Source organism: Sesamum indicum, linkage group LG6, assembly GCF_026168435.1.
Source record: "Sesamum indicum cultivar Baizhima isolate 11 linkage group LG6, ASM2616843v1, whole genome shotgun sequence".
Taxonomy (NCBI): domain Eukaryota; kingdom Viridiplantae; phylum Streptophyta; class Magnoliopsida; order Lamiales; family Pedaliaceae; genus Sesamum; species Sesamum indicum.
In genome coordinates, this window is record NC_142662.1 from 18103380 (window position 1) to 18246052 (window position 142673).

A 142673-nucleotide genomic window follows, 5' to 3' on the forward strand; every position below is an offset into this window, starting at 1 on the left:
CTACTTCTGATATCGAAGTGTTAATCTTACATGCTTGCCACTCTTGTGGTCCTCATATAATTTAATTTAGAAGGTGACATTGTAGGAGAATATCTGATATTAATATATGGTCAAGGAGTATTTATAAAAGTATCTAGAGGAGAAGCAAGAAGATAGTTATGTCTCCTTGACTTTATCTGAATAAGGCTAATGCTTCTCATGATTCAGGTGTGAGTTCATATCATAAGTAAATTTTCCAAGGTGTGTGGTTGAAAAACATTGGCTAAATAGGTCCCTTTGCATGATTCCACTAGAGTACTGAGCTAAAGAGCAAGTTATGTGTGGTTTAACAACACATTATAATGCAGAGATACTTCAGGATATATACACATTCCTGATACAAGTTCTCTAGCTTATCTTTTGGGTAGAGTGATTGGTTTGTATTTTATAATAATCTTTTCTTTATTCACATGACAAAAGACATTACTTGGTAACAGTACCACATGTTTGCTTTCTTTCATCCTCATGTGGTTTTTTGCTGTTAAAATAAACAGCTCTTTCAGCTGATTAGGCCATTAATTTCTCACAATATTTTTCAGGGTTATCGTGTGATTTCCGTTGATATCCCACGTGTATGGAATCACCAGGAGTGGATTCAAGCATTTGAGAAATTTTTGGATGCTATTGATGTTCATCATGTAAGATTTGGTCTTGACCATTGAACTTCATGCTGTCATGTATTGTAGCAGTTCTGTGGCTGAAAGGAATTCTATTCTATCATATTTCATTTAGTGTTCTAGTGTTATAAAGCACCCTATGCATGGTTGCAGATTCTGATGCTCATCAAAGCTGCCAGAATCTTCATTAAGCTTCTGATTCATTTCCATTTTATTTCCTCCTGACAGAATTGGCTTGAACTTGTGTAACTTCTTCTCTATTAAAAGATGAAGACTCCACTGATGGTGTTCCCATAGCTGCATAAGACATTGATTGATCTTGTTTTCCATTAACTGAAATCTGTAGTAGGATTGTTGGTTCTTCCATTTTTAGCTGGATTTGTCATAATGAAATTTTTTATTGTAGAGTAGAAGGTGAGAGACCAGAGCATAATCAATTACCAAACTACACTAGCCCAAATTTTCATTATTTGATCTTTAACATCTCATCATGCTATGTCCATGAACATGCCTGGCCTGTAATTGAGAAGGAGACAGAAATAATTCTACACGACTGAACTTTCTACTTCTCCATCAGCATATTTGGTTTTTATTGTCTAATAAATCACATAACATGCACTTCCTCTCCATTTCAAACACCCATTACAGATCCGTCTACAGGGTCCGGTTCAAAAGTTATAATTTGTATCCTTGAATTTCATATCCTCATTTCCCCTTTGCATCCCTACTATCTTATATTTGGAATTTTGTTTGTTCTTTAGATTGAGTTTGTTGACATGTTATTTGTTTTCATGGTCTTGCTCATGATTCGATTAGCCCTTTTCCTTAGATGAAAATATTTAAAGTAGAAGCTGTTTGCTATCTAAAAGATTAGACAGAACATGAAACAAATAACATCTATGAGAGCTCAGAATTCTACCATCAAAATTGAAATAATAACACAGAAGAATGAAAAAAGCCTGTGCTCGAATGATATAAGTTAGTTTACCTGGAGATGATTTACGTGGGAGTTTGAAATGGAGTTGCTAGTGTTGTGCGAGTTTGAAATGGAGTTGCTGGTGTTGTGGGAGTTTGAAATGGAGAAGGAAATGCTACTTTTATATTCTTACATAATAAACTTTATAGTGGATGGAGAATATGGAGAAGTTTAAGATTATTCTTTTAACTCATGCACAAGAATTTTATGAATCCATCAGACACACAAAAAGACCAGGTTTAAAATACTGAATGATGAATAACAGAAAAGTAGAGGCTAGTTTTGGTATAATAACCATCCATGGAAACTAAGCTCCCTTTTCTTATATTTTCTCATTTCTTCATGCATCAGATGCATGGCACATTGAAGAAAATTCTGCTTTTACCTGAGTTTTCTCTGCCATCTATTACCTCATTTTCATTTGTGCTTGCTGATGTCAAAAAGATTCCAAAATATGACATAGTTTTGTTCTGATACACGATTTTGTTATAGTTTTTGAATACATTTACCCACTGCTATTACTCAATCATAACATAAAGTGGTTTTTTGTCCATAATATGCAGATTCATCTGTATGGTACTTCTCTTGGGGGCTTCCTAGCTCAACTTTTTGCTCAGCATCGTCCACGACGAGTTAAATCATTGGTACTCTCAAACACATTCTTGGAGACCAATAGTTTTGCTGCAGCCATGCCATGGGCCCCCTTGTATGTTCTAATGATTTCTTCCTTGACTCAAGCTGGATCAGATGCAAAATTACTTTGTTCTCTGAAGTTATACCATATTTGCTTAATGATCATTTGACATCTTCCTCCACCTGAAAGTAATCTTCACCTTTGAAAAGTCAAAATGTTGTGGAAACTTCCAGCCTGGACATCACTTAAGGTTCTGGAATTCACGAACATAAAATTGAAATTTCCTTGGGAGTGAATATATTGAGGTTGCCGATACTACCTTCTTATCCTAAATTTTGGGCAGTAAGAAACTGGATTGTAACAAGCACATCATCAACCAGTTACATATTGTTGTGAACTTGTGAAATGCTATATTTCTTATATTTTCTTAGCAATATTGTCAGTGTGGGTCGTATTGTTGTAGGTTCTGGTGGTTTGGTGTCGGTTAGTCTAAAATTATCAAGTGTTAAATAATGCTACTTGGGCCAACCACACAACTAGAAACACCTAATAGGTTCATTACTTGATGGGGTATTAGGTTACTGCGATGCCTATTTTCCATTTTTTCTTTCAGTTTTTCAGTTTCATACTTTAGATGCAGTGTAGCTCACATAAAATTTGACGTAACTTGAATAGTAATCGTCTCATAAACAACCTTGTGTGCATAAGAGAATATAAAAAAGATGTATGCTTTCTGGTCACCTGTGATGTGCACAACATAGCTTTACTTCTACTCCAACAAAAGATCACTAGGTTTTACATCTTATTCGCACAGAGTTCTGTTAATAACTACCCCCAACCCCAGAAGGCCATTTGTTATGGGATAGCTTCTTTGATGGTTTGTTGGCAATGTTAATGAAAGATATTGACTAAATAGTTGGGAGCAGTGAGTTGAACAATAACCTTCAAACAAGTAAAGATTTGTTAAATAAATGAAATAAGCCTCCGAATCCGGAAGGGGAAAGAGGAAGTGGGGAGGATGGTGAACTCACTATGGCAGGGGACGGAGCAGTCAAATAGCCTAATGAATGTCTAGGACGATGTCGTGATGGCATATAGGGAGTTTCAGGGGTTGGAATCAGGATATGAGTGTGTACTGTATGCATCTGATTGGGAGAAGGTGCGGGGGGGGGGGGGGGGGGGTTCTGGATGGTTTGATGAGCTAGGAAGGCAACAACCAAAGATATCTATGAGCAACTGAGCTTGGATAGATATAAATAGAAAACAATGTAAGTCAACAACAAATATATTTCATAACTGTTGGGATTTTAATTACTCTATCACCTTTCAGGTTTTGGGTGAGATTTATCCTACCAGAAACTTGAGCCAGACATTTAGAAAATTATAGGTAACTCGCTGATATGAAAATAGAACTACCCAAGTTTGATCTTGCGGTACTTAACCAAATCTTACCTGTGTGGTTTATAGCAGTGACTTACCCATTGTGGTTTCACAAACTTTGCACCCTTTTCTTTTTCTAACCACACACGCACCCACTCACACACGCTGCCAATGAGTTTTGAACCCAACATCTCCACAATGAAATGTTGAGCCCCAAACTATTGGGGTGTTCCTAAGGGACAGCAGCTTACCTCCAAATGAAGGTGTAAATAACTGGGTCTTAGAAAACTTATGGTTATATGTTAGAATTCTCAGATATAGGGAAGATAATGCTAGTCATTCTGACTTTTAAGTGTCAAAGTTTGATGCGTATGATCCAATGGCAGTAATAGGCAAAACAATGAGGTTCAAATTCTTCCATATCCGTATAAGTTAAAGTTTCACCTTTCTATGTTCATTTTCACTTATATAAAATAAGTAGTATTTAATAGGTTTGTATTTGCATATTCAACCTAGTGCAAGTGCTATTTCATGGCTGCATTCTTAGTCGTGCATGCTGCTTAAAATGATTATGATGCCTCAACTTCTTCCTAAGAAGTTTCTCCTTGTTATGCATCAGTGGAAAGTATCTCGACACAGTTCTTCAGAAATGCTCGTTGTCCATGGATGCATACATGTATATTTTATCTGTTTTATGGTAAGTTGCTGATTTTTTAGCTCAATCTTTGACAGCGTAGGCTGGACACCTTCCTTTCTACTGAAGCGATATGTGTTAACTGGAATTCGTGATGGCCCTCATGAACCTTTCATCGCTGATTCTGTTGACTTTGTCGTTGCTCAGGTAAAGTTCTTTATCAACTTGTCTGAACTCTTTTTCACTTGCAGTCATGGCCTCTAGTTTTGCAATATAGATTAATTTCCTTTGAAAAGACTGGTCTATCCAGGGATTGCATATAAGATAAGAATAAGATGGCCTGGAAGTCTCTTATGTATGCATGTGTGTGTGGTTTGTTGGTTGGGTATTCTAACGTTTCATTTTATTTGTACTGCCTTTTGAAATGTTCTTTCACGTTGTCCTTGCTTCTCATATTCAATCATTTCCAGGATAAAGCATATTTGAAGTATGCCTAAGCATAAAAATTTCCATCTCTTTTGTATTTCAATTTGTTTTCTTACACGATCTTTTGCTCGAATATGATTATGATTGTTTTAGCTGTTCACATTTTCTTGAATTTTAATGCATCTGATTGAGGTACAAGTCACAAGTTTTGTTGAAGAAACCAATAATGAATCTAATTCCTTATAATATTGTCTTTGTATTGTCTTGTTCGGGGGATATTCTATGTGCTTCTCGAATCTATTTTTGTTTTCTCTGTTTAAAGTAATTATTATTTGTATTTGTCAAGTAATGAGGATTAAAGTAATAAAAAGAAATATCTGGCTGTTACCATGAATTGATTTCAAGTTTCAACCACTCATGAAGCAATCTGTTGTTACCCTCAAGTTTGGTATTGTGCTGGACAATCTTATACTACTTAGATCCGTGAAGAAGAATTCGTTAAATTAATTTTATTTGAAGCAATTGGATCCTCAATGGACCTAATATGCTTTTACTTGTACTGGACCTTGATTTGCTACTCAAGTTATTCATAGTATATAACATTTCTACCTCTGAAGAAGAATTAATCAAAGTTGAGATAGTTTGAACGTGTTATTTTTAATTGAATTATTTAATTCTCAAATGGCAGAAGTTGCTGTCCATTATACATGGTCATTTGTTAGCGATTACATATTTTATCAAGTCATGCATTGCGTGCTGGTCATAAGAAATACAACAAAGTAGCAATATCAGTGATGGTTCAATTAATTGAAGCACTGATGTAAAGAATTGAGAAAACAAGCAGACTAAAATAGTTAATTTCGATGTCTTGCTATTACACAGTCAATAAAACCATACTAATGCCCCCGTGATACCATTGTTTTCTATATGAAAAAATGTGAAAGCCCTCCCTTTGAGATGGTTTGGGCTATTGATTTACACAATCAGTCAATAAAACCTTACTAATGCCCCTGTGATACCATTGTTTTCTATTATGATTTACGTCTAGATCTTTAAAGTTTTATCAGCGTGTAATCTTAACTCCCACAGGACCTTTCTTCTTTGGAATGGTGAAGACAAAAAAGAGGCTTCTTTAGAACTCTGTCTGCAGTCCTTCATGCACATCATCAAAGTGCTTAAACTCTTTATCAAGTAGGGCTAACCCAGGCCTCAGAAAACCAGTCATCAAATCCTCTATACAACCAATGTGGGATGAGGAGTTACAATCTCCTCCATTTGAGCATGTCATATCCCCATCCTTGAATCTATGCTTTGTGTCACAGTTTTCAAATCCAAGCTTGTGCCAACTAGATTACACAATGAACAATAAGGACTCAAGAGACTCTTGCTTGTGTGAACACTGTTGAGAACTTGCAGGCTGGAGCAAAATTATAAAGCTAACTTCTACTCCTTGATCTGAATGGGATAAATTGTTACAAAAGAGTTATACTCAGGTCTCTTTCACACCCTCCCGGCATGATTGCCAAGGTACATTGTGAGACCATTATGAGAAATATAATTTTCCCCTTTAATGGGATTAAGCATATTTTACGAAACAAAAAGTTATGTTATTAGTTGTCCTTGAGCCAGATAGCTCTGTACTTATTCTATAAGTAATTTCCACTAATATGAGAAGCCTTTGCAACTGACACCTAAATCACTATCATTTTGTATCCTGGCCTTGGCCTTTCATGCAAAATATTTCCTTTCCTGATATCTGATTTCCTCAAACTTTTTGGTGTCTGGTTTTCTCAAATTTCTCTGAAGACGTGCAGCTTCATGAGTCTCATACTTGGATTTCCTTCCATATCATAGGAACTTGACCACTTCTGAACCATGTCAATCAAAATTGAGTCCCCATTTCATATGCTTCTTAGAAGAGGGATCTTGCTGGTGTAAAGCTTCCACAGTCGAGCAGTATAGGATCTGATATACATTATGCTAAACAATCGGGTGGGGGGGGGGGGGTTACACTTATTTAACTTTTCTTCCCAGTAGAGGTCATGAGGAACGTGTCTGGCCACAAGAAGATGGATACCCATGGTAGAGCGATTCATTCACCTTCAATACCTCAATAAAATTGTTGTTACTGTGCATACCATACAAGAGGTCAGGGAATAAGGACCTTTGAGGAGCGACGGGAAAATAAGATATTTTTCATGTTTTCGGGCATGTCATAGCTACAGCTTCCTTCACAGAAGTTCAGTTCTGTTGTACCTAAAGTGATATTGCTTGATTTTCCTTTTCCTGTTTCTTTTACTATCAATTAAATTATGGCAAATTTCATAAAGTTTTTAATTTAATTATCATGAAAGGCATATTGGAATTGAGCACTGTTTTTCTGAAGATGTAAATATTGACTTTCCTGCAGGTTGAGACACTTTCAAGAGACGACTTGGCCTCCAGGTTGAGTTTAACTGTTGATGCAGCATCGGTTGGACCTCTTCTGCTTTCAGATTCTTTAATTACCATAATGGATGTAAGTCTACCTAACCGTTATTGGTGATCTGGTTGGACTATTGGTAATTTTTCTTGTTTTATTACTAAAACTTTTATTAATGAAAACATTTTACATTGGGCTTAACTTTATGTTTCTTAAGTAGGACTTCTTAAGCTGCTGCCTCAACAATATGTTTCTTAAGTAGGACTTCTCAGTGGCTTAACTTTACAACTTTAGACTATAATGGCAACAAGGAGAGTATCTGTTACAGAAAATTATGTTTAAACCTCTGGCCAAATTTGGACACCAGGGTGACGTTAATGATTTAGTTATCTTCCTTGATCCTTAACACTGACTAGACAGGAAAATGTTAGTGGAGGGCCTGGAGGCAACTCTTTAGTTGTCTCTCATATATTGCGGTAGAGATTCTTCAGCGGTCTTTTCGAGGCTTCTCTTGTGTCCTCTATTTGAATGAATAAAATGCCTAGGAGAACTCTTTCCTAGGCTTTGGTTCTGGAAAACACAACCCAGAGAACGTTGAATATCAACGGGCACATTTGCCTATATAAACATGTATTTATTTGATAATATTGGATTGCGTCACAAGAGCTTCTCAGGTCCTTTTTATTAGAATAGGAACATGAAGGCTAAATAGTTAGTTTCTAGCTTGCTTTAATTTTATCCATGATGCAGGTGGAGGAGAGGTTTTTACACTTTTTGTTTTTACCTTTACTAAGATTTTCTTTAAAAGGGAAGATGGAGCTCTTCATATAGAAAGATTTTGATATTTTCGTACTAAGTTCGCCTCGCTATTTCCACCATTTTCTGAACCAACTAGTCTAAAATTAGATCATGCTATGTAACCCAAGCCCTTGAAAATGAAGGCCTCGGATATAATTAGAAAACAGATTTTTTGCACCTCGTTAATGTTCTGCGAAAGGACACTTTATGGTGATATTGCTGAATTGATTTTCATTGAATTGTATGTTTCATATCTTTACAGCTTCGTCTTATTGTTTACATAGTTGTTGGTATGACGTCAAGTACTCCCATATAAAAAACTTAGTATTCTTGCTAATAATTGTTTTTCTTGGTGCAATTATCCTTTTCTTGAAGACCAATGATTTCTGTGCAATTCCCCAACAACTTAAAGATCAAGTAACTGAAAGATACCCTGGTGCCAGACAAGCATATCTCAAGTCTGGCGGCGATTTTCCTTTTCTTTCACGACCCGATGAAGTAAATCTTCATCTTCAGGTAGACCTATGGCATTGGTGGTATTTCATCTTTTCAACTTCTGTTTCATGGTTATCTGAACTTGTATATTAACTATCGTAATCGCTATAGCAATTGTAAATCATTATCTAACTTGTACTACCCAATTCACATTTCCACATCTCTCATGCGACAGCTACACCTAAGACGAGTTGGTGTTGATGCCCGGCAAGACATGGTCCCTGGCGTCCCAAAGAATGATGCTGGCGGGAGTTCAAGCAACCAAAATGATGAACAAGGAGGAACTGATGATGCACAAGATGATAGAACAGACTGTGGCAGCCCCAGAAATGGAAGCGGACCACCTCTGGTTCCAGATGGTCCAGATTCTGGTAATTCCCAAAACCAGCATCTCAGCAATGCCTATCTATCTATCAGCCGTGAACACCTAGTGCATCTCATGCTGCTAGCTGTCATGGAGAACGAGCAAGCTATTCTAGCTTCTAAAGCCATGTTGCACTTCACATGCGAGTATGTGATTCTTGATTTGCTCCGTACTTACCTAAGCAGCTTGTACATTAATTTGGAAGTATAGTTGGGAATTTCAGAAAACTCCAGATAGATGTATTATTGTACATTATTGTCCGTAAACTCCACTATCAGGGAACAACTTATCCGGAGAATTCCCCCATGTTGTTTTCTTGTGAGAAGCCTGCACTGTCTTGTACTGTTGTAAAACTATACAATTTGGTTTCCAGTTCAAAAGTCCGATAAACCGGTTGCTGTAACGTTTCTACATCATTTGAATGAATGGGTTGGCAATGTGGCTGTGGAATGAGGGAAATAGCAGTACTCCATTAATATTGAAAGAGCCCACAACTGGAAAATGCGCTTTTATGAGAAAAGTGGATACAGAGAAATGGCTTTTCTCCCTGACTTTTGCAGTAACAATCATAGTCTTAATGTACGATGGTGGACAAAGGATGATGTGAGTGAAACCTTTACACACCAAAAGAGCATAAAGCCCTACAGACTAAGAAGGGTTAATGCCAATGGTGTTGTCATGATGACATATTTGACAGTGTTATTAATATTTTTATTTTATTAAAATTCATAATTAATTTATTCCTGTATATTAAAATTTATCTTTACTTTACAACCTCACATGCAAAAGTTATTGATAACTTTTTCCATGCATTAATTGTCAATAAATTAAAAATTGAAATTTTGTACTATATATTATCGTAACGAAATTATATTTATATGCAAAATGAATATTAATATGTAATTTTTAATTTAATTAATAATAAAAATAAACAATAATTTGTGAATGCAGTAATTGCATAGAATTAATTTTCTTAAGGGATATGATTAAATAGTTAATTCAGTATGAGTTAGGAAGTTAAATAGGTTCTATCAATGGAAGGATATTTTTGGTATTTCAAAAAATTTGGTGGAAGTGGTATGAGAACTACCCTTTTGTATCTATAAGACCCCTTTGCTTTATAATAGTATAGATATACGCTAACTAGTGGTCAAAGTACGTTCCATGTATATATATAATTTAAATGCTTATTAAATTAGATTGAAATTCTTTAATATTATAATTGTAATTCACATCCATACTTTTTTAAGAGCAAAAACTTACACCAACTCCGATAGTAAAGATTACATCAACACTTCTTTGAGGAGTGTATTTATACTTTTGCAAAAAACATAAGGTGTTTGAATAATTATATTTTGCTTTTGGGAGTGTCGGTGTAATATAAAAACTTTACATCTATTTAATTAAATAAAAAAAACTCCTTAGTTTTAAATTGAAATTATACAAAAAAAATGATAATATATCCTGAAGGGTATTTTAATCATGATACTTTAAATTAATTAATTTGCGGAGTTGAAACTTCATAAATATATGTATTTATACATACTGTATAAACATGTGTGTATACGTACGAGAGTGTATATACGGTATGAATGATTTAACAAAATACCAGAACTGACATAGAATATCTAAGAAATTGCATGTTTTTAGTATCCTTATACACTTTATTTTCAAGTATTTAATTTGGATTATTTTTTTGTTCTCTTTTTTTCTTTTCTGAACACATAATTTGGATTATGTATTTCTCTTTTAAGATTTTTACTTTTTTCCATTAGCTTTTGTATGATGATTATTACTACTAATTGGATCTGCTTTTCACATAAAGTAATACTTTTTGTGAAGCTTTTATTGAATTGCTTTCTGTAATCTGTTTTTTCTTTTACTTTGAATTTCATTTGCCTCCAAAATACACACTACTAAGGTGTAATTCCACGGGCTTTTGCATGATGGAATTATTTTTATTTAGGAACGATTTTTATTGGAAGAAATAAATATATTTTAGAACATTTTAATCGAAATGTATTCTATCGATCAAAGTAACTACTTAGGAATTGGGTCTAAATGATTTTAGCAAAGTGTGAAAATAGATAGAAAAAGTGTTTGTAGAAAAGTAATTAAGTTGTGGGGTTATTCAAAAAGAAATAAAATACTCAAATTTCTTTTTTATTTTTTTCTAAAAGCTTTTTTTTGAACACTATAAATTATTGAAAGCTAAAATGCTCAAAATTTATTTTGTTTGCATAATTGCTTGTTATGAAGGATTTTAAATTCTTCTGATCTCATTTTGAATTATGTTTTGTCGAATGCTGATACATTTAAATTTTTTTTGACATGGAGTCATTTCTAATATTTTTTTTTAAAATCATTCCTTCGAATACAAATTCTTCCATCCGAATATAGTCTCATGTAATTTGACCTAAAAATACCTTAACATCCTAGCAATCATCTATTAAAATTATGAAGTCTGCGGAACGACACAAAAAATATATAAATTAACAAAGTAAATTCAAAAACATAAAAATTTAAAGAAACGTCCCAACAATGGCCGAAATGATGAAATTCCGAGATGAATGGTACCCTCTTGCAATGAAAGTGAGAAGTTAGGTTGTCCGATCGAAATAATAAATAAATCCCCCGTAACTCTTCCCTTATAAAAAAAAGTTATAACTATTTAAAACTCTACCGTCAAGCCATTCGGACAAGACAAGAAGTCCTTTAATTCAAACAACTTAATTAAGTGGAGTATATTGATTTGCCACTTTTTAGAGTAGACGATGAAGAGTATGCACTTTTCAACTTGGCTCTTCCCAATTTTCTAATCCTACTTTTCAAACTCTTCAATCATGTCGTGAATGGTGGGAAGATTTTAGAAACATATCACTATAATTATATATATATATATATATATTATTTTTATATAAACTTTATGGCATATTTTTTCCTCACCCACGACAACCACCATAGACAATATGAATTAATTAATTCATTCATATTAAATTTATGATTTACTTATTAATTACTTAATTAATTTATAATTCACTCACTCCATCCTTATCTATGATTTAATTAATTTATTTATAGTATTCCTTCACAATGAAATAATTATAGTTTGTATTATTCGGTGGTGGTTGCGGTGCAATAAACGACACATCGTATTTTGGTAGTTAATATGAATAAGTTTGAAATAATGAATTTTAGTCCTATCAGATATAATGGGTATTTGTCTTATTTTATGTGAGTTTAATATATTTTATTTTATTATTCTTTGTTATAGTAACGTATTTATGAACTCGATATATTAATCAATTGATTGAAATATTAATATAAATATGTAACTACCACTTATATATATATATATTTCTATTTAAATAGCTGTTGTGGTGCGAAATACGAATCTTTGACAATGATAAGTGTTTTGTATTTCTTACAATTAAGTTTGGTGAACAACTTTTCTTCGTATCCATGATGTATGATATAGACTTATTTTCACAAAATTACAATTATTTATATATTATATAGGGCTCATACAACGTGATCGTATAATTTATTTTCATGTACTATAAAAGAATAGATTATTTCCATCATTGTAAATACTTAGGCGTAAAAATCATGATAAATTAAAATAATTTTTATTACAGTCAAACAAAACAAATACAATTTATTTTTTTTAAGTTTTAACCATTGTTATTTAATATTAACCATAATTTTAACTTTGGTAAAAACATTTGTTATTGTATAATGTTTTAATCTCATCTGCAGAAATAATGAAAAGTGATCGTCACGCGTTCGATAATGCTTTGTCACAGCTAAGAATAACGACAAATACTTTGATAATAACTAAATTGTGTCAAATATTAATTGATCATAGTCAATAACATAAGTTTTTATATTCATTTGTATGAGTGCGATTAATAGAATTGATTTATCATAATTTATATTTATTATAAATATAGAAAATAATTTGTTTTTTTCTTTTAATTTTTTTAGCTGGACGAAAGCAAGCAAGGAAAAACAAGAGAATTGAATGGTAAGAAAAAAGACAGAAGGAAGTGTGGAGAAAGTTGTGGATTTTGTGAGTTGAAACTTAGCTAATAAACAGATTAAGTAGAAAGAATCCTAAGGTCCTCTTGCCTTTTGTCATTTTCTCCATTTAAACATAACACTCTACTACTTGTCCCTGGACATTTTTGTATTTGTTTTTTAAAAGAGCACACACTCAATATTTGAATATGGAAAATCTCTCATAAAATAGTCTTGTGTATGAAATATTGGCTAACTCCTCGAGGACTTGTGTCAACATTTTTGTTGAGTTTTAGAAAATTTGAGAATTTGAATTATGTAGCGTGCGGAACAATCTGTGTCATAGTGTGAGGTACTATTGTTATTGAAGTTGTGCGATTTTGTCTTGAAAATGCACATATGAGCGTACAAGCTCTTGTGTTATATTGCTTGAGGTTGTTCAATGTGGCTAACATTTTAGTCCTTAAAAAAGGATTTCAACTGCACAAGATCATCGTTTGATGCCGATGCGGAACGCTCATCAGTATCATGAATCAATCTGAAAACAAAACAATTTAAATATTGTTAAATTAGTTGATTTATATTGCGTGGTTATGAGTCGGGATAAATTAAATTGAAAAGAGGTAAAATATTTTACGCGACACACTCTTGTAAGTATTATTTAACTACGTTAAATAAAATTGATGCAAAAAACTAATTTTTCCACTATGAAAAAATTATTTGCCATGACTAAAAACTATGGTCAAAACATTTGTCATGGTTTTTAGCAATAACAAAAGTTTTAACTACCTTTGCAAAAATCACAACCAACAATCGTTGTGTGGTTTTGGTCAATAACTATTTGATACGGTTATTTGTTATTAACTATGACAACTAACCTTAGTTAAATGTTAGAATTTTTCTAGTGTTGGTATATTCAAATGTCTTGGTAAATAATCATAAAAACAATACTATTTTTGCCTTTTTTACGTACAAAAATATGTTGCAACTACAATATATTGGATTGGATTTGAATTTGAAGATGTAATGGTGAAGAAACATATTGCATAGTTCCACAGGCAATAAGGTGAGAGTTATGGTACAGACATAATAGCAGGATGTACTTCTTTGCATTCACTGACACTCTCATGATTGATTCGCAAGATTCTCAATCCCACCCACTTTTCAAATTTTCAATTTTATAAAGTTTTAATGGTAAATTATAACGAGTTTTTTTTATTTTTATATTTAAGCACAATCACAAATATATATTTTTTATTATTTGTAAAATTATTAATATTTTAAATTTTTATGTCTGTCCAGCAAATAATCTAATCTATTTAGTTTTTTTTATTTATTTTTATGGTGAACTGATTAAAATACTTTGTGTACTATGAATTGCAATTTTACTTATTCTTTAAAATTTTTTGAAAGCTTTTTTCATGAAGGAAGTGGATGATTTTTTAAAAAAGTTTCATCCAGCTTGTCTGTTTTTTTTTTTTATATTTTTTCGAATAAAAATAAAGTAAAGTTGACAATTTCAAATTTTCATTAAATAATAACATAATTTATCAGATACGAGGACAGTATTGGTAATTATTCGAACAATGAGAAAGTACTTGAAATTATGCCAAACTTGAGGAGAACTCATTGTAATATACCTAAATTTTAATTTAGAAATTTCAGTTTATTTTTTTAAAAGTATTTTATTCAAAGTTGAAAATGATGGGATGAAAAAAAATGGTCCCATGCTGACACCACCATCTCCATCTCCATATCTCTTACAACTTGGGGAGTTTGACTTAAAATTGGTTTGCTTTGTATGCCAAAAGCTTTACAAATAAAGTACTTTTTCTTATTTTTGACTTAATAATAAAAAAATAAATTATAATAACCCATATATAGTAAAATAAATACGCACACGTTCGATGAGATTCGAACTCATCACCTCAAATTTATTTATACTTTATGAAATCTTACCCTTAATCGCTGTACGAAGACATAATTGATAAATAAACTACTTTTACAACGGCTTGAATTTTGGAGAAATGTCGGGGACAGGTAAACACTAGCTTTTTGCAATAAACCCCATCAAGAATAGGGATTGTGCTATTCTTGTACGGATTCAGCTTTGAGATTTTCCGCAACTATTTTTACTACGCTAATTGCATTTTACCCCCTATAAAAATTACTAATACGTAGAAAGTCCTCTTACTAAAAAAATAGAAAAAAGAACAATGTAATATCCTAATTTTTTGAAAAAAGAAGCTTATGGTCTCTTATATTAAAAGCCCGTGTTGCTGCTTTCAAAAAAAATTAAGAGGTCTTATTGCCCCCCCCCCCCCCCCCTTTTTTTTTGTATAAGGAATTTTTTTGCCTGTTAATATTTTCATGATAGGATCTATTGCATTTAATCCAATTTTTATCTCGCGAAACCTATTTTGTCACAGATGTAATTTTAATGAAGTAGAAGGGTTATTTTTTTATTTTATTTTGGAAAATATTATTATGATCTTTCCAAAATTATGACAAAAAAGTGGGGTTTCTTGATGTTGCATGGATACAAATTTCATGTGCATATTGCATACTTCATTTGCAAATGTCTGTTCTTCTGTTTGTTCCAATTTGTTAGTAGTTGTTCTTTTTTAAACACTCAAACAAAGATTTCATCTCCTTAAAAGGAATTTTTATTTTTTTCTACTACTTATTTTTAATCTTATTTCAATTTTAGATATATAATTACAAAAATGTTCAGAATACACTCCATCGGCTCCAATAATATGGATCTTTAATTATTTGATATTAGAGATACTAGAAAAAATAAAATATTTTATTATGGTTAAAGGTAAAAAAATTATGGTGGATATATACTAGTTAACCACGACTACGCTATGGTGATTAACCATTATTTCTCAAGCAAGGCAAAAAAAATTGCTACAAATTATGGCAAATGATGATTAATCGTGGTAAGATTAAATTTTTGCATCGATTTTATCTGTCTGTAAATATTAATGTACTATGATTTTTAACCAATAATGATTTATAGCTTAAGAAATGTACATTGAGGGAACTTTATGAGAGGATTCATTTTTTTTTTAAAAAAAGAAAGACTTAGAGAAAAATTTTACAATCTGCCTTTAAAAGCAATAAAGTTAGATTACAAAATAATATTTTTGATAAAATAATTTTATGTTATTGTATTAAATGAAGTTTTGCAGCACAAACTCAATTATATAATAAATAAATAAATAAAATTTAAAAGCTATGGGTGACGACTGAAACCTCTGCAAAACTAATCGTTGTGTTTGGATTTGTGTTTTAGTTGTTTTGTTTTGTGTATTGAAAATAGAGAGAGAAAAATAGAGATAAGTTAGTGTGTGTTGAAAATAGATGATATATTTGGATTTGTGTTTTGGGGTAATTTAAAATATTTTAAAATAAGTGGTGCAGGTTTGATGTTGGAATTTGGGAGACAAAAATCACTGTTCATTGTCAAATCATATATTTTTATATATAAATATGTATATATATAAATATTTTATGTTTAATGTTGTATTTTTGGGAGATAAAAATTATTGTTTATTGTCAAAACATGTCTGTTTTATATTATATATATATAAATATATATATATATATTATATGTAAAGTTGAAAACCAGAAAAACACGCAGATAAGGTGTAAAAACACAAAAACAAACATTCGGTGTGTTTTATCTTGTCTCGGAAAACGCAAAGAGTGGAATCCAAACAAAGCCAATATGTCTTGAATTTGATTGTACTTATATATAATAACTATCTATTTATTTTAATAATATATTTTAATAACTATTATTATAAATTATCGATGGTCATATAAATGTTAATTATATCTTCAATCTTTAATAGTTAATAATTTTGATAATATAATAATGTAAAGAAAGATCCAGTGCGGATGCAACTATTTCAAATCCTGCAATATTTTCTATTCTATTTAATATATACACATAATGTGTAAATAATTATTTTATATAAACTAAATAGCATAACATTTTTGTATATGTAATATGTACATGTTAATTAAAACATGACTCAAAATATAAGCTCCAATCAGGAGGTCGGGTTGTAACAAGTCGAATCGAGTCGAATGCATTATTGTTCGAGTTTATTTGAATTATTTTTGAATTTAAAAAAAAATACTTTTGAAAAAATCAAATCACTAGTCAAATCGAGCTCGAATGAACTTTAATTAAATCGTATGAGAGTTAAGCACAAGTAGATTGATATTTTTAAATAAATTTTATTTATTTTTTAATTGAATCAAACTTGAGTGAGCATGGAAATTATCTCTATTGAGCTCAAATGAATTTTTATTAATTAATTATAAAGGTAAATTATAACAGACTCTCCTGAGGTTTGCATAATAACATACTCAACCTCATTGTTTGAAAAATTACAAATACTTCTGAAATTAACGACAGTCTGACAAATACTATTTGTGACAAAGGCATTTGTTAGACAAATATTAGTTTATGATAGTATTTATAATCTTTTGAACAACAAGAAAGTATTTATAATTATAATAAATTTTAGAAGAGCTCGTTAAATTTATTTTAATTTTAAATTAGATATCGAACAATTTTTATCACTGTATGTAAAGACAAAGTTACCAAGAAAGTAACGAAAGGAGAGAAATTTCTTATTCGAGTCAAGTTTGGTCAAACTATTTTATTTAAAATACATATTAATCATATAATAAAATATATTATATTAATTATATAATTAATTCAGATTGAGTCGGACTAAATTCAAACTAAAATTTTTCCAAAAAGAGAAGTGCTAAAAATTCTAACAAATGTAGAATGTGCATGCATGTGTTTGTACGCTCCAAAGTCGTACATCCAGACAACCTTTTCACACTGACAATCACACACACAAACACACACTCAATATCTGTCTCTCTATCTGACATATTCACACACTACACACACTCATCTCTTCTCTGCTCTCTTCTCCAACAAAACTCCAAGTATTCATTACCTCAAAACAAAACCCAATCCCAATCCCAATTCCAAAAAAGCTTCCCATTTTTCTCTTCCAATATAGCAAAAGTAGTGATCACCTCCACGACGCCATGAAATCACAGTCTTGATTCTTGAAAATAAATCTTCCGATTTCCGTTTCTCTCATCAGAAAAAACCCCAAGAAAATGGAAAGCCCACGAAATTATTCCCTTTGCGCTCTCCTTCTCATGAGTCTTGCATGTTTTTGTTTCGTAAATCCCACCTGCGGGAACGCGGAGCTGAGAGCATTAATGGAGATTAAGTCATCTCTAGACCCGGAAAACAAGTATTTATCATCGTGGACGGCGGACGGCGATCCATGCGGCGGCGCTTTCGAGGGAGTGGCCTGCAACGAGCACCGCAAAGTGGCCAACATTTCCCTGCAGGGAAAAGGGCTCACCGGGAAAGTGCCGCCGGCGGTGGCGGAGCTCAAGTGCTTGTCGGGTCTGTATTTGCATTACAATTCTTTGAGTGGGGAAATCCCCAGGGAGATTGCTAATCTCACTGAGTTGACTGATCTTTATCTCAATGTGAATAATTTGACTGGGACTATACCGCCTGAAATTGGAAGCATGGCTAGTCTACAAGGTTGGTTTGACTTTGATCTGATTCTTTTACGGTTGCTTTGCAAAATTCTTCAGATGTCAAAGAAGTTTGAACTTGACGAGAATTGAGAATTCAAATATGGAAAAAGAAGTTTGAAAATTTTGATTCTTTTTTGAGTTTCTCTTTCCTTTCTTGTCTTTCTCTTTTCGATTTTGTGATGGGGTTGTGAGATTGAATTTGGACAGGACAACTTTTCTGATTTGCACAGATTACTATTCAGACAAGATGAGAAATTGCCGTGATCTCACTAAGCTCTTTTCCAACTCCATTTATGAACTGAAGTTGTTGTTAATTTGCAGTGCTGCAGCTATGTTGCAACCATTTGACAGGGAGCATACCCACACAAATGGGATTCTTGCAAAGACTGAGTGTTCTTGCATTGGAAAGTAATGGATTAACAGGGCAGATTCCTGCAAGCTTAGGAGATTTGGGAATGCTGAAAAGACTGTATTTGAGCTTCAATCAGCTTTCTGGCCCAATTCCTGTTAGATTGGCCAACAATCCTTCCCTGGAAGTTCTTGATGTGCAAAACAATACACTTTCTGGAGTTGTCCCTTCTGGTGAGCAATTTATTCCCTGCTTAAATCCTTTTTCCATCGGTGAATTTAGTTTTCAAGTTTGACGATTTTGATGTTCTTTGCTTTTATGATCGTTCTTGAATACTTGCAATGGATAAAGGTTTGAGGAGGCTAAATGAAGGATTTCATTTTGATAACAATCCTGGATTATGTGGTACTGGCTTCTCTTCCCTGCGAGCTTGCACTGCCTGGGACAACCTGAACATTAATCAGGTCGACCCCTCCACGCCTGTCGCCAACAGGACGGCCCCTACAAACGTACCGCAGTCTGCTGCTTTTCCGTTACCTTGTAATCAATCGGACTGCTCCAGGTCCTCATCAAGGCTGCCACAGATCGGCATTGTTGCCGGAGTAATTACAGTTACCGTCGGATTAACAGTGGTTGTGTTTGTCTGTGTTGTTCGCTATCGTCGTCGCAAACAGAAAGTTGGGAACAAATCGGATACTTCCGATGACCGGCTGAGCATTGACCAGGTGAAAGATGTCTATAAGAGAAGTCCATCTCCTCTTGTCGCCCTGGAATACTCCAACAGCTGGAACCCGACGAACGCTGCTCAAGATTGCAATGGCTTGTGTCATGTGTTTCTACAGGGATCTAAGTTTAACTTGGAAGAGGTTGAATCAGCAACTCAGCATTTCTCAGAGGTGAACCTATTGGGAAAGAGTAAGTTCTCTGCTGTCTATAAAGGAATCTTGAAAGATGGATCGCTAGTGGCGATTAAAAGCATCAACAAGACAAGTTGCAAGTCGGATGAAGACGAGTTCATGAAAGGACTGAGCTTGTTGAATTCTCTGAAACATGAAAATCTTTTGAAATTGAGGGGTTTCTGTTGCTCAAAGGCTAGGGGTGAATGTTTCCTGATCTATGACTTCGCCTCAAACGGTAATTTATCGCAGTACCTAGATGCGGAAGATGATACTAGCAGCGTTCTTGATTGGCCTACCAGAGTTTCTATCATCCATGGAATTGCAAAAGGTTGGTTTCTCTCCTGTCCTGCTGATCACAATTGTTTCTTTAACTTCAAGACCATGTTGTCCATTTTTTCCTGGAAATTTGACATGATAGAATTGACAAGTATAAGGTTTACAATAGCCTTGATATTTAGCTTATCTATAGTGTGGACTCCCTCAGGTTCTTGAAATGAAATCCAACAGCTACTAAAAAAAATTAACATTTTCGTTATGAAATAACACTTTTTGGACAAATTCTAGTCCAAACCCAGTTTGACCAGACATGAACCAAACACATGACAAGTGTAGTCGGTCTAGTCAAACCTGATCTGGATCTTGAGGCTTATCCATGGCCTATCTCCATCAATTTGCAATTAACAAGTTTGATGTGATCATGATTGAACACTTTCTTTGAGAAAGGGGCACACAGCTGCTTCAGACAAAGCAATTATGATAGTTTCTTGACTAGAGGCCAGAAACAGTTGCTATAAATGTATTATTGATGAACTGACATTTGTTGGTCCACAAATGAAGAGAAGATGTTTAAGCATTCATCTGCACAATAGAGTTGTACAATTTATTGGCAATTTCAGGATCGTTCCATGACAGTGTGATCTGCTAGTCCAATTATTCCTTTCTACTTCCAGAGTTTCTCCCGCTGCAACCTTCATTGAGGACGTTACGTTTTTCATGTTTTGCGCTTTTAATCTTTGTATGCTAAACATTAGTCTACAATCAGTATATATTTGTTAGTTCTCTCGAGTAGTAGTACTAAATACAATGGCTGAATGAGTGTTCTTTCTCAAACAGGTATAAAGTATCTGCACAGCAACGCAACGAACAAGCCTCCCATAGTTCACCAAAACATCTCAGTAGAAAAAGTTCTTCTCGACCAACATTTCAGGCCGCTGATTCTGGACTCAGGCCTGCTAAAGCTTCTCGCTGATGATGTCGTTTACTCGGCCCTCAAAGTCAGTGCAGCCTTGGGCTATATGGCTCCCGAATACATCACCACCGGCCGTTTCACTGAGAAGAGCGATGTTTATGCGTTCGGCGTTATCATCCTCCAAGTACTTTCCGGCCAACGGAAGCTCACAAGCTTAATGAGAACAGCAGCTGAATCAGGCAAATTGGGAGAATTGGTCGACCCCGGACTCCAGGGCAAGTTTTCTGAAACTGAAGCAGCCCAACTCACGAAAATTGCTTTAGATTGCACAGATGAGCTTCCGGACAGTAGACCAAGCATGGCTTCAGTCGTTCGAGACCTAAATGAGCCAAGTTGTGGCTGATGGTGAGGTGTATATCCTTTCAGAATTGTATTCCAGGGAGAGTGTTAATTTACAAGCCGGTGGCCGGAATCAGTGAAGCTGCTGCTTCTCAGAGACTGATTCTGTGAGCTCTAACATGAGAAGTCTTTGACAGGGGTCAGATTGTAGGGATTTTGGGACTGTGTAAATTGAGTAAGTGGTCCTTGGATTTTTAGGAAGGCAAATAAGAGCAATAAGTTGAAAAGGACAAGTGCTAGTGCCTACTTGTTTAGTTATGTTTACAGATCACAGATTCATATATTTCATCTTTTCGTGCTATCAATAACAGTGCAATTCCAATTATAATCAACTTGCATAATGATAAAGACAGTAAGTTTCTCGAGTCTATCTGAAGCTACGATGTTTTAAGCAAAATCTAGAATCAACAATATGCATTCTTTCATCTGTAGCCTCTCAACATACACAAAGCTATGTATGTGATTATTTTCATTACCGCTCAAACTTGAGAATCAACAGCTCACTACCGTTGGCATAAGAGTTCCCAACACAAATTTCTATGCATAGTCATGTTCATTTTACAGTAGATGGCCTCGAAGAGCAATCTTAAGTTTATTTTGTTCGAGTAGCACAAGATTTTCCATTACCATGAATGCATAAAGGGCCAGTGGTGCTAGGCAGCTGCACTCTGCTGTTGGTGATCTAGAAACCACTCAGAAGGCCACCATTTTGGTCTAATGGTCTCTATGTTTACGTCTTCCTGACCTTTTATGCTCAAGGTGCCAGAACCCTTGAAAGCTTCCTCCAAGCGAAGCAGTCCAAGCCCACGAGATCCAATTGCAGTTGTAACTGTTCCGACTTTCTTTTGAGATGCTGAATCAATCACCTCTGAACCAGGAGCAACTTTTTGCTCGACTTCTGAATGAAATGAACGCAAATGTTGTGATACAGCAAATCATTGAACGACAAGAAGTACCTGAAAGGGCTTACCTTTCCCCCCCTCATGCAGAAATCTCAAAGGAATCAAACGCTTTCGGATGACTCCTCGGTGATGTGTACGAGCAATGAGCTCTTGGCCAATGTAGCACCCTTTATCAAAGCTTATTGCGTTTAGACCAGCAAGATTATACTCTAGTGGTATTGCCTCACCTACAAGGAAAATTTACATTTGTGTCTTAACATCCAAATAATATAAGCTAGTAAAGCATGCCAGAAGAGCACACCACTGACTCTTTTGCGTTACTGTTACACATCAGGATGCTAGAACTGAATAAATGAAGACAACAAGATGAAAAAACAGAAGAGGCAACGGATTAAAGCATTGGAAGTACCATATGCTAATCGAACGGTTTCTGTCTAGCAATGAGAATAGATTCATTATGATGCATTTAGCATGTGGAAAATTCTTGGGGATGATTGTTCACATAAGAGTGATGCTGTAACATGGCTGAGGAGATCAAACACAAAATATGCAAGTATAAAAGGAGCTACCTTTTGGGATCTCAGTGGAGCCTTCAGCAACTCCTTTCTCTAATCTCCAGAGAAGAAAATTTCCTTCATCAGTTTCTTTGTCTGCCTCAACAAGAGGTGCTGCAACAAATGGACTTACACACCAAATCACTACAGCTCGATATTGTAATTAACTAGGTAAATAAAAGTCCATGTGCAACAACGGAGTCAAACATATGTCAAGAAAGCAACTGAGTTGGATTTCTGTTCGCCTTATTCCTCATGGAAAGGTGCATTTTTCTAAAGGCTGGTATAGTGATTTAAACTATTGAATTCTTAATTGCTGATAAAACAACTGAAAAAGAATCGGGAGCTAAACCAAAATAAGATGGATAATTAAACTCACGCGTAGCGTTGGATGGAAAGATGCCCCTATATCCAAGACAAGCCAATCTTGGATCCTTATTCCATTGCCAACCAAGAGTACTTCCTCGTGAAGCTGATACACCAGTAAGATCAACATTTCCACCCCAACCAACAGAATTACCTTCTGATTCTTCTAGAGATGAAGACTTCTCTGGAAGGTTACCACCAAACCGTTGCCAGCAAGAGAAATTTTCTGCCACATTCTCAATATCAACTTTAGACTTCAAACGATATCTGTTAAGTCAGGATCCATTTAAAAATTTAGAAATGGTAAATCCTGTCATCATAAAAGGGCTAAACTCTAGCTTAAATTTAAAGTCAAAACACGGATGCACGCACAGAGTAGCAAAAGCATTTATAATAATTGAAACATGCGGCCAGCCAAAAATATGGTGCGGAACTTATTCTCAGATAAATGTGAGTATGTTTAATATAAGAACAAGATACAAAAGCATTGCTAATAGAAGTTTTCTCTTCATAAAATGAACTAACATATGTTTTCTACTTGACAGTCCCAAAAGGATATAGGATACAACCATTTACATGATGATGTTACCTTCCAGTAGTTACCAAGACTTTGCTTCACCTAGATAAGACAGTTCCAGCAATCTCGTAACGTTTCTTTGTAAGACTCGCATCCATGTGCTGGATATAGTAAATGTCACAGATGAAACACCAAAATATTAAGCTTTTTATCGAAAAAGTTGTTGAGCTGCTTGCTAAAAAGATCCTTGAACACTCTAAGATTCTGTTGTGTCCTTTTTTCAGACATCTGGAAACTGTATCCTGTTTCCTAAAATGGCAGTTCTAATCCAGAGGCGGTGTCTGACTTATAGAAAAGATGTTACACCACTAATTCCCAACCATCACTATCATCAATTCTAAGATTAAAATGTCAAGATACCATGACTGTCACTTTTTCTACTCTCATAAAAATAAATTTCAAACAGGGACATTCTTCATCGCAGATGGTATATTTATTACTCCCATTCTCCCAAATCACAGCTCCATTTGCTACAGTCAAAGTTTGTTTTTGTGCAGTAAAACTAAAACTGTTCAAATTTTAAACTAATATATCATATTGAGTTTTGACAGTTTTATGTTGTTAAAATTAGATATATTACTTAGTAATTCAATTAGATTGAAAAAAATATGACTAAATACTTTTACACCTACCAATGATGCATAGTTTGGGTTGGATAAAGTACAGATTCCTTTCAACTTACATGTCTAAATTTTCTGTAGTTGAATAATAGCCATTAGCAATGAGTACCAATTCAGTTTTTCAACTAGTGCCCCGTAAGCCTCACTGCACCATCCCTCATATATATCGCACAGCATCAAAACCCCGTCATCACTGCACCATCCCTAACATATATCGCAGAGCATCAGAACCCCATCATCGAGCTTCAGGTAGGAAACTACCCTAGGACAGAAATACAAGAGTTCTAAAGAGAAAAATTATGCTCTGTCTCTATCCCTGGTATAACATTTTTCTTCGAGCATTAAAAAGTAAAAGCCAACGATCTTCCCTTTGCATAAGGAGTAGAACAAAAACAGTACTATGGCACACCAGTCACGAAAAATGCAAGCCAGAGACTGTTCATTGTTTGTTTGTCATCGACAGGACTATCTGTTGCAAAAGAACACATCCACGAGCATATCTTCGACTGTAGCTACACTTTATGCAGTGATCAGTCTCTCATTCCATTTAGCACAAACTGCGGTTTATATAGATATGAAGCCACATGTATCACTTAAAAATCATTCCTAGATGAACTTACAACAAGTTCAAGCTCAATCTATCTGCAATACATCAAACCAAGAATGCAAGAAAAGAGGCCAAGAAACTAGTTTGCTGCTCGGTACCAATTCCAGACTTATTTCCATGCCGTAACGCTATTTAGGAGCTCCAGAATTAGTCATCCACCTACTCTCCTTAAAAATATTCACTTAATGCAACCAAGCTATATAACTTTCCAGCAAATCACAACAATTCAAATAATCTTAATACTTTCAAAATTGTATTACAGCTAAAAAACAAAGGAAACACGAAAAAGAAAGAGAAACCCAAAATCGTTACCTTTTTAAGGTTGCCAGGAGCTCATCCATGACAGACCCATCAACATCCGCGAAAATCTCCAGCTCCCCCGGGTCGGGCCCGGGCCCTGACCCGGTCCGGTCGAGCTTCTCGTCTGTACGGGGCGCTCTATACAGAAAGAAGTCGTAAAGAAACCTACCTTGAGGAGTCAACATTGCGGCGTACACCGGAGGGGTTACACACACCGGCATGTTGGGGGTAAAGGTGTTCTCAGCCGCCGGTTCCGGTTCGTCTAAACTCCGCACATCGTTAGTCACCAGACCCTGAAGGAATTTAATTGTTTCGGGCCCTTTAAACCGGATCACGGACCGGGTTTTGAGAAGGCAGGCCATGGGGCCTGCCGACTGGAGAGGGGTCTGCGTGGAGAAGAGTTTCGCGCAGTTGCAGGCGGAACTGGAGAGGGGTCTGAATTTGAGGAACTGCAAGGAAGATTTGAAGCGATGCATTTTCTTGAGAATCTGCCGGATGAGGGCTGTGGCAGCACAGGGCGGAGTTTTACGGTCGTGGGCGGGGGTTTATGCGGGCGTGCATGGGAAGAAAGAAGGAGAAGGGAACACGTGTAGCCCTGCAGAGGCGGTGCGGCGTCGTGGCGCGGGTTGTACGTGTTCGATCAAATGTCCGAATGAAATTTAAAGCATTCAGGACAGCAAATATAATTGTAAGGCCTTAAAATTCCTTAGTTTGTCTACATGATTCTTAAATTACAAGAAGTAATAAAAATTAGGATAAATTGCACAAGAACCCCCATATATTTTAAAATTTTAGCTCAAAATTTCTCTATGTTAAAAAATAAGCAAAAAATCTCTTGAATTTTTAAAATTATGCACACTCTCTCCTTCCGATGGTTGGATTTAACTGTTAAAATTTTTGCTAAATTGCCTGTTTTATCCTTATTCCGATAGCCCTTGATCTTCAATAGTTAAAAAATCAATGGTGCAGATTTGAAATAACCTAAAAATATATATTTTTATTTATATACACACAATTATATATATATATATACATAATTATATGGAATGTATATATATAATACAATATATATATGTATAGATACAGCGACACCTAGGCAGCAATGCGTCGTCGCTCATCTCTAGACGACATCGTCATCACCCCTGGAGAAGGGGGCGATCGTCGCGTAGATTCAAGGCGCAATCACCCACTGCATTGGGCCACTGCCATCGCCCAAATCCAGGTCGAGATGGGTGGTGGGTGTTGGGCGGCAAGAGGGAAGCGAGACGAAGAGAGAGGCTGTGACTTTTTTTTTTTTTTTTAAAAAAAATAAATAAAAATAATATTTTTTTTAAAAAAATTAAATAAATAAAAACTTATTAAAATACTTATAATGATGTTCAAATAATTATTTATATTAAATAATATAATTTTAAAAAATTGATATAATATTTTATATTTAATTAATATATTTTATAAATAAATATATTTAACTAACTTTTTAGATATTTTGATAATTAATTAATATAATTTTAAAATATATTTGGATTAAATAATATTTTAATTTAATTTATAATATATTGTCTATTAAAATATATTTACATGTCAAAAGGGGGGTAAAATGGATATTTGCACACATAGACTAACTCTAAAAAAGGCCACAAAAGAAACCCATTTACGAAATAGGTAAATATCAACCACTCCCCATTGTTTTTAACGGAGAGGGGCTTTTTTTGTTGTATTTTAAATAACACAGAGAAATTTCGCTCTATTTCACCAAAACACAGGGGGGTGTTATGTAATTTACCCTAAAAATTATTTAATAATATGAATAACAATTTTTAAGGTAAATTACAACGGGCTCTTCTAGAATTAACGGTCGTTTAACAAATATCCCTTGTGATAGCCCATTGTAGGGGTATTTGTTAGACGATCTTTAATTTTATGAGGTATTTGTAATTTTTCAAACAATAATTTTTTTTTGTAATTATAATAAACCTTAGGGAATCTCATTGTTAATTAATTCTAAATTTTATGATAATTCTTTTGTTTGTACTCCTTAAATATGTTTATTTCAGTCATTCCTCTAAAAAAATACTTTTGGATTATTATAAGATATTTTTGTACAAGTATAACATCACTATAAAATATAAATATGAGATATTATTTTTAATTAAAAAGATAATTGGTTTTATATATACTCACTATAATTATATAAATACGAGATATTATTTTTAATAAAAAATTAATTGTTTTTATGTTTATATTTACACATCTATTATTTTTTTGGATGCAAAAATTATAAATATATTTGTGACTTTCATATATATTAAAGCATAAATTGCATTTCATTAAATTCTATGTCAGAGATCTTCTAGTGTTATAATGAGATCGTAGAGCTAAACCTCAAATTAATACCTTATTTATATAGGACCACATGTTAAGGATTCTATTAGGCCATGTGTCTTTTTGAGAGCCCTCATGGTAGCAATGGTTATTATTTTAGTATTTCAATTAGTGATGGCAACAGAGTGCGTTTGTCCAAACCCGAAACTCGCCCCACTTTGTGAAACCCCGCCCCAATACCACGGCCTGGCCCGGCCCGGCCCCAACCCCGCTTCCCCTCCTGCCCCGCTCTAAAGGATATTTCATCACTTCATGAATAAACTAAATCTAATAAATTAAATTGTTAATGGGTGAATTAATTGAGTAATTAGTAAAATTATAGATGAAATTAAGAAATTAATTTTTAGTTGATTCTTAATTTTGTATCTTATGTAAGTATCTCAAAGTGTGTATTAAAAATAACATCATTTTAGATGTAGATAATTTTTAATAAAAAATATGTTTAAGAAGTAATATCTTTTTAGATATAGATAATTTAACATAGATTTTGATCTAAAATAAATTAAATAGTACAAAAAATATATTCAAGTAATTTTTATTATTTCAATAAGTAATATCATCTTATGATCTAAAATGAATTATATAAGTATAAACAATACATTTATCTAATCTTTTAATTTCTTAATAATTAATATCAATTTAAATTAACATATTTTTTATTTAAAATAAATTATATAATTCAAATAATACATTCAACTAATTTTTTTTATTTCTTATATAGAGTTGGATATATGTAAAATTATTTAAAAATTTACATTTAATACCACAATTTTATATAATAATAAAATGAGAGGATAAGCAACAGTTTGAGAGTGAGGTTGATGTTACCAAAGGCCTATTTACAAGGATGTACATAGCGGGATATAGGTGTTGTTGTGAAGAATCCTACGCCATCTAAAAGCTCTTTGTATAAACTAACTAACTAAACGAATCGTGTACGGTTTCGACTTTATTTGACTGAGATATATCTGGTTGCCTGAGTTTTGTCAAGTCTGTCCGAAAATTTGACAATCTCTTACTCGTGGATTCCCAGCTCATTTGTCATAACTCTACTAGGAGTCACTTGGAGATATTTTAGGATGGTGTTGGCAAGTTATATGACTTGTCCGTCCAACTATATCATGACGAGTCCAGTCAGAATGAATTTGTTTCTTAGGCCTACCAGTTCAGTAAAGTAAGAAGTAAGTCTGTGTACATTTCCTTTCTACTGATGAGTGAACTGCGCTCATAACCAATTGGGTTGATGTGATTTGCTTGTGAGCTTAGTTCATGAAATGTTTAAAGGGCATCAATATATATAAAAATAATTTAATCAAGAAAAGTTCAATTTCTTTAAAAGAAAAAAAAAATCTAAATTATAAGACCTGCCCCAAAGCTCATTCATGATTCAAAATCCACCTCAAACGGATGAGTTTAAGGTATGTACGAGTTTCACATACCTATATATTAAATAAACAAAATTTTATAAATTAAAAATATGGAAAAAAAATTAAATTTAAGAGTAATAACTTTTAAAATTTTAAATGTCTATTGAATTTTGCATATTTAATTGAAACCCCCTAATTTATCTATAATAATTATAAAAAAAATCTTATTTTGTATCTATAATCTTGTTAACATTTCTTAAAAAATACTATTTACATTAATAATCCTATTTTGCTAATTACATTTTTTTTGTTAAATGAAAATACAAAAATATTTTAATGGAAGTACTTTTGTTTTAATGAAAATATTTTGCTAACTCCCAGAATACTTGGGTTGTGAAATGGGTTGAGATTGGGCTTGTTTATTTTTTTATTTCAATTTCTGATATAGTAATTAAAGTGAAAATATATTTTTTTTTATATGTATTCTCAGTAAAAAAATTGATACAGAATACGATCTTATTAACTAATCAAAATATATTTTTATTTCACACAAAAATCTGTACAAAATTAAAAATAAATATTTTTCACTGAAAATAAAAACATAAATAAGCAGACAAGCTTTCTGAATATTGACAATCGGACATACTCGATATTTGTGCACAATTTGTATCAAAATAATATTTATGTATTTGACTGTAATAGTATGTTTTCGATAGGAAAAACAAAATATATTTTTCATTAACATAATCAAGAAATAATAATACATACAAATATTCTTTAAAAAAATTAAAATTAACAGAAGTTAGATGTTGTTAGTTATATTCTAAGAAAAATTACATTTATATCTTAAACTATATTATAAATAAAAATAAATTATATAAATTAATAAATTACATTTAAAAAACTTAAAGTATTAGATAATTTAAAATTATTTGGCTAAAATTATTATATTTAAAGATTGGTGCAACAATGTCACTGATTGCTATTTACGTATGCAAAATGTCTTTCTTTTTTATATCAGTAGACACAAAAAATTAAAGTCGTACTTGATTTTGTACTCCCCCTATAGTTGTCATCTATATTTATGATAATGTGTTAGAATTGTTAAAGTCGTCAAAGGCCAAGTTGCCAATTAATAACAATTTTACAATAATTAAAAAAAAAAAAAAACACATACAAGTGACGCTTTGCATGCAAAATCTAGTTCTGTCAATGGATTGAATTATTTATTTCATAATTTATTATATTAATATATACACGTCAATTATATAAAAAAATCATATTATTTATTTTATTTAAAAAAAATTTACATACTTGATATATATAATTTAAAGTAAATAAATAATAAGTACGAAATAATTTAAAATAGGAAATTAAATCTATATTGCTAGCCGAAGTCCACTCTATGCCCAAACATCATCATCTCGCGTTGATTAAAAATTATTCTAATTTAAAATAAGTATATTTGGTCAATTTATGCTTATCTCTTGTACAAAATAATGTAAAACGTATTATAAATAGGTCCTTATCTTTATGGATAGTTTTCATTTTATTGGCTAATTTTTATGGCCTATTACAATACTTTATTCTTAGTTTTTAAAATTCAAATTACTTAAAAAATATGTATTGCTTTTATATGATTGTTCACATAAATTTCGAGTTTGCTAAAATAAATTACATAATTAGAAAAATATAGACAATTGAAATCTTTATGAATTTAAGGTTATAATTTCTAAAATTGGAAATTATTTGTCACTTTAAATTCCAATCTAGGGACTGAAAACTTGTTCTTAGATGGGATGTATGATCTCTTTCTAAATTATATATGAGTTATTTTGAAATACGGTATCAAGGGTCTGAATACTTGATGTCGAGAAAGATGCGGAACTTTGCAGTTGAAGAGCTTCCTCATGGCGTAGAATTTTAGACTTGAGAGTTTAGATTTGAATCGTTGTAGACTTGTTGTATGTATGTAGCATTCCTCCATTTGGTTTTGTAGAGTCCCTGTTTTATAGGTATAAACAAGGCTTAGGTAGTTTTGTAACCCCTCCCCTTTAATTAATAGCATAGAATGATAATAAAATACTTTATATAAAGAAATTAAATACATAGACTAATTTATTTTAACTAATCGTCATTGTACGCGATTTTTGGGAGTATATAAAAAAGAATTGTGATGTGAAATGGAGAGAAAAAAAATTGTGATAAGAAAAAAAAAAGTTTATGAGAAAAAAGAAACGTAGGACGAGATTACACAGAAATATAAAGTTAGTAACAAAAGAAACATGGAGATGTTTGCCAAGAGAAAATTCTTTTGTAAAACTATGAGATTATTAAAAAAGAGAAAAAAAATGCAAGCAACCCCTTTGTGATATCGCAAATGAGCAAATTACCCCCTTATAAAAAAATAAATAGCGATTTATCTCTCTGTATTTTTTAAAATACAACAATTTATCTTCGTATGATTTTTAAAATAAAGCAATTTACCTCCCTGTATAAGGAGGTAAATTGTTTCATTTAAAAAAGTACATGGGGTAAATTGTTGTATTTTTTTTTATAAGGGGGTAATGTGCTCATTTTTAATATCACCAGGAAAATTGTATTCACCCTTAAAAAAACTTAAAATTTCTATTTTGACCAAATTTGTTCTAAAAAAAATGAGATTAAGGATAAATTTGGATATCTAAAAAATTTGGAATAATAGTATAGATTTCTCTCCTGATTAATTGTTTTAATTAGCTTAAATACAAAATATATAGATATGTTTAATAATTTCATATTATAGGCCTTCATTAGTGCAAAAGAGTATTTAATTAGCTTAAATATACTCATCATTATCATAAATGAGTAGGATTTTCATTGGTAAAATCGAATCAAAATTTTGATAAATCAAAATATTTGTATGGAAAAATATTATTATGACTTATGGTAATTATCAAAATTTTATTACTATTTTGGTTCAATATTTTGATTAATCAATTCTCTCTTTTTTAAAAAAAAAAAGACTAGTTAAAAAATAATTATATACACATAAAAATTAAGTATTAAGTTAATAATTTGATATTCATTATGGTACCTAATACTGAATTTTTAAAAAATTGAAACCAAATATGATGTTGAGTTTTTCAGTTCAATTTCGGTACATCTTAATAATTTTCAATTTCAACTCGATTCGATTGGCATGTTGAATATATAAATTAATAAATTATATATATTTTTTTAGAAAATATTAGATAAGTTAAAATTATAAAGTATAGTTGTTATATTAAAAAATTGATATTGCAATATCGCTAATGGTCGTTTATAAATATAGAGAGTCTTTATTTCTGATATATGTAGATTAGTAGAGTAATAAAAAAAAATAAAGTCGTACTTGATTTTGTACTTCACCTATCATTGTCATCTGTATTTATGATAATGTGTTATAATTGTTAAAGTCGTCAAATGTCAAGTTGCCAATTTATAACAACTTTACATTAAAATCAAACAAACAAATATACAATTGCCGTTGTGCATGCAAAATCTAGTTTTGTCAGTGAATTGAATTTTTTATTTTAAGTTTTATTATATATAATATATACATGTTGATTATATAAAAAAATATATTATTTTATTTTATTTAAATAGATAATTTACATACTTGACATATATATAATTTAAAGTAAATAAATAATAAAGACAATATAATTTAAAATAAAAAAATTAAATCTATTTTGGTAGCCGAAGTCCACTCTATGCCCAAACATCATCATCTCACGTTAATTAAAATGCCCAAACATCATCATTTCACGTTAATTAAAATTAAATATATTTGGTCAATTTATGCTTATCTCTTGTACACAATATGTATTGTGTGCGTCGCGAATATGTACTATAATAGTTCCTCATCTTTATGGATTGTTTCCATTCTATCGGCAAACTTTTATGGATTATTACAATATTATGAACTTAGTTTTTAAAATTCAAATTGCTTGTTATTTATTGCTTTTTATATGATTGTACACATAATTTCGAGTCTATAAAAATGAATTACATGATTAAGAAAAATGCACAAATGAAATCTTTATGAATTTAAATTGTAAGGTTACTTTTTTTGAAAATGAAGATTATTCGTCAATCTAAATTCCAATCCAGGGACTGGAAGTTTGTTCTTGGATGGGATGTATAATCTCTTCCGAATTTGTGGGATCAAATTATGAATTATCCTAAAATTGGTATCAAGACCCTGAATATTTGATGTCAAGAAAGATATGAAACCTTGCAGTTGTAGAGCTTCTTGGTGGCATAGAATTTTGGATTTGGGAACATGGACGTGAGTCATTGTATGTGTGTAGTGTTCCTCTATCTAGTGTGGTGGAGGCCCACCCCGTTTTATAGGTATGAGTAAAGGCTTAAGTAGTTTGAACTCAGTTTTACACATTGGGGCTTCGATATGGATCAGTCTCGACATATTTTGATTAAATTAGCCAATTCATAATAATACATAAATAAAATGTACTTATTTGGATCAACCCATGAAAATACATAAGGCCAAAATTTGGTGGGAGTTATTGCGTGTTTTAATTTAGAACTGAATATTTTACTAATTTTGTTGGGATTTTAAATGGTTCTTTATTTCAAAATTTTGATGTCAATAAATGATATGTAAAAAAACTTTTCCTTTTTCCTAGTTAAGTTCCTCCAAAGATTTAGTACAAAAAGGTAAGTGTTATATTTTTATTTATTTAGGAGAAATGATTGAGTTATGTAATTGATGGAATAAAATATACTTAATGACATGAAAATTATATATATCCAACACCTTAAACGTATAATCCTCAACCATTATAAAAATAATCACACTCAAAAAGATAATCAAATACTCAAATATCGTAGAATATATTTAAAAGAATATAATGTTGGACATATATTATTATAAAAAAGAATATAAAAACTTAATATTTGATAGATAGTATTATCAGAAAAATATAAAAATTTCAGAAAAAAAAGTGTAAAACCCTAATTAAAATACTAAGAAAGTGAATCAATTATTAAACGAACCTTATTAGGGACAAGAGCAACAACTCTAGAATAATAGTAGAAAAAATTGATGTCGACATGATATTAATGTTGTACAACATTGTCATGAGGCCGTACCATGGAGAATCAAGTGGTTGGATGTTGGATGGTTTGTTGGTCAACTGTTGATAACCCTTAGATGTTTTCAAAAGTCAACGTGATGATTGGCGGCCGATACTCCCTTACATTTCCTATAATTTGAATATAATAATAATAATAATAATTCATTTTCATTACGTATTTCGTACATACGGACATCGATGCTAGGCCCATCACTGTCCAAAAGTATTATTTGAACGTCTCACATTCTTATTTTTATTTTTATAATTTTTTATAAATTATAGCATAGTTGTATTAAAATTTATCATAATTATATATATTTTATCGTTGTTTGAAAAATTATAAATATTTTTATAAAATTAACGATCGTCTAACAAATGACTTCTATAATGGGCTGTTACAAAAGGGTGTTTATTAGACGATTGTTAAGTTTTTAGAACTATTTGTAATTTTTAAAATAATAAGGGATTTGTGATTGTAACAAATTTTAGGAAAATGTTTTATAATTTTACCTTATTCTTTTAAATTATAAAACTAAATCGAAATGAATCTATTGTGACTATTTCAATATAAATAACCTAAACTTCATAAAATAATCTTTTCATAAGAACCCGTTGATTTATTGTCCAACTTAAAAAGTCTTTATATTGTTTATTAATTTTTAAAAATCTTTTACAATTTATAAGATGTTACGAAGCGTTTGGTAAATTTTTAAGAAAATGAGCGTATGATATTCAAAAATAAAATATTATGAGTTATAAGCTGATTTTTTTTTAAAAAAAAATAAAGGAATTTAACACTTATTTTTAAAATCTTAATTAACAAGTTAGTTCACTTTATTTAAATTAATTATAAATTCGAAATTAGTGACTTACTATTGAGCTTCATAATCTATTTTTTTTTAACACTTAAAGTGATTATTTTTTAAATAAAATTTAATATTTTATAAACTTAAAAAATATCTTATAAGAAGTACGAATTATAAGATGTTTTGAATCAGTTCAGACAAACGCTTTTTTAATTATCGTAATTCCACTACCACAATAACGGATCAAATGCAATTTTTATTGAGACGAGCATTACGAATTTGCTACTGCCGTCTCGTAAAATATCACTAGAATAGAATTTAATATTGGGTATAACCAAAATTGTTAAATAATTATTATTAACTAAAAATAAAATAAAAATCAATACAAAAATTTAAATTATCCATCATAGAACAATTTTTGGCTGTAATAAATATTTTAGTTATACTTACAAAATTCATGATTTATAATTATTATATGATTGTGATAAATAATTATTTATTTTAAATTGTCACACACCGTTGCATCATTTCTTGAAAATCGAAAGGAAAAGGAACGATCGTTTCAGAAAAAAGAGATGGTATTGAAAAGATGGGATTACTTGTACGAACATCCCAACAAAAACAAGTACTGAATTGTGGGCAGAAAAAGTAGGAGTCGGAATCAATGACCTCATGATCATAATTGTCCTATTTTCATACCAACAAATATAAATTTATAAATAATTATAAGAATAATGCATTCTTCTCTCGTGAGGTTTAGTGTAGTTACACACAAATTTTAGTAATTTAAAAAATTATATATAGTATTATTGATATTTGCTTCTATTTAATAAATAAGTTCATCCATTAATCAAATTTCACCGAATTTAATGATATTAACAAAAATAAAAAAATATATATCTACCATCGACTGACTTATTAATAACTTATTGCAAGTTAAATAATTTTTTTTATGACCAAGTTATCCTCATACTTATTCACGTATTAATGAATGTAAAGAGGTATATTTTCACCGTTGTAAAGATAGCTTAGCCCGAAAAAAATTATTTGATCTACAATAAATCAGTATTAAGTCAATCCAGTGTGAATGTCAATTTTCATTCAGTTTTTTCTTAATATCAGCAAATTCAGTAATTTTGACTAATGAAGGGACTTATTTATTAGACGAAAATAAATTTCTAAGGGTGCTAAATATAATTTTCTAAATTATAGGGAGTTTATGTATAATTATATCAATTTTAGAAGAGGTGAATGTAATTAACCCAAATTATATCCACATCCCATGAAATTATATTTAATTACATAAATAATATTATTTTTTCTATAAAATTATCTTGACTTGATATATTCGTAGAGTGTATTTATGTAAAAAAATTTGCCACTACATGACGATTGTATTTGCAATTCTAATAAAACTACAAATTCATGGATTGTAATTATAATTTTGCAAAGGAAAGTGAGTATTTATATAAATAGATTTAATTTTAAGAGAATTAATTTGATTTTTTTGCAATTTTATTAGCATTTAGACATCCATTAATTACTAATAGTAAGCGATAACTACACTGCTCCCCGCTCATTTGGTATAATTATATTTAAATCTTTTATGATTTAAAAAATTAAATGTAATAACTCATATATTTATTTTGGTCTAAAAATAGACCCCTCCATCAAATTCACCAAATTTGTTGATATTAGTAAAAAAAATTGAATGTCTATATTACCCCCCCCCATTAACTTATTACTGACTTATTACTAGTCAAGCAATTTTTTTGTTTTACAAAACTACCATTATGTAATACACGTGATGAAGTATATATATTTTCACCCTTATAAGGATATGTTGGTCAGAAAAGATTTGTTTCATCTACAATAAGTAAATAATTATAATTCAATCGGGGTAAATATGTATTTTCATTCAACTTTTTTGCTGATGATCAATTTAACTAACAGAGGGATATATTTGTTAAATAAAAACAAATGTCTAGAAAATTAGATGTAATTTCCCAAACCATAGAAAAATTATGTATAGCTACACCAAACTTCAGGAAGGCGCAATATAGTTATCCCTAATAATAATTTTTTTTGAGAAAATTATAATTTTAGTTCCCAAGTATAGGTAGTTTGCAATATTAGTCCCATACTTTCCGAAATAGCCAATATTAGTTCAACACATTAGAAAAATGTTGCAAAGTTAGTTTCACGTCAAAAAAATTCCAACATTTGGGACTAACTTTGCAACGTTTTTCTAAAATATGGGTCTAACTTCGCAATATTTTTCTAAAATGTGAAACTAATATTGCAATTATGGAACTAAATTTGTAATATTTTTCTAAAGTGTGGGACTAATTTTGTAAATTTTTCCTAAAATATAAATTAATATTACAATCGTGGAACTAATTTTATAGTATTTTTCTTAAATTTCAAATAATAGGAAATTAATATTGCAAACCAGGCTATATTTTAAAACCGAAAATACAATTTTTCTCAATTATTTTCGTTTGGGACTGTTTATCACAATTTTCTAGATGTAATCCAATACTGTGTGCTACTGAGTGGTATTGATGTGGGTTTACCCGCCCATAATTTTATAATTGGCAAAAAGAAGTCCCATAAAAATTAAGAAAATATCTAAATACGTTAAAAATTGATTGGCTAAATTTATTTAAAATATCTTATAAATTTATATATTTTATAAAATATTTTTTAAAACTTGTATTATGGGAGATTTGTTTGAAATAGGCTTATGAAAAACTTAGTATAAATTTTGATACCAACAATTTTATAATTAGTATGAATAAAATTGAAATTTTTTTGTTAAAGATTGTAAATAAATTGGAAACTCTTTTTTTTTTTTTAAATGAACTTATAAGTATCTCACGTCTTATTTTTGTATGTCATAAATTTATTTTGTTTTTTTAAAAAAATATCAATCGTTTTTAATATTTTATAAATTCTAAAACATCTTATACAATATTTTAAAAAATTTATAAGTTCACCCAAATGCCACCATAATTTGTATTGACTTGAATTCCCGAGCGACAAGTCCATTTAACCATTAATTTCTAATTTGATGTGGTTGAGGTTTTTACGAAAGAATGAAACTGAAAATTTTACTCGCGACACGATAACTCACCAGGTGAAAACATGATTTTTGAGGGAGTTTTTTAGTAAGAGTGGTCACTATCAATTAATAGTAGTTAAAAAAAATAATATTTTGATATTTATAGTAGTGTTGGAAGTTATATTGTGTAGTGGGTTGCATTTGTTTAACATGTGCCTCATATATGTTAAATTACTTTTTTACCCTTGTAGGTTAATATTTTTTACCAATATACATCATAATTGAATAGAAGAGGTTGCTCGTTGTATATTATTTTAATGTGATTGATTCAAATAAATTATAACATCCGTCACAATATTGATAATTTACATAGAAAAAGTTGAAATAAGAGAAAAAGAAAAGTTTACATGAAAAATTAGAGAGCTTCTATGAATAAAAGAGAGTCATAATTATGAAGCCTTTTCTATCGTCATGAAAAGTTTATTATTAATTTGGTCAATATATTCAAAAATTACAGTCTTAGAGACCATCTCTTGTGGATTTGAAATTCAATCTTTTGGTCAAAATTTTAAGGGTAAATTACTATAAATTTTCTTGAAATTTAGCACAATTATAAATATTTTCTTGTTGTTTGAAAATCGATATCATCCCAATTTTAACGTCGTCCAACAATTAACTCAATTCGTTTGTCTATACTAGGTTTCATCTATTTCTTATCATAAACTACCAAATATCCTTATAAACTATAAATTATAATTTTACTTATTTTTAAACTCTTTTATGTGTTAAATGGACAATTCTTTTTAGATTTTTTAAAAAATTTGTTCCACCTTGTTTGACTTTATATATATATATATATATATATATATATTATGTTTTTAAAAGAAACAAAAACTACATCAAGTGTAAAGTTGACAATTCTAGGCTTTCAAATGTGAGACACATGTGTATATCATCAACCCCAAATGAAGGGTTTCGGGCGGGTACATGACTTTATTTTCATAGATGGTACAATGCGATCAATATCCCATTGTTTAAAGTATGTTCGCTTGACCATATTGAGTCTGGAGATTTTATTTTAAGAAAAATCTCGCTAAGAATATGAAAATTTGATTTTATAAGCCACTCAAATTTTTTATGTATAATTGACATGAAACACATACCTATATCGTGCACTAATTTTTGCATAAGCAACCCTAAATCCTAATGTCTTCCTAAATAAACAGGATTCTAGTGCAGATTGGTCAACCACATAAAACCGTCTCCAACAACTGAAACATCCGTCGCTTTTTTTTTGTCCACAATTTGACTTTATAAAACCTTCAAATCATGATATTTTATTAGGTAGGGATTTTTCCTACTTTGTTATTATGCAATGACAAATCATACTGACACATATATACTATGCATACCTACTTTTTAATTATCATGAAGAGTGATGGAATCAATGGTAGTTGTGTGCTAAAAATTGAGATAAGAGTCGAACTCTTTATATTTAAAATAATTATTAATTCATTCTGGTGCTAATGGTGAAAGCAATTTGTCAGTTAAAATACAATGATTTTGAAATTTTAAAGTAACAGAACTACACATTTTTTAGAATAACAATCCAAATAATATTTGAAAGTCTCAAAATAATACTCTATTTGCATTACTATTTTTGATTGTTAAGAGTGTTGTGAAATGTTTGAACGAAAATGAGGTGAATAGGGGTTCTTATAGAGGCTTGTAATGTTCAATTCAATAGACATGCCTAGTGGAAAAGATTATAATTTTTTATTTGGATGGACACGTCATTTCACTAGAATAGACATACTATTTCAAATGAAAGACACACCACTTCAGTGATGAAGTGATCCACATATTCTATTGATTGTACACTGTTGGATGATGGCTAAACAATATCAATCATCATTCACATATCACGAATTTATTATACATTTAAATCAATCATTTATTACAATTTAATTTGAACAAAATGAATAACGATAACAGCAACATGAAAAATACTGAAATTTTAGTTGGTCAACAACAGAAACATAGTAATATTGTACATAGTGTGTAAGTGACGTAATTGAATACATGAAATCCAGTTGCAATAATAATAGATTTTCCCATGTTGGATTTGTCAACGGTTCGGACACAGACGTTTCCTTCCATTCTTGCTTTTAAAAACCCAAATTGGCCACACCCTTTTCATCATTCCCACTCTCAAACCCCCAAGAAAAAGCACAATTTGAACACCAAGAAAAGAGGACAGAACTAAGCAGAAGACATGAAGCTTGTCTGGTCTCCAGAAACTGCCTCAAAGGCTTACATCGACACCGTTAGATCAGTGAGTTCTTATATATATATATATATATGTTGTATGTATATGAGATGTGTCTTTCTGATCAAGACTTAGTTTTAAGGATTTCTTCTTGTTAAATCTTTGCTTCTTTTCTGTTTGATATATGCAGTGTGAAGTTTCCAAAGGATCAAGTGTTGCAGAACTGGTTTCAGCCATGGCTGCCGGATGGAACACGCAGTTGGTCGTCGAAACGTGGTCGAAAGGCGGTGCGGTGGCCACGAGCATCGGTCTTGCAGTTGCGACGCATCACACAGGGGGACGGCACATTTGTGTAGTCCCTGATGAAGAGTCTCGATCAGAGTACGTGGACGCCATGAGGAAATCCGGTCAGCAGGCGGAGGTCGTGGTGGGGCAGCCGGAGGTAGCTGTGGAAGGGCTGGAAGGGATTGATTTCCTGGTGGTGGATGGGACGAGAAACGACTTTGTGAGAATACTGAGGGTGGCAAAACTAGGCCATAGAGGGGCTGTTCTGGTATGCAAGAATGCAAGCTCCAGGGCCGCCTCGGATTTCAGGTGGCGCAGCGTGCTCGATCGGAAGTCGAGGATCGTGAGGTCGGTGTTGCTGCCGGTGGGGCAGGGGTTGGACATAGCTCATATTGGTGCAAAAGGGGGAGACAAAGTTAAGGGGAAGAGCAAGAGCAAGTGGATTAGACATATAGATGAACAGTCAGGGGAAGAGTATGTGATCAGGACATAATTTCTTTGTAGAATGAAGTTGGCTGTAGCATATTTTTGGTTGTTTTCTTTGTTTGTACATAAGAAAGAAGAGTAATTTAGAGTTTTTCTGTGCATTCTGTTCACAATGAAAATGAGTTTGGTAAAAGTTGATTGCTTCTTCTTTATACAGCAGAGACAAGTCACCTACATATGTTATTTGAATTTGGTTTCTGCACTGGACATAATATTTAAGATTACCTATGGATGAATATGTTTAATGGATATGTGCTGCATCATTCTGCTGATAGAATTCACTGAAATTAACTGAAGATTTTAGTGTGAAGCTTTTTCCAATAGTCCATTTTTATATAAAGTATATTACAACGGGCTTGCTTGTCGTTGTATTCATTAAACAGTCATTAATTTTAAGAAAATATTTGTAACATTTTAAACAATGAATAGCATTTGTAATTATGACAAATCACTAAAAAGCCTATTGTAATTTAATATGCTGAAGCTTACAAAATAATCCATCAACTGAGAGAATTTTAAAAGGAGAATCCTTTCATTTGGTCTACTTTCAAACCAGAAACGATCAAATGACTCGGCTATATTGCACCAGAATTCAATGACTACAAAAGTCATAAGCCAACATGCGCAGCCCAAAACAAGATTATTGAAGGACAATAGCTCTGGAGGGAAAAAGAATGTGTTGAGAAAATAAGGCAATTTTTCAACCAACAGAGAAAAGGCGCCAAATCTTAACAAATCAAATATATCTAGCCTTTCCTGCTAGGTAAAATTCAGAATAACATGGCTAATGTGTCAGATGTGTTATTTCTTTCACTGTAAAATCCAATATTCAGGAGACTTGACTGGAGTGGTTCTCTTGTTCGTTCAGCAGCAACTCATTTACTTGGAATTAAGTGCTGACAATGGCAGTTTGCTGCTCAACAGATGGCCGTATAAAACAACAGCAGAAGTATGGCAAGGAACTAAATGTCGTTCAGAGCACTAATCACTGAACCTTAGGCAAGTAAAAGTAACATTAACAAGCTACACGCACAGATTAGTCCCAACTACCCCGGCTTCTCCGTAGCAATTTCTTATGCGACTGTGCTTTCTTCTTGTCCAGCCGTTTCTGCTCTGCAAGAGCCGACCTTTGGGTGAAAAAGAGAAAATGTCAGTTAATCCATAACCTTGACTTTGACTAGCAGTAAATTGGTTCTTTGAAACAAAAGACAAAACAAAGACAAGGAATGCAAGGAAGAAGGTGGGGGTGGGGGGAAACAGAGAGAAACAAAATTGAAAGTGCATTTTGCTAAGATGCGTCCTTACAATTTGGCAATCTTTTTTACTGTCTCTTCTGAAGGAGGTGGCGGAACATATGAAGCAGCATCAATAATAGCCTGCCTCATTCATTCAGAAATGATTCAACGCAAGCACAGAAAATCTTTCCACAACTAAAAACGCCATGTAACACCAGTGATAGTTCATAACATTCATATAGCCCCTATCTCTAGCCACAAAGCAACTAAGACAAAGAAATACATTGTGTATGTTTGGATTTGTTTTTAGAGATGATTTAAAATAATTTAAAATAAGTGTTGTATGTTTGATATTGTGCTTTGGGAGACAAAAGTTATTGTTCATTAATCATTGTCAAATCATGTCTCCTTTATATATATTTATATTTATATATGTATATATAGGTGTTGTATGTTTAACATTGTGTTTTTGGAGACAAAAATCAGTGTTCATTGTCAAATCACGTCTCTTTTATATTATATTTATATATATGTGTGTACATATTATATATAGAAAGCCCAAGACAAAATATTCACACAGATAAGGTGCCAAAAAAAAGCAGGCAAACATTGAGTTTGTTTTGGGCCATCTCCGAATGAAACCAAACAAAGTAGGTTTCTATATGTACCTGCAATTTCTTTTTTTGGTAAGTGAATACCTGTAATTTAGCCAAAGCATCTTCGACATTACCCCTAACAACAAAGATATCTGTAAGCAAGTGCTCTAGCTACAATAAAAATGAGAAACCATAATAGAGTAGAGGGGAAGAGTTACTGTTGAGTTCTAGTCTTCGTTGAAGTAATCACAATCTCCCCATCTTTATTGATCCGGTTCTTCTCCTGCCACAAGTATGAGTAGTTAAGAATAGAAGATGCTATACATCCATACAAAAACTTGCGAGGACTTATAATCTATGTAGTGGGAGAAATGAGGATAACTTAGATGCATTACATAAATTTGGCGTAACAAGATATTCACACTAATACATGTACTCAAACCTAAAAATGATACAAGAGAGATATTTCTTTTGGGGCTCAAATTAATAGTTCTTTTAGGTATTTCAAACACATCTTTAGCAGAGTCATCTTACTTACGAGAGGATGGAGCACTGTCAAGAGTGTATCAAAAACATATCTTCCTGACTGGATATAGCATAAGAAACTGATGTGCCAAAGTAACACAGCGTCTCATATTAGAGGCGCTGGTGCAAAATAACCTATTAGCAACTGTATGTCAGGCTAGAGAGAAATTTTGTGAGCGTATATTATAAAGTCCGCGAGAGTTTTGAAAAAACGGCCTGTGCCCTTTGGCTTTTTGGAACGTGGGAAAGACTTCGGCTACCTTATCGCAAGGGTTTCGACGAAAAAAAGCATCTCCACTAAATTAAGAGTTTAGATGCCCGAAGATCTAAGAAGGTTGAATCAGGTATAAGTGGGTGATTTCTTGAAGAAGGACCTAATTAGGCCAAGTAAGAGTCCATGGTCCAGTGCAGCAAAATACGTCAATAACAGAAAAGCAAGAAAGGGGAATGCCAAGGTTAGTGATCAACTTATAGCATTGTTTAGTGAGTCCCAAATCGCGACTCTACGGGGAAAATGAGAGAAAAACAAGATTCAAAAGAAAATTGTGATATTGCACATTGCAACAAACCTCTGTCAAAAATGGCAGGAAGCATCAAGAAGAAAAATGTATGTAATACAGGGAGAGAAATGCAAGACAAGTTAGGAAGGCCTTTTTCCTTATCAAGTCAAGAGCATGAAGAGAACATAAGTTTAAACTGGCCAACTTAATACCTTCCTGTCATGGACCATAGTTGTTAATGGTGCACCATGTTAAACTGGCAAGCAAGAATGTATTCTTGAAGAATGGCGCTGGCCTTAGGTGCATGCTTGGGTGCCTTCCCCAGGCAGCACCGCAAACATCTAGATTAGCTGCCCTGCATTCCTCTCTCTGAACGTATGTCTTTGTTTTCTTCTCTCCTCTATTTTCTTACATGTTTCTTATTTCTTCATTCTTTTCCCAGGCTCAGATTTGTTCCTTTTCTTCTATCTTCTTTTCTCTCTTCTTCCTCCTTTTTTCTCCTTCTGTTCTTCTGTTTTTTTTCTTTCCTTTTGCAGCCTATTCTGGGCCCTTTCTATCGCCTATGTTACTTTTCTCATTAAGTTATATTTTTCATACAATGAAACCCCAGATTGAGAATTAAAAAACAGCCATTAAAAACTTTAGTGCATTGCGCTAAGACGAGATCAAATGAAGAAAAATGAAACACATACATGTATATCCTCCATTAATATGCATGATAAAAAAGCTGCATGAAATAGAACATGGAAAATTATGGAAAAAAGAAATCAGAAAATGACTCACCATTTGCATAATCCTCTCCCTTACTCTTTCACTTAACCAATGTGCATTTTTTACATTAAACCGCATATCAACCTTAGTGTTCACTGCAGAGATAAGAATCTAATAAGCGCATATGCATACCCAGAAGATTGAATAATTGAAAATGATCCTAATGGATGAAAAGTGGCATCACACACCTTTGTTGACATTTTGTCCCCCAGGCCCACCACTCCTAGCATAGCCTATGGTGACATGCTCTGCGTGCACAAAAAAGAATTGAAGAATACTATACATTCATTACCAAGTAAAGCAGAAACCAAGTGCGCAATGGCCTATTCAATCCTAATAATATGTAGTTTACAGCCAGAACAGCACGAAAAAAGGCCTGTATGTATCGAGGATCTAGCAGAACCCATCTTCTATAAATTCCCCAATCCATGCCAAAAAAATAGAAAAATAAAGTCTCCTCTAAGTGAAGCATAAAAAATAGGTAAGACAGAATTAGGCAGCCTTACGAATTTGTCCATAGTCAAAACCAACCAAAAATCAATACGGGTTATGCAGGAGCTACCAGTTGGTGAGTTGCAGAGCCTAGATATTTAAGAGATGCTTAACAACCAGAATATGGAGACATATTTAAATATCACCAAAATGCCATGATATTTATGTGATAGACGCAAAGATGACAGAAAAGCACTAGAATCTGTCATGGTCCTAACCACCATTCTAATTGGTTAATTCATGCACTGGGACAAGATGCAATATTCTAGATTTCTGCATAGGAACTTCTACAAAGAAAAATTCCATATACCACTAAAGAGGAAATCATTGCTTGGTCAAAGCATCTGCTTTGAAGTAAACAATTCACCGTATCATTTCTTCAGATGATGGCGGAAACCCAGCCACTAACCTTCAAATATGCAACCATAAGCTCAAAAGGCACAGACAACAGGGCCATAGCCTATGTGGATGAGCTGGTGGTCAATGAACCATCATTGTCCCTCAGCAACTAGGCAACAAAGTGCGGACACCTTGAGGAATTCAGTATGGGCTATTGACTTGCGATTGTAGATGAGATGAACAAAGGGAAGGTAAAATAGAGAAAAATAAAATCCTAGAAGGGAACCTCAGCTCTTCTAAAAATAAAAAGAATAGGGCCTTATTCTTCCATCTGCTCTTCGTAAGACCGGTAATTCTTCATACACAGACACAGAAAGGGAAGGAAGTTGAGTCTCCTCGGATCTCACATCAGCAACTGGCAACTGCTCTATCAATGTCTGGTGTAAGAACTCAATGTTGAATTGAGGATCTAAGATTATTGAACTCGGGCCTCAAGCCCATCAAAAAACTTACGGAGCCCTTTTCTATTCTACCCGGCAAAAGGCCCCTGCAGCTTAAAAACTCAACTGATTGAAGAAGACCCTCAGACCAGCAGGATGTGACTCCAGGGTAAAGTGTAAAGCTTATTATGGGGAATAAAGAAAAGGAAGGTCGTGAAAAATGGACATCTGGCAAGCAAAAGTTTCCCAATGCAATAACAAGGAATCAGATAGTCAGGTAATGCACACATCATGCTTATTTACACACTTATGGTCAGCTTGTATTAGTAATTCTTCAAGTTTCTATTGCACTTCAGCGCTACCAGAATCCTGTCAATATAGTGCATTATGATTATGCAGAAAGCATTATAAGTCAAATTCCTCAAGAACACAAAAATATCATCAGTAATTCGATGTTGCACAGCTAAGACATTAATGTAAGCTCTCTTTCAACGGTTCCGCGTCAAGCGAAACTTATACTCTAAAACAACACTATTAACAACAACCAAAAAATGGACATTTCGTTCGCTTCCAGAATACTTTCAAAAAGTATATACAACCAAACCAAATTACAGAACTTTTACCAAGTGTTAATTTGGGGATGGGCTCCACACCACCTCCGGCGGCTTTATAGCGCTCCTCAGCTTGGTATAGCAGCCGCTGAACCTCCGCCAGCCGCGCCGGCGACTTCTTCTCCTCGCCGCCGGATTTCGTCGAGGCGCACCTAACAGCGGAGTAACCAGCTGGTGTTATACCGAAGTCATTAACCTGCGACTTCGCACGAAACAAAGGAACGAAGATCTGCGAATGAAGCGTAGGGCGGAATATTGATCGAGCGAGCACCATGTTGATGGCTGTGGCTGCCATCATCAGAATCAAGGAAACTGTTAAACCCTAAAATAGAAAAATAGGGATTAAATTTTGATGAATAATCTTTTCCTAGTGGTAGTGGCTCTCAATTCTTTTAATCAGAAAAATGAGTAAAATTCATCACCAATTTTGTTAGGGTTAATTGGTGTCCATATAGTATTTTAGTACTTTAATCATATACGATAGTAAAATGGACCTTTTAACTTTTTAATTTTTGCGAATTTCGTCCTTTGATCATCGAATTTTTATTAAGTTGTCGGAAGAGTGGGACAGCTATATTTTTAAACAAACAAATAATATTAACGTGGCTTAAATAGCCGCGTCCTGATGCTTAGGTGAAATTGGAAGGAAAAACTAATTTCCCTATGTTATTATATCTGATTATTATATTAGATAATAATTTTTTAAATCATTTTTCACTAATTTTATTTACAATTTTTCATAAGATATTATTTAGTAAGTAACTATGTTATATATTAAATCCAAGACGGTATTGCAATTTTGAAAAAAATTTAAATTTTTAGGTTTTATAAGTAAATTTTAATATCTTAATTAAATACAAATAAATAACTTCGATCATACTTATGTTCTATATTTTTATTATATTAATTAGAAAAATTAGTACTTTAAATTTGTTTAATGAATAAATATAAAGGTGGTAAAAAGTATTAAAAATATAATAATTTGGATAACCAAATTGAACGAATAAATAGATGACTAAAATATTTATCCTAATTCATATTTCTTTAATTTTCATTAAGTATATTTAGTAATCTTATTTTAAAATTTAAGGGTAAAATGATAATTATAACAAAAAAAATAGAAAATTAATAGAATATCAAAATAATATTAATAGTGAGATTGATATACCAATTTGATCGTGTATAAATATTCGGCTATCAAAATGATATTAATAATAAAATTTATGTACCAAGTAAATTTTAAAGTTTGATTACACATAGACCTCAACTGCAAATGCAAAATCGCGCTTACCCTCAAAAAAGTTTTAAAATTTCACTTATACCCATTTTGAAAACTCACTGTTTACACCTAACATCATTTTATTAAAATTTAAATTAAAAATATTTTTAAAAAACAAAGATTTTTTACTCCTCCTTCTACGTTTTTATATAATAATTTTATAATTATAAAAAAAATATAATAATATTAACTCACTATATAAATTTATATATACATTATATTTATCCCTTTACAAATATAAAAATAGACATAAAAAAATATTAATGAAATGCAAAACAAAAAGTTTAAGCAATCTTTTTTTACTTACATAAGAATTTTCCATTCAAACCATAATGAGAGAGATCTGACATAAATTGAGAATTCCCAAAAGAGTGTAAATGTAATATCAAAATTTCTTTCGAAAAAAATATAATTTAACATTTTAAAAAAGGTCTAAGTATAATATATCCCCAAATTTTGATATTGACGTGAAAAACTAGCTATCTAAGTGAAAAAAAACCTCAAGATTGTACAGAATCAATGTTAGAAATCCTATAAAGACTATATGAAACCCAAATCCATACCCGGAAACTAAGATTACAACAATCCATTACACCATCTTGGCAAGGATGTATGTCTGCAGAAAGATTGAAGATAACCGCAGCTTCAATATTAAAAAGCATCTTACAGATTGATATAACCTGTCACCTGTTTTTCAGCACCACCAACTTTGAAAGAAACTGGTAGCAAAAACGAAGAGAAAGTAGACGTTCATATTGCTAAAGCCTCTGAAAAATTAAAAGAGATTACCCTATATGTTCATTACTGGAAATCGTAAACGACACCGAACTACTACATTCGAACTAGTGCCAACCACAAATTTGATGCAGGATTTGCCGATATACATTTCTCACAATAAAACCAGGATAAGTGCCACCTCTTGGTAGAGGGACTTCCAAGTGGAATCATCTGTGGAAATTTCTAATGTCTTTGCGCTTGATTACTGGAGCCAGCTCCATTTGTCCTAAGGCGCGATGAGCCTGCTCCATCACTGAGATGAGTTCTCACTCTTCCTGAATGATGTCGGGAACCTGCCATTCCTCCAACCTCTGGTTTCAAGCTTCCAAGATTGTTGGATCTTTCAGTAGAAGGAAGCGCCCAGCCACCTCTATTACTTCTCTGCTGACTGCTGCTTGCAGATCCTAAAAATTTCACAGGCAATCAACGTGCAAAAACCCTCAAACCCCTCAGTCGAGACATCAAAAGGTCAGACTGACGAAACAGATAATTTGACAAGGACTGGCAAAGGTCAGTGAGCACATACATGTAAGACCTAGTAGTATATCTTAACTACCTTCCAAAATTCGGACGACCAACATGACGGAAGCACACAACTAAATCATTCACCATGTACCAACTTTTGTGGATGCTTCAACAACCAAATGAACATATAAGCATAGCTGTTAATAGCGCATGTTGCGCCATGGCGCAAGGGTCCCTTGGAGCCATGGCGCACGGCACGGTGCGTGCGCACAGTTTTATAGTACGGCGCACATGTACAGAAATAAATTATATATTTCATACATCGATATATATTCACATCAATAATGTACAAATAAGTAAATATAAATACTAGAAATAATTTTAATCATCATATCATACCATAACAGAAATTTGCGAAATAATAAGTTTTTGGGAAAAAAAAAAGAGTTCAAAACATACAAGATGATTAAACAAATAATCATTATGAAATAAGCACAAATATATAATATCCATCATTCAAAATCCAAATCTTCCCTAATTTCTAATTTCACTCGTTTTGCAAGACATTTTGATTGTTTTTTTTTAATAAATTAACTGAAATAAAGGCTGGGCTAAAAAGCCCAGCCTTTATTTAAACTGGGCTTCGCTCAGTTTTTTTTAGGCCCCAGCCCTTTTCATAGGCGCCTCCGCACCATGGACAATCGCACGCCATGGTATCACCATAAGCAACTCATCGCCATTTTACAGCCTGCACAATGTGCGCCGCGCGCCGTGGCACGCACCATTAATAACTATGCATATAAGACACTTTAACCAATATGGAGAAGCCGAAAAACTTAAAGAGGATGAGCTTAAACCATCCCTGCCCGCTATATGGAAATTGAATTCAATGGCAAATTAGAATAGACAAGGAAATGGTATAGTTTACCACGGCATCACATGCAAACAATAAGCTTGTCATGCTGAACCTAATCATTTCCTAAGTTCCAAAATTTACCAGACCTGAGTTAAACGTATCTTCACCGCAATATAGTAACTTCATTACAGAAAACCACCAGGACATAGTGATTACGGAGCAACCAACAATATCATGGTTGAATTTGAATATCAGAAGCAGTCAACCTCCGCAGGATAAAGGAAAAAAGGAGCAGAAAAAGAGTTGCATGACATACGCATAACATCTTGAGCAGTGATTTCCTCACTCAATCCAGGGAGATGCTTCCTAACATTTCCTTTCCACGCTTCCTCAAAACCAGCAAGTTCATCTAAGCAAGAAAATTATCAATATTTTTGTCGCAACAGTATCATCAGGCTGGTGAGCTTCACATAAATACTATCACCCTACCTTCATTAAGGTTGTGCAGAGTCTGCATTGTATCCACATGACCATCCGACTTCAATTTCCTTGTGAGAGAATGACCCTAAAAACATGGTAAAAAATCACATCCAGACACTTGAATTGCCAAAATAAAGATTCATGTCGTATATATACATGAGATAGGAGAGTATTGAGAGTGTAGGGAGCATACCTTGTCATGGATGCCCCTTGACACCCTATGAGTTGCTTGACCAGTAGATGAATTAGCTTCTTTGCATTCTTCAAATGTTAACTATCAACAGAGGTGATAATATGCACATTAATGGAAATAAGACCAAGCCCAACGAAAAACAGAGCAAACAATTCAGCAAGAAGTTGGACTTACTCCGTCACTCCCCATCCTCCTTGTCCTAGAAGAACTGTAGTACGCACCATTTGCACCACCATAAGAAACAGTAGAGCTTTGAAAAGTGAAGCTATGCGACTGGGGCTGCGACCTTACATGGTGCATCTGGTTTATATCATTTCTGTGAGACATTTGCTTACTCTTTTTCTCTGCAAGACCAAAAAGGAGTATATAAACACCCATCAAAAGCAAAAGTCTAATCAACCATTAGAATATAAAACACACCAGTAGCTTCATCATCGGGATCCTCCACCAGAGGCTCTCGGTTGGACCTTCCATGTTTTCTTGGATTCTCTTTTTTCTCCTTTCTGCTTTCCTTTTCATCTTTTTCATCATCAGAGTTCAGCTCTTCAATTATTGGTCCCCTTGATCGATTGGATTGGGCCGTTTGATGTTCAAGAAACCCAGAAGCATGTGGGTTCATCAATGGCCCTCTAGTAGAGCCGAAAAACTCTGATTCAAACATACTTCCAAACGGACGGGTGAAAAAAGGATCATCAAATGGATCCCTTCCCCCAAAAAAGCTAGATATCAGACTCCTTTGGCCACCAAAGCTGCCAAAACTACCAAAACCACCGAACGGATCGCCAAAACCAAAGAATGGATCTCTACCTCCCTGCATTTCTTTCTCTGCTGGCTCCCTGGAAAAGTCATACGGAAGTGACAGACGTTAATGAGAAAGGGTGCGGAGAGTTATGCTTTTACTTCAATGATGCCCCTAAACTTTAGACAGGAGGCATAATTGTAACAGTCAACAATTTCCTAAAGAACATGATCTATAGCCAGGGAACAATAAACCTATAAGCCCCTACAACTATGCCAAAAATGCAGTGAAAGCTGTGATTTTATCTACCAACACCAACTCCAATCCTGTATTCATATGTGTAATTAAGTCCTAACTTATTGAAGGATATGACTCATATGACCTCCAACTCATCAATTATTTCTGAACACTTCGAAAACCTTTGAAATCTGCTTTGCAAAGAAACAGCTGTACAGTATATGCCACAGGCCAACAGCCATTTAAATTCCACCTCAACAAGGATCCGGGAGTAAAATCACAAGTAATAGAAGGAAAATGGAATACTCAGATCACGCCAAATTAATGAATATCTTCAAACGCACAAACTTCCACAAGCCCTACTCGATGATTTCCATTACTAAAATTCCAAACCCTATTACCAATAAAACGAACGACTTCAAATTCCACGAAACTAACTCCACGTCCGAACTTAAAGAATTCTCCCCCCTTTCAGAAATAAATATCTTTTAGTTAAAATCATAGATAGAAATTAATACCGAAAAATCACAACCAACTGATTATCAACCAACAACACTACTAAATTCCAAAAATGACAAAAACAGACAGATTATCCTCAGAAATCATATGAAATTCACAATAAAAAATACAATACACCATATCAATATTACCGCCACAAGCAATCGCTAAATTGTCGCGGATTATCTCAAAATAGACACATATGTATCAAAATAAGCCATTAGTCGATGCAAAACTAGAAATTTACCTGGTGATCGGGTGGGGAAACCGGCAATAATTAGAATTCCGCAGGGCAGAGTGCAGAGGAACAGAAGAGAATTGAAGTTGGATGAAATGATGAAGAAAATCTCAGCATTGAAAGGAAAGGGCCGACTTTTAAATACAGAGAGACAAAACAAAGTGGGAAGCTTCTGGTACACGGGCCCACGGACTAATTGGGCTCTGACTGTCCAGGAACTGTTTGGGTCATGAAACTTTAATTGGGCTTAATTGGATATGCTGCAGCCCAAATATTACTAGGGAGTAAAACAATTAACTTGTTGTCAGTTATATACACCGACACTACAAAAAATTATGCCGTGTAGGATGGATACTGCATCAATTATTGTGAGAGGCGGCATTTCATTCTTTCAAAAATTAAATAAAAAAGAAACTTAACACGGGCGATTACTTGTTTGACACTATAAATTTATTTCTCTTTTGTATATTTTATGAATATAAAATATAAAAATTTCTTAAAATTAATTAAATAAATAATGTCTTCCCATTTGATTTTATTTACCTCGTTTTGTTTTTATTTTTTTAAAAGTTATATTCTTTCTTTTAGCAATATTTTTAGTTTACTAATGTTTGACGTATAATTGAAATGAAAGTATTTCTCATTTTATAAATTATTCATCATTTGTATACATATACTGGCGTATACGTCTCCTTTACACAAAAATTATAAAAACAATCGTATCGAAACTGTATCGTGTCCTAAACTTTGATCAATTATGTCTTATCGTATTTATATCGTATTATACTTATTTTGTATTTTGTTGTATCTTGTTTGTATAGTGGACTCAATCCAAATGTATTTAGGAAAGATGGTTGGCATTGGTGAGAGATGAAAAGAGCAAAATTGATTGAAATTTGAAATAGTGTCCCTTCCCTATTTCTATGCACTGGGAATCCGAGTTTGAAGGTTTTAAGCGACAATGAGAAAAATTATACTAAAGCTGCATATTAGCTAATAATAACTTTTCTTTCCCATAATAATGTGTTACACAATGTTAAATTCAGGAGTATTTATAAATGTCGAAAATAAGTATTTTATTAGTTTATTGTTAAAAATTATTGACAAAAAATAAGTGATTTTTGTGCTTACAGATTCTATTATTGAGCTACTTAAATTGATTTAAGTTGATTTATTTAAGAGACAAAGTATAAATAGCTCTCTACCAATTTCTGCAACTTATTGGTGAAACTGTAAATATTAAATTATTTTTTTAAACACTCTAACTTCAACTTTTTTTCACTTTTAATTTTTGTTTGGGTAAATTACCACTATTTCCTCTGAAATTTGACATAATTACGAATACTCCCTAATTATTTAAAAAATTACAAATACCTCCCTCAAATAGAAAATAATTATGTAGCCCCTAGACGGTGAAGTGAACATTACAAATAGAAAATACTGAATTATTTGACGACATTTTTAGTTTATCTATATTGTATAAAATACTTCCAAAATTCTAGCCAACTAGTTTTCCATATATTGTCCTTTCAGAAAGTATTCTATTGATATGTCTATAGCATGAAAATACCAAAAGATCAGTTTTCTTTTCTTTGATGTGTTGTGACTTAGTCGATGGTTCTGTCACGTCTTGTTGTGGTAGGATAAGAATCTTATAAGATACTTTCTTCCAAATAATATATTGATATTGATGATGTCCCTTAAAATTATTGGGTCAAACTCACAAGTTAGGCATACTAGCCCAACTGGCTCACCAGTAGAGCGGATAAAGGCCCATCAGTAGGACGGATGATGCCCACCAGTGAGGAAAAAAGGCCCACAGGCTTACCTGCTACTTTACTGAGCTGGCAGGCCAAAAAAAAAAGTCAATTTCAAACGGATACATCATCATACACCTGGAAAGACACGCCATATAGCTTGTCAATATTGTGCACGTTACCCTAAAATATCTCCAGGTGTTTTCAAGTAAATCGGTGGCAAATGGGCTGGAAAGTATACAAATAACCAACTCTCGGATTTTTAGGTAGATTTGGCAGGGTTCAATCCAACTCACGTATCTTAGTCAATATCTATCCAAATCACCAACAATTTATTGTGGATAACAACCAACTCAAAGAGCTTTCAAATGACGTATGGAACCCAGTAATTGACCATGTATCCAACTTTGTACAAGTCTATAAATAGAGGTCTTATGAAGGCTTCTAACAACATCGTTATTCACGCTCAAACTCTCATTTTCTAGTACCAAAATTTTATAATAGATGAACAATATCATTTATATAAAAAATAATTAGCATTCAGATGCTCAAGCCATTAAGAGAATAGGGAGATGCGCAGCTTATTGAGAGAATAGGGAAATAAATAAAGTACTTAGAATGGACAATAGAGCCGGTAAAGTGTGTGAATAGTAGTGGATTTGAATGTAGAAAGTGTAGTGAAGCGCATAATATAACGTAGTGTTGCATAACATGTGCAACATATATATATCGCCCAAAATTATCTTTTTCTCTTTATCTCCATAAAATCCTCCCAAAATTATCTTTTTCTCTTTATCTCCACAAAATCAATCATTTTTTTTTTTGGGTGAAATGTAAGTTTCATTCAACCAAAAATAATATTTACAATGTACTCCGGGCATACCCGGAGAGATACAAAAACCCACGCTAAAGATTAAGAACAATCAAAACCGTGTGGGAAAAGTGTCCAAAAGACCCTATACAATGTAACCTTGACTAAATTTATAAGCCTCTCGGGACAGGCCGTTGACCCCTCGAAAATGACTTCGTTGCTGCCTCCAAAGTGTGTACACCGTGCATGCCAAAGCGAGGTGTCGCGCTTTGTTCTGCATGGAAGAACCTATCTTTTCCTTCTTGAGCCACTTGACCGCACTTTGAAGGGTTGACATAGTCCTGTTAATGCCAATCCAGTGTCGGATGCGTGCCCAAACGAAGTTGCTGAACGGACACTCAAAGAAAAGATGCTTAGCCGATTCCTTGGTGTTGATGCATAGCGAGCACAAATCCTCCTCTTGGAGGAATCCAAGTCTGTCCCTTGTAGCTAGTCTACCGCGCAAGCCAAGCCACAAGATGAATGAGTACTTCGGTGGGATAAATGCCTTCCATATAGCCGCTTTCCAAGGCTGCCTCGCAAGTTTCGGCCTGAAGTACTCATAAGCCTCGACGTTTGGAGACCCTTCGGGGTGGACCATCTCGTCATTTCTACAATTGCTGCCTCCGGAGACCCAAAATCAGTGACCATCCTGTTGCGAATATCGGCAAGCCGTTGGAGGAGTGGGGAATCCCCCTTCTTCGGTTGCCAGTCCCAGATTGATGCGCCTCTAAGGTAGACACCGTTGACCCACTGCACCCACAACATGTCTGCCTTGCGGTGAATGTTCCATAATACACGGGCAAGGAGGGCCACGTTCCAAGACTGTATGTGTCGAATTCCGAGTCCACCTTCTTCCTTAGGATGGCAGATTTCCTCCCAGGCGACCGGTGCCCTCCGAGAGTTCCATAGAAAGTTCCTGCAAAGTCGGTGGATTTTCTCGATGACCGCCGCTGGAAGTGGGAAAACTTGGAGCCAGAAGCACTCCACCCCCTGAATTACTGATCGGATAAGTTCCAGTCGGCCTGCATAAGATAGGGATTTGCCCGTCCACTTCGAAATGCAGTTGGCAATTTGATCCACAAGCGGTGAGTAGTTGGTGACCGAAAGCCGCTATGCCGCTAGTGGAATGCCAAGGTATCTGACCGGCATCTCACCTCTCGCAAATTCCATCCGAGCGAGAATCCCATCAAGCTCCTCATTTTGGATGCCCGCTGTGAAAATGCTTGACTTCGAGGTATTGACGGTGAGGCCGGATGTGTCCCTGAACTCTTGGAGGCATTCCATCAAGACGTGAATAGATCGAAGGTCGCCACGAGAGAAAAGCATGAGGTCGTCAGCGAAGATGAGGTGCGTGATTTTCAACTTCTCGCACTTGGGGTGGAAGTTGAAGTCCGAATTGGTTGTTTTCCTCTTGACCAGTCGAGAGAAATATTCCATGCAAAGAAGGAAGAGGGCCGGCGACATCGGGTCTCCTTGCCTTAGGCCTTTCTTCCCCGGAAAAAACCCGTGAAGGGAGCCGTTCAACGCCACTGAAAAAGAAGAACTGCAAATGCATTCCATAATCCAATTTACAAACAGTGGTGGAAAACCATACCCGTGAAGCACTCAAGCGAGAAATGACCATGAGACTGAATCGAATGCCTTGTGTAGATCGACGTTGATAGTACATCGAGGTGAAATCCGTTTCCTCGAGTACTGCCGCACCATTTCTTGGGCCAAGAAAATATTGTCGGTGATATTGCGGCCTCCAACAAATGCTACTTGGCATCGGTCAATCAAATGCTCCAAAACAGGTGCTAGCCGGTCCAAGATGATTTTCGTGATGGCCTTGTAGATCACATTGCAGCGCGAAATCGGCCGATAATCCGCAACAGAGGTGGAATGATCTGATTTCGGCACAAGGGCAATGATAGTGTGATTGAGCTGCCGTAGCATCCGCCCACTCCTAAAGAAATCCAGGACGGCCCTGCAAACTTGATCACCCACAATGTTCCATGCTTTCTTGAAAAAGCACGAGGAATATCCATCTGGGCCGGGAGCCTTGTTGTCGCTAATGTGGAATATGGCATCCTTGACCTCCAACGGTGTGACTTCCCTACAAAGCTCCGCAGTATGCTCGGAGGTGAGTATGTGGCCCCATTCAAATACACCATCGTCGACAGGGAGGGTGTGAGCCTCGGTGCCCAAGAGTGATGTGTAGTAATCAACGAACTCTTGGGCAATACCCTCGGCAGCAGTTATAACAGTCCCGTTCGCCCTAGTGACCGCCCCGATGGAATTCCTAGCGACATTCCTCTTCACCATGTCGTGGAAGAACTTGGTGTTGCGGTCCCCCTCCTTAAGAAAATGGATTTTGGTTTTCTGGTAGAAGAAGTGCCGCTCTGCCTCGGCAAGGAAAACGGACTTCTTCCTAAGATCTCCCAAAGCGTCCCGTAGCGCCACATCTCCCGAATTAGATTCAAGTTGATTTTGGGCTTCTTGCAGGGCGAGCTCAGCCTCTTTGGCCCTGGCGGAGATGTGGCTGTAGTGCTGCATGTTGAAAGCCTTGAGCGCGCCTTTAAGTGCTTTCAGCCTCCGACAAAGGCGTATTGCGGCGTTCCTTCCACGCTCAAGTTCCATCTCGCTTCAACAGTAGCTAAGAAATCCGGATGATCTGCCCACATATTGAAAAAGCGAAATGGTTTTGGCTTAGTGGGTGCATGATCAAAGATAGAAACAATACCCGGAGAATGGTCGGAAAGGCATCCCGGTGGATTGAAATGGGCAGAGCAATGCAAACCAGCCTCAAGCCATTCATTGTTGTATAAGACCCGATCGAGCTTGCACCATACGGGGTTGCTTTCGTTGTTGGAGTACCATGTGTAGTAGCAGCTCGTAGTGGGAATGTCGAGTAATCCAAGTGCTATGCAACAGTCTACAAAATCCTTGAGCTCATACCAAGTCGGTGCCACACACAACTGCTTCTCCTCGGGAGATTTCACACAGTTGAAATCGCCCATAATAAGCCATGGCATGCTCGGTCCTTGTCCCAAATCAGAAAGTTTCTCCCACATGCTCCTTCTATTGACAACAGAATAAAGACCATATGTAAATGAAATATAGAAGGAGAGTTGAGAGGACTTATTCGTGGCACGGCAGTGGATCACTTGGGGCGATATCTCAACCGGGTGTAGGTCAATGACTGTCGGGTCCCAAACCACTAGGATGCGTCCGCCGGCAATGGTGTCAAAGTTGTTGGTTTGGCACCATCCCCGAAATGTGCGGCTAAGAATCTTCGGAATACTTGATGCTGCAAGCTTCGTCTCCAAAATGCCCAAAAGGCAAAGCCGGTTATTCTTAATGAGGTGGGCAACCCCATTGTGCTTGAGAGGCCGATTAAAGCCTCTCACGTTCCAGAATCCTATCTTCATGGGGATTGAGGGGGGGACTCCCCTCCGGCCTTATTTTTCGGTGTGCTGCCCGATGCTGCATTCCCCTCAGTCGTTCTGCCCGCCATTTTATGCTGTGTGGACGTCGACGAATCAGTTGACGAGCTCTCAGAATAAGCCGGTGAAGGAACCACTGCTTGCTTAGGGTTGGTCGGTTGCGGTGCCTTTATGGTTAGTCGTCCCTGTTCCACCTTGCCGGCTGGTGGAGAAGACGGTTGTTGCACCTCTACTACTGGCTTGGTTGCGGTGACTGTAGCTTTGCCCTTGTTCTTCCTCTGCACTACCGTCCATTCAGCAGGCTTCATCTTTGTTGCCTCTACCGGCTTCGCTTGTGCAGCAGGGGTAGTAGTGGCAGGGACAACTGCGGGACAACGGCCGGTAGACCTTGACATGTTTCTTGCAAGTGCCCAAACCTGTTACATGCTGTGCAGAATTTGGGGGTGAATTCATAAACCACCGACTGCTTTCTGGTTATGCCATTTGGCATAACAAACTCCACTTCGTCGATGAGTTTCTTTGATGCATCGACCTCAACCATGATTCGGGCGTAGGATATCCGTTCCATTTTCATCGTAAGTGAATCCATGATAATGGGATTGCCAATCCTCGAACCGATCTTGCCAAGCGCATTCGGGTGCCAACACTCAAGGGGGAGTGATGGCAGGGTGGCCCAAACCGGTGTAAGGCTTATATCATCTTCTTTAAATTCGAAGCAGTCAGGCATGTGTTTCAGAAGAAGGGGCCGTCCATATACGAAATAAGGACCTCCGGCTAGTATTCGCTGTCTATCCTCCTCTCGGGCAAAACGAAAGATTAACCAACCGCTCCCGTGCTGCTGGAAGGTTGCTCCCCAAGAGTGAGAAAGCGTTCTGATTGCTTTTAGTCCGGGAAATTTGCCGGCTATGTATCCAACGAGGCAATATCCCAGTTTGGCCCGAACATCGAGCAAGTCGTCGGAACCCAAAGTGAGTGGGTCGTCGTCCACCGCAAATTTAGTGAGCTTGTGTTCATCGGTTAACTTGCGATTAGTGCTGAATAGACCGGCGAAGGAGACTGTTTTCTTGCCCGTATTTTCAGTGGTGGGCTCGATCGCCGGCTGTTTTGCCTCCGGCCGTGGATCAGTTGCGTTCTCTACATTATACTTTGCAACAAAGGAGGGGGAAGCCTCCAAATCAGAAATGAAACCATGGAAAACCGAAGCACTAACCTTGGCAGTGGTGGTGGTGGCGCTAGGTTTCTGCCCGGCTGGTTTAATGGGCGGATCATGGACTGTTGCAGTAGCATTTTTTTCAGTTTCAGCTGCTGCCGATAACCGGACGGAGGGCTGGCCGGAAGCGGCGTTTGCAGCACTTTTCATTGCCTTCTTGTTCTTTGCCATGGCTGCTTTTTGGGACAAGGAGGGTTTGCAGCAGTGGCTGAAGTTGCTGCAGAAATATGCAGCACCAAAAGAGGAATGTACTACAGGAAATGCAGAAAACAACAGCCAAACAGGGAAAGCACAGGCTGCGTAGAGAAGAAGACAGTTTTTGTTGCTGCCAAAAATGGAAACTCCCACCTACCACCGGGCAGCTCTGTTTGGACGAAAAAAATGGCTGAAAAATGCTCAACACCAGCAGCAAAACGAAGGCAAAAGAGACAGCAACAACAGCAGAAAATAGCAGCAGAAAATGGCTGCAAAAAGCAGCAGAAAATCGCTCAAACAGCAGCAGAAACTCACCCAAAATAGCAGCTGAAACTCGCCCAAAACGATGGCAAAACACATAGAAACACCAGCAAAACGATGGCAAACTGCAACCCGTGCAAATGGCTGCAAATAGCAGCAGAACGCCCAAAACAGCAGCAGAAATCGCCCAAAACAGCAGCAGAAACAGCAGAAAATGCAGAAACTGTTTTAACACTTCAGTGGGGGCTTTTCAGCCGGCAAGACGACTTCAAAACCCAAAACCATTCGGTAGAAACGATGATCAGCCGAAGGGAAAACGTTTAATCGGTCCGAAATTTGCAGAATCTTGAAGAAGAGACATGGAAGAGCAAACTAAGATGAGACACTCTAGAGAGAAAACTTTCTAGAGAGAGAAAACTCTTAACCCCACTAACTGACACAAAATCAATCATTTGATTTTGTGGGAGGTGGTTGAGTCACTTGTATTGAAATCTGGGGAACAACCTCCTAGATTTGTATGAGTGAATTAGATAGGGGAAGTAGATTATGCATTTCAAGTGGGCTTTGTGGGGCGTTTAGTGGTGGGGGGTGACTTGTATAGCCGAATCAATATCCGTAGGCCTCAGGCTGTTGGCGCCTGCCTTCCTTCCTTGCAATCTATAGGGCCAACGGACTTTTAGGACTTTCAAAAAACAGGTTAGGGGTGTCAATAATGTTGTAACAGACTTTGTATTTAGATCTACTAAAGCTAGGGGTGTTCAATTCGAATCGAAGCGAAGGTTTGATTAATTGAAATTTTGATACGTTTCGATTTGGTTCGATGAAAAGCAAATTTATTTTGGTTCAATTTAGTTTTTGTATCGAATTAATCGAAATTATATATACATATATAAAGTAATGTCAATTTATTTATTATAAGTACATATATTAAGATATTTAATATTTATATAATATTTTTTTATTATATTTATATGCAAGCAAACGTAACAATATTCACTCTCTACCCTCGTTGCATTCAAGCTCGTCACTTGTCACACATTTTACAAGCATTATTTTCTACACAATTCTCTTGCTTTACTTTTTAATGTTTTTACTGACTCAATCCTCGGAGTGTTAACCATTGTTTGCAGATACTCCTCCCTCACTCAGAAGACATTATTCGGAATTATAAATTTTTAGTGTTAAATTTTGGTAAATATCAATATGAATTGAGTTAGAAAATACCAAATAATGTGAAGTAAACCACATTAATATTTAGGTCCTACTACTAATATGGTATGATTCATAAAATTTGATATTTTTCATACCCTATTTGTTACTCAGTAATTTGCTAGAAAGAATAGAAATTAAGGTTACAAACAACTTTAATTTGAGTAAAACAACTTGCAAAATATTTTATAGTTATTATGACAATTTCACAATATACGAGAAGTATCTCCCTTTAGAATAGTGTACATACTGTTGTAAATTGTACTTTCTTATTGTATATAAAAAGAATAAGTAGGTAATGTATAATCTTTTTTAAAAAAATAGAGTTTGATTTTCCGACATAATTTTAAGGGATAATTACACGTTATTTCTATGAGATTTGATGTAATCATATATAAAATCCTATAATTTGAAAAATTATATTTAGTACCTTTGATGTTTGCTCTGTCTAACAAATAAGTCCCTCTATTGTCAAAGTTCACCAAATTTGTTTATATTAACAAAAAGAGAATGAATACAAATTGATATTTACTCTCTATTGACTTATGACTTAATTAGGTCAAATAACTTTTTTCCGACTAAACTACCCTTATAACGAAAAAAATATATCTCCTCACATGCACTAATACATGAAGACATATGTAGGTAATTGAATCATAAAAAACTTTATCTGACCTACAATAAATTAATAATAAGTCAATCAAATGTAAATATAAATTTTGTTTCTAATTTTTGTTAATATCAGCTAATTCGGTGAATTTTGACTAACAGAGGAATTTATTTATTAAATGGAAGCAAATCTCAGGGGTGCTAAATATAATTTTCCAAACCACGAAAAATCTAAGTATAATTACACTAAACCTCAGAAGACGGGAGTGTAACTATCTCTAATTTTAACGATGGAATGGGATAATAAGACAAATTATCAAACATACATATATATATATATATATATATATTCATGTAAGTAGCGATGCTTCTCAATTTATATGTTGTGTATCAATTCTTGACGTATTAATATAGAATGTTCCAATTAAATTATTATAACCAGCCACGATATCTCACTTATCAATACCTGTAACAATCAATAAATAATATGTGCGTGAGATTCGATTCATAATTTTATAGTCATGAAGTCTTAGTTTTGTCGATTAAATTAAGTTTTGTGGACTGTCAAGTATTCAAATTTTCACTTGAATGTCACGAGTTCAAACTTTACTGAAGATGTCGAGCTCGTCACTTTATGCAAGTGTATTATAGGATGGTATTTGTCCGCTCGTAATGATTAATCCAATAAAGTCACACTCGACTTATTAGTACAACGGTGGGATTGGCCATGTACTGAGTTTTGACAAAAAAAAAATAAAATTGTTGCGATTAAATTGTTTTAGCCGAATAGTTATAATGGATATATTTCGACGTAATTTTTAATTAATATTTTTTTGTGGAAAAGATTAAAATTGAGTGAGAGTGGAAGATAAGCATACACATTCTCGTGATCCTGACATTTTGCGTCTACAACATTTCAAGAACAAACTCTACCCCCAATATTGTTTCTTTTCTTTTTCTCTTTTAATTATTATTATTATTGTTGTTATTATTATTACAACATAGCCCATGTTGTTTCATTTATTATGTTCACATGCAAAACTCTGAATAATTAAATAAATTTTAAATTAATTATTATTTTATATATATTTTAATTGAATAAATGGAAAGTTTTTTTTTTTTTAAGAAGAAAGAAATTATAAGAAGTTATTGAGAGAGGAAAAAGGTGCGTGGAAGTGGAGAAGAGAGAGAAATGAAAGTGAAAGTTGAGAAGAAAGAGAAGATTAAAAAAATTAATTATTAATGTTAAAAACTAAATAAATAAAACAAGTGACCAAATTTTCTTGATATAGCAAAAGGCTCATTTCAATAATAGTGGAATATAAATAATTACGAAAAATTTTAATTTTGATTTCTTAGGTTGAGTACTAAATCAGTTTTGGTATCTCATATTCTGACTTCATCAATTTTGATTCTCAACGTTTCTTAAAATCATCAAAACTGATCGTCTTAGTTAGTTGGTCGTCTAAATTAATGGAGAAAATTGGTGGGCAGGTAAGAGTAAAAGGCCAAATTTGCAGCTTTTGCATGGAGAAAAGAGGCCTGAGGAAGTTGAATTGAAGCGAAAATAACCAAAATTGAGAAAAGTTAGGAGAAATCAAGTCCTATTATTTAGTGGTTGTTTTGTTCGGCGTTGTGCCGAACGTGTGTACTAGATGTAATTTTCTTATTGATAAACGAAAGCACGAAATTCGGAAGGATTGGAAAAAACAGCAAAACTCAACGTTAATAACATGTCTCAAATACTGTAATGCACTGAATGTCAAGTTGTTCTTACAGAAACACTACAGAATAAACATTGTTCAACACTACAACAATTGCACAATTATACTACAAGAATCAACAGTACCACAGGCTGCAGAATAAACACTACACAAACACTGCAGAATTAACAGTTGTTCAGACACAAACTCAGCAGCCATCATTCACCAACTTGACTGTCCATGTTCTGTCTACCAAGAGCTGCTTTTAAATTTAGACGAGCGATAAAGTTCATCTTTCCTCACAGAAGGATGCGCGCACACCCCATCTTCCATTAGTTTCTAATGGAAGTGAGGTTTTGTGTTGAATTTATGAAAATACAGAGGGGTTTTTAGCTATTACGCAAAAATACATGAGCGTAAAATAGAGTTTAGCCGTTAATTCTTGATGATTGAGATCCCTTCAAGAAACATCCATCCACTTCTATCACCCTTTAGCATGCTTCGAAACCTTGTTTGCAAGCCTCAAAGCATACGTACATGCTCATGAGAGTAGGTTGACCCCATCATTGTCAGATCCAGACAACTTAAGCACAGCTGTAGATCCAAGGTTGCCCCTCATAAGTTCTAAGCAATAGTCCGTAATTGTGGTTCTGCAAACTACCCTGTAAGAGTTTAACTGCTTTCTGTTTGCCCCTGTTTGTGTGTTCATGGGATATATTTTAGATTTGCAATATTTAATGTATTATACACAAGTATAAACAAATATACACATGTTTCATATATGTATTAATATACTTTAGTTTATATATATATATATATAAAACAATAAATAAAAGAATCAAATTCGAGTTCGAGTCCAAAATGATGAGACCTGAGACCCAATTATGACTTCAAAAAATTGGGTGGGTCTGAGTTGAACTCGGACCTATGCTCATTCTTATGACCGAATCGACACTTAGCCGCCCGCAATAGAAAAATAAAATAATTTTTTAATAAATTATATATACAATCGTCAAAACTAATTAATTATATTAGTTAAGATTCTCTAACATTGTGTGGATGGATGGATTTGAAGGTATGCATCTCAAATTTTTAATAACAAATTCTTTAGATTTGAGCAAATTATTACGTATCATAAAAGATTTTAAAATTCTTCATCTTTTATTTTAAATTAAATTTCGTGCAATATTAATAAATTGTAGTTTCTTTAAGTAAGAAGTTTTTTCAAATCCATTTCTTAAATCATTCTCCTAAACCAAAATCTTTCAATCCAATGAATTTGTCATTTGTCATTTACACACTTATTTCTTATCAACAATTAGGATAAATTACACCTATTCTTTTTTAAATTTGGTATAATTATGAATATTTTTTCGTTATTTAAAAAAAAATATAAATACCCTCCTCAAATGAAAAATAATTATGTAGCCCCTAAATGTTGAAGTGGACATTACTGTTTTACGTTTATTGATTTTCTAAAAAAGATTGAAAAAAAAGTTATCTGAAAAAATATAAAAAAAAATTGAAAGTGAGTAAAATAAATAATCAAGATGGAATATTAGTTGATAAAAAATATTTTAAAAAATTATAATATATAAAATTATAATTTATAATTCAAAAGGGCATTTCGGTTAGTGCATCATAAAAATTGGATGGAAACCTAACGGAATATACTCGTTATTAGACGGACGTTAAAATTATGGGGATATTTATAATTTTTCAATCAACAAAAAATATTTATAATTATATCAAATTTCAAGAAAAATAATTATAATTTACCCCAACAATTAAATATGTGAAAATGCAACAAAGAAAAAAAAGTTGGTTGTCGCTTGCATTAATTATTTATGACGACTTTCATATGATTATTTAATATTTCGTTAACTATCTTTTTCTTGTAATCAGTTTTGTCAAAATTAAATGTGGTTGAAAAGAACGCAAGGCCGACATGTTCCATGTGGTGTTGCAATTAATATTCGAGTAGGAAAAGGAGGCCCTGTATTTAAGCAACCATCTGCTCGTAACATCTCCTCCTCTTGAAATTTGTTTTCATTTAATAAATAGGAAAAAATATTATTTTAATCCGTTAAATATGCCTAATTTTAATTTTAATTTGATAATTATGTTCATTTTTGTTTAGGTCCAGTAACTTACAAAATTGCTTACTGTTAGTCCTCTGGCAGATTTTCGACAATTTTACCCCTATGAGTGCATATGGACTAAAACTGTCTTTCAAAAGTTGCATAGGGGTAAAATTGTCCGAAAATCTGCCAGAGGAATAAAAGTAAGCGATTTCGTAAGTTATTGAATTTAAACAAAAATGGGCATAGTTATCGGACTAAAATTAAAATTAAGCATACTTAGCGGACTAAAATAATAATTTTCCCTAATAAATAAATCTCATATCTATAAATATTTGGATAATTACAAATACCTTCTCATTATTTGAAAATTTATAAAATACCCCTTGATTTTAACGTCCATCTAACAACGAGCCCATCCCATTAGTTTTCGTTAGGTTCTCATTTAATTTTTGCAGTGAATTTCACCAACATATCCTTTTGTATTATTCTTAGGGACTTATATCCCTGTGGATTATTTATTTTATCCATTCTCAATTTTTTTTTATGTTTTTTCATTATCTAGGAGTTACATAATTCGTTTCCTTTTGAGACGTATTTATAATTTTTCAAATAATAAGAAGCATTGATGCATAAAAAAACTAATGTATGCATGATAATGATGATGATGGTGGTGAGTTGGAGGTAGATGATGACATATGAAATAAATGGGGGTGGTTGAGGTTTGATCAGATGGCAATGGGATAGTTAATGAGCATATGAGCCATAAATGATATGCTGCACCTCATTTACTACTCAGAATGAAAGTGGACCAACCCCTCCATATTTCTCTACTACCTTCTATCTATCTATGAGGTGGAGGCACTGTGGAACTTTTCTTTTCTTTTTTTTTTTTAATAGAAATTATGTGTTTGTGTTACATGAAACCATGTGCATCATATCATGTTTGAATATTTTCAGATTAATCGATTATGACTGAGTTCGTTGATGATGAGTGTGGGGTGGAGTGTTTTATACATAATCCAATGATTTTGATGTAATCAATTCGATTTCATTAAGGAGATTCGGACATGTTGTAGGAAGATTCGTTCTTACTCGTTCAGTAATCTTACACTTGACTTATTCTTTTTAAAATACAATAGCCCGATAACGTTGTATGAGATTAATGCATACAGAATAAGTTATAGAAATATAATGTAACGAGAATATGTTATTTAAAAAAAATATGCGTCTCCAAAAGCTATAATCTATAGATTTTTTTTCTCTAACAAAAGCCAAAAGCACTAATATGGGTTCTTCTTCCTATGCTCTAAATTTTTGTGATATTTTCAAGATTAACCCCAAAAGAATTAATTTGATGGGTATTTTTATTTTTTATTTTTTAAATAATTTGAGATATAAGTTGATTTTTTATCAAACACTTTATTCCCACTTTTTAACTGTTTTTTTTTTTTTCTCAATATTTGATCACTTTTCTTAAAGTTATTTAAGTTTAATAGTTTCAAAATCAAAATCCAAACACCCCCTAAGCATGGATCTTCCTTTATCTTCACAAAGAGGGTCATTCTCAATTCTCCAAAATTAGTGTCTTAAATTTGGGCCCCAATAAAAGAGTTCTGCCCTCTGTAAGTGAATTCGTGTATGATTTAAGTAGTTGAGGTTGAACATTACAATGCATACAATGCGTTTGAATCCTTGTAAAAATGTTTGGTAGGTTAAATCGTACGTTCAAACTTTCGTTTTAATTCTTACGTGATTAGATTTTGATTTTTGTGATCGTTGACCAATTTTAGTGACTTTAGTCGACACATATAACACAGACACAATCTTTCCTGACGAGTCTATAACGCGTCATCCCTAAGATTGATGACTCATAACTCTTCATTTGGTAAAAAAATCTTAGGTTTAAGTTCCATGTACATAGGTATTTGTGTATTTACACATTAGCCTGTCATTTATTATTTTTGTTACTTTGACCGTTATGAAATTATTAGTGTAAACTTCTGTATTTTGATATATCTTGTGATATAATTAATCATTTCTTTCAGAAAAAAAAAAAAAAGAAAGAAAGAAAGAGAAAGACGTAGTATATTGCAATAACTTCTATTTTTATGGTAAAAAATAAATTATAGAAAAAGAGGTAAGTTAACTGCAGTAAAAATCGAAAGTTTTTAAAACAAAAGTGAGAAATGGAAAAAATGTTGAAGTTGGAATTGGTTGGGGGTGGGGGGCTTATGGTGTTTAATTTGATCAATAAATCATAGAAGTTGATGGGAAAATTTTATAACTTTTGGTTAAGTAAATATAAATGGAAAAATGCAATTTATTCGCCTCTAATATGAGAAATGAGTAAAAAAAAATTTGTATCATATATTGAAAAATGAAGCAAATTACGCCCTATCTAAACTATTGATAGAGAGCTAATTTGCTTCATTTTCCAAAATATAGGGAATAAATTTGCTAATTCTTTTTTTACAGGGACATTTTTTGCTCGTTTCACATATCAAACAGAGTAAATTGAATTTAACCGAACTTAAATAAAGTAATTCCAAAAAAAGAAAAAATCTATTTTCAATTTATTTTGTACAAGAAGTTGATAAGCACTTGAGTTGGCCTATTACAAACACCCGTGTGATTTTATTACATAAACAGAAGTGGCAGAGGAGTTGAGGTAAAGTCGTGCTGCTAAAAAACTTTGGTCGAAAAAGAGTCGCATTTTGGAATTGAGTGCAACATGAATTTAATGTTGTCATGAAGCGGGTCAGGTCTGTCTTGCTCCATTTTCTTGTGAGTGCATGAAACTGAATCAATGCTTCATGCATGTTCCCATACACATGAATTTTTGTGACAAACACATATTTTCTCTTTGTAACCTTTTTCCGCACAGACACACTCAGACACGCACCCATGAGTTTCAAACTTGATATCTCAGCTATAAAACATTGAGTTGTCAACCATTGGGGTGTGGATAGTTTACAAGGTATATTGAAAGTAAAGATTTTTTAAATTTAGTATAATTAAAAAATGGGGTTTAGTGTTATTTACTCGTATGATATTGCAAATGAGTAGATTATTCCTCTATAATTAAAAGAAAAAAAGGCAATTTATCTCCATGTGTTTTTTAAAATAAAGCAATTTACTTCTCTTCATTTAGAAAAACACAGGGGATGAATTGTTGCATTTTAAAAAACACATGAAGGTAATTTGCTATTTATTTTTTATAAAGGAATAATTTGCTCATTTGCAATGTTTACAGGGGGTTGCTTGCGTTTTTCCCAATATAAATACCCAAAATATATATAGAAAGTTGAAAAATAAAAAACCACACAGATAAGGTATTAAAACACAAAAACAAACATTGAGTGTGTTTCTACACGTTATCTGCATGTTTTTTTATTTTTCAACTTTCTATATATAGTATATATACATAATATAAAACAGACGTGATTTGACAATAAACAGTAATTTTTGTTTCCAAAAAATATAACATTAAACATAGAATATTTATATATAAAAAATATATGATTTTATAATGAACAGTGATTTTTTTCTCCCAAATCTCAACATCAAATTTACACAACTTATTTTAAAATACCCCAAAACACAAATTCAAACATATCATCTATTTTCAACACACACTTATTTATCTATATCTTTCTCTCTTTATTTTCAAAACACAAAACAAAATACTTAAAACACAAATTTAAATACAAGAAAAAATAAACATTAAATGTATTTTATATTATTTTGAAAAATGCGAAAATATGAATCCGAACGGTGCCTAGGTTTACCATTACCATTTGTTTAGGCAAGAGGGTTGGACTTTACATGGAGATAGATAGTATGCCCCTTTGCCTTGGAAGTTGGGACTCCCAATGCCCATTCACATTATAACTCTTTTGACCATATTAGGCGCATGCCCTTTTTTTTTTTTATTAATCAATTAATATAATTATTGTGATATATTACTATTTGACCTCAAGAACTAATAATTTATACACATTTTAATAACTATAAATAAATAAATAGTATCTTATTAGTTTATTTATTTGTACATAGATAGGATTTGAATTCAAGATTTTTAAAATTTTGAAATTTCAATCTTATATGTCAAGTAATATTCTTATACATATAATGTCCAATTATTTTAGAATAAAAATAAATAAATACATTCTTTTGATTTTTCCCGAGATATCACAATTATCATATGACTCAAGAATCATAATTCTAGTTGTATATCAAAATATTTTTTTTATGAAAATTTAAATAGATTTGACTTAAGTTATCGATACATATCGTAATATATTATAGATCGGTAATAAAATTAGCTACAAAATACAACCTCGTATTAGTAGAAGAAATCAAATGTATAATATTCTAATATAAAATAATTTATGCTTACAAATGAACTCATCATGCATTGGCTTTAAATGATATTTTATGTAATTAACAAGTTAATGAATAATATAAAAATACATTGTTTAATTTGATGTAGAGTAAGAATCCAACGCATCTTAAGAATGTTTAGATCCACGGAAAAAAAAATATAGTGCTTGAAATACGTAGTTTGATGGTAGAACTTTAAATACATATAAATTTTTATCCAGGAAGAATTACACAATAATCTATCAATGCAGGTGATGATATTTTTGAGAAAAAAACTAAACCCTCATAATTATAGTCGGGAAGAGCCACCGGGTCATTGAGAAATTCCATCATTTTGATTGAATATTTTTTTTTTAAAATTCTTCCATTATTCAGCAAACTTTAGTTAATTTTCATATTTTTTATAGTTGTCGTTTGAGCATCACCAAATTAAATATTTTTTTAACGTAATCTCATAACTTTATGATATAGTTCAAATTTTATCCCGTTCTGAAACCTGTTTGGCCTAATTTACTACACTTTCTTTTAAATAACTGCAAATCCTATTACGAAAATTCATTAAGAAATAAAACTATTTTGTTCCCAAAGTCAAATTATTTGAGAACTAAAGACGACACTTCTCAATTTCATTGCATCATAATTTCATCTAAAAATCTGAGTAGAACATCTTGATATTTTCACCAATGATGTCTTAGTCGAGTGGTTGAGGTTCCCATGAACAAGTTCGAAGTCAAGATCTCGAATTTCATCATATGTATGGATATTTGTCTCACTTTATATGAATTATTAAGTTCTTAATAATTTGTTATTATTATTTATCATATTGATATATTTGTTGAATCGAATTATTATTAAAATAAAAAAAAACATGTTGATATTTTTAAAACATGGAATCTTAAAATTTGGATAAAATAAATAACCTAATTAATTTGCTTTGTCAACATAAAAAGCCAAGAAGAAATTAATTAGATAGGTGGGGAAAGAGCAAAAATACAAAAATTACATTCCTTGCAAACCGGGTACAGTACAATACATTCCTAGCTAGGGGGAAGACGACTAGCATTTAATGCCTCTAGATAGGACCATTGGACCTACCTACACCCTCAACTCTCCTACTGCTGCCTCCCTCCCACTATTTATTGCTTACCTTCAACCTATATTTTACCTCGATTTTTTATTTATGATTAATTACATTCTGTCATTCAAAATATATTAATTTTTATTTTTATTGTTTAATACAAATTTATTATCTAAATTTTATAAAATTTATATTTTGTCATATACAATTATGTTCTAATTAATTTTTTTTATTAGAAAAAAATCACATACAGTGAACAAGTGATATTTAAGAGCAATGTGATGTGATGTTTTTCAATACGCAGTGTACATGACGTACTATTCATATATTAAATGAAATAAAAGACGCAACAGAATTCTGAACAAAAGGTTTGATCCACATTCGCCTACCGAGAAATCACATTTTTGGTTCCATATATCAGGGTCTTTTCAAATTTAATTATATTTGTTATGATTTTCTCAAATTGCATCCTATAAGTTAAGAATTTTCTGAACGTCAATTCCCATGTGTATTTTTCGTCTAGTAATTAACGAAAATGCGAACGACCCCATTGGTTATTGGATTGAAAATGCACGTAAGAATCAAAATTGAAAAAAAAATTTAATTTATAAATGCAATATACAAAAATCGTAACATATAAGACTAAATTAGAAAAAAAAATTCTAACATATAGAACAAAAATTGCGAGTTTCTATTTGCGTACCCTTTGCTAATTAGCTCCGGCAATGCACGTTTGCCGATCTAAGGGCTCATTAAGATGGCTCTATATTTTCTTTTAACGGAATTTTACGGAGAGGACCAAATTTGATGAAATCTTCAAAGCCTCCAAGGCTTTTCGAGTTATAAAACTAATCAACTCGTCTTTTGACCAGGGCATTATAGTCATTTCAGTTCGATTGTCTCAAAATGACGTCGTACTTTCATTTATCAATTTATTATTTTTAAAGATATCCTTAATCTCGACTTTGGCATTTCCAATAATTTTTTGGGATAACTGCAATTTTCTCAACTGAAGTTTGGTCTAATTATATTTAGATCTTTCGTGGTTTAGAAAATTATATTTAGTATTTATGGAATTTGATTCTATTTAATAAATAAATCCATTTGTTAGTCAAATTTTACTGAATTTGTTGATGTTAAAAAAAAAAAAAAAACCTGAATGAAAGTTAATTTTTGCCCTTGATTGACTTATTACTGACTTATTGCAGGTCGGACAAATTTTTCCTAACTAAACTACCCTTACAATGGTGAAGAAATACCACGTCACATGTATTAATCTGTAATGATATATAAGGATAATTTGATTATAAATAAATTTATTTGACTTGCAATAAATCAATAATAAGTAATTGGGGGATCTAAATTTTTATCCATCTTTTGGTTAATTTCAGCAAAATTCCATGAATTTCCACTAATCGAGAGACTTATTTGTAAGATGGAAGCAAATATCAGAGGTACTAGATGTAATTTTTCAAACAACAGAAAATCCATATATAATTGCACCAAATCATTAGGAAGAAGAGTATAATTATCCCTACTTTTTTTCTCGATATTATAAGTTTTTCTATATACAACAATCTAAACAATATACCTAACAAGAAGATTCAAGTACGATTTATCTAAATCCATAATTTTCGAGTTATAGCTGCAAGAATGTGGACCGAATTAAAATTCTAATTAAATAAAGAAAAAAGAACAAGAATGTAATAAATGAATTATCATAATGATACCTAAGTGCAGTAATTTTTCAAATTATTTCGCAAGGTACACACAAATGTACTAAAACATCTTAAATTCTAACAAAATATCTTGTTAATTAAAATCATTCTTCTACCATATCAAAAGGGTCATTATTTTTTTGAATCAAGTCGTATATTTATTTCTCTTTATATGGGTCAAATATAAAATTTTAATTAAATAAATATATAAAACAAGAATGTAATAAATGAATTATCATAATGGTAACTAAATGCATTAAATTTTTTAAATTATTTTGCAAGGTACAAACAAATGTACTAACAAAGTAAGTCACCTTAAATACTAATAATCATTATTCTACCAAATCAAAAGGATCATCAAATCAAGCCTGTGGATTTTCTATCACACGTTGGTGTCGTATCATATATGGTCGACACAATATTTTTTAAATTTTAATATATTTAAGATAGATTATAATTTAAATAAAAGATTACATACAGTACACATATCAAAGTGATGTTAATATGTAACTCAGTAAAAACGTGATAGAAAAATTATTTTCTTTAATATTTTATTTTTATCAAATTAAATTATAAATAAATATATTATATTTATTATATAATTAAATTTTTTAAAAATATTATATTAATTATATCATAAATATATTATATCTGTTGTGTGATTAATTTAAATTAAAAAAAAAATCAGTTTGGATTGGAATTGAAGATCCTTCACAGAAAAACTAGGCACAACATAGTAACTTAATTACTACGACCTTTTACAAACCTTTTTTCTCTAGATTTTATTTTTAAATAATTTTTTCTCCCCAATAGGCAAAAGTCTATGCATTTTCACACACGGGTCAAGTGGAAGGCACGAACCAGTAATAGTCCAACTAGCAAAGAAACAGAGTTGAACGTGGGTCCAACCGCGCGTGACCGCTGACCCCGCTGCATTTAGTGATTCTTGTGCTCTGGCATTTGGGTAGATGAAGAGATTGAAATAATTTACTTTACATGGCTTTCATTCAGTCTTCGGACAAAGGCAAAAAACTAGCAAGATCTTGGGAAAACAAAAGAGGCAAGAGATTATTACAGAGCCCACGAAGAAGACAACCTTAGAGAAAACGATAGGCAGTGGGGGTGGAACTACTCTGCTCTTCATGCAAAATCGAGATTGAAAAAAGAGAAATTTCAATCTTTTCTATTTGTTGTTTGTGGAGTTGTATGATCTGTCTGTTTATCTACTCAAGTTGAGGAAAGAAAAAGCTTTAGATAATGAAATCCATGGCCAATTCTTCTTCTTCTTGTTCCAACAAAACCTCCCTCTCTCCTCACCACCCTCCCCACTTCACTCCAGTAAGTATCACAATCTATACGTACATGAATACATACGTATATTAGTGTGTGTGTGTTTCTTGATAGGTAATTGGAAGAACCCTTATCAAGATTTTGTGTTTCCATGGGAGAAAAGTGTGTAAAAACCTATTCTTTTTGGTGATACATGTTAGTATGTGTGTGTATGTGTGTTTTCTTGAAATGTAATGGGAAGAACCCATATCAAGATTCTGTGTTTGTATGGGAGAGAAGTGTGTAAAAATCTATACTTGTTGGTGATTACATACCATATGTTAGTATGCGTTGCGCGTGTGTGTTTCGTGAAATGTAACAGGACGAACCCATATCAAGATTTTCTGTTTCTGTGAGAAAAGAATGTGTAAAAATCTCTTCTTTTTGGTGAGTTTGTGTCTATGGGATTGAATTTTTCCTTGTCTGAACTGAATTTTTGGGTTCCTCTTTTCGCAATTAGATTGAAGAAGGCAATGAGGATGAGATATTTTCACAAGGGAGAAGCAGTTTCAGAGCAACACCTACAAGTGACCACACTGACAGAAGAGACAGCGATTACGACTACAAGCACCACCCTACGCCATTGCATTCTGAGAGGAGCCGGAGCAAAGGGTCGTCAAGAAAACGGCAAGAAACCGGCGAGGAGGCCGCCGGAGTTTCTTGCAACAAGTGCAGACCTAGCAACAGGGAGAAAATCTCAGTTGTTCCCCTGGAGAACAATGGAGTTCATAGGTTGTCAATGGCTAGCCCCAATGGGATTTTCAAGTCTTTTTTAGCTTCTTTAGCGATGAAGAAAAGCCCCAGGTCGATGGACGCTGCCGCGTCTTCTGCCATGTCGAGGGAGGAGCACTGGAAGATTCTGGTGGCTGAGCTCTCAAACAAGTTGATTCAGGCCACAAGAAAGAGGGATGAGGCAATCCTTGAAGCTTCCAAGTTGAAGTACTCAATGGCTGAGCTTGAGAAGAAGCTCAACAAGCTGGAAATCTACTGCCACAGTTTGAAATCAGGGCTTGAAGTTTGTAGCAGCGGCAATAATAATCCTCAGTACCAGAAGCAGCACAAATCGCCTTCTCGTGTGAATTATCAGCCTATCAAAGTTGGTGATCAAGAAAAAGTGATCGATCATTTCTTGGTTCTAGTCTCCGAGGCAAGATCTTCGGTTCGGATTCTGAGCCGGGCTTTGGCTCTTCAGCTAAGGCAAATGGGGACGAAAGTATACGATCGAATTGCATTACTCTTGCAGCCTTATGAGATCAAGATTTCTTGTTCAAGAAATCCTAGAGGCTTGCTTGTCTACCTGGAGGCATTGCTGAACAGGGCACTTTTTGAAGATTTTGAATCCATCGGGTTCCAAAAGAGTGCTCCGAAATCAATCCTGAATCCAATTGATCACTGTGAGGCGAATTTCGCTATGTTTAGCAGGTTGCAGGGGTTGACATGGGAGGAAGTCTTGAACAAGGGGACCAAGCATTTCAGTGAAGATTTCAGCAAGTTTTGTGACAGGAAAATGAGTGAGATTGTGGCTATGTTAGGCTGGAACCGGGCCTGGCCGGAACCGCTGTTGCAAGCTTTCTTTGGAGCTTCCAAGGCTGTGTGGCTGGTGCACCTCTTGGCTAATTCAGTGCACCCAGGACTGCCCATTTTCAGAGTGGATAAGGGAGTCGGGTTTGACCCGGTTTACATGGAGGATATGGGTGGAGACAAGGCAAGAAAACTCGTTCCTAGTATGGTTCGGATCATGGTCACACCAGGTTTCTATGTCTATGACAATGTGGTCAAGTGCAAGGTTCTTTGCAGGTACTATAACAACAACAACAATGGTGGCAACCTCAATGACCTGTACGATAAGGGCTTCAATCCCTCTCCATCGTAGCCAATGTGCCATAGATAGAATCTTGCTCGTCAGCAAGCGTACGAAACGTTCTTTGGTTAAACGGGCTCCGCCCACTTACAACTACTATACTGTTTGTTGCTTTAGTCAAGGGGATAATCGCACTGACACTCCTTTAGTTTTCAAATCATTGATTATGAAAAATTATACCGACACCCTCCACAATCATACTTCATTACACATTACACTCTATAGCGTAAAGGGGAGCGGTGCAATTTTTCAAAAACTAACGACGGTTTCGTGAGAGTGTCAGTGTAGTTATCCTTTGAGTCAAGAATTGGGAGTAGATAGAAGTGATGTTTGAAATGTAGGATACCAAGAACTTGGTTTTGCTGATGAAAAATTGGGAGGGAAAAGTGATGTTTGGAGGTTTGTTGTTTGTTTGTTTTGTATCTGCATTGATTGACTCATCAGATGGTCAATGGTGTTGGATTGGGTTCTGTATGTTTTGGAAGGTCAAGACAAAAGTGTTTTTGCATATGGAATCTGTGATTATCCTCTCTTGAGTTGTGAACGATGTTGTTGGATTGGAGGTTTTCATTGTATGGTTGTTGAATCATGGTCGTTTTGATCCTGCCAATACAATGGATGTCTGCTTTGTTTTTGTTTGGTTTCATGGTCTGAATCCCACTTGGGACCAGCTCCATTGTCCTGTCCAATAAGGCCAATGTAGTACAACTCATCATCTTGTGAGAACAAGATTTTACTGTTTTCAACTTGAAGGATAAATGTTGTTTTTGAGACAGTGGATTGGATTTTTTTATTCTAAATTCCATTGTAATTTCCATTCTTTTTAATAGGATAAATTACAACCAACTCCTTTAAAATTTATCATAGTTACGAATATTTTTAGTTGTTTGGAAAGTTATAAATAGTCCTAGTTGTTCATGAAATTATGTAATACTTGAACGAATTAATAAATTATCAACTGTCTTTGTCGTACTCTTTTTTCTTTTTAAAGAAAAGAATTTATAAACATATCGGATGTGATGGATGAAAAAAAAATTTATAAAAGAATGTCTACTTAATTCATAAAAAAATAATAAATTAAAATATAAGTAAGATTATAATTCATAGTCTGTAAGAATATTTTGGTTAGTTCACCACAAAAAATACATGAAATTATAACGGAGATTAATGAATAGAGATATGTAGTTGGAGGAGGACTATTAAAATCAAGGAAATTTTGGTAATTTTTCAACACTGATGGAATATTCGTAATTATATTAAATTTCACAGAAGCTCGCTATAATTTCTCCTTTTTAATATATCTACACTACATATACAACAAATTTTTAGGGTAAATTATTTCGACACCCCCTAAAATTATATTTAAATACACGTATGCTATTTTTTCATTTCTTCTGTAAAATTACAAGAACCTCTCTTAGTAGGTATTGATGTAATTTACCTCATGGGCATACTTGTATTTTTTTCTCTTGATCACGTGTTGATGTAAATTACGATTATAACTTTGGGAGGTGTAATTATGATTTGCGATGGAAATAAAATATTTGTATAATTCAATTTAATTTTAGTAGGTGTTGATATAATTTATCTTTTTTTATTAAAAGAATAGACGATATAATCTTTATATCCGTAATGTGTATATATTATACGAAATAGAGATGTAAAAGAATAAAAAATCTTAAAATTTCCAACACTTTTCTAGTAATAATTATTGCATGGAAGTTGGAATATGTTTCGGCCTCCACATAATTATGTGTAGGAAATTTTGTGAAATGTTTCCTTGTCTTAAGATAGTAAGATCTTGGGTGAATACAACTAGATTTTTCACACTACCATGTCTATTGATGTGTTCAAATTGGGGGAGTGTTTGCGAGAGCTTTGATATTAATAAAATTGATAATTTAAACAAAATATAATTTTTTTTAATAAAATCGAAAGTTGAAAGTGTTAATAAAGATAGTCGTAATTTATTTAAAGAATAACTACACTTTACTCTCCTAACCTTTTATATAATGACACACATACTATATGTGGTTTGAAAAATAATATCTAGTATCCCTGAGTTTGCTTTTGTCTAACTAATAAGTCTTTTCATTAGTCAAAATTCGACTAAATTTATTGATATTAATCTTTTCTAATTAAATTATGCTTATAACATGGAATATGTCATCCTAAATACATTAACGTATGAAGATGTTTAAAGATAAATTAATCACAAAAATATTTATTTCATCTGATTAATAATAAGTCAATATAAGAAAAATATTAATTTTTATTTATTTTTTTATTAATATTAATAAATTTTACATAATAAAAATATTTATTTATTAGATGAATACAGACGTGAATGATACCTAAATTTTAAGATAACATAAAAAGTATATATAATTAAGGAGGGGAATGTATTATTTAAATATTGGTTGCATAATCGGCATTGCACCTCCACAGCCCGACATTCTTGTATTCTTCTTGTTACGTTCCCCATGCTCGACAGATTTGGACCTTCCGTTTTGATCGAGTGAAAGTAATGAATAAAAGTATAAAAAATTGGATCACACGAAAGCAGGATTCCGATTAACAAAAATTATACGGTTCAGTGGTCAATTGATTGAATTGACAGGGAAGAGAAAATTATAAACTGAGAGCTCGGCGAAAATCAAATTCGTCGCCATGTCGACGTCGATGTCTATGTCTGATCTCGATAAATTGTCGCCGTTGCGCGACTATAAGAATTTCCGCCAAGTTACCCGCGAAAGTAAGTCACGTTCACGTCCCTAGGCATCTCTGCTCCGCTCTGTGTCTAAATATTTAGAATTCAGTTTATTTGTGCATTAATGTGGTTGAATGTGGAATATCGTGGTTTTGCCAAAACCTTTTGGGTGATTCTGGTTTTCTATTTTATATGCTTTGGAATTCAAGTTATTTGCTTTCCTGAAACTTGATAATCCTCATGCATGTGGAGTTTGTATTGATTTTGTTCTTCGTAGGTCACTTGTGATGTATGGATTTCGTTAAATGGAAATATTGGTGCTGATGCACATTTATGATTACAGAATTTTAAACATTGCTAGTTAAAAAATGTGTGATTTACGGTCTGAAGGTTGGGTGGTGCTGATCTTCGGAGACAATATAAGGAATAGGATTGACGTTTTATGAGTGGTTAAAGGTCCAGGACTTCATTAAAGAGAAACCTGAAATGGGTTTATGTGTGGGAGTGGAGTTTGTGAAGAAATTAGCAAGTTGTAGTGGAGTAGCTGTGAATAATTGGAGCATAATCCTTGGTTAAGTTGATGGACGAACGAGGAGGTATTAATGATTGTCACATGAGGTAGACGGCTATGGGCGGTGGGTTTGCATTTCTGTTACAATTATGAGTGGATTACTTTATGCCCAGATAAGCATGTAACTTAATATTTTTTTACTTCAAACAAAGAAAAAAAGAAGAAAAAAATTGTAACTCGGCATGAATAGTTTTATGTGACCATCTTCTTCTCATTGGGAAAGAAAAGTGCCAATATTTCTATTTGCTTCCATGGAATAAGTTGGTCTCTTAAAAGATCAGCTAAAAACTTTGTAGGCTGCATCACTGGCATTATCTGCCTCTCATTATTAGAACTTTCAAGTATGATTTAAATGATTTGCCAAGCACAATTGAAATTTCTTGTGTTTGCAATTGACCCGAGTTCCTAGGCATTCGGCCTCGGGTATCAACATCTCCAGTAATTGGAGATTACTATTTGTATATTGCTTTCACATTGGAATATATATGCAACTTCATGGAAATCTTTAAATGCTTAATAGACTCGTATAATCATCATTAGAGTAAACGGAGGAGGAAAGGAATATGTTTAGATCATAATAACTAAAAAGATTCTTCACTTAATGTAATGGAGGGGACTCCCAAGTATTAATGTTTAGGGAAATCGGATGTGGCAAAGCAGCTTATAGAATACTAAGCATGGCAGTAAGTGAATGTAGACAGCTGAGTGATAAATATAGTTTGGAATATTATGTATTTGAATATTTACATGGATGATGGAGGAGAAATAGAGTAAAAAATGGAAGATGTCTTAACATGTGTAAACTAGAATCTGGTATGATGTTAATATGCTTGAATATGGGCAAAATTTCCGCTTCCCTTCCTGTTTTTCTTTATTCCTTTTTGTTTCCTTTTTTCCTTCTTCTCTTTGTTGCTTTGGATATGCCCTAAGGTATAGAAGTATGGTTGCTCTTATCCTCCTCATATTCCCCCCACCCTATCTACTATCTCTATTTTATTTTTCTTAGTAGTCAAGTAACATTTACTGAAATGTACTGAAATTCATTCATTCATTTTTTTTTGGAATTAAGTGCAAAATTCATTTTCTTTGATCTCTCAAATCGGCAAACTTGCTGAAGATTTCTGAAACATGCTCTAAATTTTGCCAAACCTAATGAATTACAACGACCTCCCATGAGGTTTGGCATAATTACGTAAGTTTTCAAACAACGAGGGGATATTTGTAAGTGTGCCAAACCTTAAGGGAGCTCATTGTAATTTTCCCTTAGTAATTGTGCTGAAACTAATTAGGATTTGCTGAACAATTGTGTAATTAAGTTCAGAATTCATGACTTATTCATTTTGGTATCTTTTGCTCGTGCCTATGACCTAGATACCTAATGCTCCTTGGGCATCGAACAACTATGGGGTGTACTAGATATTTGTTCCATTCCCAAAAAGATTGTCATTGCTTTGTTGCACTGCGAAAGCCACTCTCTTTGGGGAATAGGATGACCACATGATGTTGAATTGTCCTTGACCTGAAATGTGGCAGTTGCATAATCTGTCAATCACTAAAGTAAATTTTAAATATGACAATTAGTTTAGTGAAATAGAACATTATATGCTTATTAAAATCTACTGTCTCTAAGATTATAGGAAATTATTGACACTTGGAACTCTGCTATTTTCTTGTGATTCCTAATTTTATTCTGGCAAGTATCTTGTGTCAATGGGATACTTTACTATATCAATCTGCCATTCTTCCATTTCAATTTGGATTGATGCATGTTTTTTTGTTGTATCATGGCATGCTGAATCCTTCTAGCTTGAGGAAGTATTTATGTTATTTAACTTTTCTAAATGGTTTGTGCAATTTATAGGATTATTACGTGAAATGCTTCGATCAACCAAAACAGGGGACTCAAAGGCAGTTTGGAAGGTATAAGCAACTCATGCATGCATGTCTATTGCTTTCTCACATTTTTTAGTTGCAGGGTTCTTCTCAGTGGACTACTATTTTTCCGTGCTTTGTCTTTGCCATAGCAGTTTAAGTCAGGATCAATCTCTTGCTAAAATGAAGCTGTTTGTTGTCGAATGCCTTAAATTTTTGTCAAGAAAGTTATCACAAAAAAGCTTCTCTGTTGTTAGAGATCCATGCATAATAATCTCTAGGTGCTAGTTCACCACATTCATAAAAGACCCTGTTCACTACTTTAGTCAATTATATATATCCAGAGTAAACATGTGTGTATATATATATGTATATATATCATGTACATCATTCTTTTGTTGCAAAAGAAGAGATGTTTTCAAGTTACTGCTGAGGAGGTATGATAAGGCTTAATGAAGAAGAATGATAGTGACAGGGGGATGTCATCCAGTAGGAGGAAGGTGGTCACTGGTGGAGTCGCTAAATATACAACTAGGTTCCCATTTAGTTTTACTTGTTCTGTCAGGGATGACGATTAATGTTTATGATTTAAGCTTATATTCCGCTAAATTAATGACTGCATTATTTTTCTTGTCCGTGTCTGATTCTTGTCCAGGATTAATTCAGAATTTTTTGATCTGCGAGTATATGTCAAAAGCTATTAGCTAAAGGTTTTCTAATCTGGCAATTGTTTGTTTTACTTGTTAGGCTCAGTCTCTTCCTTTTCGTTTCCATATCTTTAGATTGTGTACCATATAAGAAAAATTAATACCCACAGTAAATAATTGAGCTATTATCATGAATGTAGAATGTGAATACTCCTCTTTGAGATTTAAGGGTCACTACCACGTGTTTCTTCTCCTTAACAGGTGTAAAGACATCATTTAGTTCATTTTTTTTTTCCATATCCTTTCCCTTGCTTGTTTGTTCCTTTACTCATTTAACTATAGGATTTAATTACCATTGATTTTTGACACTTGCGTACAGGTACTCGTCATGGACAAGGTAACTGTTAAAGTAATGTCTTATGCATGCAAGATGGCAGATATCAATGAGGAAGGAGTTTCATGTAAGATATGAAGGCCAGTCTCAGAGGAAAATTGTATCTTTCTTCTTTTTACCCTTACATTATAGTTTGCTTGGTGTTTTGATCTTCACGTGCATGCTTCTTGCTATCAGTTTATTCATATGCATGTTAGTATTTTCTTTTAAAAGTTTCATTCTCATTTATGTTACATTAGCATAGTAATATGATATCCCTGAAAGCCTGTCACTTTTCAGCTGCCAATTTGAGGCTTTCTAATTTTTTCTCACTTCGATTTTCCAATGTTTGATGCTTCAATAAAATTGTTACTTTCTTCCATTATGGAATCTTCTTGTTAAGAAAAGGAATGATCTTGGTTCGTTCCTTGTACTTGTGGACTCTTTTTCCTTCATGGACTATGTTGATCCTTATCATGACATATATTTCTTCATGAACCTGTCTTATCCTTACAGTTGTTCACAGAGAAATGTGAAAAATTTCCATGAGTTACCTTTTGCTTTGTTGAGGCATCCTCTCAACCCAGGTGGCCTGATTCCCTTGTGATTCTATTGTTTATTCTTGCTAAAGACCTAGCTTGTGGAATGACTCCATACACTTACTGTCTAGTCCTATGCCTCCTTATCATTAATCACAAATTATGCTGCTAGAAAAATTATGTAACGAGGAAAAATACTAGTCTCTAAATTGAATAGTTTCAAGTCCATATTTGTTCTGTTTAAATGGCTTAATAAGAGGTTATATGGGTTTTGAAGTTTTCCTTAAAGATAAACTATTATGTGCTTTTTCTGGAAATCTTGTGTGTAGTGATGGTGCCCTTAAATGAGATTGGGTCAACACAAGTGAGATCATTGGTGCAGTCTTGATTAGTATGTTGAATTCGGTCTGGCATTTGACATCGTTTTTCTTATCGTTGTCCATTGAGCACCCAATCTCCAGACTTCAACACTCTTACTTAGAAAATATAGGTTGGCATTAGCTCTTCTACCTGACCACACAGTACTTCTGAATGCATATAAAGTTTTTAGTTCTGCATTTGGCTTCTATTGTAAGTCAGTGGAAGCACTTTGGCATAGATGTGTCCAGAATGGGCTCCACCAATCTATGAAAACCCTTGGCTGAATGATTTTCCAGAAAGAGGCACTTGATTTATTCCCAAATATGTGAATGCACTGCCTTTATCATTATTAGTCTAAGTTGACCTAGTGACTGGTGTCATGTACCAGCATTAGCACAAGATACCTGTTATAAATTTATTATATGCCAGCTTTAATATTGAGAAGTAACCACATTGTGTGTCCCCTGCAGTGGTGGAAGACATACAGAAAAAAAGACAGAAACTGCCGACCATGGATGCCATATATTTCATCCAGCCAACCAACGAAAAGTTATACATTTTCATTTCCTTGCTTCTACTTTTGATTTGGCATCATTAAGATAGTAATACTTTGGTGTCTGAAAGTGCTATGTGAACAAATAAGCAAATGAATGTTAGATCATGCCCAGTATGTTGAAATTCTTTTTTTAAGTTTTAAGAAAGCTGCACTGTGAATCTGCTTTTATTTCTGTTTATGGTTTTGTGGCTCTTAATTTACAATGTCGGAGATGTCATGGCCTATTACCAGATATTTAACACTATGGTGCTTGTCTTGTAGGATATTTGATGTTTCCTCCAATTTGTGCTTTTTTTCTCTACCATAATAAAATTTGTTCTCATTGAACTGAGAAAAATCTTTGCTTTTAAAGTTGTAAAGAACAAGAATTGAAATTTATGTTAATTGGAGGGGAAGATTCCTGATCTTGGTTAGGAAATTAGAAAAATAGAGAAAGATGCTGCATGTTTGGTCATTTTAACTCCACTACCCCTTTGGACATCTTTCTTTCTTTGTACATCAACTGAACTTCAGCAGCATTTTCCCTATGTCCAGCTTCCCTCCATCAAAATGTTCACAAAGCACGACTCTTCCTTTGTTCATGTGAACGGACAGAAATGCTAAAATCGTTTTAGCAAAATCCTAGTCAAACAATTCACTATTTAAGGGTACTTTATTTGCATCATTCATGGCCAATCCTGTAAAAGCATTCTGTCTCAGCTTAGCTGATTCATAAAATGTGCTGGGAAACTGCCAATATCGTTTCAGTTTTATTCTTTCGGTTTCCTAAATTTTATTGTTGCAGACATCTGAATCTCTCTCTTAATTCCTCAGATTTTCTTACAGAAAGATCTGGGTGTTTGCACATGGAAAATTTTGATTTTTATACTGTATCTTGCTTCCTGAAATATAGCTTTGCTATATTTAACTTGAGCATGACAAAGTTTATGGTTTCTTGCTATATCCCTCTCTTCCCTGTACTCATCTATCTTTTTCTCTTTATATGCAGCATTGTCATCTTCCTCTCTGATATGTCTGGAGGATCAGCATTATACAGAAAGTACGCCAAGTATTAATTATTTGTATTATGCTCCCCCCCCTCCCCCTCAATTTCATGGAGTATCTCACCTTCTTCAGATAACAAGGAAAATTGCTTCAGAAAATTAATACTTATTGGCTTGTCTCTGTCTTTTTCCTACTTCCTTTCTTCTGTTAGGGCATTTGTCTTCTTTAGCTCACCTGTTGCCAAAGAGTTGGTTAGTGACATAAAGGGAAATGGAAGTGTCTTGTCTCGAATTGGGGCCTTAAGAGAGGTTAAAGTATTTCTGTATGCTTCTGTGATCCATACTTTATAGCGTAGAGTTACATTTTGATCTTTGATCTCATTCTGAACCTGAAAACTGCAGATGAACTTGGAGTATTTTGCCATAGATAGCCAGGTATATTACCCTACATGCTCTCGTCTGAGTGTCTTTTATTTGTTAACCTTACATGTCCAACCAGTGAGAAATGGAAGGTCAAACTAAGTATAGAAAATCCTTTACTTGCGGCCAACCGTTCTATGTTTAAACTATTTACAAGAAAAGTTGTGCATAAGTCAAGTAAAACAATATGAGACATAAACATATAAAACCAGACATGTAAGAGACAAGATGCATTTAGGAAGCCTTATAGTACTCTCATGGGCATTATCTCTATTGTTGGCTCCATCATTTCCTCTTGAAATTTTCTTATGTAGTGAGAGATCTCAAGATTCCTAATGCTTACAATGATTATTTAATGAATAAGCTATAACCTAGGGTTTTGTCACTGACAATGAGAGAGCTCTCGAAGAACTTTTTGGGAATGAAGAAAGTTCTCGGAAAGGTGATGCATGCTTGAATTTGATGGCTACCCGTATAGCTACTGTGTTTGCATCTTTGCGGGTATGTAATTTCGTCTGATTACTGGCCATAAGACAAGTTGTAACACGGTGTCAAGATTTGCAGATGTTGTCATTTGACAGGAGTTTCCATTTGTGCGCTACCGTGCTGCCAAATCCCTTGATGCTGCTACAATGACAACATTTCGTGATCTAATTCCTACAAAGCTTGCTGCTGCTGTTTGGAACTGTCTTATGAAATATAAAAACACCCTCCCTGACTTCGCGCCATCAGAGACATGCGAGCTGCTTATCCTTGATAGATCAATAGACCAGGTTTCTATTTGTCTAGTGACAATTAAGATATCAAAATACTGTTTGGAATCCCATTTTGTTGCCATGTATGACTTTTTTATTTGTTATATGAAGATTGCACCAATTATTCACGAATGGACTTACGATGCAATGTGTCGCGATCTACTAAATATAGAAGGGAATAAATATGTCTATGAGGTAAGGTCTTGCGTTCTTATCTTCAATTGTTGCTTGATGTTTATAAGCTATGCAGCTTCTTTAAGTAATTCCATGGATCAGATTCCGAGCAAAACAGGTGGGCTACCCGAGAAGAAAGAGGTCCTTTTGGAGGATCATGACCCTGTCTGGGTGGAGCTCCGTCATGCACACATAGCTGATGTATGTAGCATGTGCAGAAACTTCCATTTGTTTTTTTTGAAGTTTCTCGTTCTGATGAAATTCTATTATAGATTTGACTTTAATCAAATTGTTTACTATGTCAGGCTAGTGAAAGGTTGCATCAGAAGATCTCAAACTTTGCATCAAAAAATAAAGCTGTACAAATCCATGGTTCAAGGTTGGTAGAGTTATACAGTTCTTCACAATCTATGCACTAACTTAAATCTTCATCACTGCATAAATCTCTGTGTTTGGAGAGATGGATATCAGAATTTCTGAAATTTACCACGTTATAAGAATCTAAACTTCAATTGTTGCACGTGATGTCTAACAGAAGTCCAAGAGTTCATGCACTAGTATTTGTTGCTGGTATGACATGTAGTAGTTGCTCCTCACCTGAATGCTTAATAATGTCATGCGGCCATGCTTAAGGTTATTCTTCTTTTGTACAACTTGATTAACTTGAATTTAAGTTTAATCACCTATTACTACACAGATATACTTAATATTCTGATTTTCTTAGTTTGACCTCATTTAGTTCAATAGCCTTTCAAGCACAACCTCAGCGTTTTGAACAATTTTGTTATATAATATTCTATATACAGTTGTCGAGTATTTTTCCAAGGACTACAAATTCATTTTGCCTGCTGAAAGAGAATATCTCAGTGCTGTCTTCTATTACATCATTCACCAAGCTAGACCCCTTAGTTATAAAACACATGGATTCAAAGCAATGTATTAGGCTTGTTTCATTACTTATGTAGTGATGCCTATTGACTTTGTATCTTCTGGTGTCATATTACTCTCTTATAAATGATTTGTAGAGATGGCAGTGAATTGTCTACACGGAATTTGCAAAAGGTGGTTCATGCTTTGCCTCAATATAGTGAACAAATAGAAAAGCTCTCCCTTCATGCTGATGTGAGTCTCTTGTATTCCCAATTGCAGCTGATTTACTTGTTTGTATTTGTCATTGCTTGATCTAAAAAATTTGACTTCCATTACGAAGTGACACCATACTATTGGTGTGTAAAATCGTTCCTTCTAGTTCATTCTTATGATAAATATTATCTGTGATCTTATTTGCTAAGAGGCTAATTTCTGACTCTTACAGTATTCTTGTGAAGTTATTTGGTACTTTAAACGTATGATTTTGAGAAACTGGAAATGCTTATATATTAGGAAAACATAGTGAAAAGGTCTGCTTTTTTTGGAGTCTTGTCAATAAGCAGGTATTGCACTATTTAAGCCCATACCCAACAAGATATTTATAGTATTTGTACCCTCTTTATTCTAACGAATAGAATACCTGTTGGGCCTTACTCATATTATATCCCAAAATCATACGCGTGGATATTTTAATGACATGGGGATTTTGATTCCAGAAAATGTGAACAGTTGCATTGTGTGTGTACTGTAACCCATGGTTGCACTTTTGCTAAAGGCTTATAAATAGAATGATGATACAATTGACTTAATCAAGGATCAGTGTTGAAAACAAGCCAGCAAATGTATCTCGTTTGGAACCGTTATCTGCTATTTGAAGGTATCCCATTATTTATTTTCTCAATTACTTAATTGTACGTCTTTCTTCAGATTGCCGGAAAAATTAACAGAATTATCAGAGAAATGGGGCTTAAAGAAGTTGGGCAACTGGAGCAGGACCTTGTTTTCGGGGATGCGGGAACCAAAGAGCTTATTAACTTTCTTAGAGTGAAAGAGGTAACTGTATTTTGTCGGGAAATATCATGAGCAATATCGTGGACATGATATTCCTAAAATGGACCTTTGTTGGCAGGATGTGTCACAGGAAATTAAGTTGCGGTTATCAATGATTTACGCAGCTCTTGATCCTGAGAATTTTGAGGATGACAAAATTGCAAAACTAGTGGAGGTCTCTTCTGTTACTTATCTTTTCGATATAATTATCATAAGTTGTGCGTCTCCACCTTCCAGGTTTGACTTACATCAGGATCAAGTGTCTTCAGTTGCGTCTCAAGCTCAAGATCAAAGATGTACTTTTGCTTCAAGTCAACAGTGTTAAGCAATTAAAGTTTTTGGACATACTATTATCAATATCTTGATCTATCTGATCACTCCCATTATTTTCCAATGAGATTGAATGTTCTGGAGATAAACAAATAGAACTCATTCTATACTACTCTGCTGCTTCAACGATTTCACCATTCACATGTTCAACAATCTAGATTCTTCCTCTCTAGCCAAAAACTTCAATCACCTCTAGATCCAGCACCTGCCCTGCACTGAGCCCATAGTTTATTTAGCAAAAAAAATTCTTGAGGACTTTCTGTTGATTCTGTTTGGTGAGCATTATTATTTGTACCCCACTGCTGTTTCAACTCCCTCGCCACCTCTCCCCAGCGCACATCTATAGATGATTTGAATTTTGGTTGTTTTTCATCCTGGGCACAAGCTCATTGACAGTTTTCCTTTAAACCTTCTAGAGTCATTCCATCATTTTTTTTTGGTCCTATCCATAAAAAAGTCCTTGACGTAAGACTTCAAATTCTGTTTTTTGATGTATTGATTTTTATGAGAATCATGCAATGAGTAATGCTATAGTGAATCATGGTAACCTAATTAACATCTTGATGCATCTAATTGTAGTTGGCTAGACTACCACCTGATGACGTGAATGCTGTTTATAATATGAGGTTGCTGGAGGCGTCACCATCAGGAACCCAAAAAAGCTCAATTTTACCATTTCCACTCAAGTTTGATGTTCACAAGGTAATGGATGATTCTTGAAACTATTGTTGTGGCCAAGCAATCCCTTTTTATGATTTCATACTATTCCCCATTGGTTTTCCTGTCTGCAGAAGAAGAAAGCTGCTCGAAAAGACCGCCCTGGTGAAGAAATGATGTGGCAACTATCACGTTTTTACCCTATAATCGAGGTACGCTATAAATTTATAACTTTTCTGATATCAGATATAGATGTCATATCTTGTGAAGAGCACATTGAAAATAAATAAAACAAGAAAGAACATTATTGGAACCCCCTATCATGCCTGTTAGAAGTGAAGAAACTGGGGAGTCACTCCTAGATGGCCGTAGGCTCGTCGAGTGCTGGAATTTGTATTACCCAATCCAAAAGCCTTAACTTTTATGTAAAAACTCTATAAAGAGACTTTTAGTAATAAGGTGGAGCCTCAAACTGCTTCATATAAAATGCAACGAATTCTATATCTACTAGGTTCCAAATTTGTCGGTGCTAAAAACTAGTAGGATGATCAAATATAACAGAGCAATCACACTCAAGTAAAGCTACCCGATCTGGATTCCAGACACGAATATCTGGAAGAATACCATGACATTATAGATTGTAGATGATTAATTATATTACTGACTTTATGAATTACTGTTTTGCACTATAACTATCACCAAAAAGGATTGCATTTTAGCTTAACAGAATTCATAATCTACTATATGTCTTATTTATATGGAAATTTTATTGATTGCTTATCTTCCAAGTCTTTTGTGTTAGAAATTGGTTCAAGTTACCTTGGTATTGCTTCTTTCGGGGTCGAGAATTAGGAAGTCCCTTGGTTTAAGCCTACATTAGGGAGCTTTCTGAATTTAAGCTGCATTTGTTGGACAAGCGTACGTTGAGATTGATGCCTATAGTTTTTCACCAATATTCTTGATAGTCTACCAAATGCAGGTTCAGGTTCAGGTTCTTCAAATGGTTGAAGATTACTTTACTGCAGTTTTTTTGTATTGAGGGTGTGATTATTAAAAGTAAGAACTGGATGATGTTCTGTTGGTTGCATTTAAACCTTTGATGAAAGTTTGTTTAGATGTGATCTTCTAAACATCTATATTAACTTTTTAAATGGTTAATGTGGGTACTGTGGTCCCTCTTATTTTCATTTTTCTCGGAGCTCAACTCTTCTTTCTTGTCATGCTTCTTGGTCTCCATTCTTTGAGTGTTGTTAGAGGAAGAGGCTCAGGGGCAATGCAAGATTCACACCCTAACATATTTTCTTGGCGATCCATTGTATAATTTCTACTGTGCTTCATAGCAATATTCTCAAAAATTTGTTGATATGCAAGAATGAAGTGCTGGCTGAAGTTGCAGTTTTGCCTTGACTCTGATTTCAGTGAGACGTATACTGAACTAGCTTTGTGGCTTTATAGGAACTTATTGAAAAACTTAGTAAAGGCGAACTACCAAAGAGTGACTATCCATGTATGAATGACCCTACTCATGGAATCTCTTACGGTGCATCTTTAAGGACAGGTGAAATTCCAGCTCCTGTTTCGAAGAGATCAAAACGGTCGATGACATGGGCTCATTCTAGAAATTTTGATAATCTGTATTCAAGGTATTTGTCGCAATTTTTTTCCTTTATGTTTCAAATAGATTTATTTGATTTCTTGGTGTCTTCCCCTTTGGGTCTACTGCTGCCTGAAATACGGCTTTATGCTGAACTTCTTTCAGTCAAGTGTGATATGTGTCTGTTTGGCTACATTAATCAAGCCTACACATTATTATGATTTACCTATATGTTTATTATCTTTTCCGCATGTTCTATTTGCTGTTTAGCTTGCTTAACTTTTTTGTTTCTTGTTTTTTTTGCAGTGATTCACCATTAAGGCGTGCGTCTAGTGATTGCAGGGATATGGGTCGGCGGATTTTTGTGTTTATTGTTGGTGGGGCTACACGGTCTGAGGTATTATCCGTCAGCTCTCCTTAGCCCACAGCACCCACCACATGCACACTACTGACATTTGTTTTTTTCTTTTGCAGCTAAGAGTTTGCCACAAGTTATCAGTTAAGTTAAAACGCGAAATTATTCTAGGCTCATCCAGTCTTGATGACCCTCCGCAATTTATCAAGGTAGATGTCATTCTTCCCATGTACCCCTTATCGTCTTAATAAGTTGGTAATGCTGAAGATATGAACATAGAGGTGATATCAAGATGATGCCTAACCCTGTAATGGACATGCTGTGATTATTCCTCACATCTATAAGGATAAGTTAGTTTTTATTGGTTGTATTGAATACCATCAGCTGAAAATTAGGTAGAGGGACACTCCAATAGTAGAGCATCTTTTAGTATTCAATGCTCCTAGCATACTTCTCCAGAGGTTCATAGAGTATTTTTACATGAATTGCTATGCTGAGATAGACAAGAATTGTTGAAATTATCGTCACTTTTTACCTGAGTGGGACTAATTAAATGTTAACCGGGAAGTGGAAGATAAAACATGATAACCATGGCTGCTGGCCAGAGGGCATATGTCAATTTATTGTAGATCTGTAATTAGCTATATGGTATAACCTTATACCAACATTATATAGTAGCTGCTCATCTGTTAAGAAACATCCCATAAAGAAACCTATTTAGAAACAAAGATGAAGAAGTTTATACATGTAGATGATGGTGTCATCAGGTGATTGAGTAAGATATTTTGGGAAAATTGCAAACTAGAATGTAAATTGAATTTTGCTGTAAGGAATCATCTTAATTCTTTCTAATAGAATTTTGCCTTTTTTTTCAAGGTTATTGGAGGTAGCATAATCTCTTTCATTTTTTGGTTTAGCAATAAGTAGTGGGACTATTTTGGAACCACTTATGGACCTTAAGAATAAAGATTTGAAGGAACTTTATCACTAACTACTATAGTGGATCATTTTCTTTTATAATATGCTGAGAAAGCAAAAGATGAACAATTACCAATTTGCTTACGCTTGTTCTTTCCATTTCAAAAAAACAATGACGAAAAAGTTGAGCTCTTGTTTGCTTCCTGAATTGACTGGGTCTCCACATCCCCCCAGTGGATTGGGGTGGAGTTGCCCATATCTTGCAAGCACCAAGTTGTGGTAGTTTTGGGAAATGTCACTGATGAATTTCTTTTTTCCTCTTCTCTCTCTCACCCTCTGCTATTTTTTTTGGGTTTAGGGGTTTCTGGGGGGCATCTTGAGCCATCTGCAGCTATGCATTCAGGGATAGTAATTACACAGTCCACTTCGACTATAGTGAAAATACAGAAACTAATATGCTGCTTACTGATTTCAGTAACAACCCTCCGTCACTGAAACCAACAACCAATTGTTATCACAGTTAAACCCGTACCTAAATTTTCAAATATGGAAACATTTCCCACCTGTTTTCCTGATTTCTCTTTATAGTTTTTTTTTTTTTTTAGTCTAGATATCTATACAAACATACATACTCAAACGTATATTCAATATAACACACACACACATAAATTTTGCAGTCGTTGCATTTTATTCATGTTGGCTTTTTATGGGCCTGAAAAGGTTGAAGGGGTTGAATTTAGGAGGTGTTAGTGTAACTATATAAATAGCAGTAGTTTCTGTGTTGTCATCGTAGTCTAAGCGGTGCTGACAATCCCTTACTTCAATTGTTCTTTAGTTATCTGCCAAAAACATGTACACCTCTACGCAAGTTATCTCCATCATTCTCTTGGCTCTTTCTTGTTGCAGAAGATGAAGGAGTTGCAGAAGATGAAGGAGATGACTGAAGATGAGTTGTCATTGGATGATCTCAATATCTAGACACGTAAGGCTTGTAGCTGGATATGCATTTATGTTTTCCAGTAGTAAATAATAAGTTGATATGTTGTCACATGTGCTATCTTCTCCTCTTCTCTCTCTCCTTTTTCTTCCCCTCTGACATTCTTTGTATCTGCGAAGTTCTCTGGCAATCCATGGTGCGTGCATGTATTTCTTTCAGTAGTTCGGACACTGGAAATGCAAGCAGTTTAAGAGAACTTAATGGTATGTTTTTCTTTGATTCATTTCCTTCCGGAGCCATTATTGTTTTGCTCAAATCTTCACCTTCACTTTTGCACATCATCAGAAGACGTCTCAGGGTGCTCATATTCTCATTGGTTTTACAATGACTTGTAGGCACTTACCTGCGGTTGACGACTAAGAGAACTGTGAGAATCCGACTATATCACAAGACACAGAAACTTATGGTACATGAGGTGTCCGTTGAATTTGCTTGTGCTAGCACTGGAGTTCAAGTCTACGGTAAGGACAGCTGAAATGCCTTCTCTGTCGAGTCGAGCAATTGAGGTTTCTGATCAGGACTTTGATGACCACATGTTGCATTTTTTGGCCTTTTTTCGGCTTGCTTTCTTTTGCATTTGCAGAAGTAAAAAGAGTTTTCCTAGTTACCTGTTCAACTTGAACTACTTCTCAAACTGTAACCGCTGAGTATGTATTTCATACTGGACTTTACTTACTGCTTGGAACATTTCAACATACATTCTGTTTAATTTGTTTAAGGGTAAATCCACACCCCATCGGATTTACATTATTTGCCGGAAAGGTGTGAGACTACAAAAATAAGGATAATTATACTCTACTTTTCTAAGATTTGGTGTAATTGTACGTCTATCCCTTGAAGTTTGAGAAATTACATTTAGTGCCCATAAAGTTTGCTTTCATCTAACAAATAAGTCCTTCAATTAGTCAAAATTCACAAAAATTGATGATAATAACAAAGAAATTGAAAAAAAAAATCATATTTACTTACAATTGATTTATTAGTGATTTATTTTAGGTTATATAATGTTTTTATAATTAAATTATCCCCATACGTCTTCACAAGTTAATGCATGTGAAAAGATATATTTTTACAGTTATAAAGGTAGTTTAGTCAAAAGAATTATTTAACCTGCAAGAAATCAGTAATAAGTCAATTGATGGTAAATATCGATTTTCATTCAATTTTTTTGATAATATCAACTAGTGAATTTTGAGTAACGGATAGATTTTTTTATTATAAGCAAGCAAACTTCAAAGGTGTTAAATGTAATTTTTCAAACTACAAGGGATCTACATGTAATTATACCAAACTTCAAGAAATGAGAATGTAATTATCCCTAAAAGTAACCTCGTGTTTTCACAAAAGAAAATAAATAAATAAATAATAATAATGAGCAAAAGACAAATATGCTCTTTCATATTTATATGCAATTCATTTATACTCCTCGTTGTTTGTAATTATAAATATATTTAAATTAAATTAAAAGTTACAATCAGCTCAAATGACTTTTACTTCGTATTACATGTAACTCCATTTAATAATGTTTCAATAGATATTACATATGATATTTCAAAATTAACCCTCACTGGATTTTAATTGTAATTTTTACTGAAATGCTCTTCGAACCAAATTGTAGCGTTTTACAAAATTTAGTGGGTCAAATGTCATGATTTAATACACTTGTGGTTAAATGTTATATATATATATATATATATATATATAGGATAAACTAGCCAATTATGACAATTTATAGTTATAGGGAATGCCTCTCTATGTACATATTTTGAGATAACACCCAATATACTATTACACAAAATCCAATATGTACAATGTACTTGATTACTTAATCCACCACCACTGCACATATTGGATGTTTATATAATAGTATATTGGCAACTTTTTCTTTCTCTCTTTTTCTTTTCCCCCATGCATTTATATGTGTTTACATCTCTATTTTTGATATCTTAACATATTTTCACTTGAGTGTGAAATGGTCCACTGATAGGCCATGCAAAAATTGTTTAAAAAAAATGATTTAGATTAACATATGTATATATAGATGCATTCTTCAAACATCTGTATTTCGTACATCTCTCTTTTAGACATCTCAACATATTTTCACTAGAATATGAGATGCTTCTTTGAGAAGCCATATAAAAATCATATGAAAAGCCTTTAGCTCGAAATGTCTATATATTTCCAATGGCTATAAAAGTAAGAATGACTAATTTTGGGGAAAAAAGGTAACATTTAGCTACAAAGTATAATTCATTTTAACTCGTTAGTTTTTTTTTTTTTAACACATTATAATTTCATGCAAATGACATTTTGGTCGGAGAAATCAGTCAAATTATAATCAAAATTTATAAGAGGAACTTTTTAAATAACACATGCTAAATACGCCAGAATTCTATCGATGGTGTTATATGAAGACATAATAAATTTTACAAAAAATAATTATAATTTTCGATTTAATAGAAATATATTTATAATTATGTTAAACTTCAAGCGGAAATAATTTACCATTTGATAATTTTTGCTCAAGATCAGAAATCAATTGGCTTGGAAGCAGATAATTTGATACCCCCATTATTATTACCACCCCTTAAGCCTCACTCTTCCAAGTTTAAACAGAAACCAACAAGACTTGATTTCAATAGGAGAAAGCCAGAACCATTTGGTATCGAAATGCTATACCAAAAAAGAGGTACAGCATATTCTGCATTATCACTTCATCACCTCATTTGCTCAAAACTGCAATCCATTTCAATGATACAACTTTACTAGTTCTAAAATTTAGCTTGATCTTCATAAAGATGTTATCCTACAAAGTCCATTTGCATCTCTGCTGCGAAATCCAGTTAGAAAGTCTGTTGCTAACAACTAAGAGTTGATAATGAAGCGGCTGGTAACAGTTTACAACAAACTGAGCAGCCAATGCTTAACTACGCAGTTCTTTGGCTTTGTTGTTGACCAGCGGTTGTTCTGCCTTCCTCTTCTTGCATTCACTTACTATCCTCTTTATATATGCAATATAGCCGTCCACATCGAATTTTCTCTTGCAACCAGCATAATTCATGTATCGTATTTTTCCAAAAACAGGTCGCTCTTGCCATCCCTAAATGACCAAAACACGCCTTAGCATTAGCTTTTATGCACTCATTAAGTAAAACTATTTCAACATTTTGGAATGTAAAAGTTGTCTGGTGCTTCTTATAGAGAAGGAAAATTTAAATTGACCTGGTCATGTAATCCGCATATAGACCACATGCATCCAACGTAACCATTTGGATCCCTGCCATCTATTTGATACTGCAGGTGATGTAATTGAAGAGAAAAAGAACAATCTGAATCAGACAGTTGATAACCAGAATATAACCTTTAAAAAAGGGGCATAATTAACAGATAAATACTTTATCATTCAAGTATATTGCTGTTGCAAGAGCTTCCGCAGGCCCACTAGTCCATTCAAGAATTTTTTTTGCCCAGTACATCCTGCATTTATATTATAAGAGCGAAATGATATTGCCGCTTTTGAAACAAGGATAATGTAGAAGAGAGACAAAACTTCAGTTCTTCCTTTGCGAACTATATTGCTACATTCTAGGACCAAGATAAAATGAAGCTCAATTGTCTTACTAAATATAACCAACAACCACAATGTTCATACTAAATGGTTTTAGTCAAGTAGAAGGATTGATTTATTGTACAATTTTTGTTTCACAGTAGAGAAATTTGTCACACTTCATCTGTCTCAGCAGATATGACGCGGGAAAACTATTGTCTTCATTACATTTTTCAGACTCTGATAATCATGCAAGATCCAAGTAGAGAGCCCTCTTATAATAGTAAACTTCTCACTAAGATGTAAAATTTCCGTTAGATGGAGAGGAAGACTAGACGAGCTCTATTATGAGAATGATCATGAACTGAGTAGCAGAATAGAAATCAAAGGAGAGAAGAATATAAGAATAGCAATATTGTTAAAAGAAAGTCACAAGAATGATTATGACTTCAAGCAAATAAAGATGATTCCCCGAAATATCATGCAAGAAATACATAAATTCTTTCAACTGAACCTCTATTATTTATTGGAGGATGCCCAGTTTATAGTCATAAAGTTTTATTCAAAGTATGAATTCCCCAATGCTTATAGAACCTGTTTATGCTCATAAACTTCTTGTTCAAAGTGTCAATTCCAAAATATGGATACACCCAGTTATGGTCATGAAGTTCTTATTCAAAGCACCATCTCCCAAATACGGGCAAGAAACATAACTAATTATGATAATAACAGATTTAAAATGAATTCAGAATTGTTGGGAGCATGTCAAATAAATAATAAATGAAGAAGAAGAAGATTCATGAAAAAAGCTACTTACCGCATAAAACCATGCATCTTTCCATAATGAACCATTTCCAACTGAGAAGCATTCCAAAGCTGAAAGGAGAAGGTGGATGGGGACATTAGAGAAAAATACAACATCAAACTAAAATGATAATAATTGAATGAAGTAGGTGCTAGCACAAAACACTATCAATCACTAGTGGCACGAAGGCTGCCAAAAGAATTTCAGATCCATGATATTCTCAAGAAGAAAAAAAAAAAAAATGATTACTTACTGGATCAGCAGTTTGCGCTTTCTCCAATTGCTCTCTCCTACACATATCCACAGCATTAAGCAATCTATGATAAATGAATCAACCAGGTACCCAGGGGCAAATCAAAGAAAACCACTCACGTATATATATGTTCACGTTTATCAGAGGCATGGTCCATCAAAGTCTTACGCGCCCACTCCCAAGCACCTTGTAATGAATCATAATGCGGCTGGTAGAAGCAGAAGTTATCAGCAAGTTCTCTGCGGACGATCAGTTCCTCCAAGAATGCATCAATTGCCTTAAAAATAGTAATGAAAATAAGCTTTGTGTCAAATAAAACAATATTATAGATGGTATAAAGTCTCATATAACTGGGATCACAACCAAGTAAAATAAGTATGAAGAACAGAGAGGAAATACACAAAATATATCCAATCTTTTGAGCTTTTAGACTTCAAAACACACACCTGGGGATAGAGTTTTCGAACTTTTCGTGCCTCCAAGGCACATCTCTGTGCTGATATCTGCCCAAAATGCAAATATGGAGAAAGGCCAGACAGCGCTTTGGGTTTCAGTGGATTATTCCTGTCTGAAAAATAATTCTTCACTCTTACTTTCAAGAACCCATTTTTATCCCCCATCAATACGTCTAATGCAGCTTGTTCACCTGGCTGACACCATTCAAGTTCAGGAACTTCTGCTCCTTGCCTGGTGATATAGTTAGATATATACCAACACCTAGCCTAAACTGTAGCACAGATCATAAAGTACTCATTCAACAGGAATTAGTATCTCACCTTACAATACGTGCAATGAGGTTATCCCAATCTATAAAATTACTAGGGGAAGCCCATTTCCGTTTTGGAGTTATGTGTTCAGGAAAATCAATCAAATATTCAGGAAGTTTTTTGTTTATTTTGCCCCTTATTGTCCGAGCACCATATTCCACTTTGTCCGATGCCACCCAAACAGGCACCACATTGTGTGCATCCACTTCATGAATTGATACTGATCCATTTACTCTCTTGCACATTTCCTCTTTCCATTGCCGAACCTCCCGCAATGGTGAAAAGTCTGTCACCAAAAGTGAAGCTCCACATTCGTTAAGAAAACTTGGAATGGTGTCAACAGCTTCACCCTATTAATGCAGTTAACAAAATCAAATTCAGTCTTGGTTCTCCATCAAAAACAAGAAACCAATTCAATCAACAAAGGCAAACATTTAAGACTTCGAATGTGTGTGCTTGACCTCCAATTAGATCATGCACAATGAGATGATCATACGGGAAGATGACCTATCCATGAGAAAAAGGGAGGGGAAGCAAGAGAGGTAGACACAGGTGGTTAAACTCGAGAAATGTACTTCATTTGATAGAAAAAGGAAAATAATAGAAGCAGAAGTCTCATACGCACATTCTATGAGATGATTAAAGTAATTCCTTTTGCTTCCCATCCTTCCACTGTTAGGTCCCAAAGGCATATTAATCAGTCCTCCTAGTTAGTAACCAAATTAATTACACAAGTTCAATTGAATGAAAGTGAAGGTACAGAACGGAAGCATTTTCCCTCAGCTGTGTCCTTGATCACCACATCTGAATGGGCAACAAAACCTATAATCAAGCTGTAAAAACTACTCAGCCATGAATGCTGACAAAAATTTCAGACTAAATCCTAAACTGGGGCCACAAATTGCTCAAGCAACCAAGCAGTTGCAACAGCCCATTCAAACTTGTTCACCAACAACTTGCGATCAAAATGAACCAAATTTGATCACACTGAAAATACAATGCCGTGCTCAACCCTTCATTAGTTAAAATCCAAGCAAAAGTATACTACCAGACAAATCAACAAAGCAAGTATCTGGATACTAGCATTCTCCGCAAAAATGATAGTTCAGGCAGAGGTTCAGCTCTCAGCGAGCAGCCCTAAGCTGATCTCAAGCTGAATTATCAACACCACTCTAAGAGTCTTAATCTTTATAGATAGTAAATAAATACTCGATATAAAAAAGCTAATACTTTCAATCATTTCTGTGAACAATATACAAAACATAACAATTACCATTCATCAAAAAGTTACAAATTCACATAAAAACACAGAAAACAGGAGTGCGAAATGGGACTCGCCTGGAACAAGAAAAAGGGTACTTCAAGAGTGGATTGAAGATCAGAATGCAATTTCTTGAGCCCTCTTAGCATAAACCCCAACTGCCGAGCTTTCGCGCCCTTAAACTGATGAAACAAGTTGAATGCTATGGCGACGGGAACTTCCCACTTGTTAGCCTGATGCACGGCGTGGATCAACGCCCAGTTGTCCCGCAGCCGTTGATCCCTGAACATCCAGTACACGACCGGGCCCGCGGCCTTCGGATCCGCACCTTGCTTCAGGACCCTGATCCTACCCGGCTGGACGGCAGGGATTGAGGAAGACATGGGTGCACCAGCTGTGCTAATGTGCGCGGGGAGAGTGTAGGTTAAGGAAGGAGTTTCCGTCGCGAATCAGCTGAAGCTTGAAGAGGGCAGGAGGAAATGGAGGGAAATGAAACGGTTGACAGTTGTGGTTTTGAAAGGGGACACGTCAGATCATTTTCAGCCGTCTCTTTGTTGACTTTCAATATCGTTGACATGGGCTTTTCAAGCGGCCCACTTTTGACAGAAAGCCCAATATGAATGGCCCAAACGTCATTACAAATTCATTTATTTTGAAATTTTTATTTTTTACATTAAGGATGTGTTTGCACTGCCTTCTGTTTGTGCTGTGGGATATAAGTTATAAAGAAAATTATAAGTTTAACACCACTAAAAGTTCGGATGTGTTTGAGAATAAAAGTGAACAACAAAAAATGTCAAAATTTAAGTGTTGAAAAAACAACAAATATTTGCGATTACCAAAAAGATATTTATAATTTTTGACTTAAATTAGCTATATTCAAATAGTTTAAAAATAGATTATCTAAATTAAAAAAAAATATTTTTTTCAACTTATTTTTTAATGTTAGTTGGGCATATAAAAATCTTAAATATTTCTCTATTACTATTTATAGAATTACACTACTATCTTCGTGGTATAATAAAAATAAATGTAAATTACAGTCATCTTTATGGAGATTTCGTATAATTACAATATTTTTTTATTACTTAAAAAATTATAAATACCCCACTCAAATGAAAAAAATTATGTAGCTCTTACATGGTAAGGTGGATATTACTATTTTATCATAATTGAATTTTTTTAAAAATAAAAAAAATTAAAATTCATAAGGAATATTAGTCCATAAAAATATTCATAAAAAATATAAAAATTATAATTCATAATCCAAAAAGATATTTTGGTTAGTCCACCATAAAAATTAGATGGAAACTAACGGAATGAACTAGTTGTTAGACATATGTTAAAATCAAGAGATATTTATAATTTCTCAATAATAAAGAGATATTTGTAATTATATTCAATTTCAAGGGAGATCGTTGTAATTTACCCTATAAATAAAATATTTATATAAAATGAAAATATTTTCTAAAAATACAAAAGAACTTCCAAGGACTATGTTTGGATCACTGAATTCAGAAAATTCTTTTTTCAATAACTCTATATTAAAAGAATTTGAAATCTTTCGATATTCAATGAAATATAGTGCTACGAAATAAGAGTCAAATGATTTGAAATCCTTTAAATTTAGAATTGTTCAAATAAATATAAATGATTTGTTACTAGAAAAATTTAAAATTCATGATTTTGCATCCATCAATTCAAATGTAGCCTTAGATCGAATTTGGATCGATAGGTTTGAAACTATGGATTTTAAATTCCTAATAATAGATCATTTGAATTTTATTCGGATCATTCTAATTAAGGGATTTTAAATCCTTTAGTTCTAAATTTGAACCATATTTTATTTTTTTCAAATTCTTTTCATATGAAGTCCTTGAAATACTATATCCAATTTTTCTCTCAGATCCAAATTCATCATTTCAAATCTAGAGTCGAAGGATTTAAAAACCTTTGAAACTCATAATTTGAAATCCATCAATCCAAATGTAGCGTCTCATTTCGATCACGAAACTTTTCATGGTTGAGACGAGTTTTTATTTTTTATTTTTTAAATGTGATTACATATTACATCAGTATCAATAAACTAACAATGATATCAACTCGATGAGTAAACTCATAGTATATTAATAAACTGATATTATAATAAAATTCACAATAAGTGAGACAAATATACGTTACAATAAATTTATATTAAATAAGATAAATACCCACACATCTAAGAAAATTTGTTCTGATGATTTTCAATTTATTTATGGGAACTCAAAGTTGAGACGAGTTTGATAACAATGACATGTATTGATGGCCTCGATTCCTATATGTTTTTATGCATAAAAGATCCGTACAAGATCTTGCTTCAAAATTACGACTGAAGCCCATAATTTATAAAAAAGAATTTGAGTTTGTATTTTATATATGTTAGATTATTACCCCATTATAGTAAATTTTAATGATTGCCTCCAAAGAATTTAAATCCTATATAGTATTTGTACTTATTTAAAAAAAAAATGTAAAATTGAAGTGTCGGTAACTCTTTAAGGATGAGAATATTTAATTTGGTGACATTTGTAATGATGTGATGACTATGGCCTAATTATATTATTTTTTAATAATTGATAATTATTATTATGAATAATTATATTTACATCTTGTGATCTATAATATATTTACATAAATCGTCGTATATTTTGATCAATTATACACATACCCACAAAAACGTCAAACCATTTATACAAATTACTTTCATACTTTTAGAAAATTATACATACACCCTAAAAAACATTGATGATATTACACAAACTATTCTTATTTTTTGGCTGCCAGTGATAATTTTTATAATTACAAAAAATAAGGATAGTTTATGTAAATAGATCATAGATAAGGGAATATAAATACAATTCTTCCTTATTATTAAAGCAGACACACTGTTTTGAACCATAATTGCCGTGAATTCTTTTTTTCTCTAGCGATGGTGTATTATTGTACTGTCACAAAAATATATTTTTTGAAATAGTTAATATTAGTTTCACACTTTAGAAAAATATCGTGAAATTAATCCCAAGATAAAAATTGCAATATTTGAAATTAACTTTGGGACTAATTTTATGATATTTGTCTTATAAAAATCGAAATAGGTATATAATCCCTATTAAACTAAAATAAGAAAGAAAAAGGTCTAAATAACACCTGATTTCTATGTTTTGGCATGTATATAATATTTTTATTTGAAATAATTACAAGTTTGATGTAATTATATGCAAAATTTCACAGTTTAAAAAATTATATTTAGTACTTTTGGAATTTGTTTTCGTCCAATAAATAGATCCATCTATTAGTTAAAATTCACAGAATTTGTTGAGACTAACAAAAATTGAATGAAAATTTATATTTACTCCAAATTAACTTACTACATGTCAAACAAATATTTTCTGATCAAATTATCATCATACATCATCACACATCAATGCATGTGAGGAGAGGTACATTTTCACCTTTATAAGAAGTCTGTAAGTCAATACACGGTAAATATGAAGTTTCGTTCAATATTTTTGCTGATGTTAGCAAATTCCATAAAATTACTAACAGATGGATCTATTTATTGGATGAAAACAAACTCCAGAGATAATAGGTGTAATTTTTCAAATTACATGAAATTTATATAGAATCACATCAAATTTCAGGGAGGACAATATAATTATTCCTATTTATTTTGCTCTAATTTACTAACTATAAGAATCAATATTCAGCTACATGATTTAGTTTTGTTTTCTCTTCAGCCCCTCATTCTTTGTGTACTATTATTTATTTATATAAATTAAGTTCCTAATTTTTCATAGTGAAATCAAAATAATACTATATATGATCCATAATTTAGATCAGAACTGAAAATATGAAAGGATAAAATGCATAAAACCCCCCTGTGTTTTAAAAAGTTTGCAAAAAGCATCTTCCTGTTTTCAGAATAGGCTAAAAGCTCCTATGTGTTTTGTAAACTCAGCTCAATCGCCCTCTCTCCGTTAAATCCAACTAACGGTGTTAATTTTTTAGAAAATGACCGTTATACCCTTACTTAATATATATTATTTCTTATTATAATGACTGTTGGATTTTTTTGATCAAATATTGATCGTTAGATCTAATCAATTAATCTCAACCGTTAGATTTTGAAAAAATAAAAGGCTAGATTCAACATATTATTTAATTTATATTATATATAAATAATTTAAAATTTTAAAAATATATTATTATTATATATTTAAAAAAATAACTAACTACCCCACCCACCCCCTTCCCCCCCGCTGCCCCCCCACCCCCTTTACCCCGGCTTCCCCCCACCACATCTCGTCACCGACGACGAGATTTCGATTAAATCATCATATCTCCATAAATTCTTTACCAAATTGAGTGAGGCTGGTCTCGTTAGAATCGTCTTAAAGAGACGAGTCTGATGGTGCTAGTTTGAGACCGAGATTCGATCGGACGGAGACGAATAGACGGAAAATATGTTCGGCGATCGTTGCTTGAGCCCACTCTCTATGATCGACGAAAACTCAAATTGAAGGTATGGAAATGTTCGTCTTGAAGAGAGGATTCTAATGGTACCATTGGGCGTCGGAAATTCGTCCGGACGGCGTCGGAAAATTGTTTCGAAGTTTCCGGCGAAAGTGGGCGAAATACCAGATTTTCTTTCTTTTTTTTTTAATTTTTTAATTAATTTTAATTATATTAGTTAAAATATATCTTAGTAAATTAAGAATATTTTAGATAATTATAATAATTAAATATTTTGGCTAATTAATAATAATTATAATAATTATTATTATAATTAAATATATATTTTAATTAATTAAAAATAATAGTTAGCTTTAATAATTAAAAATTACAAAATTATTTGAATTTAAATATAATTTAATTTAATATTTCAATTTAAATTTAATATGCCAAAATTTAATTTATTTTTTAAGGTGAGAAATGACAAAAAGAATACACAAAACAAGCAAAAAACCCCTTTGTGTGTTATATAGATCCATAGAGGGGTATTTTGGTCCAAAAAATCATTAAATATCAACCTAAATCGCAGAAAAAGACTACCAAACGCAACAGACGCGCGTCTTCTCCACTTCCCGTTAGTTGCTAACAGAATGGGGGTTTTTTGCTGACTAAAACAAAATATGAGGGGGGTTTTAGCCTATTCTGAAAATAGGGAGGTGCTTTTTACATACTTTTTAAAACACAGGGGGATTTTATGCATTTTGTACAATATGAAATGAAGTGTTCAAACATTGGAATAAAACAGCATAAAGCAGTGTAGTATTTGTGTGGTGAGTAGGTGTATAGTTTTGCACCACTAAGTTTTATTATACAAAAGGTATGATACATTTAAATGTGATTGGCAGCACAAAAAGTGGAAAAAGAAAGGTAACATATTCAATTATTACACCAAAGACTATGCTTTTAAAGTAATCAAACCAAATCTTCATTGCCCAACTTACCTACCATATTAAATAAACCTTAGGCCCTACATAATTAAATAAAAATAAGTGCTATGTATACTAATATAAATACAAATATAAATTACTTGTCCTTTATTTATTTATTTTTTGGATACAAATAATTAATGGGCAGAAATCAATCCATTAGATATGGGACCCACTCAGATCCCAAATTAAAAATTTCAAAATATTATTAAAAAATACTATATATCACGACTTCATAAATATGAGCTAATAGTATTATTAAAAAGATAAACATTTTGTTTATTGTAAGTTTATATGTGGATAATTTAGGCTCTAAAGATAGGGAAAAATACAATTTTGGTCCAGGTTTTTAAGGATGATTGCAATTGTAGTTCAGGTCTAATTTAAAATAGCGAATCAGGACAATAATTTTCAAAAAATAACAATTTAAAGACAAAATGCCGTAATTTGTCCGAATAATACATAAATTTGGGGATTTCTCCAAATAACGGCGAATTGGCATGCATGGAAGTATTTTTTTCAGCTGGTGCTTACCCCTTGCCACGTAAGCTTCGACTGAAAAAAATACTTTCACGTAAGCTAATTCGCCGGCTTTTGGAGAAATACCTAAATTTGTATGGTCACATGCGCATCATGTGCACGATTCTGGCAAAATTAGGGCTTTATCCTTAAATTGGTAATTTTTAAAAATTAATGTCTGAATTCACTATTTTGAATTGGATCTGAACTAAAATTACCACCATTAATAAAAAATTGAACCAAAGTTACATTTTTCCCCTAAGGATATTAGAAACTTTCGGAGTATATGTTACTTGTATTACATTAAAAACTACAAGCTATTAATTTTATACCATTTATTTTAATTCATAAAAGTATTATTTTCTTTTGTATTTTATGTAAGCGTAGATAAGTTTTACACATATGTATAAATATACACCATATTAATGTATATATAAAGAAAAATATTAAAAGAGATCATATTTGGGTCGGGTTATGGTCTAATACATCAAATTGGAGCCATGGACCCGTTACAGCTTTACAACTCGCCCAACCAGACCGGTATTGTAAGGGTCAACCTCAGATACACCAAAACCGAAGACCCGTTTACAGTTTCAAAGCCCGCTTTCTGTCTTATCATCCATATTTTTCGGCACATAATGTATTTATTATATAATTGATTTAAATTTATTAAAATTAAAATTATTTTATAATAATATTATCTGTGTATTTATACCTATAATATAAGTTTAATTATTTAAGGACCAACAGCTAATTAAATCCATGTTTAAGTAGGAGACTAAAAATAATAATTATTACACTGTAGAACGTGCGATAAACTCTGTGTAATAATTATAAGAAAGGGGTGAAGAAGATTATTATTATTAGAGTCCCTTTAATTGAACCCACGTGCAATTAATTATTATTAAGTAAATAATTATTTTGAGTACAAAATTAGAGGGGGAAAAAATAGCAGGTCAATAGGGAAAATTATGTAAAGTTGTCAACCTTAATAGGTGACTATTGTTCGAAGCACACTCGAAATATGCGTATAATTTTAATTTTTGTTATTGTTATATACACTAGTTATTTATGAAAGAGGAGACTTGAAAATAACTATTTTGATTGGTAAAATGTGCGCGGACTAATTAATATACTACTATATGTTCATTTATTTCATAAAAAAAATATTTTTTACTAGCTCAAAACCAACCCACCCAATCCTTAGCCCGCTAATTGCAGTGTGGTCTGTATTCGGTTGATCAGTTGAGATGACCCGATAATTTTGTTGAACATTCGTAATTTTTTATTTATATGCATTTAAAGTTAATTTATTATACCAATTTTAATCACTAATTGTTTATTTATATTTATTTAACAAAACAAATATATAAAAGAATAAAATAAAATGCTCGAACAGCTAGTAAATCTCCAAACTTTTCCAATGATGGAAAAAGAAAATGCAGTGAAAATTATTTATTCAAAAAATCAAATAAATTAAAAATAAAAAGAAAAATCTTTTATTGATGAACGAGCCAAAAGAGTGATGGTCCCAAAATGATGACGTCATCTGTACGGACGGGGAATCTTGGGAAAAATTTTGTAGATTCTACTCCGACGCATCATCTGCTGTTCACGTGACCCAATTCCCTGGACCATCATCCCTCACTCTACACTCCTTGCGCCATCCTCACGTCGAAATCTAAAATTAAATACGGATCCCACGATGATCGGATTGATTTTTCTACTATGAAGAAAATGTTGTAAAATTAGTTCTACCATTACAATGTTAGTCCCGTTATAAGAAGATATTACAAAGTTAGCCCCATCATTGTAATATTAGTTTTGCTATGGGAGAACGTTACAAAGTTAGTCCCACATTTTAAGAAAACATTGTAAGATTAGTCGCACCATCAAAATTTTGGACGAACCCTGCAAGTTTTCCTAGAGTATGGGATTAGTTTGTGCTGCAGGTCGCATAATTTGGATCGGGTCGTTGAACTTGGTACCCTGAGATCGGGTTGCTGACTCCCTCTTTGAGCTTACTACGAGTGGATCCTGATAACAGAACACATGTTAGGCTTGTTGGGTAGCCCCAGCTAAGGCCCTCCGATACTTAAGTTAGAAAAGTGGGGTCGAAAGCGATCAACAGAGAGCTAGTGAAATAAAAAAACGTGATAAAATGCACTTGTCATAAATGTTCATAAATGCTGATATATATAGTGTACGGTACTGCTTATGAACTTGCTCGTGGCATCATTTAGTTGTCTGAGTGTTAGGTGATCCGACGGTTATCATAGCGGGCGGGTCAATTGGACCGAGTCAGGCCCGACCCGACCCGCGTCTTCATACGCGGATCCTACCTTTAACTGTAAATTTCTTTAAAATAGAAGGGCAATTCCATCTTTCAGTAATTACTCTCATCAGTTTGCTATTTTAGAAAGTATGAGACTAATATTATAAACCATCCATACTTTGAGACCAAAATTGCAAGTTTTTCCTTTACTACGTGAATTATTGTTTGTTTTAATTTCAGATAATCCTCACAATTTGGTTATGAGGGAAAAAAAAAAAAAAAATTCACTAAGAGAGGAGATTGCTCAAACTATTTGTTTGTTGTCGATGTGAAATGCGTGGCTACATCACCTTAATACAAAATCCATGTCATGTATTTTAAATGAGTAATTGATAAGTACTCATGACCAAATAGAAACAACTAAAAATGCATTTAATTCATGTGGCCGAAATGCAAATATATATAAAATGAGGGGTTTGGTAAAGGTAGCGTAAAGAGAGAGCACTTTTTCATATGAAAATTTAAAAAACATCCTTCAAAAACATCAATATTAAAAGAAAAGAACAATTTGAAGCAAGAGTAGGGAACATCCCCTTTTCCCAAATTTATATAATATATATAAAATAATTTATAAGTATTAAACAATAAATCTTACTTTTTCTAAGAAAATAAGTGTGCACCTATTTACTATTTCTTGCCTCGTTGCTTTATATGTGTGCAATAATAATTTGGACCACTCCCATAAAAAGACATGTGATTCAATAGACTTATTTTACATATTTGAGGGATTTTTTTTAATTACTTTTACTTTTATCTTTTTGTTTGTTATTGTACTCTTGATATATTATTATATTTAATCTTTGAAATTGGAGAAAAAAAGATATCTTTAAACATATTGATATCTTAGACATATCTATAAATATATATTTCTTAGTGAATTGATTAAATTAATTCTTGGTTTATATATATTTTAGATTATTTTACAAAATGCTTCGGTAGTTAAGTATTTTAATTAATTTAACATCTAAAAAAGAAACTAATGAACTCTAAAAATAAAAACTTGAGCGTATAAAAAGTAATTGATTTTTTCTTGAAGTAAAAAAAAAGTATAATTTAATTACGACTTCGCATGTTGTGTTCCACCCATTTGATCATAAGATTAATATCACCGATGGTCTAGAATATCTCATAAACTCAAAATTATATGATAATAATAAATTCAGAGGATGTTCGATTAAACTTATTCAAAAACTTTTTATTAGGCACAATTATTTTAAGATGTTTCGAACTATTTATAATATATTAAATGCCATTTAATAATAAAATTACAATTTGTTTAAATTAAAAAAAATATTAAGATTTGAAAACATAAGTGACACTCATTATATTTTCTAAAAAACTTAAAGAAAATTTAACATGCAATTTATAGCATACTCCAAATATATAATTTCAAATCCATGAGATTCCCCCCCACCCCTAGTCGAAGTAGGTGAAATTATACTTTTAGTCCCGTAGGAGAAAACTTGACATATTTTAGTTTCATAAATCCCGTAAAGTCGAGGACTGAATGTGTACAATTTTCTCATTTCTTGGACTATTTTAAATTTTTCGTAAAATAAAAAGCTAAATATATTTAAATTTGAGATTATTTTAAAAATTTAAAAAAGCAGGGGATTAAAAGTATTTAACCCTATGATATGAAACAAACAGTATAATTTTACCTTCCAGAGTAGTAGTATGAGTACTCTACTATTGACAATTGACTTTGTTTTGAAACAAGTGAAAACTTTCTTCATGCCCTTGTCCCCATCAATAATTAGATATAATGAGATGGTCTGCAAAATGAGAGGTTCAAGGAATAATGATGAACTAATTCACCCTAGTGAAAACGACAACTTTAACGATGAGAACTATACATTGTATATAATTTAATCAATACGAATTTAATATTTTTGAGTCTATCTCTCTCTTTCTGATACACAGTAAATAATCTGTACTAAGCCAGAATTCTGACGTAGAATCCCAAAACCCTAATTTTTACCTCTTAGTAAAATTTGAATGGAGAAAAGATTCTTGAAAAAAGGAAAAAAAAAAAAAAAAACACATAGCTACTTGTCTTCCTACCCTAATCATTACATTACATGATCCTTCTTGAGCTTGTTATCATCATAAGTGGGGTGTAATGAAGCATAAGCATACAGGTAAAATTGTACAAAAAGAAGAGTAGTTTTGTATGACTTTTTAGTCATTTTGTGTGTGTTTAATGTGCAGTTGGTGAGCAGTCAGTGTTTTTGAGACAGTTTTAAGTAATGTGTTGCCGACAGGAATTTTGTGTCTCTGGGACTAAGTGAGAGTAATTGGAGGGGTTAAAAAGCAAAGGTAGCATAATACCCTACTCCATTTTTTATTCTACTTTCGACTTGTACTGTTTGTGATGATGGAGGGTGGATGAAACTATGATGAAAATCATCATCATTTATATATATATGTATATATTGGGGGGTGGGGGGAAAATTCTTGAATTTTCTGCTTTGTCCGACAATTGTAAACGGATAATTTATAGGTTGAGATGAAAATTAAAAGTATGTTTGTGTTCGATATGTTAAAATGAACCAAATTTGAATAAAATATTTTATTTGGAAAGCTTGCAAGTTTGACTCAAGCTCGACTCTAATTAGTGCAAAAATAATTAAATATACTAAAAAATATAAAGTTACTTGAGTTCGACTCATGTGTGATTCAATTAAAGCTCGTTTGAGCCCGATTCGATCATTTACGGCCCTATTGAAGTTCTTCAATTTCAGGTGAGGCATTAGTCTAGTGACGGACTGAGGCTTAGTAGTTAAAAGATTGCGGATTTGAATTTCACGGATGTGTTTATTGATTTATTCGAATGTAGTTTTTGATTTAAAATGATTAATATATTTAATTTAATCAATTTTTTATATCTGATTGTGTTGGGTGATATAATGCTTTGGTTCGTCATTTTACTACTATGTTATGATGATTTGATCTATTTATATTTCGCATTCTTTAATCAGAAGAGTAATGGTATAATTTGATCTGCACAATTCAAAATAATTACACAATGCCAATAAACAATGCAATTCCTATGTTACTTCACCAACATATCGAAATTCAAATTCTATTATTTTTTTACTGTATCTAATCTATATGTAAAAAAATTACGTTATTTATTTTATTTTAAAAAAAAAATATACAAGCAACTGTATATATATTAAATGTAATAGATGATTCAACAGGATTTGGAAAAACAGACTCGGACAGATCAAAACCTGCTTGTTTCTACCCATGAAGTTACATATATTGATCAATGAAAAGCCAAATTACACGAAATTTCTCTAACGGAACCTTAAGCCGTCACAGTTGCTAAATCGCTAAATAAACCAACGAGAGTCATTCTTGCGAAGCATCTCGCCGATGATTGATGACATTAACCAAGAGCGTACATTACCCAAAACATCGAATTGTAAAGCGTTTGTGACCACTTGATGAAGTATGTACAGCTTGAATAAGTCTACGACCATCACTACAGTTCCATCTCCGGTAGCTAACTGGAACCCACAAAGCTAGTTTGTCTTAGTTATGCAGTCGCTATCGGGCATCTCTAGCGTTGCTGATGCAGACAGCCTTGTTCATTGTTGGGGTCCGCTAATGACCTTTTTCACAATGATGGGGAGCATCATCCATCCGATTACTCTGCATGAATCACGAGCTTTGGAGTGTTTAAAGGAGAAAGAATCCGTGTGATTTAAATAAAATTAACCGACTTTTATTTAGCAATGTGATGACCAAAGATTGGAGATAGACTTCCACTTTGTGGATGGTGGGGGCTCCTTACTGTCGAAAAGCACATAATCCAGGAGTTGGGGATGAAATAGAAACAGCTGGAACTGCGGCTCCAGGTCTAGGTCTTCCGAGGTTGTTCCTTGAGGTTGTATAAACCTCGTTGTTTTAGTACTGCTTTTGAGTCGAGAAGACCACCCGCCTGTAGGAGATAGTTTGATCAAATCCAACCTTGTCATGGCGGTCTTGCAAGTCTAATGATGTCGGAATCAAATGCTCCTGTCATCAGAAACATCAAAATTGCATTATGTTTCAGTTTCGTAATATAAGAAAGCATCAGAGGAAGTAATAACAAACATCTTTGTGGATACGTAATCACAGTTGTTGTACGAACGACCTTTTAAGGCAAAGAAGATACATTCCAAATCCTTACAGAAGAATACGAAACCAGTATTTCATATAATTACTACGAGCTTGCACAAATTAAGCAGAACAGGACCGATTTTGTACAGTACAGAACTATCAACCTGAAGAAGCGTACAAATTCACAGAATTTTGTTATGCCACGAGCTCATAGAGGAACCCATTGTAACTTTCGTTTTTCCACAAAACGGAAATCTTATCTCACTCGTACTCAATCTCCAGGGTAGCTATGTGCAAAATTAACCATTACGACACGGATGGTAGAATAAAAATCAACTTGTATTATTAAACAATTCCTTGTTATATTTAACTCCAGAAAATAGGAGAGAGCGGCTTCACAGAGCTATTTCATCCGCAGCTCAGGACATTGCTGTATGGACAGTTCAATGGTCACCAGATAAATTTCTCAAGAAGGGTCCGTAGTTTCCAGGCTACAAAAGTTTTCTAAAGCATCACTGAGGCAAATGGTATTGAAATTTTAGCCTGCAGATAAAGCTTTGCTCAAAAGAAGGTGCACCGTTGACCTCTGAACTTATTTCTGTTCGGTAGATTGCAGGTCTAAGTTTAAGATAGTAAGTCGAACCACTGAAATGCAGATGAAATTAGTAAAATGAGAGAAAAAGCATAAAATGACACGAATATTACGCTTAACAGCCGTATGCAACTAAAGGCAAGAACTCATTACTCATTAATGATTAAAAGCAACATATTCATCAAATTCCAAACTGTTGTTGGGATTGTATTAACAATAACTCAAACAATTTGGGAGTCTAAATTGATGTAGAATAAACGGAGAAAACAAAAGGGTTCTCCATGGTAAATTTAATTCAAATTTCCTAAGGAAGAATAATGGTGTTCCTGCCTCTTCCCCATTATGCTACAAACAACCAGCTATTCTCTAAGCACAATGTAATAACCGCCTTTATCAACTGACTGTTCCAGGCAACCAAAACCAGGTTCTTGAAAGAGTTAAAAGGACAAGAATTGGCAAAATGGAAAACAACCTAAGATGAAGCAACCAAAGTAGGGGGAAAAAAGGAAATCTTACACAGAGGATGTATCAACAAAAACCTCATTGAGCACATCGTCCTCACCATTTTCCATGGCAAAAAGCTCTGCATCCTTGTCTTCATCATTGGGGAATTCCCGCTTTTCCATCTTCGAATGTGCAGAAATGAATACTAACTTTTGGGCCCGATCCCTTCCCACCCTCGAATGAGAATGAATACTAGCCCATTTCAGCAAAGACCAGCTGCATCTGAAAACGCATGAAGTTGCATGAAGGAAAATCAGCCTAACTGCTACCTTCCCTAACGCCTTAAACTCAGTTAGGTGAGTTTCCCACACAAGCCTGCTGCTTTGGGGATTGGCAATCTTCATTTTGCCTGTATTAGGATCCCTCTGCTTTAGTTGCACAGCTTGAGCATAAACTGGATCAAGCCCTTCTGTTCTCCACTTCATGAGCTCCATGAGTGCAATGTGAGCCTCTTCCCTCGACACGAGTCGAGTTATAAGTTTGTCGACATCCTTCTCTTGATCAGGGGTCAAGCATTTAAATGGTGGTAAGTACTTCCCACTGGTGTCCCTGATCAGATAAAGTGGATCGAGTACAAATGCAGCAGCCCAAGATGGATGATAGTTCTTCTTGAATCTTCTGTTGATTATCTTTTCCACAGGTCCTTCAACGATGTGAAACTTAGAGCACCAGTCCTTCACTTTCACGCGAAGCTCTTCCCAGAGCGGCAGGCACTGACCAACTCGTGGCTTCTCCATCTCGATTTCTTGAGCCATTGCTTTGATTAACTTAACTAGACAATTCACTGCTTCTAGTTCGTTCCAAAAATGCGGATTCCTCATCATTTCTTCGATTTCTCTGGCAACCGGCTCCTCCAACAACACTATCTTGTATGATTCATCTAACAGTACTAACTGAAGAGCCCGGGCTGAGCTCAATATATCCTCTACCATTGCGTAAACAGGCCCAAAATCTGATCTTTCACAGCCTCGCAACGGTACTTTCAATAAGCCAGCATGCCCGTATTCCTGAAGTTGATACTTGTGAAAACTATGCCGAATTTGAGACTTATTGTTGATGAAATTTGTCAATTTTAAGCAATTGTCAGTCACGTTCTTGAACAAGGGAAGCTCCTTACCGAAGTCCTTAATCAGACTGTTGAATCCTTGATACTGACAGCAAATGTTAACCATCCAATGATGTTGATTCTCTAAATTTCTCAATGCCTTGGCCTTAAACTTGTCTGAAACTATCCCCACACATTGCTGGACTGCGTTCCCACAAATTTCAGTGATGGTCTCCCACATGATCTCCTCTGCATATTTTGACGGGACATAACCAGTAGTAAAAACAGCCCTCCTGAACACACTAGTTCCATTCGGAAGATTCACTGCCAACTGCACACAGTTCTCCTCCCCCACATGATCATGATCCTTTGACTTCCAACCATCAGCAGCAATCTGAAAGAACATAGCGTCGCGAATTTTGGCCTCGGATTCAGCTCTGGCCTCCTCGTACTTACCATCTAATCTTGACCAGACAAGCTCTCTTCTTGAAATCGCTGGTAGTCCGACCTGGGTGAGAAATGCCTTGAATTTGGGATGTTCAAGGCTTGAAAATGACACCGACCCACAACACTCGTAGACCCAATCAGCAAGAAAATCAAGTGCAGAATCAATCTGTGCTTTGTTCAATGTCGGTCCAGCAGATGCTTTGGGACTCTTCAGCCTCTTTACACTATCTTCTAACATTGCTAAAGCTCCCAAATCTTCTTTTCCGCCTGACAAAACCAACTGCTGCTGCTGTTGATGCCCATACAAACCGCAACCACCGCCGCCGCCGGGACTCGCACTAGCAGATGCAATAATAACACTACTACTAGCGAATGAAACCACTGGTGGATACGCTAAATCCACTGTGAATCTAGAAGGGTCAACAATAGCCAAAGGCGTAACAACATGATGAGCTGGTAATGACGTAACATTGCCACCGGAATTCGCATTCCCTCCGCCGCCGCCGCCGCCGCCGCCTCGACTTCCCGAACTGCGCTTCCGGTGGTTATGGGGCGGCTGCGGAGAAGAAGGAGAAATACTAGCAGTGTGCGGCACGCTTGCAATAGAAACAGAACAAGACGAAGGCACCGATGAAATGGGCTTGGGCACGGAAGCGAAATTCGGGCAGGTGCCCCTCTTGAGATGCTCGGAGGCGGTCCTCGACGGATTAGAGGCGGAGAAAACGGCGTCGCACAAGGAGCACCTGAGCTTCACCGCCTTGGGCAAGCCGGTATCAGAATTATGCACGAGAATCGGCTCAAGGTGCGCCCAGTACCACGCGCCTTTGCCCTTAATTGCCTTCGTCCGTACCATGACCAAGCCTTCGAACCTCTTATGCGCCGCCTTCGCAGCAAGCTCATCGGAGGACACGGCGGAGGTCTCCACCGCAGCTGCAGTGGTGGCGTTCGTTGCCGCCATTGTGGCCAAAAATCGTACGTTGAACCACTGTGCAATTAATCAATGTAGCACCGTTGGTTTCTTGGTTAAGGTTATAATTTTATGTGAGAGAGTGTCAAGAGAATCCGTGGTTCCTGAGGTGTAGGTGGGAGAGGTACGACATGGGTTCTGTATGCATTTTAGGCGGGTGCCGACGGAGGGAGACAGGCGTACATAATGGACTCCGGCGGTGAACCTTGCGACGGCTGCCCCCCCGGTGAGTGGCGCGCGGGGTTGCTTGGAAAGGGTCGAGGAGCGATTGCGGTGAAATTCAGCTGGGGTTTGGGGGTTAGAATGTATAGCTAGCTGCACAGCAAGAGAGAGAGAGAGAGAGCGAGGAAGTCAGTGTAGACAGAGAAACGGAGAGAGAGAGAGAGAGAATATGGTATTGGTATGGTGTAGTTGAGTTTGGCTGGTTTCTAAGTTCTAACAGGAGTGTTATTGCAAACACGCGCCTCTGCCCTGTTCATGATTCGAAGCTTCTAAATTCCAAGCCTAATTTTCATAAACTTTTTACATTTTTCTATTCGAAGATCGTAAATAATTCGAGTTGAATTCAACGAATCATTATGTAAATAAATTTTTAATTATTATTAAATTTAAAAAATTATATTTACATTTAATTTTATTAATAATTAAATTAAATTTAAATAATCTTTATTGAATTAGATACAAGTGAAATTCAAGCAATTTAATATTTATTTATTTTCTAGTAAACAACTCGGACTCAAATTGAATTTAAAAATTTATCAGCGAAAATGTAAATTATATTTAAACTTCTTATATGTTCATACATTTTATAAGATATCATTGAAGGTTATAAGATGTCAAATCTTATTTTAAAAATAAGTATTTAAAGTGCTTAGATAAAATAAAACACTACAAGAAAATAGCTCAATAGCAATGAAAAAAATTAGCATCGAACTAATTAGAAAGTAAAATTCTCATTGCTAATCCACACTATTAAATCCAAGAGATTTACTTACTAACGAATTTAGCAATGAAGTGTTTAAAATATATATTAGATAATGTAGATTACCAACGAAAGCTTTACTTACTAATTAGTTCGACGATGATTTTAGTATTAAATATTTCCGTAGTTATTAATTCATTTTCTTGTAGTGAAAATAACGCAGCTTATAAGATGTAGATAATAACAAATTTATAATTAATTAAAAAAATGTTCAGATTTTCTAAGGTAAGAATTCCTTATTATTCTTGAAAATTAGAAAAAAAAATTATCAAACATTTCGTATCATCTTATAAACTCTCAAATATTTTAGAGTTTATAAGCTCACCAAAATACCCTTTAAATTCAAGTTTGGTTTATAAAATTAACGAATCGAACTCAAATGACTTCTTATCGATCGATCTCAAATCGATTGCTGTGTAGTTTGACTAAACTTTCAATCCTGTTAATTTTACTTCATAATCATTCTTCTGGGGTATGTTACATTAATAACTCTAGGTACTAAAATGGAATTTTATTTCAATTAAAATATTAATGTAATATTTTAAGAACATTACTGCAAAAATCTGTAATTTCTAATTTTTAACTATCATCAAAAGAACACCATGACATGTCAATCTAACATCAATAATTTGATCAGGTGGGTGGACTAGGAGTTGACTTTAAGACATAAATTTATCTATATTTATATTAATATATATAAAAAAAAAAATCTCTCCACACTCACAAATAGCAGTTAATAACATAATTGCATCAATTTTTTATGAAACCAAAAATGTAATTCAACTAATAAGATAACTAACTCGTTCAAATTTCTAAATTTTTACATTAATTGATAAATTAGCTTTATTTTATTTCTTTCTTTTTTTTAACGTAATATATTGATATATAAATAAAATAAAAAATAAATAAGTACTTTACATTAATAAAAATAAAAAAAGAAAAATAATAATAATTTGGCAATTAATGTAAATTTTGAGAAGTTAAATAAGTTAGTTATATTATTACGAAAGACATTTTTTACTTCACAAAAAATTGATGCGGCGTTATCATTAATCACCGTTTGTGAGTATGGAAGGACTTTTATTTTTATATTAATGTAAAAAAGAAAAAAAATACATTAAAAAATGATGGTTAGTGAAATATGAAAATTATACCCCTACAACAAATATGGGTATCGACACGGCGGTTACTTTTCTTTTTACATGAGCGACTCCATATTATTCAACATCATTCACTAATTCTTTTATTGTGTCGATAATATTTTTAGTTAATTTTTTTTTTGAAATTAATTTGTTGGTTTGTATATTTTATATTTAAAAGATATTTTAAAATTTAAAAAATTATTTATTATATGCACGTAGGAATGACGTGATACGATAACCAGCATTAGAATAAATATTAGTATAGATGAAGAAGAATTAAAACTAATGGAGACAATTTAATTAAAGCAAATAGCAAACAATTGGGGGGCCAATCTTGAATTTTCAACTTAGGAAAAATCCATGATGCAATTAAACTACTCTCAAGTTGGTGCAAGAAAGTCGCATCGCATTTGAAAGGGAAGGGACAGACACGCGATTTGAGGGAGAGGTTTGAATTGACGCCATTTGTGTATGACGTTTTCTCTTTTCTCCTTTGTTGTTGGGGTCTTCTTTCTTTGTGGGTCACAAACAGTCCTTTTCTTGTTTGTTTCTTTCTACCTTTTTTCCCACCATACATAGTCTTTTATGTTTTCTCTAATTTATTCATATATATATATATATATATATATATCATCTACCACGTCACCCCATACATGTATATGCATATATATATATAAAAGATATAATAATTTTTTTTAAAATTTATCATAATTATAAATACCTACTAAACTTGATGGCCGTCTAATAAATATTTTATCATGACAATTCATTGTAAAGGGTATTAGTTAGAATGAGTTAATTTTAGGAGGTATTTGTAATTTTTCAAATAATGATATGGTATTTATAATTATGATAAATTTCAAAAAGGTATATTATAATTTATTTTATATATATAAATAATATAAGTATATATACCTACCCACCCTACCCTACCCCACACCAACCCCTATGTGTATTTTTTTTGTTTTTTCCAAATATGCAAGTTGATGGAGCTTTCAATTTGTGCATAATTTGTTCTTGTGATCCAATGAACAAATATGGGTATAATGTGAAAGGGGCAACCTAGGACTTCAATGAATTTTCACCTGGTTTCTTGTTCCTATATTCGGTTTTTTTTTTTCAAAAAAAAGGCCCCTATAGTAAAACAGGTCATCAAAGCTATTAATCGGAGTTGAAGCTTTTCAGATTTCTTTTGTACCATAAAGATTAAAAATATTATCTGGAAATTGTTTTTAAATTTTTCGAAACTTCAAAAATTTGGTGGACTTATACACAACTTATGATTATTTTATCTCCAAGTTTAAATTATTCGAGAGGACAATAATTCAATATCTTACTTACGCGCAAGCCGTATTCTTTTTATTAAGTCTCGCACTTGAGACTCTAACACACACCGTCAGATACAGGCAGTATTTTTATGTTCAAATCTTGAATATTTAATTTTTTAATGGATGACAGTGAGATTCAAATCCAAATATTTTTGTTTGGTTTGACTCTAAATGTTTAGTGATAATTTCATATAAACGTTTATTAAAGAGGAAAATTATATAATATTTAATATATTTAAGGAAATTTTAGAGGGAAGAAATGCACGCAAAGGTATAATTTGTGGTTAGAATAAATCCTATGAATGTATGCCTCATTTTTCCGTTGAACATTTAATTTTCATAAATTCTCCACCAAACAAATGATTAATTTAAAGTGATATGCCATAGAGAGAAGTAATAATAAAGTGAAGTGATGATATTAAACCGACAATACTAGGGTGATAAAAATAAAAAAATAAAATCGCTCAACATCGCTCGAACCAAATTGAATTGAATTATTTTTTATAATTTATTTTTTAAACCGCAATTTTAAACTAATGGATTCGAATTAATTTTTATAATTTATTTTTTAAATAGCAACACTAAATTTAGAGTAAAATCGCATTGCCCTATTGGTTTGATTTTAATTTAGAATCTAAAAAAATTGTAAAAAATTTGAACCACATCACTAAATATATAATTAATATTTGAAATTATATATATATATTAAAAAATGCATCCGTCCTTTTCACTCTATTCGTTTTAGGTATATTATATTGACACTCTCTCAAATTATGTGTAATTATATAAACACCTCCTGTCATATACAAAATTATAAATACATCTCTTGAAACTGTAGTTGTAATTACCAATACATTTTATTAAATAGAGAAATATTACACAAACACTTCCTGGATATATTGTACTAACACCCCTCAAGAGATGTTCCTACAATTTTACTAAAGACAAAAAATATTTATATGATTAGGCCTAACGTCGAGAGCCCTCAATATATATATATATATATATTATGTACGATTCCTCACACTTTCTATATTAAATATTTACAAGCCCAAAGACTTAATTATAAACTCTTGAAAATTCTATCTTCTTTTTCATGTTGTATAAAATCTCACATGTTGGATCTCTTCCATACTCAAATCTAACATTTCAACATTTCTATACTTTAATATCTATTTTTTTTTTAATTTTGTATCACCTTACCGTCTCAACTTTACAGAATTTATATTTTTCTATTTATAATTATTTTTCACCATGTTTTTATCAGGAAAAAAAATCACATGCAATGCACATGTGATATTTAAGGGTTATATGATCTCATATTTTTCATGTACAGCATGTGATATTTTTTCAACAGAAAAATAAATAAAAAATGATCATATATGGCAAAGTACAAATTTCTCAAAGTTGATATAGTAAATTAACACACAAAAGCAAAAACTATGATGAAAAATATAAAAATAGAAGTAATTCGGATGACAAAAAATAATTTACCCTTTTGATAATGGCACATATTAAGACTCATAAAAATGCATCGAGATCGATTATTTTTATGGTTGATGGTTGCAGATATGTATACACATAAATATGCATATTTCCACCACAAGTGTCCGGGCTCATTCGATATCAAAAGATGATACTAATTCTGTTTAGAGCGGGAGCGAAGAGTTAAACCCCTTCCAATAAGTATGACTTTAGGGCTTCGAATATTGCTCATTTTCAAGATTCAATCTTAAGAACCAAATCAGTTATTACGGGATCAACATATTATTGATAATAACACACATCCCATAAGACATGTCTTATGTTGTGTTGGGTTGAATATCACTTACTTCCTCTTTATTTAATCCAACTTGTTCTTTTTACAGTAAGCTTTAGGTGGAAGTGATCTATGATGGAAATAGGGGGAGAATATGTAGGTTTGTTAAGAGTATGGTGCAGATTTTGATGTCAATAATTCTCCTCAACTTGCTCTGGAAAAGAAACCTATAAAGCCTACATGAGATGATGAGAAAATCCCATATATAAATTCATCCCCTTTGCCACTTTTGTAAAAAAGTAGAATGGGCTAATGAATGAGATATGTACATATATAGGGATTGATGACAATGAATTTAGGTTAAATTTGGATTTATGGTAAATTCGTTCTGCTGAAAATGATGAGTTTGAAATTATAATCGGATTTTCATGTGGAATTTTAGATTTTAGATTTTGAATTTGGACTCTACGTAAATCCGACATGATTAATTATGTTTTTTAAATTTATCATACGTATTCTTTTTTTTTTTTGTTGTAAACGTTGCATGATTATTCACAATTCAATTATAAGTTTGCGAGTATTTGAATTAGAGAAATAATAATTTAAATTTTAATACATATGCGGATAATAAATATGTTTGTAATTTTAATATTTTAAAAATTAATATATATGTGCACAAAATAATTAGTTTATTGTGGAAGATATAAGTTTTTCTTATATTTCAAATAGTGGGGATGGAATTAATTAATTACTTCTTATTACAAGATCATATTTTAATGTCTTTAACATTATACACAACTCTGAGGTTTTCAATATATTTAGTCCGAGGGTCTATTCCGAGTCTTAAAATTTTTACAAGCAAAACTGAAACGTGACCCATATGCCATCCACATATATATTTATAATCCTATATATTCATTATATTAAAATATCAATTAATAAAATTATATTCAATAATCAACAAATTATAATAAACAATTAACAATATTCACATATAAGTTTGCAAACAACCACACCGAACCTGAACTCAAAACTTCATATCTACGAAGGATCAATAAATAATTATTAACACATGAAACACGAATTTTTTTGAACTTTCCATCATAACGACACTTAGGGTTAATTTAATTGGATGATTAAGAACTATTGATGTATATATAATCAATCAAATTAAAGTTTCATGCTTTATTTCCGAATTCTTTATGCTAGAAAGTGATGTGATATATATATATATCAATTTTTTTTTATTTAGTATATATCAATTAAAATAATATACAGATCGATCAATGTATCTTTGGTGGGGTATAATTTAACTAGTGTCGTAATATTTAAGAAACCCTAAATAGTACTAATCAGGCATGTTTAAAACCTGAAAGTATTAATTTATTTCGCATTTGAATACTTACATTTTACTCTTAATCATGTGTGCGAAGTTTGTGTGCAAAGTGCTGAAATTTTTCATCTAAAAGAATGTTATCATTATTGTATAGTTACGGGCTAATATTATATTTACACATTGCACCCTTAATTATATGTAAATGTACGTCAAGTACACTTTCCGTGAATTTAAATACTCGATTTATTAACTCTTTCTACAACTAAAAAATAATTACAAATATTTTAGTCATAGATTAAATCATAGTGAATGTTAATTACCCATTATTAAAATTTAAGTTTTTTAATTTTTTTTGACCTTATGTGGTAAATAGTATATTGTTTCGCTACGATTTTTAAGTTGTAGTAATTAATAGCGTAGAGAATAATTAATTTTTTTTTTATAGTGAACTATGAAAAAAAGCTACTATTTTCAATAGTAAACGACATTCGGAGCATTATTTTTTTCCTGCTTTATTATTTCTCACAAAATATATATATTAGTTTTCTTATGCAAATTTTATTTTTCTATTTTCCCTGCAAAATTTTTACTATGATCTACATATGTATGAATTTTTGGTGCCTTACATACTATAAATATTTTATTTAATTAAAATTGATTCTATGCTACTATATATATATAATGTCTTCTATCATATATATATATGTGTGTACGTATAGACCTTTATATATGGTATATTATTAAATTTATTTGCTATTGTTTTTATACTTGAAAAATATTATTATGATTGACTGAGAATATATATAAAGTAATGATATCTAATATTCTTAACTTGCACGAGCGATTTTAATCTTTTCTTTTTCTTTTTTCAAGATTATTTCACATACTAATTTTTTAAATTTTACAACTTCTCTTTTTTGTTCTTTAAATATTCAGTTTTTCTTTTTTCACATTTCTTGGGTTCACACCCTAGTGGGAATAGAAAAGGATATATATATAAATAAGTATAAGTCAAATAGTATTTTCCCCCCCTGTAATTTAGGGTCTTTCTATTTTGATTCTATTAGTTACGAACGGAATTCTCACTTTTGATCTCATAATTTTGAAAGAATAACGCTTTTAATCACATGACACATTTTTGTTAGATATTTTTTTAAAGTTATAGAACCAAAAATAAAAATTTCGAAACCAATGAAGACCAAAAGTGTAAAGGTACTAAAAAGACGTGCTTTCTGTTAAATATCTAACGAAAATGTGTTATAAAATCAAAAGTAGTATTACTTTATAAAAATTACAAGATTAAAAGTGAAAAGACACTATAAAGTAAAAAGTAGGGTAAATTATATTTTACCATCCGAACTATACATATTTTTACACTTTGGCATCTAAACTTTTTTTTGTGTCAACTTGCCATCTCAACTTCGCAAAATTTGCACTTTCCATACATGATCGTTTTTTGCGGGAAAAACGACACATGTTGTGCATATGTGAAAATATCACATCACATAATCCTTAAATATCACATTTGCACTGCATGTGATGTTTTTTTTATAAAAAACCTAGTGGAAAAATAGTTATAAATGGTAAATTGTAAATTTTATAAAATTGAGATGGTAAGTTGACAAAAAAAAGTTTAGATGCCAAAATATAAAAACAGTCATAGTTCGGATAGTTAAAAATAATTTACCCTAAAAAATATTACCTTCCTATATATATATATCAGTATTTTTTATTTCTTGCACAGCAGCAGAGAAGCCAAACATGACTAAACCAAGTCAAAATTGAATTGGGGTAGTGCACTTAGCAACATATGAAAACCAAACTCAAATAGAATTGTAGTTGGGCACTTAGATTTACTACTACACCTCTTGTATTTTCTATTTAATAAATATTTATGACATGTATAAAATAAAAATAAGTTTATGTATTTTACTTAAAGATATATTGATATCTCTCTTAAATATTTTTTTTCAAAGTCCTGAATAATAGAGTAGACCCCTACCGATTAGCCCAACAAGTCCAATCTTATTGGCCTATGAGCAAGGAGCCAAATCCATGATTTTTGCATTTATACTAATCTAGCAAGGCCCGCAGACAGATCCAAATCCGATTTAATAAGATGACTCCACAAAAAACAGGGATCCCACATTAGACAGACTCTCCACATTTCAGGCCGCATCATACTAAAAATCTCCAGCTAACTCCCCCTATGTCAGTGGGATCAGACCTGTCAAGTCATTGGTAACAATTTTTCAATTTGATTGGGCAAGACTTTTCAAAATATGATATCTCCGTACATATAAGTCCAAATCATGTTCCGATTGCTTTGTTAGTTAGTTAATATTTGTAGCTTTTGCCCCAAACTACTCCTAGATTCTACTTCAAACCATACTAAAATTAGAAGCCTTACTGCAGTCAAAAGAGTAATTTCGATCATTCACACTCTACACTTTTACTCTCTCGATCAACAACAAGAATACTCACTTCCTGCTCATTTATTGCACTCCACAAGCTCATTTCCACTCACATTTCAATATTCTACCACTTCACATCAATTATTTCACCATAATCTTACATTAATTCAAGTTTACCCAATATCTTTTTTAATTATTTAATACTGACATAAAAATTAGAGTATAACCCCTCTTTTTTTGTAGATTAATTCTCCTTTGATTTTAATTTTTTTTTAACGATCCATCGTCCAATATAGTGATAATAGACTTCAACACGCATCATATATATTTACTTTGGTGTTGGTTGCAACTTGCAAGTTTCCATCAGACGAGTATGTTCCTCAAGATCAGTTCCTTTGAGTTCGTCCACACATAGCAGCTTCCGAGTCCGCTTTTTGAAGTATTTAACAACAATCTCTTACAATATTGTTCTAAATTTAGTTTCTGAAAACTTGGCTCTAAAATTTGCACCTTCCATTCCCATATCCTCACCACATTTGGAAATTCAAATGCTAAAATTCTCTAATGCCACAATAGTATGCATCTCTCTTTTATGCGGTCCTTCCACAAAAACCCATATTCAAAGCTTACAAAGGTTGTTGGAATGTAAGAGAACAGTTCCAATTACTCATATCCAACCCCAATTCAACCATATCTCCAGGATTTCATAGTCAAAATGTAGCCACTTTTATGGTGTTTTACGATAACTACTATGAAAATAAAAAATTACTATTAACTACAATATTAATGACTACGACTAAAATCATGGTACAGAACTATTATTAACTACTGTTAGTAAAATACATGTAAAAAACTAGCACACTACAAAAAATCTTACATTTTAATCATGGTTAATTGATATGATTAAAAACCAAATAGCCGTAGCAAATAGTCATTGACCACAGCCATGCAACGGTTGTTGGCCGTGGTATGAGGATAGCCTACTGTAGTAAAAGTTGAGAGCACCTCAAAACACAAATCAAAAGTAGGAGAGAAAAAATTGGAGTTGCAGTATCTGAAAAATAATTTAATATTTATAATTTTACCAATAGTTACAAAAAGTTGATAGGAAGCTGCTTATAACTTTTTTCCTAATTCAACTTAGTTTAAACAATTTAAAAGCTGAAATTGGAAATGAAAAACTAAACTCTTATTCTGAACCATGAAGAAAAAAAAATTCCTCTGCAAAAGTAGAAAAAAATGCAATTTTAGTTCTGTAATATAAGAGATGTGGCATTTGGTCCAACACAAATTGATTTTCGCAATTTAGTTCTAATTTTAAACTTTGGGCAATTTAGTCCTACATTGGTTGGAAAATTGGATGTGACCTACAGAGGACCTAATTAAATTGTAATTTTAGTCCTGTAACTTAGGGGGTTGACATTTTTTATTCTTGATTTACAGGACTTAATATACAATTTAATTGAATTATATGTAAGTCACGTACAATTTTTCGACTAATTTGACTGAAAAATAACTAAAATTCCAAAAAAAATTAAAGTTATAGGACTAAATTATAAAAATGAATTCGTTCAGGACCCAAATTACGATTCTTCCTAAATTACAGAACTAAAATTAATTTTTTTTATTTCTTTAATAATTATATAAGTTATTTGCAAACATGAAAAAAAAAAAAAAAAAGCTACTACCAGTTAATAAAAATGTACCCTTTTCTCTCATCAATTATTCATACAGACCCATAAAACGTGTTTGTACTTAACAAGAAGATGATGGAAATTCCATGTACAGTGCTTGGGCTTTTTCTGGTAAAGACATCAATGCCCTTAAAGTCTGCGAATTGTTAGGCTGCAAAGAGTACAGGGATGGGGGGTTTGACGCATGGGCCAAAGGACAAAATTGACCTTATGGATCAAAGTATCTATCAAACCTCTTTAAAGCCCTGTTTGCTTTCTATTATTAGGTTGCATACAAGCAGTTTTAATACATTCCAATAATTTTTATTTTTATTTTTATTTTTCGCATTATGAAGGCCCGTTTATAATCCAAGACCCCGGTACTAATTACTGTTTGGATTGAATTGTTCACCAAATAATATAATTAAGGGATATATAATATATCTTTTTATGATTAAATTATCCTTATATATCTTCACACGATAATGCATGTGATGAGGTATATCTTTATCTTTACAAGGGTAATTTACTTGGAAAAAATTTGTTTGCCCTGCAATAAGTTAGTAATAACTCAATCAAGGGTAAATATATCATTTTAATTTTTTTTATTAATATCAACAAATTTAATTTTGACAAAGGAGGGACCTAATTATTAGATGAAAGCAAACATCATGATACTAGATATAATAGGAAATCTACGTATAATTATACCAAATCTTAGTGAGCAGAATGTAATTATCCCTATAATTAATATAGGGTGTTATTTTTATCGTGTTATTTAAAATAACCATATCAAAAGGTAAACATGGCTTAATGTGTAAAACATTCTCTTTTTGTCAAAACAGAAGCTTGTAAGATTATATTTGAAGATTATATTTGGATTGATGTATTTAAATTTAAGAAAAAATTATATTTGTATATCCCAATAAATTCTATTTTTATTTTCGATTTTGAGGTTTTGAAACAATAGTTAAAATATAACCATGTCTGTTTATACATATTCTTATTAAAATATATAATTTAATATAAAATAAAATTTCATTAACTAATTCAAATATATTTTCATTTCACACTAAAATCTATACAAAATTAAATGCATTTTTTGTGTTGAAACTTATTAAAATAGCAATTTAATTCTATATATTTTTAACTTTTGTGATGTGAAGACAAAATTGGTCGAAATTTTTAAAATTGACTAGAAAATGAAAAATATTCCGACCAATTTTCTCCTGAAACCAGAAAAATTGAAAAAATACAAGACTAAATTACTATCCTGGTAAGTTATACAACCAAAATGTCAAATTACCATAATTACCGAATTAAAAATACGATTAAATAAAAAATATATTCAATCAAAGATTGGGTCTATTTTTGGGCCGTCTCAAAATAGATCCAAACATAACTACATTTCCCACTGTCTGAGAAACAGCCCAAAAACAGATCCAAACATAATTTCCCACTGAATCAAAATTCTGAAATCTATATCAGCTACAATTAGCATATGCATTACAGCCCATATTAATAATTGCAAAATGTAGAATCAGACAAAAGAGTTCATTCCAAAACTAACAATCACAGTGATTTAGGTTAATGCAACTACAAGCCTCAAACTGTAGCATTAAGTCTTACGCAAGACTACATAAGAGCATCAGAAAAGGAAGCTTACTTCCCACTCACACCCCACCACTACCATGAAAACTTCTCCAACGCTACTGATTGTTAAGACACACACACACACACACACACACACGAGGTGGCTCGAAGCCTAGCACTTCAGCTAGTTTTCGCTAATAAGAAGCTTCAGACAGGAGGCCGTTTATCTAGAGATGGCTTGTTTCATCACAAAATCAGTCAACTTTATGACCTTGTGTAGATACGTCATGCGGAACCCTGATCTGCTCTCCGTTGGTTTTTAGCCCGTCCCGCAACTGGACGAGAGGAAGAACAAGTTTTGTTAGACAAAGAAGATGGTAAGTTCATAAACGAGCATGTTAACAATGTCGGGATCAACAAAGAACTGCATAGGTTAAAATACTTTATAACGTATCAGCAAGTCTTTTGTTGTCAACTTATTCGAAAAATATTGGACCAGTTTATACATATTAAATGATGAAAGAACGCAGTTTATATCAAAGGAGATACCTGCTCGAGGACTTTCTTTTGGTAGCGGTATCCCTGCCAGATAAACCAAAAAGAGAGCAGTGTAAGAAATTTAAAGCCAAAGTATACGGGCCTAGCATTGTCGCCCATGTGAGTTTGTACCCAAGTAGGGTATCAGCCCTTGGATCAACACATATGATCACATCATCATGTGTTGATCCAACGACTATACCCACATGGAGCGGCATCGAATTTTCCAAAATATAACCTTCTGAAGGAACATATGATGCATTATAATATTAATCACCTTGTCAGTGCCATAAATGTAATCGCAATAGGTGAATACGGATGCAAAATTACTCTGACTTTGTCCACCAACATAGTGATGGTAATCATGGTAATCTGGACCACCGTAAAAAGGAATATACTTTGTTGGAGTCCAAGGGAGGTCATATCTGCAGGAATGAAAACTTGTGATGCCTTCATGGAAAAAGCAGCAGAAGAAAATCCTTATCTTTAACAAAACAATTGTAAAAGAGGGATCATAGAGAACGCTTCTAAAAACCGGTTATGTTAAATCTGACATCATCAAACGCATCCTGGAATTTGCTTCATTAGTCTACATATAGTCGTCATTAAGTATTAGTTAATCACCTTCAACATACCACATACGAGGTCGAAAAAAATTACGAAGTTGGCCAGATAAACTATTACTGCAGGTCAAGTAAACGTCCTCATTCTTAACCAAGCACACACTTAGATGTAACTCACATTTTCCCAGATTTTATTTCACGAGAAATGTCTTTTATGTTAATGTGAGTATGTCGATAAGTCAGTTTATACCTAAACATACAAGAAGATTCATCCTCAGAGAAGCTCCAAGAAAAGTAGAAAACAGAGGAAAATTCAGTAATTAAAAGAATCAAGTTGAAGTTCATGACTTTATAGGCCCCTGTTCAATATTACAAACAACGAGAAAAGTAAATGAGACAATTAGAATTGTTAGCCTGACAGACAAATGAGAATACTTGCAAGCAGAGAATTACCCGTATTTCTCCTCAACTCAATACTTCATTCTAGTCAAACAGAAATTGTAGAAATCATTAATCAGTGCCATTGTCGTCTAGATCAAGATAAGGAAACTATCTCTAACAGCTAACTGTTTAGTGCTGATGTACAGAAACAGCAGCATAACTAAGTCTCAGCTTGAACACATAAAGATTTCAAATAAAATCAGAAAAATCCAAGTTTCGGTGTAAGCATACAACTACGGACAATCACAGTTGATGTTGCCTTTAGTTTCCTGTAGCATGTATGATACTGAGTCTATACTGTAACTACAAAGTAGAGTATATAAGACCAATAAACATGATAAAGAAAGCTTCAGAATCATCAAGAAAGCAATAAATCATTCGCAGTCAACATTAATTGGAGAATGGCCAATTATCCATTCTGATTCTTCAGACTACAGGGACACTTTTATCTATAAGTCCTAAGAGCTGCTTCCCAGCATCCTGAAGCAGTTTCTGATGTTTATGTCAGAGCAATACATGCATTTGGCTTGATCCATAATAGAGCATAAATGAAACTGAAAAGGCATTTGTTAAGATTACAGCTGCCTCTAGCAGGACACTTAAAAACTTCCAACAAATTGCAGTCGAGCAAAGGTAGAAGCTGATAGACAGATAACATGTTTTCAGGCTCGTATTTGCAAGGAAATTGGAATAAAAAGTTAAAATGCAAATATAAGCTAGTTACAATGCAATCTGTGAGGTAGACATATTTTAGGTACTCCTTCTTACAAGTTTTAGAAGAAACGCCTCTATTAATCTTTTATCAGTAAACACATTATCTCATTAAACAAAAACTCAACTATGATTTGACCAAACTGAAACCATCGTGTAATAAATTCAAACTTACAGCTTTTTAGTCTATTAGTGGTTTCTACGGAATCCCTGGTTTTTCTGAAATTTCAACAATTTAGCTCTGTATCACTTCCTCCAAATTACATCTAAATTTACTAAATAACAGTGCAGGCGAAAAAGAATTAACGAAATGGTAAGAATAGCAAAGACTGGGAAAAAGAAAGAAGGAGAGATAGCACCAAAGAGAGAGAAAGAGAAGAAAAACACTCCTAATCCTTCTCCTCGTGCACAAAAGTTAATCCACTATTAACCTCATCCCACAAAGGCAATTACTTTCCAGCAGATCAATCAAAATCTTGAAAGCAAACAGTGAAAAGGAAGTGAATGAATACCACTGTTGAGCCATCATTTAGTCAAATTAACAAAAGCAAAGCAGGTAGAATGGCACTTAAATCAATCAAAGCTGGAGACTTCTCACTAAATTGCATCAAATAAAAGCATGAGCATTAAGCATGCGAAATCCATTACCCACTGTGAGTCTCAATAGCCTCAATCTGCCTCAAAGCAATCCACATCCAGAATGTAATCATATGGCCAGGGACCATCGCGGGCCCGAGAAAAGATGGGATCCCGAGGATCAAAATCTCGGCCCAGTGAGCATATGGCGCCGCAAACCCAATTGGGGCAGTGTACTCATGATGAACCTTGTGAATTTTCTCGTAACCCCACTTGCAATGCAGAAATCTATGGATCCAATAGTTTGTGTAGTCCTCCACTATGAAATACACCCCCAATTGCAGTACTATTTCCCACAGTGAAGGCAATGGCAAGCTTGTTCTTACTCCAATCATCTTCATTAAACAGAAAAACACAACAAAAAGATCCAACATAAGTGAACAAAACTAAATGTTTCTTATGCAACACAAACTCTTGGCAGATGTAAAGATTGCACCTTTAATCAAAACCCACGAAAGATAACCAAACAAAACAGCATTGAACAACAGATTACAGAGAACCCATCTTTCTATTACCGAAAACATGCATTAATCCAGGATTCAACAAGAAAAAACATCATAGCAAAATGCACCGAAAGAATGCAATTGATTGCTAGAAAAACACGGAAGTTACCTTAACGGAGGGGTAGGATACAAGTTGAAGGGGGCCGACAACTAAGAAAAACATGCGCATAACCGATTTGTAGCAGCGAAGAGTATCAGAAAAAGACATCTTCACTTTTGGTTGAATTTTGTAAGGCCCAACAGAACCCTTAAAGAAATATTCAAGAAAGAGGTAGTAGAAGGGGAAAAGAGAGAAAATGAGGAAGAGGAAAATGATGTTGTGGCAGTAGAGGAAGTAGTCCGACTTGGTGGCGGAGTAATTGAACCATAGAGTCTCCGCTGCAGTAAGGGATCTCCCAAGGGCCGCTTCCGCCTCTTGAACGGTGGCGTAAGGCAGCATTGGCTGAGTGGACTAAAATAGGAAAGTGGGGTTCTTGCTCTGTGCGTCTGCTAGTGTCTATGTCTATGTCTATGTGGGGGTAGAGGATGTCGTATGATGTGTCTCACTTGTCTGATAGTTTCTTGGTTTATAGTATGGAGAAGAAGAGGTGGCGACAGGCAAATATTGAAAAGGATGTGTGTTGAATGTTGATCTTGAGGTGGTGGAGAAATGAGTGCAGATGATACTATTTGGAGAGAACAGTTCCTAGAATTTGTCGATCCTCTGTTTGGTAGAGGTGGGATTGGTTTAGATTTTAGACCAGGATTCCAGATTCGGAAGCTATAAGCGGATTTGGCAGTGAGTCTTGAATTTTGACATTTTCGCGATACGCAAACATGATTAAATACTTTTTATATTTTTATGTATTTTAAATATATTCGTCTTTTTTATTAGAAAATATTTATTTCATACACAGTAAATTATTATAAGTTAATTAAGATAAATATAAATTTTTATTTAATATTTTTTATTAATATTAATAAATTTAATAAATTTTAATTTGTAAGAAATTTATTTATTAGACAGAACTAAACATTAAACGTATTAAATGTGGTTTTTCAAATTACAGAAGATCTACATATAATTATACTAAATTTCAGAATGTTGCAGTATAATTATCCCACGTATTTATATAATTCATTTGTATATAAATGTTATGTATATATTTTATTTATATTTATATATAATTTGTAAAAAGATAATAATTCTATAAATTAAAATAATTATAAAAAATAGTTTGTATGTTTATTGTATATAAATAATCAGTAAATTTTAATCTATCTACCTTTGGTACGTAAAACACATAAATAGCCCCATTATAAAAAAAATAAAATAGGAATTTTACCTTCCTCAATATTTAAAAAAAAAAATCAAAATACCCCTTCATGTGCGCGTGTGGGAATTTTTCTCTTTTTTAAAATTTTTATTTTTATTTCACCATCGTTAAATCTAATATAATATAAATTGATGGTTCATATTTTATTTAAGAAATCTACGATTCAGATCATATGTTATTCAAATCTATGGCCAACAATTTATTTTCCAAATCAATGGTCGAGTTTATTTCATATATATAATTTATAAAATATAAAGATATAAAATCATTTTTTTTCAGAAAAAGAAAATTTATGATCTTCCTCCCCACCACCCCCTGCCTCCACCACCGTCTCTCCCACCGCATCCACCCCCTGTTGCTCCGCTCCACCTCTGTTGCTCCGCTCCACCTCCTCCTCCCCGCTTCTAAGTATATATATAAATCTGTTGCTTCCCATCCCCCCGCCGCTGCCTCCAATTGCTTCTTCGCCGGAGACGCCACCGCCTATCCCTCTTCGCCACTCCCCCTTCGGCGGTTCCCCCCATTTTTTTTGTTCTTATTTATTTATTTATTAATACTGTTTGTGTATTTTGTATATATGTATGTCTATTTTATATATTATCTAGTGTACAAAATCTATTTTTATAAATTTTATACATTTATTTTCGTAACTTAATAAATTTGAGCCATTGATTTAAATCAAATGGATATAAGTCATTTATTTGCTGGGATAATTGCATTTTACACTCCCTCACCTATTATTTTTTTATACAAACTATCTCTGTCTTTTGAAAAATTATAAAAATCACTCCTGATAGCCTTTAAAAATTAAAAAAAAAAATTTGTTGACTAGGTCAACCTTTAAAATAATTTTTTAAGGACAAATGCTCTTAGGTGTGTTTCTGTAATTATCAAAAAGTAAAAGGAATGTCAAAGTAATTTTTTGAAGATGAGTAATAATTAATTCTTTTTATTGAATCTCTATATAAAATTGCAATTTTTAATAATTAAAATATTAAATTATTTAATAAATATATAAATTATTTCTTAATAAAATTATTAAAATCGAAAAGGTACTTGTTCTCTATTTTTATTTATAATTAAATTATATTAAAATTAAAATTAAAAATAGTTTATGTATTTTATATAAACTATATTAAAATTAATAAATAATTTATTTATTAAAAAATATTTTAATTTATTAAATTATTTATTTTAAAAAAATTATTCCTTCTTTCCCAACTACACTGCCATGCCCATCCTAACCCCCATTTTATTAAAATATTTTTTAAATAAATTAATTAATTAATTTGATTAATTCTAATTAGATTTATATAAAATACATAAATTTATTTTAATTTTTATTTTAATAAAACTTAGTTATAAATAAAAATAGAGGATAAGTAATCTTTTAATTTTAATAATTTTAAATAATTTATACAAGTGTGATAAATTTTTAATTTAAAATAATCTATTAACTAATTGTATTTATATACTAATTGCATAATTTAATATTAAAAAGTGCAATTATATATAGAGATTTAGTAAAAGAAAATTAATAAAATAATTTAAATTTAAATTAAAAATTAGTATAAATAATAAAAAAATATATGAGGTCATATTACTTATCTTCATAAATGTTACTTTGACAAGCCTTCTATCTTTTAATAATTACAGAAATGCCCTAAGGGCATTTCTGTTTTTGAAAAATTATTTTAAAGGTTGACCTAGTCAATAGGGGCATTTTTAGATTTTAAAAGGTTGTTAGGGGTGATTTCTGTAATTTTTAAAAAGGCAGGGGTGATTTGTATAAAAAAACAATAGATGAGGAGGTATATTATAATTATCCCTTATTTGTATATCAAATATAGACCGTTGATCTAAATAAAAAAATATGTAGATCATTGATTTGTTTATTAAATGTGAACCTTTGATATATATATATATATATATATAAATAATAAAATCAAACGGTTTATAATTAAGAATATAATAATAATTTATAGCTAAAAAAACTTAACACCCAAAGGCGTGTGATGCACACAATCTGCATGAAAAGGGTATTTTGCATATGTTTGAGAAAGGTAAATTAGTAAATCTTTTTTAACAATGTAGTTGTTTGCTTTTTTTTTTTTTTTTATTACAAATAGGTAGATTGCAATTTGTTCAATAAATAATATAAGTAACATATATGTACATATAAATTTACAAAAAGAATATGTATTTATTTTTCTTCAAAAATATTATTACATCATGTTTAGTACATTATAGCAAATTCTTCAAAGATTATAGTTTTCTAGATATATATATATCTCATAAAAAATACCTTATTACCAAACAACATCTACTATCAAAATTGTTATATCAATTGTAATATATCATTACAAATTGATCCCACAACAAGTCACATATATACTCTCGATTTTTCTCAACGAGATTAGATAAAAATACAAACAAACGTACCCCGTTACAGTATATATCACGGCTCATATTTGTAACTTATTTTTCTATATTTATTAGCTATGAAAATATGAGCTAATTAATAAAAATTAAATCATAGTAATATGAAGACTTGCATATATCCCATATTTGATATTTTCAAATCCATTACATATATAATTTTTTATATAAAACATCAAAATGCTGGTGAACCGAAGGATAACATGACAAGACATGAATTTTTGGAATTGTCGATAGATATGAATATTGATGCATGACATATATTCATATCATAGTGTCTCATTGCAATAACATCATAAGTACATTTTCCACATACTGATGTCTGCATCGACCATCACTATTTCATTTCACGACCACTTCAGATTTTAGTTAGGTTTTAACTTTTCGTATGCTTTTCAGGAGGTGAGTCCCATCTCATCAATGTACACCAAATGCTCCCTCTCTCTGCTGGGAATACTTTCAGACAAATTACTTACACTAAATAAAACCTATTGAAGCACGCTTGCTTAGGACATGATCCCTTTAATAATAGGGATAGTTACGCTTTCATTTTTTGAGATTTGGTGTAATTATATATAAAGTTTTTATAGTTTGAAAAATTATCCCTAAGGCCTGCTTCCATCTAATAAACAACTGATCTTCCGTTAGTCAAAATACACTGAATTTGTTGATTTTACAAAAAAAATATATATATATGAAAATTGATATTATTTACCCTCGATTGATTTATTACGGACTTATTGCATGTCAAACAAATTTTTTTCCGATTAAACTACCCTTATAACAGTGAAGATATACCTCCCTCACATGCATTAATTCGTGAAGGCGTGTGTGAGTGTAATTTGATCATAAAAAGATTTATTTGACTTCCAATTGATTAGTAATAAGTCAACACGGGGGGTAAATATAGATCTTTTTTTAACTTTTTTTGTTAATATCAGCAAATTTGGATAATTTTGACTAATGGGGAACTTATTTATTAGACGAAAGCAAACCTTAAGAGTGTTAGATATAATTTTTTAAACCACAAGGAGTTTACATATAATTAGACGAAACCTCAAGGGAAGAGATTGTAATTATCCCTTAATAATATTCCCTCCATTTCCAGAAAAAAATGAGATGAAACAAGCTTACATGAAATAATTTTTTTTTAAAAAAATCACGTGACTGAACGTAAGAAAAAAAAATATAATAATAATAGTTGATGTAATACATAAAACATATTATGTAAGAAATGACATGTAATTATTATAATTAATGTAATATGTTTTATTTTTATTTTTAAGACTTGTGAATTGAGTTTGAGATATATTTTCATAAACAAAAATATATATCTATACCAAGAACTGTTACTAGATGAGATGGGATGTGATACCACATTCCACATCAATTAAAAACTAATAAGAATCATATAATTTTTTTGAAAAAAATTCAAGTGCGCCCATTTGATATATTTCTTTACGAAGAGTTGTTTATAGTCGAATTTCAAATCAGCTACGTTGCGATCGAGGCAATCTCACGTTTTACTTATGTCGAATGTTTGAGCCTTCATACATAAACAACGACTAGTAATTCTTGAACAATTGTTATTAATTTGTATTCATAACGAGTTTTTATTTTTAATCATAATAATTAATTATAATAAAAAATTATATTTCGTGAAGCGGTAGCAACTAAGTCGTGTTGGTAGTTCCATCAAAGTGATAAAAAAGTAATCCCAAATTCATGATGGCACATGCCATGCATGATGATCATCCCAAAGAGGATAAAAAGAAAAAGGCGAGATACCAATTTACGAATGCAGCTTTCATTTCATTGACCGCACTTGTGAAACACGATTTACCCCCTTTTGAATAGGGTAAGATATGCTAGCTTGTCCCTATTTTTGTTGCACAGAAAATAATTAACGAAGTGTGTAGTTTGATCCAATATTATATTTAAATATATAAATTTTATATTGAGAAATCGGAACTGATTGCTGGGTTAGGACCCGTTGCTCGCAAGAGGGCCTTGGGGACTAGTATTTACTTTTTTTTTTTTATCGAAAGTGTATGTAAATTTAAAATTTTATAAGTGTTTTGATATATATTGTTGATATATGATCTTTTATTGTAATTTATAAAAATTCGTCCTAGTGAAATTAACTCTTGTGTAACGGCAGATGTATGTAGAAATATTCTCGAATCATGCAAATTTTTAAATTTATATTTATTTTCACTAAAAAATTATAATATTAGAGCGAAAGAATTCCGTCATGATACTAAAATATCATCAATTATATGTTTTATTTTGTTAAAACAATAAGTTTTATAATTTTAATAGTTACAATTATTTTGTCAAAGTTAATAGTAGCAAAAATTAGTCAATAAAATAATATTATGCATAAAGTTGTTACAAAAGTAATTTGCGATATATGTATAGTGATCACAGCCTAATAATAATAAATAGAGTTGTCACTATAGTTGTATTATCATTGAATAGTTGGTATAAACATATCAATAATTATCTATATTTATAGTGAAAATTAAATTATACAAAATTAAAATTATTGTCACTTATGTAACTTTCATTGACAACTTTGAAAACGTCCCGTAGTACATTGTAATTAATAGTGTAAATTATAATAAAGTATCTTAAAGTTTGGTATAATTATAAATATTCCATCATTGTTTGAAAAATCATCAATAATCCATCGATTTTAACAATCGTCTAACAATTAGTCCAATCTATTAGTCTCCGTTAGGTTTTCATCCATCTTTTTTAGTAAACTGATCAAAATGCCCTTGTGAACTATGGATTATAATTTTACTTATTTAAAATTTTTTGAACTCTTTTTTACGGATAACGTGGATAATTTTTTTTAAAATAATTTAAAATTTTCCATCCACCTCGTACATTCTCTTTACAAATTTTATTTTTTTTTAAAAAAAAAAAAATACAGCAAGGGCCAAATTGACAATTCCAGACCTCCATCCAATTAATGATTATATAATTTCATCAATATCAGAAAGGAATTTTTCACACAATGAAGGGGTATTCGTATATATACTAAATCTCAGATAATTATTTATTTTTTTGAAGCAAGAAAAATGAACTATTATTAATTGAAATAAATCGATCACAATAATTTCGTCGAAGACCATTACAACAATCATACCCAAATCAATAAAATCAAATAAACTACATCTAACCAACATCTACTATTACAGTAAAAACAACACCTACTATATCGTAGAAACAACATCTTACGCATATAACTTCTAAGATCAAATGTCTCAATTTTGCTAATTGAGTTAGCCCAAATTGATTGTAAGGCTAATTAATTAATACTATCGTTGATGGTAGTGAATTTCTTCTCTGATTCTTTTGCACATATTTTACAATCTATATATATTAATGAACCACTATTCCTAATAATAGCAACAAAAAATGAATAACATGTCACTAAGTAAAGATTATAGTACTTGTCTAGATTATTTAATAAGTACATATGATCTATATATATATATATATTATTTTATGTAATTTATTACATTATTCAATACCTCAAAACTTTAAATTTGATTTAGTACATCAACAATTCAAATCAATAAATACGTTGAATCGAGAGAAAGAAACAAAAAACTACTATTAAAGTAGACATATACACACATTCATAGGACTCGGACCCATAATTTTTTGAATGTAATCGAACAAGGCCACATTGATAGTATGTATCACGGAATTAAGACTTACAATTAGTTGATATTCTTTTATGTTGTTTTTATAATTTAATTTAAATTGCAAATTTTATGTAGATTGGATAATTAGTAGAAGACATGATTGAAAAGTAAAGAGTGGATTAGGCTATTTATGGTAGGCAGTTGACAACGCCTCTCCATTATTTATACACTAATTAATTATACAAGGATCATACTTAGGTCAATGGTTTGATTATCCTCTAATTAAGGTGTCATAATGAAAGCATATATATGTAATTATGTAATAAAATTATTATTCCTAATTAGTTGATTAACCAATTTAATTGAGTCATTAAAGTCACCAAAAAGAGGGCCTAAGAAGGAATAATAAAGATATAATCTTCTGCATTATGGCAATTCGACACGTTATAATATTATGCTCAAAATAAATCGACACTTCTAGAAATTAAATTTTATTATACTAATACCTCATGTAAATAATAGGGAACATTTGTATAATTAAACTCAATTTTAAAGAACATCTATATAATTTATTCTTATATATATACGTATATACGCACGTAATCAATGTCATTGTGTCCGCAAAAAAAATGTACTTTAACTTAAATCCCATGAAAATTAAAAATCCAAGTCAAATTTATTTCTCTAATAATTATATTTTGAAATAATCATTTATATATTTTAGTGTCATATATAAATAATATATTTCGCTGTATTTTTTTTTTATCTTTTTTTATTTTTCTAAAAACATATGCAGATGGCATGTAGTATTTGCATCTCGAGGAGGATTTGGTTGAAGATCTCTCTAATCATTTTGGAGACCAATTAAAAAGTTTTGATATTATATATATATGTATGAAGATTAATGTGTATGTGATATGATGGGGTGCTAATGATTTCAAATGTAAAAATTCTTTTACTTTTCTTTACTTTTGTCCTACATTTTCAAAGACATTGATTGATTTTTTTGATCCATATTCCCAAGCTTTTCTTGAAAGGTGCAGCCTTCAAAGTCATTTTTTTTAATGCTTGGATGAAATGATTCGAATTTGAAAAAAAAAAAAAGATTTTAAATAACATTATATTAGAGTAATTTAAAATCTATTACTAATCCATAAAATATATTTCGAAATGAGATTTAAAGAATTTAAAATTCTTGCTGATACAAAATTTCTAAATCAAATGCAAATAATTTTTCAAACAGCGATAATGTGTTTGTAATGATGGCAAATCTCAAAAAAAATATTATTATAATTTATCCTACATATATATGTATAAGACTTAAATGCATTTTTTGTTCCCTAATAATGACTTTTTAACATTTTAATTCTATAACTTACTAGGCTGGAAATTTAATCCTGTACGTTTTAATTTTTTGCAATTTCAAAATAAATTGACCGAAATTTTCAAAATTGGCCACAAAGCGATGCCGCTGGCCTTTCAGCCAATTTTGTCCTAAAATTGCGTAAATTGAAAACATATACATTTAGGCACAATCTATATTTAGCATTTGGGATAAAAGAAAATTTCAAAGATTGTCTTTTCTCAGTTCTTGCATAAATCAATTGTTGCATAGTTATAATTATTTAGCATTTGTCATACTTTTTCATTTTTAATTATTGTAATTAGCTATTACTAAAAGTAATATTTTTTTCTGGCAGAGGATTTACGTATTATTCTTTGTGATGTATGATATTGAGATATAGATATAATTATAATTATAATTTCTCTCTATATATATAATCGATTTAACAAGAAATGACACATTTGGCGGAAACTCTCGATAAAATTGTTCAGCTGATATTTCTTCTACGTACGTATTTCTTTAGATGCGTGAAATATGAGCATGACTTCGCTATCGTGCCTAAATTTTGTTAGAGAAAAGAAAATGTTGTTTGTCTAACTTAAAATTCCTCATCTTTTATTATCTTTTTTTTTAAAAAAAAATAAGAATAGAAATCTAGAATATTTTAAATATAATTAATCAATATAATTCCTTACCCTTTCTTTAATAGATATAACTTTGTTACTCTTTTTTTCTTTCTTCATGTACGCTACATATTTAAGTTATTTAATGGGGAAAACAATATTTTTCATCTCATAATTTACGATTTTCTACTTTTGATTCCATCAGTTACATATTTTCATTTTTACATTCGTAGCTTTAAAAAAAAAATAGCATTTTTGGTCTTATGACGTATTATCATTTGATATTTAATAGAAAAGACCATGTGAGCACTGAGTGCATGGGACCAAAAGTGCTGCGTTTTAAAGTTATGGGATGAAAAATGAGAATTTCATATCTAATGGAACAAAAACTGTGCACGTGGCATTTTTCCGTTAAATTATCTAACAGAAATGTGTCATTAGCTAAAAATGATATTTTTTAGAAGTTACGGAATTAATAGTGAGAAGTTTGTAACCAATAGAACTAAAAATAGAAAGACCCTAAATTATGAGGGAAAAAAAAAATGTATGATTTCCCCATGTACTACATTTAAATATAAATCAATAGTTGATCGAATATATCAGCAATTCCAAATTGCAAAGTTCATACAAAGAATGATAACTACTATCAAATTTGAATTTATATATAATATTAATATTAAAAAATATAATTATCTTTTAGGGGGAAAAGTGCTTACACCAATGATATTGAGATAATTTCTCTTAGAAAAATGTTTCATGTAAGCTAATTAGGCATTTTGGCATTAAAGTTTGGTGAAAATTTGTCTAATTAATTCCAACTTATTAAGGCGAATCAATTGGTGCATTATTAGGCACGCCATGTTAAAATACCAATTTGTTCATCCCAACTTTATCTACTTGATATGGTCTTCTATAATTAAAAATTACATAAATACCCTTTTAAAATTTAAAAACGAATGGATTCGTGAATTTTATTTAAGGACCCGATCCAATCCAACTTAATCGAATGATGCTATCATCAAATCTAATCATCTAATTTTCAAATGATCGATGACAACATTTGAATCACGTCACTTTTATTTGACTGGGCCAAGTGACTCAACCTGTGGGCTATAAGTATCCTTCTCGTATGCTAGGTAAGTGATTTAATCGCGTTTATTGCTCTAAATTTTATTTCGAATCGAGTCATACTGACTCAAATATTGAAGTGATATAATTCAGACCTATTTGATGTATCTTTAGCTATTATTTGTGAATGTGAGACTTAAAGTACGGATATGATGTTTGAATTTGTTCGAGATTTTATAATTCATAGTATAGATGTCTGCCCACAAAAAATTAGCTATGAATAGCTCATATTGCTAACATTTGTGGCTACATTCCAACTTCCCCAGGCCAACCTTTTCTTTCAGTTAAAACCTCCTCTGCTTGAGACCTAAACCCATCCACAACAAGAATGAATAATATAGTATCAAGATGTCACGTGACATTATCAAAATTAAATTATCATCAATTACATTTACTTGAGAACTTTATCTATATCATGATAATATAAATTTGATAAATTTAATCTGTGATTGATTTATTTCGACCAAATCTAATTTTGATAAGAAATTTTCTTGTGGACATATACTTATTAAAAGAAATGGCTAAAAATTCCATAATTATATCTTATTTTTTGATTTAGATATCACTAAGTTTTTCTAATCGTAATTTAGGGACATTTTTTATTAATACTGAAATCGTTAAAATTAATTATTTCGTACAATTTAAGAAAACTATATAATTAAATATATAAATATTATATTTTTTTATTTTAATTACACATGTATTTGAATGCGACCAACTGCTAGTGAGCTAAAGGGTTAATGAGTCGATCAACGTAATCTTATAATACACCTACGTAAAATAGCGAGATGAGGACTATGGAATAAACCCATTGTGTCCATCCAACCTAACCACCGTTAGACGTTCTTTCCGCCAAACTTGTTGAGATATTGTACAATCTTATCACTATAATCAACCAACATACAAACAATTCAAACTCAACTTTCACTATATCAAACATAATTATGAACAGATTGACGTTCCCATGACACGGTCACATAAAATAACGAGCTCTATATATTCACCAATAAAGTTTGAATTCTTGCTAATCAAGTGAAAAACTGAACACTTAACAACCGTATCATGTGAGCGGTTAAAGAATATGGGTTAATTCCTATCTAATATGCAATTTCCATGGAATAATTGATTAAGGTAAGAGAAAAGCCTTAGTGAAAAAATTACTTTTTGTAGTTCTTGAGATGATTTGATGAGAAATGTAGAGTTGTGATGTCATATTCCCCATACTAGACAAAGACAAAAGTTGATAAATTTCGCCGAACCTTCCCTATCCCAAACTCTTTTCGACA

At 32.7% G+C, this 142673-nt stretch overlaps 12 protein-coding genes across 20 annotated transcripts in view; 5 read left to right on the forward strand and 7 right to left on the reverse strand.

The window, feature by feature from the left end:
• LOC105164211 (alpha/beta-Hydrolases superfamily protein) overlaps positions 1–9188 on the forward strand; it is a 12045-nt gene extending 2857 nt beyond the window's left edge. For all 5 annotated transcript variants that reach the window (XM_020694975.2, XM_011082822.3, XM_020694977.2 and 2 more), the window contains 6 exons: positions 579–677; positions 2196–2338; positions 4379–4487; positions 7117–7224; positions 8302–8442; positions 8597–9188. In XM_020694975.2, the coding sequence (XP_020550634.1) occupies positions 579–677; positions 2196–2338; positions 4379–4487; positions 7117–7224; positions 8302–8442; positions 8597–8995 (999 nt within the window). In that variant the 3' untranslated portion in view covers positions 8996–9188. The remainder of the gene's footprint in view (positions 1–578; positions 678–2195; positions 2339–4378; positions 4488–7116; positions 7225–8301; positions 8443–8596) is intronic.
• Positions 9189–17703: 8515 nt separating this feature from the next.
• On the forward strand, positions 17704–21570 carry LOC105164210 (putative LRR receptor-like serine/threonine-protein kinase At5g10290). Its single transcript, XM_011082819.3, has 4 exons — positions 17704–18410; positions 18728–18988; positions 19107–19982; positions 20768–21570. Exons 1-4 carry the CDS (start codon positions 17969–17971, stop codon positions 21244–21246), a joined length of 2058 nt encoding a protein of 685 aa, XP_011081121.2. The 5' UTR covers positions 17704–17968; the 3' UTR covers positions 21247–21570.
• A 71-nt stretch (positions 21571–21641) lies between these two features.
• On the reverse strand, positions 21642–25890 carry LOC105164209 (Glycine cleavage T-protein family). The gene is made up of 5 exons (XM_011082818.3): positions 25181–25890; positions 23078–23331; positions 22714–22812; positions 22213–22371; positions 21642–22140 (listed from the first exon to the last, which is right to left on the reverse strand). Exons 1-5 carry the CDS (start codon positions 25642–25644, stop codon positions 21896–21898), a joined length of 1221 nt encoding a protein of 406 aa, XP_011081120.1. The 5' UTR covers positions 25645–25890; the 3' UTR covers positions 21642–21895.
• Positions 25891–40094: 14204 nt separating this feature from the next.
• Positions 40095–41102, forward strand: LOC105164207 (uncharacterized). The gene is made up of 2 exons (XM_011082817.3): positions 40095–40245; positions 40370–41102. The coding sequence occupies exons 1-2, from the start codon at positions 40186–40188 to the stop codon at positions 40955–40957; spliced, it is 648 nt and encodes a 215-aa protein (XP_011081119.1). The 5' UTR covers positions 40095–40185; the 3' UTR covers positions 40958–41102.
• A 527-nt stretch (positions 41103–41629) lies between these two features.
• LOC105164206 (uncharacterized) lies at positions 41630–46911 on the reverse strand. Of its 2 annotated transcripts, none has more exons than XM_011082816.3 (7): positions 46472–46911; positions 44766–44825; positions 44590–44672; positions 43000–43064; positions 42884–42917; positions 42256–42326; positions 41630–42077 (listed from the first exon to the last, which is right to left on the reverse strand). In XM_011082816.3, the coding sequence occupies exons 1-7, from the start codon at positions 46755–46757 to the stop codon at positions 41987–41989; spliced, it is 690 nt and encodes a 229-aa protein (XP_011081118.1). In that variant the 5' UTR covers positions 46758–46911; the 3' UTR covers positions 41630–41986. The 2 variants fall into 2 exon arrangements, with proteins under 2 accessions (XP_011081118.1, XP_011081117.1); XM_011082815.3 differs by having other exon boundaries at positions 42854–42917; positions 46472–46908.
• A 1454-nt stretch (positions 46912–48365) lies between these two features.
• LOC105164205 (uncharacterized) lies at positions 48366–52362 on the reverse strand. The gene is made up of 7 exons (XM_011082814.3): positions 52231–52362; positions 50930–51345; positions 50684–50853; positions 50510–50590; positions 50326–50401; positions 50153–50245; positions 48366–48919 (listed from the first exon to the last, which is right to left on the reverse strand). The coding sequence occupies exons 2-7, from the start codon at positions 51324–51326 to the stop codon at positions 48699–48701; spliced, it is 1038 nt and encodes a 345-aa protein (XP_011081116.1). The 5' UTR covers positions 51327–51345; positions 52231–52362; the 3' UTR covers positions 48366–48698.
• A 5036-nt stretch (positions 52363–57398) lies between these two features.
• On the reverse strand, positions 57399–58241 carry LOC105178709 (uncharacterized). The gene has a single exon (XM_011102240.2). It carries the CDS (start codon positions 58239–58241, stop codon positions 57399–57401), a length of 843 nt encoding a protein of 280 aa, XP_011100542.2.
• Positions 58242–73698: 15457 nt separating this feature from the next.
• Positions 73699–76671, forward strand: LOC105164204 (cyclin-dependent kinase-like protein). Its single transcript, XM_011082813.3, has 2 exons — positions 73699–74044; positions 74496–76671. Exons 1-2 carry the CDS (start codon positions 73964–73966, stop codon positions 75906–75908), a joined length of 1494 nt encoding a protein of 497 aa, XP_011081115.1. The 5' UTR covers positions 73699–73963; the 3' UTR covers positions 75909–76671.
• Positions 76672–78563: 1892 nt separating this feature from the next.
• LOC105164203 (SNARE-interacting protein KEULE) lies at positions 78564–93322 on the forward strand. Of its 2 annotated transcripts, XM_011082811.3 has the most exons (23): positions 78564–78651; positions 81039–81097; positions 82076–82157; positions 83439–83517; positions 84513–84563; positions 84720–84816; positions 84910–84942; positions 85303–85428; positions 85509–85700; positions 85794–85877; positions 85959–86057; positions 86162–86235; positions 86882–86978; positions 87654–87779; positions 87856–87951; positions 88686–88808; positions 88898–88975; positions 90219–90406; positions 90664–90754; positions 90832–90921; positions 92537–92612; positions 92747–92830; positions 92963–93322. In XM_011082811.3, exons 1-21 carry the CDS (start codon positions 78567–78569, stop codon positions 92606–92608), a joined length of 2022 nt encoding a protein of 673 aa, XP_011081113.1. In that variant the 5' UTR covers positions 78564–78566; the 3' UTR covers positions 92609–92612; positions 92747–92830; positions 92963–93322. The 2 variants fall into 2 exon arrangements, with proteins under 2 accessions (XP_011081113.1, XP_088737941.1); XM_088881815.1 differs by lacking the exons at positions 78564–78651; positions 81039–81097; positions 82076–82157; positions 83439–83517 and adding an exon at positions 83730–84171.
• A 1963-nt stretch (positions 93323–95285) lies between these two features.
• Positions 95286–99773, reverse strand: PHR1 (photolyase 1). The gene is made up of 9 exons (XM_011082810.3): positions 99338–99773; positions 98009–98349; positions 97679–97919; positions 97352–97509; positions 97233–97269; positions 96992–97050; positions 96023–96104; positions 95850–95921; positions 95286–95727 (listed from the first exon to the last, which is right to left on the reverse strand). The coding sequence occupies exons 1-9, from the start codon at positions 99641–99643 to the stop codon at positions 95551–95553; spliced, it is 1473 nt and encodes a 490-aa protein (XP_011081112.1). The 5' UTR covers positions 99644–99773; the 3' UTR covers positions 95286–95550.
• A 10976-nt stretch (positions 99774–110749) lies between these two features.
• LOC105164201 (uncharacterized) lies at positions 110750–115678 on the reverse strand. Of its 3 annotated transcripts, XR_002287298.2 has the most exons (3): positions 112810–115677; positions 111394–111617; positions 110750–111251 (listed from the first exon to the last, which is right to left on the reverse strand). XR_002287298.2 is itself a non-coding variant. In XM_011082808.3 (2 exons), the coding sequence occupies exons 1-2, from the start codon at positions 115245–115247 to the stop codon at positions 111574–111576; spliced, it is 2436 nt and encodes an 811-aa protein (XP_011081110.1). In that variant the 5' UTR covers positions 115248–115678; the 3' UTR covers positions 110750–111573. The 3 variants fall into 3 exon arrangements, 2 of the variants coding, with proteins under 2 accessions (XP_011081110.1, XP_020550415.1); XM_011082808.3 differs by having other exon boundaries at positions 110750–111617; positions 112856–115678; XM_020694756.2 differs by lacking the exons at positions 110750–111251; positions 111394–111617 and having other exon boundaries at positions 112698–115678.
• An 11747-nt stretch (positions 115679–127425) lies between these two features.
• LOC105164199 (methylsterol monooxygenase 1-1) lies at positions 127426–131642 on the reverse strand. The gene is made up of 5 exons (XM_011082805.3): positions 130984–131642; positions 130384–130706; positions 128298–128445; positions 128033–128065; positions 127426–127818 (listed from the first exon to the last, which is right to left on the reverse strand). Exons 1-5 carry the CDS (start codon positions 131311–131313, stop codon positions 127738–127740), a joined length of 915 nt encoding a protein of 304 aa, XP_011081107.1. The 5' UTR covers positions 131314–131642; the 3' UTR covers positions 127426–127737.
• Between the last annotated feature and the right edge of the window lie 11031 nt (positions 131643–142673).

Bases quoted from the DNA above. Each gene is read 5' to 3' on its own strand.
- LOC105164210 (XM_011082819.3), top strand. From the start codon at position 17,969: ATGGAAAGCCCACGAAATTATTCCCTTTGCGCTCTCCTTCTCATGAGT. The intron at 18,411-18,727 runs GTTGGTTTGACT...GTTAATTTGCAG, and splicing joins AAGCATGGCTAGTCTACAAG to TGCTGCAGCTATGTTGCAAC. The intron at 19,983-20,767 runs GTTGGTTTCTCT...TTTCTCAAACAG, and splicing joins CATCCATGGAATTGCAAAAG to GTATAAAGTATCTGCACAGC.
- LOC105164209 (XM_011082818.3), bottom strand. From the start codon at position 25,644: ATGCATCGCTTCAAATCTTCCTTGCAGTTCCTCAAATTCAGACCCCTC. The intron at 23,332-25,180 runs GTAACGATTTTG...CTGACTTAACAG, and splicing joins CTCCTGGCAACCTTAAAAAG to ATATCGTTTGAAGTCTAAAG. The intron at 22,813-23,077 runs GTGAGTTTAATT...CATTTGTTGCAG, and splicing joins CTTTCCATCCAACGCTACGC to CACCTCTTGTTGAGGCAGAC.
- LOC105164207 (XM_011082817.3), top strand. From the start codon at position 40,186: ATGAAGCTTGTCTGGTCTCCAGAAACTGCCTCAAAGGCTTACATCGAC. The intron at 40,246-40,369 runs GTGAGTTCTTAT...TGATATATGCAG, and splicing joins ACATCGACACCGTTAGATCA to TGTGAAGTTTCCAAAGGATC.
- LOC105164206 (XM_011082815.3), bottom strand. From the start codon at position 46,757: ATGATGGCAGCCACAGCCATCAACATGGTGCTCGCTCGATCAATATTC. The intron at 44,826-46,471 runs GTAAAAGTTCTG...TTGTGCACGCAG, and splicing joins CATCCCCAAATTAACACTTG to AGCATGTCACCATAGGCTAT. The intron at 43,065-44,589 runs GTGAGTCATTTT...TACTTGTGGCAG, and splicing joins GGGAGAGGATTATGCAAATG to GAGAAGAACCGGATCAATAA.
- LOC105164205 (XM_011082814.3), bottom strand. From the start codon at position 51,326: ATGCAGGGAGGTAGAGATCCATTCTTTGGTTTTGGCGATCCGTTCGGT. The intron at 50,854-50,929 runs GTGTGTTTTATA...TTGGTCTTGCAG, and splicing joins TCCCGATGATGAAGCTACTG to AGAAAAAGAGTAAGCAAATG. The intron at 48,920-50,152 runs GTATGTCATGCA...TGAAATTTTTAG, and splicing joins CACTGCTCAAGATGTTATGC to GATCTGCAAGCAGCAGTCAG.
- LOC105178709 (XM_011102240.2), bottom strand. From the start codon at position 58,241: ATGAAGATAGGATTCTGGAACGTGAGAGGCTTTAATCGGCCTCTCAAG.
- LOC105164204 (XM_011082813.3), top strand. From the start codon at position 73,964: ATGAAATCCATGGCCAATTCTTCTTCTTCTTGTTCCAACAAAACCTCC. The intron at 74,045-74,495 runs GTAAGTATCACA...TTTCGCAATTAG, and splicing joins ACCCTCCCCACTTCACTCCA to ATTGAAGAAGGCAATGAGGA.
- LOC105164203 (XM_011082811.3), top strand. From the start codon at position 78,567: ATGTCGACGTCGATGTCTATGTCTGATCTCGATAAATTGTCGCCGTTG. The intron at 84,564-84,719 runs GTACGCCAAGTA...TTCTTCTGTTAG, and splicing joins GGATCAGCATTATACAGAAA to GGCATTTGTCTTCTTTAGCT. The intron at 85,429-85,508 runs GTATGTAATTTC...GTCATTTGACAG, and splicing joins CTGTGTTTGCATCTTTGCGG to GAGTTTCCATTTGTGCGCTA.
- PHR1 (XM_011082810.3), bottom strand. From the start codon at position 99,643: ATGTCTTCCTCAATCCCTGCCGTCCAGCCGGGTAGGATCAGGGTCCTG. The intron at 97,051-97,232 runs GTAAGTAATCAT...TTCTCCTTTCAG, and splicing joins AAGCGCAAACTGCTGATCCA to CTTTGGAATGCTTCTCAGTT. The intron at 95,922-96,022 runs GTATTTATCTGT...CATCACCTGCAG, and splicing joins CAATATACTTGAATGATAAA to TATCAAATAGATGGCAGGGA.
- LOC105164201 (XM_020694756.2), bottom strand. From the start codon at position 115,247: ATGGCGGCAACGAACGCCACCACTGCAGCTGCGGTGGAGACCTCCGCC.
- LOC105164199 (XM_011082805.3), bottom strand. From the start codon at position 131,313: ATGCTGCCTTACGCCACCGTTCAAGAGGCGGAAGCGGCCCTTGGGAGA. The intron at 128,066-128,297 runs GTGATTAATATT...TTTATCTGGCAG, and splicing joins ACATTTATGGCACTGACAAG to GGATACCGCTACCAAAAGAA. The intron at 127,819-128,032 runs GTATCTCCTTTG...CCTCTCGTCCAG, and splicing joins AAAAGAAAGTCCTCGAGCAG to TTGCGGGACGGGCTAAAAAC.